A 144,179-nucleotide genomic window follows, 5' to 3' on the forward strand; every position below is an offset into this window, starting at 1 on the left:
CCTATTGTTCAACCTCCTGATTGGAATTTACCATTTGAAATCATGTGTGATCCTAGTGATTATGTTGTAGGTGCTATTCTAGGACAAAGGGTTGATAAGAAACTAAATGTTATTCAATATGCTAGTAAAACTCTAGACAGTGCCCAGAGAAATTATGCCACTACTGAAAAAGAATTTTTAGCAGTTGTATTTGAAGGAAATATGCCCTAGAGGCAATAATAAAGTTATTATTTATTTCCTTATATATCATGATAAAAGTTTATTATTCATGCTAGAATTGTATTAACCGGAAACATGATACATGTGTGAATACATAGACAAACAGAGTGTCACTAGTATGCCTCTACTAGACTAGCTTGTTAATCAAAGATGGTTATGTTTCCTAACCATGGACAAAGAGTTGTCATTTGATTAACAGGATCACATCATTAGTTGAATGATCTGATTGACATGACCCATTCCATTAGCTTAGCACCCGATCGTTTAGTATGTTGCTATTGCTTTCTTCATGACTTATACATGTTCCTATGACTATGAGATTATGCAACTCCCGTTTGCCAGAGGAACACTTTGTGTGCTACCAAACGTCACAACGTAACTGGGTGATTATAAAGGAGCTCTACAGGTGTCTCCAAAGGTACGTGTTGGGTTGGCGTATTTCGAGATTAGGATTTGTCACTCCGATTGTCGGAGAGGTATCTCTGGGCCCTCTCGGTAATGCACATCACTTAAGCCTTGCAAGCATTGCAACTAATGAGTTAGTTGCGGGATGATGTATTACAGAACGAGTAAAGAGACTTGCCGGTAACGAGATTGAACTAGGTATGGGATACCGACGATCGAATCTCGGGCAAGTAACATACCGATGACAAAGGGAACAACGTATGTTGTTATGCGGTCTGACCGATAAAAGATCTTCATAGAATATGTAGGAGCCAATATGAGCATCCAGGTTCCGCAATTGGTTATTGACCAGAGACGTGTCTCGGTCATGTCTACATCGTTCTCGAACCCGTAGGGTCCGCACGTTTAAGGTTACGATGATAGTTATGTTATGAGTTTATGCATTTTGATGTACCGAAGGTTGTTCGGAGTCCCGGATGTGATCACGGACATGACGAGGAGTCTCGAAATGGTTGAGACATAAATATTGATATATTGGAAGCCTATGTTTGGATATCAGAAGTGTTCCGGGTGAAATTGGGATTTTACCGGAGTACCGGGAGGTTACCGGAACCCCCTCGGAGGTATATGGGCCTTAGTGGGAGAAGAGAAGAGGCAGCCAAGGCTGGGCCGCACGCCCCTCCACCCCTAGTCCGAATAGGACAAGGAGAGAGGGGGCCGGCGCCCCCTCCTTCTCTCTCTCTCTTTTCCCACCTCACGAATCCTATTCCAACTAGGAAAGGGGGGGAGTCCTACTCCCAGAGGGAGTAGGACTCCTCCTGGCGCGCCTCTCCTGGCCGGCCGGCCCCCCTCCCTTGAACCTTTATATACGGAGGCAGGGGCACTCCCTAGAGACACAAGTTGATCCACGTGATCATATTCTTAGCCATGTGCGGTGCCCCCTTCCACCATAGTCCTCGATAATATTGTAGCAGTGCTTAGGCGAAGCCCTACGACGGCAGTACATCAAGATCGTCACCACGTCGTCATGCTGACGGAACTCTTCCCCGACACTTTGCTGGATCGGAGTCCGGGGATCGTCATCGAGCTGAACGTGTGCTAGAACTCGGAGGTGCCGTAGTTTCGGTGCTTGATCGGTCGGGCCATGGAGACGTACGACTACATCAACCAAACGCTTCCATTGTTGATCTACAAGGGTACGTAGATCATACTCTCCCCTCTCGTTGCTATACATCACCATGATCTTGCGTGTGCGTAGGAATTTTTTTGAAATTACTACGAAACCCAACAGTATTTGCTTGTGATAAGTTCAGACCTTATATTGTTGGTTCTAAAGTAACTGTTCACACTGATCATGCTGCTCTTAAATATCTTATGGAAAAGAAATATGCTAAACCTAGATTCATTAGATGGGTCCTCTTTCTACAAGAATTTGATTTGCATATTATTGATAGAAAGGGAGCTGAGAACCCCGTTGCAGACAAGTTGTCTAGGTTAGAGAATATTCTTGATGACCCACTACCTATTGATGATAGCTTTCCTGATGAACAACTAGCTGTCATAAATGCTTCTCGTACTGCTCCATGGTATGCTGATTATGCTAATTACATTGTTGCTAAATTTATACCACCTAGTTTCACATACCAGCAAAAGAAAAAGTTCTTCTATGATTTAAGACATTACTTCTGGGATGACCCACATCTTTACAAAGAAGGAGTAGATGGTGTTATTAGACGTTGTGTACCTAAGCATGAACAGGAACAGATCCTACGTAAGTGTCACTCCAAGGCTTATGGAGGACACCATGCTGGAGATAGAACTGCACACAAGGTATTGCAATCCGGTTTTTATTGGCCTACTCTCTTCAAGGATGCCCGTAAGTTTGTTTTGTCCTGTGATGAATGTCAAAGAATTGGTAATATTAGTAGACATCAGGAAATGCCTATGAATTATTCACTTGTTATTGAACCATTTGATGTTTGGGGCTTTGATTATATGGGACCGTTTCCTTCCTCTAATGGATACACACATATTTTCGTTGTTGTTAATTACGTTACTAAGTGGGTAGAAGCTATTCCAACTAGTAGTGCTGATCATAACACCTCTATTAAGATGCTTAAAGAAGTTATTTTTCCGAGGTTTGGAGTCCCTAGATACTTAATGACTAATGGTGGTTCACATTTTATTCATGGTGCCTTTCGTAAAATGCTTCCTAATTATGATGTTAATCATAGAATTGCATCTCCATATCATCCACAGTCTAGTGGTCAAGTAGAACTTAGCAATAGATAGCTTAAATTAATTTTGCAAAAGACTGTTAATAGATCTAGAAAGAATTGGTCCAAGAAACTTGATGATGCATTATGGGCTTATAGAACCGCATATTAAATTCCTATGGGTATGTCTCCATATAAAATGGTTTATGGTAAAGCATGTCACTTACCTCTCGAATTAGAACATAAGGCATATTGGGCCATTAAAGAGCTCAATTATGATTTAAAACTTGCCGGTGAGAAGAGGCTTTTTGACATTAGCTCGCTTGATGAATTGTAACATCCCAAAATTCTAATTTTTGGAATGTTATATTAAATAGATAGATTTGATTGACTGTTTGATTGATTGACTGAAAGTGAGTGAAATTCGAAACTTTTTGAAAGTTAAATGAGAGGGAATAAAAGGACTTTCCCAAACTTTCATTTTGCATTTTGATCTCCGTGAATTCAAATTCTTTTCAAATACAAAACCCTCGAGAGAAGCTGACATGACTTCTTCCATTTATTTAAATGACAAGGGTTTTTGAAAACATTTGAATTTCATTTGGAAAATATTTCCAATTCAGAAACTTTAAGCAACTCAATGATTTTCACGAGAGGAGATAAAATGACTTCTTCAAATTATGAAATATGAGTTGGGAGTTTCAAGGATCAAATTCAAAGTCCTTTTGAAATTATTTTTAATTTGGAATTGTTTGAGTTTTATGCAAATTATTTTTCTCCAAAAATAAATATATAAAAAATAGGGTAACATGATTCCCTACATTAGAAAATTGGAGAAAATTTAATTTGAAATCATTTTGGTATTTTTAAAATGATTTTTGTTGGATTTAATAGACCAGTAGCACTCTTTGTTTTACCTGAATTTGTATGAATTTTATTTTCCTCTAGAAAAATGTTCATGTCGTAGAAAATCCTTTTCTGAAAATTTTGATATATTATATGCCTATTTACTATTTGTATTTCTTTTGTTTTATTTCTTTTTGTTTGTCTGTGTTAAAAAAAGTTAAAAAAAACTGTTCAGCCTCGCCGACTGGGCCGGCCCGGCATCTCGCCAGGTCGCGGCCCAGCTTCCAACCGCCCCGTCTTCGAGCTCGGGACGAAGTCCCGAGCATGGCCGACTCCGCCGCCGCCGTCGAGTCCCGCCCGGGCAAGCCTCCCCTTGCCCCTCCTCCACGCCTCCCCTTGCCCCTCCTCCACGTCTCCTCCGCCCCCTCCCCTATAAATCCCGGTCCCCCTGGACCCCAGTCCGCCGCCGCTGGACCCGCAGCCCGCCGCCCTCGCCTCGCGCCACCGCCGCACTTGCTGCCACCGCCGTCGCTCGAACCGCGCCGCTGCCGCTTGCACTTGCCGCCGCTGCCGCGCCTCACTTCCCACGCCGCCGCCTCCGCTCGCCGTCGAAGCTGTCGCCCAAGCGCCGCTCACCATCGCCTTGCCTCGCCGGAGTAACCTCCGTCGCCGGTTCTTTGACGAAAACCGCTGCCAACCGGTATAAACCCGAACCCGGTCCGATCCGGTTTTTCTTTTAAGTTTGTTTTTTTAAAAAAACCCTAGACTAGATTTGTTTTTTTCTAGGTTTTACTAAATAGCAAACATTCGTTCGTTTAGATCGGTCGCGAACGATTTTCGTTCTTTAGGTTCTGTTAGCGAGCGTTCGCTCGATAGATTTTTTTCTTTTTCTTTTTAATTTCAGTCCAGGGACCCATCCATGAATATTTTCTTTACAGATCAGCCCCTGGTTTTCAAACGACTATAACTTTTTGCTCGTTAGTCGGAATTAGACGAAACCAATGCTCACGTCTTCGTTATGATCCTGTCTATCCAGTAATCGAACTCAAACATGTTTTTGAAAAGTTTAAAATTTGAATTAGATCAGATCTGAATTCAAACTTCGTTTGATCATAACTTGAGTTTCGTAGCTCCGTTTGAGTTGATTCTTTTTGCAAATCGAAGTTCTTGACCTAAACTTTCTGATAAGGCCAAATTCATATAATTTTGGTACTGTTAGAAATTTTTTTATGTTGCAAGAGTTATTTGCTTGGTTTTGATGTTTTCCGAATTGTCTTCTTCAATCTTTCTGATATTTTGAGTGATTGCTTATGTGTGGTTACTATTGCTTGCTTACGATAGATTGACCGGAGTGTGACGAGTAGAACTATCCAGGGTTATGATTGCGAATCATCTTCATCAACATTGCAGGCAAGTTCACACTTTGATCATATCCCTTTCATACCCAGTTTTTATGCATTAGTTTCACCCTCAAACATTGCATGAGTAGGATTGATAACATGTGGGTATTGGGAAGTAGTTGATGAGGTAGGAACCTATTGCCCTGCATTCAAACCTTGGGAGTTACTATTACGTTATGCTTATACTGCTATGCTATGCTCGTAGACGTGGATTGGGTTTGAGAGGATTTCATGACAGATGTGAGATTGTTAATTAATGGTTTACTTAAGGTGGCAACTTTAACACACATCTGGGTGGATTGAGGCACCTGGGTATTCCAGCGATTGCCTGTCTAGGCACCTGGGTATTCCAGGATTGCCTATTTTTTTATGAACCGCCACCCAGGCTCAAAGGGATTATGAGATTATTCATACTAGAAACTTCCATGTGCAGCCACAAGCTATTATGGGCTCTAGCATAGTTGATTAAGACGTGTGAACTCTTATAGTGGTAGACTAGCAGATGTAGGGGTTGTAGGTGGAACGGTCTACCCATCGTAAGGTGCAAACGCTTCTGAAAGACTATGTCTCGGTCATCCGTTTCTCAAACACCATGTAGTGCGAGAAATCCAACGGAGGAGATCGAGTCTTGTGGGGAAAAGTGCGCAAACCTCTGCAGAGTGTATAAACTAATCATGATTAGCCGTGTCCCCAGTTATGGACATCTTGAGTATCTAGTACTTGGATTATCATGTGAATCTCATCATGTTACTTTAAATTAAGTCATTGGGTTTAATGATGTTACTTAATTGGGATTGAGAATGCTGTCAACCATTCTCAATGTTCAACAACCACCATGATAGTTAAATAAAATTTATTCCTTTGCAGTAGGGAAAAATTGGCTTTTCGCAAAAACATTATAACCATAGAGCCTTTCCACCAGCCAAATATGCATGTAGTGATCGCCTTAAATCATCATTATCCTCTGGTGTGAATTTGCCAGTACATTCAATGTGCTGACCCTTTGTGGCTGCAACGTCTCATGTTGCAGGATTATCTTACGACGAGTAAGTGATATGTTAGGGTTATGAATTCTACACTCAACTTTGCCGTTGGTGTTGATGGGAATCCACAACGTTGTTACTTCCGCTATTTGGATTGAGGTAATAGTATTTACGTTACTTTATACATGTGATTTACCTCTGTTATAAATCCTCGAGTACTGTGTGTGTCAGCATACCGATCCAGGGATGACACTTAAGCACAGAGACTTGATCCATTCGGGTCGGGTCGCTACAAGATGGTATCAGAGCACATGTTAACTGTAGGACATGACCCTAGAAACTGGCAAGCCCATAGCAAAGATTTTTCTCTACAACTTTCCCTTTCAAAAAGATCTTTTACCTCTCTTCTCTTCTGAGCTTATTCAAAAATTCCCTTTAGTGAGACCATACCCCTTTCCCCTTTTGACCACACGAAGATTCGACTGATGAGACTACTCTAAGAAGTACAAGATATCAGACAACTAAGACCACTTCAGAATGAAGAGTATTTTCCGTGCATCTGAATAATGGAAACTACAACGGTTGAAGACCGAAGACAAGTAGAATTTGAAGGCTCTGAAGAATTCCCAGATTTGTATGACCTAGGAAGGCTACCCTTATGGAACTTGGCAGACTATGGAAGTTGTCAATACCCGAGATCAAGGTGTATTAGAGAAAGACTGAAACAAGGAGCATGAGAACTCGAAGTTTTGTCAAAGAAAACCCTAAGGCAGGAGATATCAACTATGGAATGATAGCTCATGGGAATGACAAGAGCAGAAACACGGTTATCCATGATGTCATCGCCCGCTGATGCTATTGTCACCGTGCTGAGTTAAGGATGCATTTCTTCAGAATGGATTTGATGGAAGAAGGCTGATGGAGCACCTATTAGTAAGATGAAGTTTTAAACTTAGCCGGTGTATCACCAGGATCTGGAGTAGTACATCAAGAAGTTTAAGGTGGAGCTCCATGAAGCCGTATTAGACAAGGAAGCATTACGTGAAGAACTCAGGAACCAAAAGCTGAAAGTAGCCAAGCTGGAGGAGCTACAACCTCGAGATACCGGAGATTGTCAGGAACTGAAAGACAGTATGACCATGGTTCATGTGAAGGATGTTGAAACCAGAAGTTTGGAACGCAACTCCAGAATATTAAAGGACATCATGAGAGACTTCGCGCCAACAGAGTTGATCTGGCAAAAGAACTGGGGAAAGACAAGCATGATCGGAAGAAGCCATTGGAGGCATGAACAAGGCTTGAAGAGTTTGGAGACGTTGAAGATTTATTGACCTTTAGAAGACCAAACCCCAGTTATATCCCTACGTTAGATGCGACGAATTGTGAGCTGTCATTTGTTTGATGTTTTTCCGACAGCCACAATAAAAATCTGTCTTTTTAAAACTATTGTTTGTATTGTGTGAATCCCTCTCCCTCTCTCTTATCTCACCCGAAACCCTTGGAACCAATAGAGGACGAATGGAGATGAACTCATGTTTCCCTGGACCGATAAGTCAATTGGAGACGGACCAATGGATTCAGAACATGGAGGATCACATGAAGAATAACCCTATAGTCGGAAAGGATATGACCCAGCATGCTCTTCAGTGCTTTGAAAGAGGTGCTGCTACTTGGTGGAGGATGTACCAAACCATCAATGGATGGCAAGGAGTAACCCCTTGGAAAGAATTTAAGTTGACGCTGCCAAAGTCTCGGCTTGTGTCCCAGAATTTGAAGCCTTATGGAAAGTATATGAAGAAACCTTGTGCATGCAAGATTTGTGGAGAAATAGGACACACCCATAAAGAACACAAGGATGAATGCCCTAATTGTGAAGGAAGTCACCCAGTTGAAGAATGCCCAACTAAGCAGATTACTTGTTTCTTGTGTGAAGGGACTACCCACTATCCTGCTCAGTGTCACATTTACCCCATGGTACAACGAACCATCCAGCAGAAGAAAGAAGTAATGAAAGGAGCCCTCATGGAAAGTTTAGAAGAAACTGTGATGAAGGAAGAGGTGGAGGACACACCCAAAGAAGACCTGAGTAAACCCTGCACTAAGTCTTGTTATTCATGTGGAGAAGTAGGACACATCTCCCAAAATTGTTTGAATGGGGATCTAGTAGAATTCCCGACAGAGGAAGTAGAATATGACCCACAGGAAATAGAAGCCCTGATTGTAATGGAAAAGTCCAGGAAGAGAAACCGGTTGGAGCCCAGGAGGGACCTGAGTCATATCACCTGTTATAGGTGCAAGGAGTCAGGGCACTACCTCAACAGTTGCCCAAAAAGGAAACCTCAATACTTGCCAGAAGTAATATGTTTTAGTTGTAATGGAGCAGGGAACTTTGCCAGAGAATGCCCCAAGGAGAAGGAAACTTGTGCTAGATAGTTGAGTTTGCAACAAAAGAAATGGAGTAGTAGAAGTGAGAACATTTTCTTTTATATTGAGGTGTTGAGTTGAGACATGTAATGGAAAAGCGAGAGACTGTAATCACTTGAGAACGAATAAAGTTAGCATCGTTGGTACTGATATGGATTTTATGAGTTGTTACTCTATGAAGAAGAATTTTGGCCATTCTGAGGATATGAGAAATATGGTCTATGGAAGATTTGTGCATTTTAAGGGTGGTAGTACCCTGTAAGAACCGTTGACCCCTGGAAAAAAAGGTAAGGATATTCCACTGAGTGGATTTCGGACAAAATGAATACGAGTTTTGTCTTGATAAGTGTGATACCCCAAGAGTGTGTGGAATGAAGTTGGAGACCGCCAGTTGTTTGGACCAAATGTGATCAAGGAGTCAGAAGAGAATGTTAAGTTGATTCGAGATAAACTGAAGGTAGCTCAGTCTAGGCAGAAGAGTTATGGAGACTCAAAAATGCAAGGAGGTAGTCTATGAAATTAGAGATAGAGCATGTCTTTGTATGTCCCCTCTGCGAGGAGTTAAACGAATTAGAGTTAAGGGAACGTTAGCCCCGATATTTGTAGGACCATACCGAGTTTTGGAGCATATGGGAGAAGTGGCCAACAAGTTGGAGTCACCCGAAGGACTGTCAGGAGTTCATGATGTGCTTCACGGTTCCCAGTTGAAGAAGTGCCATGCAGAGATGGCCACATTCCCCTGTAAGGACGCTTGACCCTAGAAAGGATAAAGATGTTCCATGAAGTGGAATATGGACTTTATAGGTATAAGTTTTAATCTCGGTATGTGGGATATCCCACGGGGATGAAGAGATAAATTACTATTGGATATAAAGGAGGTATGATGTTGGAAATATGGATCAATGGAAATTCCATGATGAGTCTGAGTAATCACGTCTTAGTTTGGTACAAATATAAGGAAGGGAGACAGTACAATTGGATGGATTTAAGAATGCTAGGAAGCTGGATGTGGGAATAATGATCAGTTGCCCGATGATAAGTTCAAGGACTACAAGTGATGAGATGGGCCATAACCCACAGGCCCCAGGACCTGCCAAGAAGCAAGCACATTCTTGCTGAAGGAAAAACCCTAGAAGAAGAAGTTACGTTTAACGACAAACGATCTTATAGGAGTTTACTCAAAACCTGAGAGTTGTGAAGAAACGATAGATGTTTGTTTGGCTTGCAAAATCAATGGATTCATCCGAACTTGGTTCGTCGACAAGAGAAATTCTGCAATGCTTGTGAAGATGACCGAGTGTTAGAATGCGAGATTCACTAAACCATGTACAAGGTAATGATTTGGGTGCGGGATGGATTGATCACCATACCGACTTACTCTTGTTATTCGCCTTGCTATATGGGATGGTAAATCTGAGTGACTTACCCATAGTAGAGCGACGACGATTGAAACCTTGTTTAAGACTTAGAATGGTATAGGTATTTTTCCCTTGTACAAGGCAGTTTTTGCCAACTATAGGTTATACGGTGAGGATCAACCAGACCCATTTCGTGCAGGAGAAACCCTAAATTGTTAACCACCATGAGATATCGATAGTTATTTAGTATTGGCGCCAGACCTGTCAGCTAAGGAGACCCAATCTCGGAATAACCTTACCAAGAGGAAAGGACAGAAGAATTGAGGAAAAGGTTATGCCACTACCGGAAGAGCCCAGAGAAGGAATTATCCTTACGATCTGAGAAGATCGGCACTGTCAAGAATAAGGATGGAGTATATGAGTTTTGATGGAACCGTAACCATGCTTTTAAGGGTGGTAGCACCCCAGACCCCTGTGATGATCGATGGATTTTGAGGAGACCCCCAAACCCTAACCTTTTCTTGCTAGCCTCTCCGAATCTCGAGGACGAGATTCATTTTAAGGGTGGTAGGTTTGTAACATCCCAAAATTCTAAATTTTGGAATGTTATATTAAATAGATAGATTTGATTGACTGTTTGATTGATTGACTAAAAGTGAGTGAAATTCGAAACTTTTTGAAAGTTAAATGAGAGGGAATAAAAGGACTTTCCCAAACTTTCATTTTGCATTTTGATCTCTGTGAATTCAAATTCTTTTCAAATACAAAACCCTCGAGAGAAGATGACATGTCTTCTTCCATTTATTTAAATGACAAGGGTTTTTGAAAACATTTGAATTTCATTTGGAAAATATTTCCAATTCAGAAACTTTAAGCAACTCAATGATTTTCACGAGAGGAGATAAAATGACTTCTTCAAATTATGAAATATGAGTTGGGAGTTTCAAGGATCAAATTCAAAGTCCTTTTGAAATTATTTTTAATTTGGAATTGTTTGAGTTTTATGCAAACTATTTTTCTCCAAAAATAAAGATATGGAAAATAGGGTAACATGATTCCCTACATTAGAAAATTGGAGAAAAATTAATTTGAAATCATTTTGGTATTTTTAAAATGATTTTTGTTGGATTTAATAGACCAGTAGCACTCTTTGTTTTACCTGAATTTGTATGAATTTTATTTGCCTCTAGAAAGATGTTCATGTCGTAGAAAATCTTTTTCTGAAAATTTTGATATATTATATGCCTATTTACTATTTGTATTTCTTTTGTTTTATTTATTTTTGTTTGTGTGTGTAAAAAAAGTTAAAAAAAACTGTTCTGCCTCGCCGACTAGGCTGGCCCTGTTGGGGAACGTTGCAGAAAACAAAAATTTTCCTACGGTTTCACCAAGATCCATCTAGGAGTTCATCTAGCAACGAGTGATTGGATTGCATCTACATACCTTTGTAGATCACGCGCGGAAGCGTTCAAAGAACGGGGATGAGGAAGGCGTACTCGACGTGATCCAAATCACCGGAGATCCTAGCGCCGAACGGACGGCACCTCCGCGTTCAAAACACGTATGGTCAGCGTAACGTCTCCTTCTTCTTGATCCAGCAAGGGGAAGGAGAGGTTGAGGAAGATGGCTCTAGCAGCAGCACGACGGCGTGGTGTTGATGGAGCTGCAGTACTCCAGCAGGGCTTCGCCAAGCACTATGGAGGAGGAGGATGTGTTGGAGAGGTAGAGGGAGGCACCAAAGATGTGGTATGAGAGGCCCTCCTTTCCCCACTATATATAGGGAGTCCAAGGGGGGGAGGGGCGCCGGCCCTAGGAGATCCAATCTCCTAGGGTGGTGCGGCCAAGGGAGGAATCCCTCCTCCCCAAGGCACCTAGGAGGTGCCTTCCCCCTTTGGGACTCTTCCCTTCTTGAACCCTAGGCGCATGGGCCTCTTGGGGCTGGTGCCCTTGGCCCATATAGGCCAAGGCGCACCCCCTACAGCCCATGTGCCCCCTCGGGGCAGGTGGCCCCACCCGGTGGACCCCCGGGACCCTTCCGGTGGTCCTGGTACAATACCGGTGACCCCGAAACTTGTCCCGATGCCCGAAATAGCACTTCCTATATATAATTCTTTACCTACGGACCATTCCGGAACTCCTCGTGATGTCCGGGATCTCATCCGGGACCCCGAACAACATTCGGGTTACTGCATATACATATCCCTACAACCCTAGCGTCACCGAACCTTAAGTGTGTAGACCCTACGGGGTCGGGAGACATGTAGACATGACCGAGACGACTCTCCGGTCAATAACCAACAGCGGGATCTGGATACCCATGTTGGCTCCCACATGCTCCTCGATTATCTCATCGGATAAACCACGATGTCGAGGATTCAAGCAACCCCGTATACAATTCCCTTTGTCAATCGGTATGTTACTTGCCCGAGATACGATCGTCAGTATCCCAATACCTCGTTCAATCTTGTTACCGGCAAGTCACTTTACTCGTACCGTAATGCATGATCCCGTGACCAGACACTTGGTCACTTTGAGCTCATTATGATGATGCATTACCGAGTGGGCCCAGTGATACCTCTCCGTCATACGGAGTGACAAATCCCAGTCTTGATCCGTGTCAACCTAACAGACACTTTCGGAGATACCCGTAGTATACCTTTATAGTCACCCAGTTACGTTGTGACGTTTGGCACACCCAAAGCACTCCTACGGTATCCGGGAGTTACACGGTCTCATGGTCTAAGGAAAAGATACTTGACATTGGAAAACTCTAGCAAACGAACTATACGATCTTATGCTATGTTTAGGATTGGGTCTTGTCCATCACATCATTCTCCTAATGATGTGATCTCGTTATCAATGACATCCAATGTCCATAGTCAGGAAACCATGACTATCTGTTGATCAACGAGCTAGTCAACTAGAGGCTTACTAGGGACATGTTGGTGTCTATTATTCACACATGTATTACGATTTCCCGATAACACAATTATAGCATGAATAAAGACAATTATCATGAACAAGGAAATATAATAATAATGCTTTTATTATTGCCTCTAGGGCATATTTCCAACAGGACCAGCATCTCGCCAGGCCGCGGCCCAGCTTCCAACCGCCCCGTCTTCGAGCTCGGGACGTGGCCGGCTCCACCGCCGCCGTCGAGTCCCGGCCGGGCACGCTTCCCCTTGCCCCTCCTCCACGCCTCCCCTTGCCCCTCCTCCACGTCTCTTCCACCCCCTCCCCTATAAATCCCGGGCCCCCTGGACCCCAGTTCGCCGCCGCTGGACCCGCAGCCTGCTGCCCTCGCCTCGCGCCACCGCCACACTTGCTGTCGCCGCACTTGCTGCCGCCGCCGTCGCCCGAACCGCGCCGCTGCCGCTTGCACTCGCCGCCGTTGTCGCGCCTCACTTCCCACGCCGCCGCCTCCGCTCGCCGTCGCCTCGCCTCGCCGGAGTAATCGCCGTCGCCAGTTCTTCAATGAAAACCGCTGCCAACCGGTATAAACCCGAACCCGGTCCGATCCGGTTTTTCTTTTAAGTTTGCTTTTTTTAAAAACCCTAGACTAGATCTGTTTTTGTCTAGGTTTTATTAAATAGCGAACATTCGTTCATTTAGATCGGTAGTGAACGATTTTTGTTCTTTAGGTTCTGTTAGCGAGCGTTCGCTCGATAGATTTTTTTCTTTTTCTTTTTAATTTCAGTCCAGGGACCCATCCATGAATATTTTCTTTGCAGATCAGCCCCTGGTTTTCAAACGACTATAACTTTTTGCTCGTTAGTCGGAATTAGACGAAACCAACGCTCACATCTTCGTTATGATCCCCTCTATCCAGTAATCCAACTCAAACATGTTTTTGAAAAGTTTAAATTTGAATTAGATCAGATTTGAATTCAAACTTTGTTTGATCATAACTTGAGTTTCGTAGCTCCGTTTGAGTTGATTCTTTTTGCAAATCGAAGCTCTTGACCTAAACTTCCTGATAAGGCCAAATTAATATAATTTTGATACTGTTAGAAATTGTTTTATGTTGCAAGAGTTATTTTCTTGGTTTTGATGTTTTCCGAATTGTCTTCTTCGATCTTTCTGATATTTTGAGTGATTGCTTATGTGTGGTTACTATTGCTTGCTTACGATAGATTGACCGGAGTCTGATGAGTAGAACTATCCAGGGTTATGAGTGCGAATCATCTTCATCAACATTGCAGGCAAGTTCACACTTTGATCATATCCCTTTCATACCCAGTTTTTATGCATTAGTTTCACCCTCAAACATTGCATGAGTAGGATTGATAACATGTGGGTATTGGGAAGTAGTTGATGAGGTAGGAACCTATTGCCCTGCATTCAAACCTTGGGAGTTACTATTACGTTATGCTTATACTGCTATGCTATGCTCATAGACGTGGATTGGGTTTGAGAGGATTTCATGACAGATGTGAGATTGTTAATTAATGGTTTACTTAAGGTGGCAACTTTAACACACATCTGGGTGGATTGAGGCACCTGGGTATTCCAGCGATTGCCTGTCTAGGCACTTGGGTATTCCAGGATTGCCTGTTTTTTTTATGGACCGCCACCCAGGCTCAAAGGGATTATGAGATTATTCATACTAGAAACTTCTGTGTGCAGCCACAAGCTATTATGGGCTCTAGCATAGTTGATTAAGTCGTGTGAACTCTTATAGTGGTAGACTAGCAGATGTAGGGGTTGTAGGTCGAATGGTCTACCCATCGTAAGGTGCAAACGCTTCTGAAAGACTATGTCTCGGTCATCCATTTCTCAAACACCATGTAGTGCGAGAAATCCAATGGAGGAGATCGAGTCTTGTGGGGAAAAGTGCGCAAACCTCTGCAGAGTGTATAAACTAATCATGATTAGCCGTGTCCCCGGTTATGGACATCTTGAGTATCTAGTACTTGGATTATCATGTGAATCTCATCATGTTACTTTAAATTAAGTCATTGGGTTTAATGATGTTACTTAATTGGGATTGAGAATGCTGTCAACCATTCTCAATGTTCAACAACCACCATGATAGTTAAATAAAATTTATTCCTTTGCAGTAGGGAAAAATTGGCTTTTCGCAAAAACATTATAACCATAGAGCCTTTCCACCAGCCAAATATGCATGTAGTGATAGCCTTAAATCATCATTATCCTCTGGTGTGAATTTGCCAGTAAATTCAATGTGTTGACCCTTTGTGGCTGCAACGTCTCATGTTGGAGGATTATCTTACGACGAGTAAGTGATACGTTAGGGTTACGAATTCTACACTCAACTTTGCCGTTGGTGTTGATGGGAATCCAACAACCTTGTTACTTCCGCTATTTGAATTGAGGTAATAGTATTTATGTTACTTTATACATGTGATTTACCTCTATTATAAATCCTCGAGTACTGTGTGTGTCCAGGGATGACACTTAAGCACAGAGACTTGATCCATTCGGGTTGGGTCGCTTCATGAATGGAGAACCCAGGCCTATGAATATGCCAAGATGTTTAAAAAAAGGTTAAAAGATGGCATGATTAAAGGATACAAAAGCATGAGTTTAATGTAGGTGATTATGTATTGCTATAAAACTCTCGTTTGATATTTTTTGCAGGCAAACTCCTCTCTAAATGGGAAGGTTCTTACGTCATCGAGGAGGTCTATCGTTCTGGTGCCATAAAAATCAATAAATTCGAAGGCACAAATCCGAGAGTGGTGAACGGACAAAGAATCAAACATTATATCTCAGGTAATCCCATAAATGTTGAAACTAATGTTATTGAAATCGTAACCCCGGAGGAGTACATAAGGGACACTTTCCGGAATGTTTCAGATTCTGAAAAGGAATAGGTACGTGGTACGGTAAGTAAACCCACTCCAAAACAGTTCTAATGTCAATTTTTCTCCGTTTTGGAATATTTAAGAAAATAGGAAAATAAGAAGCAGTCCGTAAAGGACACGAGGCTTCCACAAGGGTGGAGGGCGCGCCCTACCCCCTGGGCGCGCCCCCTGCCTCGTGGGCACCTTGTGTTCCCTCCGGACACCTTTTTCTTGCATGATACTTCTTTTGGTCGGTAAAAATTCATTATATAATCTCCTGAAGGTTTTGACCACCGTATCACGCAAATATCTCGTGTATTTGTTTCAAGATGTCCTGCTGCATATTTGAGCAACATGTCGTCCCAGGATTTGAAAGGAGAAAGCTATGTGGCTGACTACCTTGCAGATCCTAAGGTCTATGGGGATGTGGAGCATTGTTGTTGGACTACGGAAGAAGAAGAGGACTATGAACCTAAGGGAAAGGAGGAGACGAGCTCATATGATGATGAAGTCCCATTACCTCAACCTGGGGACATGCATGTGGAGTTCAAAAAGTCAAGCCTCCCGGATAGTGCAAAGAAACCTAAGATCGAGTTTATCCCTTTTCGCCTCTTACAGGAAAACAAGCAGGAATTATGCAAAAAGATACTAAGCCTGGAGCAGGAGATCGATGACCCGAGGGATCAAAATTATGTCCTCAAGTGCAAATTAAGGAAGAAGCCTAAGCTATCAACAAAACCAGCACCTTCTTCACCAACAAAGAAGAACTGAGTATCGTGTATGGGCACTCCCCTTGGCAACTGCCAATCTTGGGGGAGTGCCCCGGATCGTATCACCATCACACCTTTTATCTTTACTATTTTTCTTAGTTCGATCCTTTTGGTAATATCTTGATCTAGTAGAATAAAGTTTTAGTATGATCTAGTTTTGAGTTTTGCTCTATGATCCTTCTATGTAATCGAGTCCATGAGCTATATAATAAAGATTAGTGTTGAGTCAAGGGCTTGATTATTTTGTTATGATCTTGAGGAAATAAAATAAAAGAGAAAGAATAAAAATAAATAAAGGGATCAGATGGATCTTATGGAGAGTAATGACTTCACATATAAAAGTATGATGAATAAAAGTTGTTGAAAGTTGATAAACATAGTTTTGGTCATCGTTGCAATTAATAGGAAGTAATAAGGAAAGAGAGGTTTTCATGTATAAATATACTATCTTGGACATCTTTTATGATTGTGAGCACTCATTAAAATATGACATGCTAAAAAGTTGACGTTGGACAAGGAAAACAACGTAATGGGTTATGTTTTCTTACATCTAAGATAAATTATATTGTCATGGATCTTCCAACATGTTGAGTTTGCCTTTCCCTCTCATGCTAGCCAATTTCTTTGCACCAAGTAGAGATACTACTTGTGCTTCCAAATATCCCTAGACCCGTTTTTTCCATGAGAGTCCACATACCTACCTATGGATTGAGTAAGATCCTTCAAGTAAGTTGTCATCGGTGCATGCAATAAAAATTGCTCTCTAAATATGTATGATCTATTAATGTGGAGAAAATAAGCTTTATACGATCTTGTGATGTGGAAGAAATAAAAGCGCGGACTACATATTAAAGGTCCATATCACAAGTGGCAATATAAAGTGACGTTCTTTTGCATTAAGATTTTGTGCATCCAACCATAAAAGCGCATGGCAACCTCTGCTTCCCTTTGTGAAGGGCCTATGTTTTACTTTTATCTTCTACCTTATATAAGAGTCATGGTGATCTTCACCTTTTCTTTTTACATTTTATCCTTTGGCAAGCACAATGTGTTGGAAAGATCCAGATACAAATAGATAATTGGATGTGAGTTTTCATGAACTATTATTGTTGACATTACCCTTGAGGTAAAAAGTTGGGAGGCAAACTATAAGCCCCTATCTTTCTCTGTGTCCGGCTAAAACTTCATAAACATACATATCGCGTGAGTGTTAGCAATTGTGGAAGACTAAATGATAGTTGAGTATGTGGACTTGCTGAAAAGCTCTTATTGACTCTTTTCGATGTTATGATAAATTGCAATTGCTTCAATGACTGAGATTGTAGTTTGTTAGTTTTCAATGAAGTTTATGATTCATACTTGAAATTGTGATTGAACTGTTACTTTAACATAAGATATCATATGACTATATATATATATATATAGTATTACTATTCATCACCCGGCATGCAGAATAAGTTATTCTTCATCCGAGTTATCTTAAGATCATTTCATAATTAAATTACGTTTCGAATTTAAATAGTTACATTCCTATTGATTCACTACGTAAAATTTGACATAAGAAAATAAAAATATAGGCCATAAGACAAGAAAATTTGCAGTTTATGTGTATTCTAGACTATGTTTTTACGTTTGTAATTTTACATAACATAAAATATTTTTTACGGTGATTATATATTTTTTATGGTCCCTTTTTGCGTCAGAAATAAGACAAACTTACGAAATGTAAAATTACGGTGCATTGATGGTAAAATAGAGGGGGGTGAAGAATAACTATTCCTCACCCAGGGTGACGAATAGCGCGACCCTATATATATAAATATATATATATATATATGTTGCTGTTCTAAGAATGATCATGATGCCCTCATGTCCGTATTTTATTTTATCGACACCTCTATCTCTAAACATGTGGACATATTTTTCGATTTCGGCTTTTGCTTGACGACAAGCGATGTCTAAGCTTGGGGGAGTTGATGCGTCCATTTTGCATCATGTTTTTATATCGATAATTATCGCATTATGGGCTGTTATTACACATTATGTCACAATACTTATGCCTATTCTCTCTTATTTTACAAGGTTTACATGAAGAGGGGGAATGCCGGTAGCTGGAATTTTGGGCTGGAAAGGGAGCAAATATTAGAGACCTATTCTGCACATCTCCAAAAGTCCTGAAACTCCACGGGAGTTATTTTCAGAATATATAAAAAATACTGAGCGGAGAAAGTACCAGAGGGGGCCACCCACCATGCACGAGGGTGGGGGGCGCGCCCCCTACCTCGTGGCCCCCCTGGTGGCCCTCTGATGCCCATCTTTGGCTATATGGATTCTTTCGTCAAGGAAAAAATCATAAGCAAGATCATGGGACGAAACTCCACGGCCACAAGGTGGAACCAATCTAGGGCTCCGGCGAAGCTGTTCTGCCGGGGAAACTTCCCTCCGAGAGGGGGAAATCATCACCATCGTCATCACCAACGATCCTCTCATCGGGAGGGGGTCAATCTCCATCAACATCTTCACCAGCACCATCTCATCTCAAACCTTAGTTCATCTCTTGTATCCAATCTTTGTATCCAAACCTCAGATTGGTACCTGTGGGTTGCTAGTAGTGTTGATTACTCCTTGTAGTTGATGCTAGTTGGTTTACTTGGTGGAAGATCATATGTTTAGATCCATTATGCATATTAATACCCCTCTGATTATGAACATGAATATGCTTTGTGAGTAGTTACGTTTGTTCCTGAGGACATGGGAGAAGTCTTGCTATAAGTAGTCATGTGAATTTGGTATTCGTTCGATATTTTGATGAGATGTATGTTGTCTTTCCTCTAGTGGTGTCATGTGAACGTCGACTACATGACACTTCACCATTGTTTAGGCCTAGAGGAGGGCATTGGGAAGTAATAAGTAGATGATGGGTTGCTAGAGTGACAAAATCTTAAACCCTAGTTTATGCGTTGCTTCGTAAGGGGATGATTTGGATCCATATGTTTCATGCTATGGTTAGGTTTACCTTAATACTTCTATCGTAGTTGCGGATGCTTGAAATAGGGGTTAATCATAAGTGGGATGCTTGTCCAAGTAAGGATAGTACCAAAGCACCGGTCCACCCACATATCAAATTATCAAATTACCGAACGCGAATCATATGAGCGTGATGAAAACTAGCTTGACGATAATTCCCATGTGTCCTCGGGAGCGCTTTCCTTTATATAAGAGTTTGTCCTTTGCTACAAAAAGGATTGGGCCATCTTGCTGCACCTTATTTACTTGCATTACTTGTTACTCGTTACAAATTACCTTATCACAAAACTATCTGTTACCGATAATTTCAGTGCTTGCAGAGGATACCTTACTGAAAACTGCTTATTTTTTCCTTCTGCTCCTCCTTGGGTTCGACACTCTTACTTACTGAAAAGGCTACGATAGATCCCCTACACTTGTGGTCATCAATGCATTAGCAAGGAAGTTAGTTTTTTATTGTTTTCGAAAGAGCATCGATGACAAGACACACGAAACAAAAGACACACGAAACAAAAGCTGAAAGCTCATAGCATTGTACAATTTCATGTCGTTGGAAAATTATTTGTATAGTACATCAATTATGTAAACAAAATGCTGGAAGCTTGATAGCATTGCCAGAAGCCTCTTCAGCATCCGGGTCCACGTGCCATGCAAAAAATTATACTTCTCTATTCCTAAATATTTTGCTTTTTACAAATTTCAAATGGGCATATTTTAGAGTGTAGATTCACTCATTTTTCTTTGTATGTAGTCACTCGTTGAAATCTCTAGAAAGACAAATACTCCGAGTATATTTAAGAACCAAGGGAGTAGTGCACAACTGCATGGGAGACTCAGCCCTGTCATTGTGCCGCATTAATAGTGAGTAATGAGCAGTCAAATGATAAGCCCCACCTTTCCCACTGTAAGTTGCTCGGAAGAAGCAACCATCAATACACTCTTCTTTGAATCCGCTCATGCCACTCCATCCGTCACTGTTTATAGAGCGTGCTTCAAAAATAAAATAAAAAAATCTCTGGGACCAAGGCGACTAGCGATCGGCCTGAAAAATAGCATTGGTAGTTATATCACGGCGTCTATTACTAGAGGAAATAATGCGTACACACATGCATGCAGTGCTTCCACCCCGGGTACACACGTGCATGCACTTACTCCACTCCGTAGTACATCGAGAGAAAATTGTGGACTTGATTGTGGTTACCACGCCATAATTAATTGAGCATTAAACTAAACGCGTCTAAAGTCTCTCTAGTGGTGGAAATGCATCTATATCTATACCAATATAAAAAGACACAAATGGACAGATCCAAACCATCTCAACCATCAAATAATGTTATCTAGCGGTTCAAATCGCTCTAATGTTGAGCACCAAACACGTTTAACGCTCTAATTACCCACCATTACCATTGGTTATAAACACGTTTTGACTCAACACTATCCCTTGAAATCTGCCATGTAATTAATATCTTACCATTCCTGTAAAAAAGTAATTGATATCTTCTCAAATACCAACATACAATATATATAGTTTACCTAATATAACGTGTAACTAATATCCTACCTAATATAAACGTGCATTGCACGTACATTATTACTAGTTGAGAGAAATGCATCAGAATCAAGCGTGCCCTGTAAACTGTGACGGAGGGAGGAGTAGTATGAAGGTGTAAAACCAAGCTACGCATATGGACAGTCAGTCAACGCACCTCTCTTGGCATATCACTGACATGTGGGACCAGAGTGTGAGCAAACCGATCTCAATTGACGGCAAAATGGCCAACCCGTCGTTCCTTGAGAGAGACGAGGAGTGAGAACACACAGATGGGCTCACATGGAGGCCAAGATATATTCAAGCATGGTTGATCGATATCATCATTACATGTTCGATGTTTTTAATACTATACTATTGGGCTGCCGTTTTTCGCCCTTCTCCCGAATAAAGGTGTACTTTATTAGAGATTAAAATAAAATAAGAGTACAGACGCTCCAGCATGCGGTTCTAGTAGTAGTACTACTCGTACTACTAAATCTTGCGCTTGGCTCTTCGCCACTTCGTGAAGTCGAACAATGATGATACTCCGTATGTTGGGTACTACAGTGTATGTCTCTGGCAATCTGACACCGAATGAACTGATGCATGTTGATACGTCTCCAACGTATCTATAATTTTTTATTGCTCCATGCTATTATATTATCTATTTTGGATGTTAATGGGCTTATTTTTACACTTTTATATTATTTTTGGGACTAACTTATTAACCGGAGGCCCAGCCCAAATTGTTGTTTTTTTGCCTATTTTAGAGTTTCGCCAAAAAGGAATATCAAACGGAGTCCAAACTGAATGAAACCTTCCGGAGCGTTATTTTTGGAACAAACGTGATCCAGGAGACTTAGAGTGGACGTCAAGCACTCAACGAGGCGGCCACGAGGCAAGGGGGCGCGCCCTCCATCCTCGTGGGCCCCTTGTTGCTCCACCGACGTACTTCTTGCTCCTATATATATCCATATACCAACCCAAACATCCATGAGCACCATGAAACCCTATTTCCACCACCGAAACCTTCTGTACCCAAGAGATCCCATCTTGGGGCCTTTTTCGGAGCTCCACCGGAGGGGGCATTGTTCACGGAGGGCCTCTACATCAACTCCATGGCCCCTCCGATGATGTGTGAGTAGTTTACTTCAGACCTTCGGGTCCATAGCTAGTAGCTAGATGGCTTCTTCTCTCTCTTTGGATCTCAATACAAAGTTCTCCTCGATTCTCTTGGAGATCTATTCGATTAATCTTCTTTTGCGGTGTATTTGTCGAGATCCGATGAATTGTGGGTTTATGATCAAGTTTATCTATGAACAATATTTGAATCTTCTCTGAATTCTTTTATGTATGATTGGTTTATCTTTGCAAGTCTCTTAGAATTATCAGTTTGGTTTGGCCTACTAGATTGATCTTTCTTGCAATGGGAGAAGTGCTTAGCTTTGGGTTCAATCTTGCGGTGCTTGATCCCAGTGACAGAAAGGGAAACAACATGTATTGTATTGTTGCCATCGAGGATAAAAAGATGGGGTTTACATCATATTGCATCAGTTTATCCCTCTACATCATGTCATCTTGCTTAAGGCGTTACTCTGTTCTTATGAACTTAATACTCTAGATGCATGCTGGATAGAAGTCGATGTGTGGAGTAATAGTAGTAGATACAAAATTGTTTCAGTCTACTTGTCTCGGACGTGATGCCTATATACATGATCATGCCTAGATATTCTCATAATTATTCGCTTTTCTATCAATTGCTCGAAAGTAATTTGTTTACCCACCGTAATACTTATGCTATCTTGAGAGAAGCCACTAGTAAAACCTATGGCCCAAATTGCTGTTTTTTGGCCTATTTTAGAGTTTCGCCGAAAAGGAATATCAAACAGAGTCCAAACGGAATGAAACCTTCGGGGGCGTTATTTTTGGAACAAACGTGATCCAGGAGACTTGGAGTGGACGTCAAGCAATCAATGAGGCGGCCATGAGGCAGGGGGCGCGCCCAGCCCCCAGGGCGCGCCCTCCACCCTCGTGGGCCCCTCGTTGCTCCACCGACGTACTTCTTTCTCCTATATATCCATATACCCCCAAACATCCAGGAGCACCACGAAACCCTATTTCCACCGCCGCAACCTTCTGTACCCAAAGATCCCATCTTGGGGCCTTTTCCGGAGCTCCGCCGGAGGGGGAATCGATCACGGAGGGCTTCGACACCAACACCATAGCCTCTTCGATGATGTGCGAGTAGTTTACCACAGACCTTCGGGTCCATAGTTATTAGCTAGATGGCTTCTTCTCTCTCTTTGGATCTCAATACAAAGTTCTCCTCGATCTTCTTGGAGCTCTATTCGATGTAATTCTTTTTGCGGTGTGTTTGTCGAGATCCGATGAATTGTGGGTTTATGATCAAGTTTATCTATGAACAATATTTGATTCTTCTCTGAAATCTTTTAATGGGAGAAGTGCTTGGCTTTGGGTCCAATCTTGCGGTGTCCTTTCCTAGTGATAGCAGGGGCAGCAAGGCATGTATTGTATTGTTGCCATCGAGGATAGAAAGGTGGGGTTTATATCATATTACTTGAGTTTATCCCTCTACATCACGTCATCTTGCCTAATGCCTTACTTTGTTCTTGTGAACTTAATACTCTAGATGCATACTGGATAGCAGTCGATGTGTGGAGTAATAGTAGTAGATGAAGAATCGTTTCGGTCTACTTGTCGCGGATGTGATGCCTATATACATGATCATGTCTAGATATTCTCATAATTATGCACTTTTCTATCAATTGCTCGACAGTAATTTGTTTACCCATCTTGGGGCCTTTTCCGGAGCTCCGCCGGAGGGGGCATTGATCACGGAGGGCCTCTACATCAACTCCGTGGCCCCTCCGATGATGTGTGAGTAGTTTATTTCAGACCTTCAGGTCCATAGCTAGTAGGTAGATGGCTTCTTCTCTCTCTTTGGATCTCAATACAAAGTTCTCCTCGATTCTCTTGGAGATCTATTCGTTGTAATCTTCTTTTGCAGTGTGTTTGTCGAGATCTGCTGAATTGTGGTTTTATGATCAAGTTTATCTATGAACAATATTTGAATCTCCTCTGAATTCTTTTATGTATGATTGGTTTATCTTTGCAAGTCTCTTCGAATTATCAGTTTGGTTTGGCCTACTAGATTGATCTTTATTGCAATGGGAGAAGTGCTTAGCTTTGGGTTCAATCTTGCGGTGTCCTTTCCGAGTGACTACAGGGGCAGCAAGGCACGTATTGTATTGTTGCCATCGAGGATAAAAATATGGGGTTTATATCATATTGGATGAGTTTATCCCTCTACATCGTGTCATCTCCCTTAAAGCATTACTCTGTTTTTATGAACTTAATACTCTAGATGCATGCTAGATAGCGGTCGATGTGTGGAGTAATAGTAGTAGATGCAGAATCATTTCGATCTACTTGTCGTGGACGTGATGCCTATATACATGATCATGCCTAGATATTCTCATAATTATTCGCTTTTCTATCAATTGTTCGACAGTAATTTGTTTACCCACCGTAATACTTATGCTATATTGAGAGAAGCCACTAGTGAAACCTATGGCCCCCGAGCCTATTCTCCATCATACAAGTTTCCGTCTACTTTATTTTGCAATCTTTACTTTCAATCTATATCATAAAAATACCAAAAATATTTATCTTATTATTATCATCTCTATCAGATCTCACTCTTGCAAGTGGCCGTGAAGGGATTGACAACCCCTTTATCGCGTTGGTTGCAAGGTTCTTATTTGTGTGTGTAGGTACGAGGTGACTCGCGCGTGGTCCCCTACTGGATTGATACCTTGGTTCTCAAAAACTGAGGGAAATACTTAATGCTGCTCTACTGCATCACCCTTTCCTCTTCAAGGGAAAACCAACGCAGTGCTCAAGAGGTAGCAAGAAGGATTTCTGGCATCATTGTCATGGAGATATACGCATAGTCAAGACATACCAAGTACCCATCACAACTCTTATACTTCGTATTACATTATTTGCCATTTGCCTCTCGTTTTCCTCTCCCCCACTTCACCCTTGCCATTTTATTCTCCCTCTTTTTCATTCTCCCTTTCTTTTGCTTGCTTCGTCGTTATGGCTAGTCCTTTATCTACTCCTCTATCTCCCGAGAATGAAGTTCTTAATTTTAAACAAGGGGGGGGGGGAGAAAATCTAAAAGATGCTTGGTACAGAATTTGCAATGCGCAAAATCGATCTATTAGGAAGCAATCTACTTCCGTTCTTCTTCGCAATTTTTATGTGGGCATCACTCCTTGGAATATATATATTCTTGATACCATTACCGGAGGAAATTTCTTGGGTATCCATACTTTTGATTCTTATAATGCTATGATAGATTTGTTTGGTCCACCACCTCTTTTGGTTAATGGAACTATCTTAACTTTGGAACATGTTATGCAACGGCTTGAAATTATTGAAAATAAAGTTGCCACTGTAGAGTTAATTGAAAATTTGGATCAAAAGATCCATAACCAAATTACCCAATACAAATCTAAGGTAGGAGTTGCTCTTAAATTTTTTAAAGAAAGGGACCTATGGTTAATGAAAAGATAGATCAAGATTCCACTAGAATTGATAAAATGGAGGATATTATTACCAACCTTGGGTCTGCCTTTTCTTTCGTGAAAAACACTCCTCCTAATGCTAAGATTGCCAAATTGATGTATGTTCCTAAAAATAAGGGTGAAACTTCTAGTAAGGAAAATGCGGACCTCAAATCCATAAGTGTTCACCCCAATTTTCTCACTATCCTTAAGGAACCTTTTGCTACAAATGATTTTCTTGATTTCGTGCCTAGGAGTTTGATAATTAATAAAAAGAAAGAAACTCCTAAGAGTTATAGGTGTCTCATTGAAGAATTACCCACCAAAGATGGCAATACCTAGATCAATCCTTGCTTTTATGCCTAGCTAGGGGCGTTAAACGATAGCGCTTGTTGGGAGGCAACCCAATTTTATTTTTATTCCTTCCTTTTTGCTCCTGTTTAGTAATAAATAATTTATCTAGCCTCTGTTTTGGTTGTGTTTTTTCTGTTTAATTAGTGCTTGTGCCAAGTAGAACCGTTGGGAAGACTTGGGGAAAGTCTTTTTGATCTTGCTGTAAAAAACAGAAACTCTAGCGCTCATGAGAATTGCTGCCATTTTTATTTGGAGAGTTCTATTTAGTTAATTATTTTTGAAGATGATTAATAGATAAATTCCTCATGTCCAGCAATTTATTTTATAATTTTTGGGGTTCCATAAGTTTGCGTCAGTTACAGATTACTACAGACTGTTCTGTTTTTGACAGATTCAGTTTTTCGTGTGTTGTTTGCTTATTTTGATGAATCTATGGCTAGTAAAAGAGTTTATAAACCATAGAGAAGTTGGAATACAGTAGGATTAATACCAATATAAATAAATAATGAGTTCATTACAGTACCTTGAAGTGGTGTTTTGTCTTCTTTCGCTAACGGAGCTCACGAGATTTTTCTGTTAAGTTTTGTATTGTGAAGTTTTCAAGGTTTGGGTAAAGATTTGATGGATTATGGAACAAGGAGTGGCAAGAGCCTAAGCTTGGGTATGCCCAGAAGTCATCCCCTCTTTTGTCTTCGTTCATCGGTAACTTTACTTGGAGCTATATTTTTATTCGCCAGATGATATGTGTTTTGCTTGGAGCGTCTTGTATGATTTGAGTCTTTGCTTTTTAGTTTACCACCATAATCCTTGCTGTACACAATGATAACCCACAAGTATAGGGGATCGCAACAGTTTTCGAGGGTAGAGTATTCAACCCAAATTTATTGATTTGACACAAGGGGAGCCAAAGAATATTGTCAAGTATTAGCAGTTGAGTTGTCAATTCAACCACACCTGGATAACTTAATATCTGCAACAAAGTATTTAGTAGCAAAATAATATGATAGTAGTGGTAACGGTAGCATAAGTAATATTTTTGGTGTTTTATAGTGATGATAACAATAGCAATGGAAAAGTAAATAAGCGAAGAACAATAAATGGAAAGCTCGTAGGCAATGGATCGGTGATAGAGAATTATGCTGGATGCGATCGATCATGTAACAGTCATAACCTAGGGTGACACGGAACTAGCTCCAGTTCATCAATGTAATGTAGGCATGCCAAATATAGTCATACATGCTTATGGAAAAGAACTTGCATGCCATATTTTGTCCTACCTTCCCGTGGCAGTGGGGTCCTATTGGAAACTAAGGGATATTAAGGCCTCCTTTTAATAGAGTACCGGACCAAAGCATTAACACATAGTGAATACATGAACTCCTCAAACTACGGTTATCACCGGGAGTGGTCCCGACTATTGTCACTTCGGGGTTGCCGGATCATAACACATGGTAGGTGACTATAGACTTGCAAGATAGGATCAAGAACTCTCATATATTGATGAAAACATAATAGGTTCAGATCTGAAATCATGGCACTCGGGCCCTAGTGACAAGCATTAAGCATAGCAAAGTCCTAGCAACATCAAGCTTAGAACATAGTGGATACTAGGGATCAAACCCTAACAAAACTAACTCGATTACATGATAAATCTTGTCCAACCCATCACCGTCCGGCAAGCCTACGATGGAATTACTCACGCACGGCGGTGAGCATCATGAAATTGGTGATGGAGGAAGGTTGATGATGACGATGGCCACGTATTCCCCTCTCCGGAGCCCCGAACGGACTCCAGATTAGCCCCCCGAGAGAGTTTAGGGCTTGGCGGCGGCTCCGTATCGTAAAACGTGATGAATCCTTCTCTCTGATTTTTTTCTCCCCGAGAGTGAACTCATATAGGTAGGTATGGTGGACTCATATGGAATAACTTTGGGGTTTATGGAATTGGTTGCACAAGCAGTATTCCCGCTTAGTACAGGTGAAGGCTAGAAAAAGACTGGGAAGCGACCAGCTAGAGAGCGACAATAGTCATGAACATGCATTAAAATTAATCAACACCGAATGCAAGCATGAGTAGGATATAATGCACCATGAACACAAAAATCGTAGAGGCTATGTTGATTTTGTTTCAACTACATGCGTGAACATGTGCCAAGTCAAGCCACTCGAATCATTCAAAAGAGGATACCACCCTATCATACTACATCACAACCATTTTAATAGCATGTTGGCACGCAAGGTAAACCATTATAAGCTCCTAGCTAATTAAGCACGACATAAGCAACTATAATCTCCAATTGTCATTGCAAATATGTTTCTTTCATAATAGGCTGAATCAGGAACGATAAACTAATCATATTTACAAAAACAAGAGAGGTCGAGTTCATACCAGCTTTTCTCATCTCAATAAGTTCATCATATATCGTCATTATTGCCTTTCACTTGCACGACCGAATAGTGTGGATAATAATAATAGTGCACGCGCATTTGACTAAGCTGGAATTTGCAGGCATTCAATTCAAGAGAGAAGACAAGGTAATATGGGCTCTTTGTTAGATCAACAATAATGCATATAAGAGCCACTGAACATTTTCATTATGATCTTCTCCTCCCGACCCCCAAAGAACAAGAAAAGAAATAAAATTATTTACACGGGAAAGCTCCCAACAAGCAAAAGAAGAACGGGAAATCTTTTTGTGTTTTCTTTTTAATTACTACTACAGGTATGGAAAGTAAACTAGCTAAAAGCTACAACTATTTTTTTTGTTTTTCTTAAGGTTTATTAAACACACAAGAAGAAAGCATAAAAAGGAAAATAAACTAGCATGGATAATATAATGAAAAAGTATGAGCACCGGCAACTAGCAATGAGTGTGTGAACATGAATGTAATGTTGGTGAGAAATACATACTCCCCCAAGCTTAGGCTTTTGGCTTAAGTTGGTCTTTAGCCATGGCTGGCCTGGCGGATATCTGTAACATCCCAAATTTTCAATTTGTAATGTTATACATAGGTCATTCGTGCATATCATATTTTGTTCATTTTGACTTCCGCGATCCTTGAAATTCTAAGCAACTCAAGGACCCTCGGAGAGAGTTGGGGGATTTCACCGTTTTGCATATTTGAATTGTATCAAATATGGAAACAAGGATCACTTTGGTTTTAATAAATTTTCTCTCCGAAAATATTTCATACCAAAATATATGAGAGGAGATAACATGACTTCTCAAAATAAATGAAATGTTGGAGGAAAACTTTAAAATCAATTTGCATATTTTATTTGGATTTTATTGCAATTTTAATTGAATTAGGAAAAATATGCATTTCTCAAAATTGCATTATAGGCCCAAATAAATGTTCACCTTGTCCGGCTTATTTTTAGAGGACGGGGAAAATTTATTTCGAAATTTTTGGAGTCCGTTTAGTATTTATTTTCTTTGTTTTTCTGCGTGGAATAATTTTTTTTTAAAAAGGGGTAACCGACTTTGGGCCGTACCCGGCCGGGACTCTCCAGGCTGGCCTCTTATAAGCCGTCCGAGCCGCGACCCCGAGGCCCAGCCTGCGCCGCGCCGCACCAACCCTAACCCTAGCCAGCTGCCGCTGCGCCGCGCCCGCTGCCGCCGCCGCCGGAGTTGCCGCCGCCGCCGCCGTCACGTACGCCGAGGTAGCCGCCGGTTTTTTCTAAAACCGTTCGGTTTATTTCGGAAACCCTAGATCTATTTTTTAATAGATCAGTTCAGTTTTTTTCTCGGTTCGGTTAAACAGCGGACGTTCGTCTGTTCGTTCGTTTTAACGATCGCCATTCACCCGTTTGTCACAGACAGCGAACGTTCGTTCGTTAGTCTGTTCGTTAGTTTTTTCTTTTTCCAGGGTTTTTCACGATTATTTTCGATCACGATCTCAGCCCTAATTTTCGATCTAGTTTATCTTTTCGCTCGTTTATCGGAATCAGGCGATTCAAGCGCCTAGATCTTCGTCTCCAAGCCCTCTTTCCGTTTAACAAACTTGAACAAGATTTTGGTACTGTAAAATTTGACTTTAGTCCAAATTAGTTATCGGATCTTGTTTCTTTCGCAGTTTGAGTTTCGCTGCTCCGTTTGATTTGATTCTTTTTACAAACCGGAGTTCTTAAGTTGAACTTTCTAGTTAGATCTTCTTATTTGAGATTTACCCACGCATCTTTGCTTGATTTCTTATGTATGCTATTGTTGTTTGTGATAGAACACCCAGAGTGTGAAGCGTGCTACTACGAGTCTTTAGGATTTGCAGATCGTCAGCAAGGCAAGTAACACATTGATCATACTTCTTTCATACCTAGTTTTTATGCATTATTTCTAAACCTCAAACCTTGCATGATTAGGATGTGATTAACTTGTGGGTATTGGGAAGTAGATGATGAGGTAGAACCTATTACCTGTTTTATTGTCAAACCCTGGGAGTTACTTCTACGTTATGCTTATATTGCCTTGCTATGCTCGTAGACGTGGTTTGGGTTTGATAAATCCATGACAGATGTGAGATTGTTAATTAATGGTTCAACTTAAGGTGGCAACTTTAATACACATCTGGGTGGATTGCTTGTTTGGGCACCTGGGGATATACCAGTGTTGTCCAGGAGATCCCGGGGATATACCATGCGATCCTCCTATGGTCCGCCACCCAGGCTCAAAGGGATTATGAGATTGTTCATGCTAGAAACTTCCGTGTGCAGCCACAAGCCATTATGGGCTCTGGCATAGTTGAGTATGTTGTGTGACCTCTTTCAGTGGTGGGCTAGCAGATGTAGTGGGAAAGTAGGTGTAACTATCCACCCGGAGTAAAGAGTTAATGCTTCTGAAAGACTGTGTCTCGGTCATCCGTTTCTCAAACACCCTGTAGTGCGAGAAATCCAACGGAGGAGATCGAGTCTTATGGGGAAAAGTGTGCAAACCTCTGCAGAGTGTATAAACTAATCATGGTTAGCCGTGCCCCCGGTTATGGACAACTTGAGTATCTAATACTTGGATTATCCTACTGTATCTCATCACTCTAAACTAATTTGTTGGGTTGATAAATACTTTTAATTGGTATTGAGATGGGGGTACCATTCTCAATGGTTCAACTACCATGATAGTTAAATATAAATTTATTCCTTTGTTGTATGGAAAAATTAGCTTTTCACAAAAACCATATAACCATAGAGCCACCACCATCCATATATGCATGTAGTGTTAGCATTTATCTATTCATTGCTCTACTGTGTTACATTGCCAGCAGATTCCATGTGCTGACCCGTTTTCGGGCTGCAACGTATCATGTTGCAGACTTTTCAGACGAGGAGTAAGACAAGTTAGGTCGTTTGTCATGCACTCAGCTTTGCCGTTGGAGTTGATGGACTCACTTTATCTTCCAAGCCTTCCGCTGTTAACGTATTAGATGGCCTTAAGCCATATTTATTGTAATAAGCTCTCTTTTGAGACATTCTATGTAATAAGTGTGTGATTGCTACTATGTTATAAATCCTTCGAGTACTGTGTGTGTCAGCATTACCGATCCAGGGATGACACTGAAGCACAATGACTTGACCGTCTGAGGTCGGGTCGCTACAAGATGGTATCAGAGCACACACTGAATATAGGACATAACCATTAAGAAAAGCCATATGTCACTCTTCTCTACTCATTTCTGACTCCTCTCCATTTTCTACACTTTAGGATGGCGGACTCGAGAAACAAGTTTTCACAACCGGATGAAGACACACCTTTTGGACGGCACTTGAAGGAAGTCACTAGGTACCTGAACATTGGAATACCAAGCTTCACTGGGACCTACAACGCCACTTTACCAGAAGAGGAGCGCTGGATGATTCGAGTTCAAGTTCCAGGAAGAACATTCACGCCAGTTAGGGATCCTATAGAGTTTTCCTTTGATGCACCCACTTGGAGTCTAGGCAAGAGCATGGCAGCCCACATTGCTATGGGACGTATTGGAGAAGTCTACAAACAAGAGCTGAAGAACACTATATACCAGATATGTGGGCGCCGAGACGAACAATGGGAGATGATCAACACCAGGAGGGATAGATCCATTGCAGCATTCATCCAGGAGTTAAATGAGCACATTCATCGCCAGGAGAACCAGATGTGCGCAAGCATGATAGATTTGAAGAAAGCAATGACAAGGATCACCGAGCTTGAAGAGGAACTCAAGGCTACATGTGACGATTACGAGGAGGAAATCATCATACTAGTGGAGAAGAATGACGACCTAACAAGGAAGCTAGGAGTTTTCATGGAAGACCCCGCGCCAGGAGGAGAAGACGACGAACCTAAGGAGATTTGTTTTGAAGACTACATCATCATCGATGACACCGACTCCGACCCCGACGATAGTGATGATGACTATGAAGACGAAGCTGGAGCGGATATAATGGAGTCTTCCACCGAACAATATTTCTAGATGACCACCATATCACTAGTAGTTTCCCCCATGTATATAGTAGTAGTCCGAGCACTTTTAACAATAGTTCTAGACCGTTTGTATGCCCTTGCTTGATTGATTGAGTGATATGATATGATTGTGTTTGTCTCATGTGCATATGGGTAGTGCTATCTCACTAGACCTCATTCTATTCTAAACTCTTCCCTCTAAACCCATCAGATGGCTCCGAGACGTGACCCCGGTTTTGCTTTCCCACCGGAGCTCACTCAGTTGATCCAGTAGCAGAATACACTGATGTAGTTGTTAGTTCAGAACCAAGGCAACAACAACAATAACCCACCGCCACCACCTCCAGTTGACAACTTAGCCCGTTTTCTGAGGCTGCAGCCGTCGGTGTTTTCCAGTAGCACCGAGCCCATAGTTGTTGATGATTGGTTGCGCAGGATAGGAAGGGAGTTTACCACTGTAGGTTGCACATATGCGGAGAAGGTGCATTTTGCCGCACACCAATTGGATGGACCAGCAGTCGCATGGTGGGAGAATTACACAGCCACTTTTCCTATAGCCAATGTCACTTGGGAGCAGTTTCATCAAGCATTCCGCACAGCCCATGTATCCGCTGGAGCTATGAGCATGAAGAAGCGTGAGTTTCACAACTTACGCCAGGGAAATCATACTGTGGCTGAGTACGTAGATGAGTTTAGTAAGCTATCTCGTTATGCCCCTGATGATGTGGCCACAGATGCCGTGAAGCAGGATAAGTTTATGGAAGGGCTAAATGATGAGATGAGCATGCAGTTGATGGTGGCAACATTCAACAACTACCAGGAGTTGGTAGAAAAGTCTCTTATGATTGAAGGGAAGCAGCAGATTGAGAATGGCAAGAGGAAGTATGGACAGGGGAAGTACAATTTTGGAGATCAGGAGAAGCCCCGTCTCACCCGAACTCGGGAGGACTTGTCCATAACCATGGAGGCCACACCCACAATGGAGGAAGTTCGCATAATCATAATGGCCCAAGGAATGGGAATGGGAACGGAGCAAGTAGCAATCAGAACCGCTCTAACCCAGCCACACCCGCCAAGAAGGATCAAAGTCACATTACTTGTTTCAAGTGCGGGAAGACTGGGTACTATGCCAACGATTGTCCGGAATTGAAGAACGGAAATGGCAATGGAAGCGCTGTGAAGAAGCCCAACCCTTTCAACAGAGGACAAGTGAACCACGTGAACGTGGAGGAAGTTGAGGAGCAGCCAGATGAAGTTATCGGTAAGTTTTTGGTTAAGTCTTTTACTGCAATTGTTCTTTTTGATACTGGTGCATCGCATTCATACATATCAAGGGGATTCGTGGATGAGTATAAGTTGCCCACTAAGGTACTTAGGACACCATGTTAGTAAGTTCACCAGGAGCTGAGTATATGGCAAGTCAAGGATGTTTTCAGATGCCATTTACCATTGGAAGCCATGTTTTCCCCTCAGACCTGATAATTTTGGAGTCACAAGGATTGGATGTGATGCTAGGAATGGATTGGCTATCGATGTATGGGGGAAACATCGATTGTGCCAGTAAGTCGACTCTGCTTACCACCCCGGAGGGAAAAAGGATCAAGTATGTTTCCAGGCATTCGCCAAGGAGAACCCAAGTACATTCTCTCACGGTAATTGTTCAGGAGGAAGTGCCTGTCATAAAGGATTACCCGGATGTATTTCCAGAGGAGTTACCAGGCATGCCGCCAGATCGAGACATAGAGTTTTTGATAGAGCTATTGCCAGGCACCGGGCCAATATCAAAGAGACCATACCGGATGCCCGCAAATGATCTGGAGGAGATCAAGAAACAAATTAAGGAGTTACTGGAGAAAGGTTACATTCGACGAAGTTCATCACCATGGGGAGCCCGAGTGCTATTGGTTGAGAAGAAGGATAAGTCCCTAAGAATGGTTTTTGATTATCGGGCATTGAATGAAGTAACGATCAAGAATAAGTACCCACTGCCGATGATCAATGATTTGTTTGACCAGCTGCAAGGAGCAAAGGTGTTTTCGAAGATCGACCTGCGATCAGGTTACCACCAGTTGAAGATTCGAGAAATGGATATACCTAAGACAGCGTTCACCACAAGGTATGGGCTATATGAGTATACGGTTATGTCATTTGGATTGACTAACGCCCCGCCTATTTCATGAGTATGATGAACAAAGTGTTCATTGAGTTCTTGGATAAGTTTGTCGTGGTGTTCATAGATGATATCTTGGTATAGTCAAAGAATGAGGAGGAACATAAGGAGCATTTGCGTTTAATTCTCGAGAAGCTCAGAGAACATCAGTTATATGCCAAGTTTAGCAAATGTGAGTTTTGGTTGAAGGAAGTTGGATTTCTTGGACATGTTATATTAGGAGAAGGTATATCAGTGGACCCTATCAAGGTGAAATCAGTCACTGAGTGGTTGGCACCCACCTCAGTTGGAGAGATCCGCAGTTTTCTTGGACTCGCAGGATACTATAGGAGATTCATTGAAAATTTCTCTAAGATTGTGAAGCCTATGACGATGTTGTTGAAGAAGGACACCAAGTTCCATTGGACTGAGGAATGTGAAGCAAGTTTCCAGGAGCTGAAGAAATGTTTGACTACAGCCCTAGTGCTGATTCTGCCAGATATGCACAAGGATTTCCAAGTGTATTGCGACGCCCCTCTCTTAGGACTTGGGGGAGTACTTATGCAAGACGGAAGAGTTGTTTCATATGCCTCACAACAACTTAAACCGCACGAGTTGAATTATGCCACGGATGATTTGGAGTTAGCAGCTGTAGTGCATGCACTCAAGACCTGGAGACATTTTCTTATTGGAAATCATTGTGATGTGTACACGGATCATAAGAGTTTGAAGTACATTTTCACCTAGAAGGAGTTGAACCTCAGGCAAAGGAGATGGTTGGAGCTTATAAAAGATTATGATATGAAGTTGCACTATCATCCAGCAAAGGCCAATGTTGTAGCATACGCCTTCAGCCGGAAGACTTACGTCAACACCCTCATAAGCGAAGGAATGCCAAAGGAGTTAGCAGAGGATCTCAGGGAACTTCGTTTGGAGATAGTTCCTAAATGTTTTGTTACAACCATGGAAGTGCAGTCGACATTGTTGGGAAAGATTCGAGAAGCTCAGAAGGATGACAAAGAAATTGCCGAGATAAAGGAGAAGATGAGTGTAGGATAAGCCAAGGGTTTTCGTGAGGATGAGCACGACACCTTGTGGTTCGAGGACCGTGTATATGTGCCCAATAATGTCGAGATCAGGAAGTTGACATTACAGGGAGCTCATGACTCACCATACTTGATACACCCCGGAAACACCAAGATGTATTTCGATTTGAAGGAGCATTTCTGGTGGACTGGAATGAAGAAGGATATTGTCGAGTATGTAGCCGTATGTGATGTATGTCAGAGAGTGAAGGCAGAACATCAGAAGCCAGCAGGACTACTGCAGCCTATGCCGATACCCGAATGGAAGTGGGACAAACTTGGCATGGATTTTATCACAGGATTACCCAGGACCCGATCGGGATATAATTCTATCTAGGTAGTAGTGGACCGCTTGACCAAAGTAGGTCACTTTATCCCAGTGAAAACCACTTATACAAGTGTGAAGTTGGCCAAGATATATATGACCAGGATCGTATGTCTGAACGGAGTTCTAAGGACCATCGTATCAGATAGAGGAACACGGTTTACTTCCATGTTTTGGCACCAGCTGCATCAGACTTTGGGAACCAGGCTGGAGTTCAGTACAACTTTTCACCTGCAGACAGATGGACAGACAGAGAGAGTCAATCAGATTCTGGAGGACATGCTGAGAGCTTGTGCACTAGACTATGGATCTAGTTGGGATGATAATTTGCCCTACGCAGAGTTCTCGTACAACAATAGCTACCAGGTCAGTTTGAAGATGGCACCGTTCGAGGCCCTGTATGGAAGAAGGTGCAGAACACCGTTGATGTGGGATGAGGTTGGAGACAGACATCTGTTTGGACCCGATTTGATTAAGGAGTCCGAAGAGAAGGTTAAACTAATTTGAGATAGACTAAAGAGAGCTCAGTCAAGAAAGAAGAGTTATGCAGACTCAAAACGCAAGGAGGTAGTCTATGAAATCGGAGACAGAGCGTATCTGAAAGTGTCACCACTTTGAGGAGTTAAACGATTTGGAGTTAAAGGAAAGTTAGCCCCGAGATTTGTGGGACCGTACCATGTTTTGGAATGCATGGGAGAGGTAGCCTACAAGTTGGAGTTACCCGAAGGATTGTTGGGAGTTCATGATGTGTTTCACGTTTCCCAGTTGAAGAAGTGCCATGCAGGGATGGCCGATATCCCTCTGAGAGATACAGTGCCACTAGAAGCAATACAGTTGGATAGTGATTTGACCTACAAGGAGAAACCTGTCAAGATTCTTGAGTTTGCCAGTCGAGTTACTCGCAGCAAGGTTATCAAAATTTGCAAAGTTTAGTGGAGCCACCATACCGAGGATGAAGCCACCTGGGAATGACAGGATGATCTACGGAAAGACCATCCACACCTATTTTCTAGCCAACCCGAATCTCGAGGACGAGATTCATCTTAAGGGGGGTAGGTTTGTAACATCCCAAATTTTCAATTTGGAATGTTATACATAGGTCATTCATGCATATCATATTTTGTGCATTTCGACTTTCGTGATCCTCAAAATTCTAAGCAACTCAAGGACCCTCGGAGATAGTTGGGGGATTTCACTGTTTTGCATATTTGAATTTTCTCAAATATGGAAACAAGGATCACTTTGGTTTTAATAAATTTTCTCTCCAAAAATATTTCATACCAAAATATATAAGAGGAGATAATATGACTTCTCCAAAATAAATGAAATATTGGAGGAAAAACATTATAATAAATTTGCATATTTTATTTGGATTTTATTGCAATTTTAATTGAATTATGAAAAATATGCGTTTTTCAAAATTGCATTATAGGCCCAAATAAATGTTCACCTTGTCCGGCTTATTTTTAGAGGACAGGGAAAATTTATTTCGGTATCTTTGGAGTCCGTTTAGTATTTATTTTCTTTGTTTTTCTGCGCGGAATAATTTAAAAATAAGGGGGGAACCGACTTCGGGCCGTACCCGGCCGGGACTCTCCAGGCCGGCCTCTTATAAGCTGCCCGAGCCGCGACCCCGAGGCCCAGCCTGCGCCACGCCGCACCAACCCTAACCCTAGCCAGCCATCGCGCCGCCGCCGCCGCTGCGCCACACCCACCGCCGCTGCCCACCGCCGCCGTCACGTACGCCGAGGTAGCCGCCGTTTTTTTCTAAAACTGTTCGGTTTATTTCGGAAACCCTAGATCTGTTTTTTTTAATAGATCGGTTCGGTTTTTTCTTGGTTCGGTTAAACAACGGACGTTCGTCTGTTCGTTCGTTTTAACGAACGCCGTTCACCCGTTAGTCATAGACAGTGAACGTTCGTTCGTTAGCCTGTTCATCAGTTTTTTCTTTTTCCAGGGTTTTTTGCGATTATTTTCGATCACGATCTCTGCCCTAATTTTCGATCTAGTTTATCTTTTCGCTCGTTTATCGGAATCAGGCGATTCAAGCGCCTAGATCTTCATCTCGAAGCCCTTTTTCCATTTAACCAACTTGAACAAGATTTCAGTACTGTAAAATTTGACTTTAGTCCATATTAGTTATCGGATCTTGTTTCTTTCGCAGTTTGAGTTTTGTTGCTCCGTTTGATTTGATTCTTTTTGCAAACCAGAGTTCTTAAGTTGAACTTTTGGGTTAGATCTTATTATTTGAGATTTACCTGTGCATCTTTCTTGATTTCTTATGTTTGCTATTGTTGTTTGCGATAGAACACCCGGTGTGCGAAGTGTGCAACTATGAGTCTTTAGGATTTGCGGATCGTCAGCAAGGCAAGTAACACATTGATCATACTTCTTTCATAGCCAGTTTTTATGCATTAGTTCTAATCCTCAAACCTTGCATGATTAGGATGTGATTAACTTGTGGGTATTGGGAAGTAGATGGTGAGGTAGAACCTATTACCTGTTTTATTATCAAACCCTGGGAGTTACTTCTACGTTATGCTTATATTGCCATGCTATGCTCGTAGAGGTGGTTTGGGTTTGAGAAATCCATGAAAGATGTGAGATTGTTAATTAATGATTCAGCTTAAGGTGGAAACTTTAATACACATCTGGGTGGATTGCTTGTTTGGGCACCTGGGGATATACCAGTGTTGTCCAGGAGATCTCTGGGATATACCGTGCGATCCTCCTATGGTCTGCCACCGAGGCTCAAAGGGGTCATGAGATTGTTCATGCTAGAAACTTCTGTGTGCACCCACAAGCCATTATGGGCTCTGGCATAGTTGAGTATGTTGTGTGACCTCTTTCAGTGGTGGGCTAGCAGATGTAGTGGGAAAGTAGGTGTAACTGTCCACCCGGAGTAAAGAGTTAATGCTTCTGAAAGACTGTGTCTCGGTCATCCATTTCTCAAACACCTTGTAGTGCGAGAAATCCAACGGAGGAGATCGAGTCTTGTGGGGAAAAGTGCGCAAACCTCTGCAGAGTGTATAAACTAATCATGGTTAGTCGTGCCCCGGTTATGGAAAACTTGAGTATCTAGTACTTGGATTATCCTACTGTATCTCATCACTCTAAACTAATTTGTTGGGTTGATAAATACTTTTAATTGGGATTGAGATGGGTGTACCATTCTCAATGGTTCAACTACCATGATAGTTAAATATAAATTTATTCCTTTGTTGTAGGGAAAAATTAGCTTTTCACGAAAACCATATAACCATAGAGCCACCACCAGCCATATATCCATGTAGTGTTAGCATTTATCTATTCATTGCTCTACTGTGTTATATTGCCAGCATATTCCATGTGCTGACCTGCTTTCGGGCTGCAACGTATCATGTTGCATACTTCTCAGACGAGGAGTAAGACGCGATAGGTCGTTTGTCATGCACTCAGCTATGCCATTGGAGTTGATGGACTTACTTTATCTTCCAAGCCTTCCGTTGTTAATGTATTAGATGGCCTTAATCCATATTTATTGTAATAAGCTCTCTTTTAAGACATTCGATGTAATAAGTGTGTGAGTGCTACTCTATTATAAATCCTTCGAGTACTGTGTGTGTCAGCATTACCGATCCAGGGATGACACTGAAGCATAGAGACTTGACCGTATGAGGTCGGGTCGCTACAATATCCAAAGTTGCCGTTGGGGTCGTACTGAGATGCAGCGGCTATTGCATCATGGGCTGCAGCGTGGAGGCGAGCTGTCTCAGTCCTCCTCTCATACTCGTTCGCCTCTTCCCTGGTTATGACATATCTCCCTTTTTCCTGAAAGTCAAAGAAAGTAGGAGCAGGGAGAACGACTTGATAGGTGCGTCATCTGTCAAAGATTAGTCGGTACTGGAGAAACTGATCGTTCTTCTCAACAAACTGATGACGAACCATAGCCTCATAATCTAAATAAACAGGAGGCAACTCAATATCATACCCATGTATGGGTATATCAAGAAAATTAGCTAGATGGGTTGCATAAATTCCACCAAAGAAATCTCCATTAAATCTATTATTATGCAACCTACGTGTAACAATGGCTCCCAAATTATAATGTTTATCTCCTAATACAGCACTCCTGAGAACACTGAGGTCAGGGGCACACATGTGACATGCTTCATCCTTACCATTTATGCACCTACCTATGAAGAGAGCAAAATAATGTATAGCAGGAAATGAATGCTCCCTATGGTAGCTTGTGTTATATCTCTAGATTCGCCCATGGTTATACTAGCAAGAAAATCTCCGAACTCATATTTGCGAGGCTCACTAGTGCTGCCCCATTGTGGAAGTTTGCAAGCAGTATTAAAATCCTCTAAGTCCATAGTATAAGAATTTTCATAAAGATAAAATAGGACAGTTTGAGAATTGCGTGATGATGAAGATTCAAACCTTCTCACAAAGGAATCAGTGAGATAGTGGTATTGGTGGCACTTATCTGCCTCGAAGCTCTCAAGATCGGCATTACGCACATACACATTAAATTCTTCCTTGATTCCTGCTCGATCCATAAAGTCCTCTGACGGCCATTCACAAGCCCGCACCTGAGCTTCCCTCGGTGGTTCATCATCGGCATCGCGTATTGCGAGCATGCGTCCTTGCTTCCTTGAAGGACCACCTTGGTACATTTTCCTAAACATATTTCTTCCTCTGAAAAATTTCTAAAATTTTTAGTAACTTCAAAATAAAAGTGAACCAAACTCAACAAAATTGATAGCAACTACTCCCACAAGTGCCTAGAGGATATATTATGCATTAAAACTACTTTTAACCATATAAATTTGACATGCAAGCTCAAGAACAGGGTCACCTAAGCATCAAAAATTTGCAATGAATAAAGCACTAGAACAAAAACTAATTGGACCATTGGAGGAGTCACATACCAAAGAACAATCCCCCAAAGCAGTTTTGTGAATGGAGCTTCAAGCAAGGAGATCGAAAATGGTAGCAAGATGAGCTTGGACTCGGGTTTGAGCTGGCTAGTGATCTTTTTGGGAGGAAGAAGGAGTGTGTGTGGTAGCTGGAATAAGTGGAGGGGATCCACCATGGGCCCACGAGGCAGGGGGCGTGTTGGAAATATGCCCTAGAGGCAATAATAAAAGCATTATTATTATATTTCCTTGTTCATGAAAATTGTCTTTATTCATGCTATAATTGTGTTATCCGGAAATCGTAATACATGTGTGAATAATAGACACCAACATGTCCCTAGTAAGCCTCTAGTTGACTAGCTCGTTGATCAATAGATAGTCATGGTTTCCTGACTATGGACATTGGATGTCATTCATAATGAGATCACATCATTAGGAGAATGATGTGATGGACAAGACCCAATCCTAAACATATCATAAGATCGTATAGTTCGTTTGCTAGAGTTTTCCAATGTCAAGTATCTTTTCCTTAGACCATGAGATCGTGTAACTCCCGGATACCGTAGGAGTGCTTTGGGTGTGCCAAACGTCACAACGTAACTGGGTGACTATAAAGGTATACTACGGGTATCTCCGAAAGTGTCTGTTAGGTTGACACGGATCAAGACTAGGATTTGTCACTCCGTATGACGAAGAGGTATCACTAGGCCCACTCGGTAATGCATCATCATAATGAGCTCAAAGTGACCAAGTGTCTGGTCACGGGATCATGCATTACGGTACGAGTAAAGTGACTTGCCGGTAACGAGATTGAATGAGGTATTGGGATACCGATGATCGAATCTCGGGCAAGTAACATACCGATTGACAAAGGGAATTGTATACGGGGTTGCTTGAATCCTCGACATTGTGGTTCATCCGATGAGATAATCGAGGAGCATGTGGGAGCCAACATGGGTATCCAGATCCCGCTGTTGGTTATTGACCGGAGAGTCGTCTCGGTCATGTCTACATGTCTCCCGAACCCGTAGGGTCTACACACTTAAGGTTCGGTGATGCTAGGGTTGTAGGGATATGTATATGCAGTAACCCGAATGTTGTTCGGAGTCCCGGATGAGATCCCGGACATCACGAGGAGTTCCGGAATGGTCCGGAGGTAAATAATTATATATAGGAAGTGCTATTTCGGGCATCGGGACAAGTTTCGGGGTCACCGGTATTGTACCGGGACCACCGGAAGGGTCCCGGGGGTCCACCGGGTGGGGCCACCTGCCCCGGGGGGCCACATGGGCTGTAGGGGGTGCGCCTTGGCCTATATGGGCCAAGGGCACCAGCCCCAAGAGGCCCATGCGCCTAGGGTTCAAGAAGGGAAGAGTCCCAAAGGGGGAAGGCACCTCCTAGGTGCCTTGGGGAGGAGGGATTCCTCCCTTGGCCGCACCCCCCTAGGAGATTGGATCTCCTAGGGCCGGCGCCCCCCCTTGGACTCCCTATATATAGTGGGGAAAGGAGGGCCTCTCATACCACATCTTTGGTGCCTCCCTCTCCCTCTCCAACACATCCTCCTCCTCCATAGTGCTTGGCGAAGCCCTGCCGGAGTACTGCAGCTCCATCAACACCACGCCATCGTGCTGCTGCTAGATCCATCTTCCTCAACCTCTCCTTCCCCTTGCTGGATCAAGAAGAAGGAGACGTTACACTGACCGTACGTGTGTTGAACGCGGAGGTGCCGTCCGTCCGGCGCTAGGATCTCCGGTGATTTGGATCACGTCGAGTACGCCTTCCTCATCCCCGTTCTTTGAACGCTTCCGCGCGTGATCTACAAAGGTATGTAGATGCAATCCAGTCACTCGTTGCTAGATGAACTCCTAGATGGATCTTGGTGAAACCATAGGAAATTTTTTGTTTTCTGCAACGTTCCCCAACAGGGCGCACCCAGGGGGTAGGGCGCGCCCTCCACCCTCGTGGCCAGGTGCTTGCACCCCTGCTGTGTTCTTAGTGCCAGATATTCTCAATTATTCCAGAAAAAATCATATTTATTTTTTAGGGTATTTGGAGAACTTTTATTTTCGGGGCATTTTTTATTGCATGGATAATTCAGAAAACAGACAGAAAAATGCTATTTTTGCTTTATTTAATATAAATAACATAAGGTAAAAAGAGGGTATAGAGATTTGTGTTTTCTAAATTCATCCATCTCATGCTTGTCAAAAGGAATCCACTAACAAGGTTGATCAGGTCTTGTTAACAAACTCATTCCGAATAACATGGAACCGGAGAATTTTCGAATAACACTAGATTACCTCAATGGGGATATGCATGTCCCCAACAATAAGACTATCATATTTCTTCTTGATAGTACGAAGAGGAAATTCAAAACCTCCAATAGTAATTGTTGAAAATTTTCCAATAGAATTGATACTATGGACTTGAGGTTGTTTCCTCGGAAAGTGTACCGTATGCTCATTACCATTAACATGAAAAGTGACATTGCCTTTGGTGCAATCAATAACAGCCCCTACAATATTCAAAAAGGGTCTTCCAAGAATAATAGACATACTATCGTCCTCGGGAATATCAAGAATAACAAAGTCCGTTAAAATGGTAACGTTTGCAACCACAACAGGCACATCCTCACAAATACCGACGGGTATAGCAGTTGATTTATCAGCCATTTGGAAAGATATTTCAGTAGGTGTCAACTTATTCAAATCAAGTCTACGATATAAAGAGAGAGCATAACACTAACGCCGGCTCCAAGATCACATAAAGCAGTTTTAACATAGTTTCTTTTAATGGAGCATGGTATAGTTGGTACTCCTGGATCTCCAAGTTTCTTTGGTATTCCACCCTTAAAAGTATAATTAGCAAGCATGGTGGAAATTTCAGCTTCCGGTATCTTTCTTTTATTAGTAACTATTTCCTTCATGTATTTATCATAAGGATTCATTTTAAGCATATCAGTCAAACGCATACGCAAGAAGATAGGTCTAATCATTTCAGCAAAGCGCTCAAAATCCTCATCATCCTTTTTCTTGGATGGTTTAGGAGGAAAAGGCATGGGTTTCTGAACCCAAGGTTCTCCTTCTTTACCGTGCTTCCTAGCAACAAAGTCTCTCTTATCATAACGTTGATTCTTTGATTGTGGGTTATCAAGATCAACAGCAGGTTCAATCTCTACTTCATTGTCATTACTAGGTTGAGCATCAACGTGAACATCATTATTAACATTATCACTAGGTTCATGCTCATTACCAGATTGTGTTTTAGCATCAGAAATAGAGATATCATTGGGATTCTCAGGTGTGTCAATAACATGTTCACTAGACGCATGCAAAGTCCTATCATTTTTCTTTTTCTTCCTATTAGAAGGACTAGGTGCATCAATATTATTTCTCTGAGAATCTTGCTCAATTCTCTTAGGATGGCCCTTAGGATACAAAGGTTCCTGAGTCATTTTACCACCTCTAGTCATAACTCTAACAACATTATCATTTTCTTACTATTTAATTCATTGAGCAAATCATTTTGAGCTTTAAGTACTTGTTCTACTTGAGTGGAAACCATAGAAGCATGTTTACTAATAAGTTTAAGTTCACCTTTAACATTAGCCATATAATCACTCAAGTGTTCAATCATGTAAGCATTATGTTTCAATTGTCTACCAACATAAGCATTAAAATCTTCTTGCTTAACCATAAAGTTATCAAATTCAGCCAAACATTGGCTAGCAAACTTAGTAGGAGGGATTTCAGCTTTATCATATCTATAGAGAGAATTTACCTTTACTACCTGTGTCGGGTTATCAAGATCGTGTGTTTCTTTAATAGGAAGTAAATTAAGACCATGTATTTCTTCAACAGGAGGTAAATTCTTAACATCCTCAGCTTTAATACCTTTTTCTTTCATAGATTTATTTGCCTCTTGCATATCTTCAGGACTAAGAAATAGAATACCCCTTTTCTTCGGAGTTGGATCAGGAGTTGGTTCAGGAATTGGATCGTGGATTGGATCAGGAAGTGTCCAATTATTTTCATTAGTCAACATATTATTCAATAGAATTTCAGCTTCATCAACAGTTCTTTCCCTGAAAACACAACCAGCACAACTATCCAGGTGGTCTCCGGAAGCATCGGTTAGTCCATTATAAAAGATATCAAGTATCTCATTTTTCTTGAGAGGATGATCAGGCAAAGCATTAAGTAATTGGAGAAGCCTCCCCCAAGCTTGTGGGAGACTCTCTCCTTCAATTTGCACAAAATTATATATTTCCCTTAAATCAGCTAGTTTCTTATGAGTGGGGAAACATTTAGCAGAGAAGTAATAAATCATATCCTGGGGACTACACACACAAACAGGATCAAGAGAATTAAACCATATCATAGCATCACCCTTTAATGAGAATGGAAATAATTTAAGGATATAATAATAGCGAGTTTTCTCATCATTAGTGAACAGGGTAGCTATATCATTTAATTTAGTAAGATGTGCCACAACATTTTCAGATTCATAGCCATAGAAAGGATCAGATTCAACTAAAGTAATTATCTCAGGATCAACAGAGAAATCATAATCCTTATCAGTAAGAAAGATAGGTGAAGTAGCATAAGCAGGATCATATTTCATTCTAGCATTCAAAGTTTTTTCTTTCAGCTTAGCTAAAAACTTCTTAAGATCACTCCTATCATTGCAAACAAGAAAGTCTCGAGCAGTTTCTTCATCCATAACATAACCCTCGGGAACAACACGCAATTCATATCTAGGGGGAGAATCTTCATCATCACTTTCATCAATATTATCAGTTTCAATAATTTCATTCTCTCTAGCCCTAGCAAGTTGTTCATCAAGAAATTCACCAAGTGGCACAGTAGTATCAAGCATAGAAGTAGTTTCATCATAAGTATCATGCATGGCAGAAGTGGCATCATCAATAACATGCGACATATCGGAATTAATAGCAGAAGCGGGTCTAGGTGTCGCAAGCTTACTCAAAATAGAAGGTGAATCAAGTGCAGAGCTAGATGGCAGTTCCTTACCTCCCCTCGTAGTTGATGGATAAATCTTGGTTCTTGGATCTTTCAAGTTCTTCATAATGATAAGCAGATATAAATCCCAAGTGACTCAAAGAATAGACCTATGCTCCTCGGCAATGGCGCCAGAAAATAGTCTTGATAACCCACAAGTATAAGGGATCGCAACAGTTTTCGAGGGTAGAGTATTCAACCCAAATTTATTGATTCGACACAAGGGGAGCCAAAGAATATTCTCAAGTATTAGCAGTTGAGTTGTCAATTCAACCACACCTGGATAACTTAATATCTGTAGCAAAGAATTTAGTAGCAAAATAATATGATAGTAGTGGTAACGGTAGTAGAAGTAATATTTTTGGTGTTTTATAGTGATGATAACAATAGCAACGGAAAAGTAAATAAGAGAAGAACAATATATGGAAAGCTCGTAGGCAATGGATCGGTGATAGAGAATTATGCCTGATGCGATCGATCATGTAATAGTCATAACCTAGGGTGACACAGAACTAGCTCCAGTTCATCAATGTAATGTAGGCATGTATTTCGAATATAGTCATACGTGCTTATGGAAAAGAACTTGCATGACATCTTTTGTCCTACCCTCCCGTGGCAGCGGGGTCCTATTGGAAACTAAGGGATATTAAGGCCACCTTTTAATAGAGTACCAGACCAAAGCATTAACACATAATGAATACATGAACTCCTCAAACTACGGTCAACACCAGGAGTGGTCCCGACTAATGCCACTTCGGGGTTGCCGGATCATAACACATCGTAGGTGACTATAGACTTGCAAGATAGGATCAAGAACTCTCATATATTGATGAAAACATAATAGATTCAGATCTGAAATCATGGCACTCGGGCCCTAGTGACAAGCATTAAGCATAGCAAAGTCATAGCAACATCAATCTCAGAACATGGTGGATACTAGGGATCAAACCCTAACAAAACTAACTCGATTACATGATAAATCTCATCCAACCCACCACCGTCCAGCAAGCCTACGATGGAATTACTCAAGCACGGAAGTGAGCATCATGAAATTGGTGATGGAGAAAGGTTGATGATGACGATGGCGGCGGATTCCCCTCTCCGGAGCCCCGATCGGACTCCAGATCAGCCCCCTGAGAGAGTTTACGGCTTGGCGGCGGCTCCGTATCGTAAAATGCGATGAATCCTTCTCTCTGATTTTGTTCTCCTCGAAAGTGAATATATGGAGTCAGGGTTGAGTTCGGTGGAGCATCAGGGGGGCCCACGAGGTAGGGGGCGCCCCCCACCCTCGTGGACAGGTGGAGGCCCTCCTAACATGGCTTCTTATTCCAGTATTTTTTATATATTCCAAAATAATTCTCCATTGATTTTCTGGTCATTCCGAGAACTTTTATTTCTGCACAAAAATAACACCATGGAAATTCTGCTGAAAACAGCGTCAGTCCGCGTTAGTTCCATTCAAATCATGCAAGTTAGAGTCCAAAACAAGGGCAAAAGTGTTTGGAAAAGTAGATACAACGGAGACGTATCACACACCTTTTGAGAGAAACACACATGAATTAGAATTTATTAGAATACTCTATGTGCTTCACTTATATCTTTTGAGCTATATAGTTTTTGCTCTAGTGGTTCACTTATATCTTTTAGAGCACGGCGGTGGTTTTATTTTATAGAAATAATTGATCTCTCATGCTTCACTTATATTATTTTGAGAGTCCTTTAGAACAAAATGGCAATTTGCTTTTAGGCATAATAAAAACTTTCATACAAGTGCATTCAATACCAAGAGAAGTTTGATACTTGATGATTGTTTTGAGATATGGAGATGGTGATATTAGAGTCATGCTAGTTGAGTAGTTGTGAATTTGAGAAATACTTGTGTTGAAGTTTGTGATTCCCGTAGCATGCACGTATGGTGAACCATTATGTGATGAAGTCGGAGCATGATTTATTTATTGATTGCCTTCCTTATGAGTGGCGGTCGGGGACGAGCTATCCCCTAGGATCATGCGCGTAGTACTTTGTTTTGATAACTAATAGATTTTTGCAATAAGTATGTGAGTTATTTATGACTAATGTTGAGTCCATGGATTATACGCACCCTCACCCTTCCACATTTGCTATCCTCTCTAGTACCACACAACTTTCGCCGGTACCATAAACCCACCATATACCTTCCTCAAAACAGCCACCATACCTACCTATTATGGCATTTCCATAGCCATTCCGAGATATATTGCCATGCAACTTCCCACCGTTCCGTTATAATGACACGCTTCATCATTGTCATATTGCTTTGCATGATCATGTAGTTGACATCGTATTTGTGGCAAAGCCACTGTTCATAATTCTTTCATACATGCCATTCTTGATTCATTGCATATCCCGGTACACCACCGGAGGCATTCACATAGAGTCATATTTTGTTCTAAGTATTGAGTTGTAATTCTTGAGTTGTAAGTAAAAAGAAGTGCGATGATCATCATTGTTAGAGCATTGTCCCAGTGAGGAAAGGATGATGGAGACTATGATTCCCCCACAACTCGGGATGAGACTCTGGATGAAAAAAAAGGAGAAAAGAGGCCAAAAGAAAAAAAAGAGAAAGAAGACCCAAATAAAGAAATGAGAGAAAAAGAGAGAAGGGACAATGTTACTATACTTTTACCACACTTGTGCTTCAAAGTAGCACCATGATCTTCATGATAGAGAGTCTCCTATGTTGTCACTTCCATAAACTAGTGGGAATTTTACATTATAGAACTTGGCTTGTATATTCCAATGATGGGCTTCCTCAAATTTCCCTAGGTCTTCGTGTGCAAGCAAGTTGGATGCACACCCACTTAGTTTCTTTTGTTGAGCTTTCATACACTTATAGCTCTAGTGCATCCATTGCATGGCAATCCCTACTCATTCACATTGATATCTATTAATGGGCATCTCCATAGCCCGTTGATACGCCTAGTTGATGTGAAACTATGTTCTCCTTTTTTGTCTTCTCCACTCCCACCATTCTATTCCACCATAGTGCTATATCCATGGCTCACGCTCATATATTGCATGAAGATTGAAAAAGTTTGAGAACATCAAAAGTATGAAGCAATTGCTTGGCTTGTCATCGGGGTTGTGCATGATTTAATATTTTGTGTGATGAAGATAGAGCATAGCCATACTATATGATTTTGTAGGGATAAATTTCTTTGGCCATGTTATTTTGAGAAGACATAATTGCTTAGTTAGTATGCTTGAAGTATTATTATTTCTAAGTCAATAGTAAACCTTTATCTTGAATCTTTTGGATCTGAACATTCATGCCACAATAAAGAAAAATTACATTGACAATTATGTTAGGAAGCATTCCACGTCAAAAATTCTGTTTTTATCATTTACCTACTCGAGGACGAGCAGGAATTAAGCTTGGGGATGCTTGATACATCTCCAACGTATCTATAATTTTTGATTGCTTCATGTTATTATATTATCTATTTTGGATGTTAATGGGATTATTTTTACACTTTTATATTATTTTCGGGACTAACTTATTAACCGGAGGCCCAGCCCAAATTGTTGTTTTTTTGCCTATTTTAGAGTTTCGCCAAAAAGGAATATCAAACGGAGTCCAAACTGAATGAAACCTTCAGGAGCGTTATTTTTGGAACAAACGTGATCCAGGAGACTTGGAGTGGACATCAAGCACTCAACGAGGCGGCCACGAGGCAAGGGGGAGCGCCCTCCACCCTCGTGGGCCCCTTGTTGCTCCACCGACGTACTTCTTGCTCCTATATATATATATATATATATATATATATATCCATATACCAACCCAAACATCCATGAGCACCACGAAACCCTATTTCCACCGCCGAAACCTTCTGTACCCAAGAGATCCCATCTTGGGGCCTTTTCCGGAGCTCCGCCGGAGGGGGCATTGATCACGGAGGGCCTCTACATCAACTCCATGGCCCCTCCGATGATGTGTGAGTAGTTTACTTCAGACCTTCGGGTCCATAGCTAGTAGCTAGATGGCTTCTTCTCTCTATTTGGATCTCAATACAAAGTTCTCCTTGATTCTCTTGGAGATCTATTCGATTAATCTTCTTTTGCGGTGTGTTTGTCGAGATCCGATGAATTGTGGGTTTATGATCAAGTTTATCTATGAACAATATTTGAATCTTCTCTGAATTCTTTTATGTATGATTGGTTTATCTTTGCAAGTCCCTTCGAATTATCAGTTTGGTTTGGCCTACTAGATTGATCTTTCTTGCAATGGGAGAAGTGCTTAGCTTTGGGTTCAATCTTGCGGTGCTCGATCCCAGTGACAGAAAGGGAAACAACATGTATTGTATTGTTGCCATCAAGGATAAAAAGATGGGGTTTACATCATATTGCATGAGTTTATCCCTCTACATCATGTCATCTTGCTTATGGCGTTACTCTGTTCTTATGAACTTAATACTCTAGATGCATGCTGGATAGCAGTCGATGTGTGGAGTAATAGTAGTAGATACAGAATCGTTTCAGTCTACTTGTCTCGGACGTGATGCCTATATACATGATCATGCCTAGATATTCTCATAATTATTCGATTTTCTATCAATTGCTCGAAAGTAATTTGTTTACCCACCGTAATACTTATGCTATCTTGAGAGAAGCCACTAGTAAAACCTATGGCCCCCGGGTCTATTCTCCATCATACAAGTTTCCATCTACTTTATTTTGCAATCTTTACTTTCAATCTATATCATAAAAATACCAAAAATATTTATCTTATTATTATCATCTCTATCAGATCTCACTCTTGCAAGTGGCCATGAAGGGATTGATAACCCCTTTATCACGTTGGTTGCGAGGTTCTTATTTGTGTGTGTAGGTACAAGGTGACTTGCGCGTGGTCTCCTACTGGATTGATACCTTGGTTCTCAAAAACTGAGGGAAATACTTATGCTGCTCTACTGCATCACCCTTTCCTCTTCAAGGGAAAACCAACGCAGTGCTCAAGAGGTAGCAAGAAGGATTTTTGGCACCGTTGCCGGGGAGATCTACGCAAAGTCAAGACATACCTAGTACCCATCACAACTCTTATCCTGTGCATTACGTTATTTGCAATTTGCCTCTCGTTTTTCTCAAGAGGTAGCACATGTCCACCGCCTGGGCGAGGGTAGGTTGCATTAGTCAAAAGGCGTAAGCGAGCTTCACCTTGTCCTGCAAGCTTCTCCTCGTTCTACGAGTTTACGGGACACACCAAAAAGTAGTGCTAGCCCGTACTCCCTCCTTTCTGGTTAATATGGCTTAATATATTTTGCAGGTAAATGAGAGAGCTTTATTCACATATATAAGCATTCTTAGGACGATCAGCCAAGAGACTGGTCACTAGGAAGCGAGGTACCCCGCAAAAAAAAGAAGGAAGCGAGGTGTTTCATCAAGCCAGCTCTCTGCCACATTCAAAGTGCAGCAAGCACGATTCGCACAAAGATGTGCCGCAAGGTTTGCTGACCTGTTTACATGTTGAATAACAAAAAAAGAGGAAATATTACCAAGCGCTACTATTTGTAACAGGATATGAGCCAGAATTAAGCGAGAATTGTGGCGAGTGTTCCATGCAATCATCTTCCATATTATCACATGCGAGAACCCTCGAAGAGAACAAAATGTGTTGAAGATTGCTTTATCACATTTTTAAAATATAATAAGGGTGCAGGCGCTCCTCCATCTGGTTGCTAGTAGTATAGTACATACCTCTATAGTAGTGAAGGAAATATTCCCTAGAGGCAATAATAAAGTTATTATTTATTTCCTTATTTCATGATAAATGTTTATTATTCATGCTAGAATTGTATTAACTGGAAACATAATACATGTGTGAATGCATAGATAAACAGAGTGTCACTGGTATGCCCCTACTTGACTAGCTCGTAGAATCAAAGATGGTTAAGTTTCCTAGCCATAGACATGAGTTGTCATTTGATTAATGGGATCACATCATTAGAGAATGATGTGATTGACTTGACCCATCCATTAGCTTAGCATGATGATCGTTTAGTTTGTTGCTATTGCTTTCTTCATGACTTATACATGTTCCTATGACTATGAGATTATGCAACTCCCGAATACCGGAGTAACACTTTGTGTGCTACCAAACGTCACAACGTAACTAGGTGATTATAAATGTTCTCTATAGGTGTCTCCAATGGTACTTTTTGAGTTGGCATAGATCGAGATTAGGATTTGTCACTTCGATTGTCGTAGAGGTATCTTTGGACCCTCTCGGTAATGCACATCACTATAAGCCTTGCAAGCAATGCAACTAATGAGTTAGTTGCGGGATAGTGCATTACGGAACGAGTAAAGAGACTTGCAGGTAATGAGATTGAACTAGGTATTGAGATACCGACGATCGAATCTCAGGCAAGTAACATACCGATGACAAAGGGAACAACGTATGTTGTTATGCGGTTTGACCGATAAAGATCTTCATAGAATATGTAGGAACCAATATGAGCATCCAGGTTTCGCTATTGGTTATTGACCGGAGACGTGTCTCGGTCATGTCTACATAGTTCTCGAACCCGTAGGGTCCGCACGCTTAAAGTTCTGTGATGATCGGTATTATGAGTTTATGTGATTTGATGTACCGAAGGTAGTTTGGAGTCCTGGATGAGATTGGGGACATCACGAGGAGTCTCGAAATGGTCAAGACGTAAATATAGATATATTGGACGACTATATTCGGACATCGGAAAGGTTCCGAGTGATTTGGGTATTTTTTTGGAGTACCGGAGAGTTACGGGAATACGGGGAAGAAGTATTGGGCCTCATGGGCCAAGTGGTGGAAGAGAGGAGGCAGGGCGCGCGGCCCCCATAGCCCAAATCGAATTGGACTAAGGGGCCGGGCCCCTTTCCTCCTTTCCTCCCTCTCCTTCCTTCTTCCTCTCCTCCTTCCTTTCCTCCTCCTAGTAGGAGTAGTAAAGGGGAGTCCTACTCCTACTAGGAGGAGGACTCCTCCTCCTGGCGCGCCCTAGGAGGGCCGTCCGGCCTCCCCCTTTCTCCTTTATATACGGGGGCAGGGGGCACCCTAGGACATACAAGTTGATCATTGATCTCTCCCAGCCATGTGCGGTGCCCCCTCCACTATAATCCACCTCGGTCATACTGTAGCGGTGGTTAGGCGAAGCCCTACGACGGTAGCTTCATCAACATCGTCACCACTCCATCGTGCTGATGAAACTCTCCCTCGACCTGAACGTCACCGAGCTGAATGTGTGCTGAACGCGGAGGTGCCGTACGTTCAGTACTGAGGACCGATCCATCATGAAGATGTACGACTACATCAACGATGTTGTCATAACGCTCCCGCTTAACGGTCTACGAGGGTACGTGGACAACACTCTCCCCTCTCGTTGCTATGCATCACCATGATCTTGCGTGTGCATAGGAAATTTTTGAAATTACTATGTTCCCCATCAGTGGCATCCGAGCCAGGTTTATGCGTAGATGTTATATGCACGAGTAGAACACAAGTGAGTTTTGGGCGATACAAGTCATACTGCTTACCAGCATGTCATACTTCGGTTCGGTGGTATTGTTGGATGAAGCGGCCCAGACCGACATTACGCGTACGCTTACGCGAGACTGGTTTTACCGACGTGCTTTGCACACAGGTGGCTGGCGGGTGTCAGTTTCTCCAACTTTAGTTGAACCGAGTGTGACTACGCCCGGTCCTTGTTGAAGGTTAAAACAACACTAACTTGACGAAATATCGTTGTGGTTTTGATGCGTAGGTAAGAATGGTTCTTGCTCAGCCCGTAGCAGCCACGTAAAACATGCAACAACAAAGTAGAGGACTTTTAACTTGTTTTTGCAGGGCATGTTCTGATGTGATATGGTCAAGACGTGATGAGATATAAATTGTTGTATGAGATGATCATGTTTTGTTAAAGTTATCACCGACTGGCAGGAGCCTTATGGTTGTCTCTTTATTGCATAAGATGCAAGTGCCATGTAATTGCTTTCCTTTATCGCTATGCGATAGCAATAGTTGCAAAATCAATAGCTGGTGAGACGACCATGTGGCGACACGTTGATAAAAGATCAAGATGATGGAGATCATGGTGTCATGCCGGTAACAATGGAGATCATGACAGTACTTTGGAGAGATCAAAGGCACAAGATGATGATGGCCATATCATGTCACATATTTTTGATTGCATGTGATGTTTATCTTTTATACATCTTATTTTTCTTAGTTCGGCGGTAGCTTTATAAGATGATCTCTCACTAAATTTCAAGATACAAGTGTTCTCCCTGAGTATGCACCATTGCCAAAGTTCGTCGTGCCGAGACACCACGTGATGATCGGGTGTGATAAGCTCAATGTTCATCTACAACAGGTGTAAGATAGTTTTGCACATGCAGAATACTCAGGTTAAACTTGACGAACCTAGCATATGCAGATATGGCCTCGGAACACTGAGACCGAAAGGTTGAGTGTGAATCATATAGTAGATATGATCAACATAGTGATGTTCGCCATTGAAAACTACTCCATTTCACGTGATGATCGGTTATGGTTTAGTTGATATGGATCACGTGATCACTTAGATGATTAGAGGGTTGTCTATCTAAGTGGGAGTTCTTAAGTAATATGATTAATTGAACTTAAATTTATCATGAACTTCGTCTTGATAGTATTTTCATATCTATGTTGTAGATCAATAGCTCACACATAGCTTCTTTATTTTTGATATGTTCCTAGAGAAAAAAATAAATTGAAAGATGTTAGTAGAAATGAAGCAGATTGGATCCGTGATCTGAGGATTATCCTCATTGCTACACAGAAGAATTATGTCCTTGATGCACCACTAGGTGACGGACCTATTGCAGGAGCATATCCAGACATTATGAACGTTTGGCAAAGCTCGGTATGATGACTACTTGATAGTTTAGTGCACCATGCTTTACGGCTTAGAACCGTGACTTCAAAAATATTTTGAATGCCACGGAGCATATAAGATGTTCCAAGAGTTGAAATTAGTATTTCAGACTCATGCCCATGTCGAAAGGTATGAGACCTTTGACAAGTACTTTGCCTACAAAATGGAGGAGAATAGCTCTGCTAGTGAGCATGTGCTCAGAATGTCTGAGTGCTACAATCACTTGAATCAAGTGGGAGTTAATCTTCCAGATAAGATAGTGATTGACAGAATTGTCTAGTCACTATCACCAAGTTACTAGAACTTCGTGATGAACTATAATATGCAAGGGATAATGGAAATGATTCCCAAGCTCTTCATGATGCTGAAATCGATGAAGGTAGAAATCAAGAAAAGCATCAAGTGTTGATGGTTGAAAAGACCACTAGTTTCAAGAAAATGGCAAAGGGAAGAAGGGGAACTTCAAGAAGAATGGCAAGCAAGTTGCTGCTCAAGTGAAGAAGCCCAAGTCTAGACCTAAGCCTGAGACTAAGTGCTTCTACTGCAAAGAGACTAGTCACTGGAAGCAGAACTGCCCCAAGTATTTGGCGGATAAGAAGGATGGCAAAGTGAACAAAGGTATATTTGATATACATGTTATTGATGTGTACTTTACTAGTGTTTATAGCAACCCTCAGTATTTGATACTAGTTCAGTTGCTGGGATTAGTAACTCGAAACGGGAGTTGCAGAATGAACAGAGACTAGTTAAGGGTGACGTGACGATGTGTGTTGGAAGTGGTTCCAAGATTGATATGATCACCATCGCACACTCCCTATACTTTCAGGATTAGTGTTGAACCTAAATGAATTTATTTGGTGTTTGCATTAAGCATAAATATGATTTGATCATGTTTATTGCAATACGGTTATTCATTTAAAGTCAGAGAATAATTGTTGTTCTGTTTACATGAATAAAACCTTCAATGGTCATACACCCAAGGTGAATGGTTTATTGAATCTCGATCGTAGTGATACACATATTCATAATATTGAAGCCAAAAGATGTAAAGTTAATCATGATAGTGCAACTTATTTGTGGCACTGCCATTTAGGTCATATTGGTGTAAAGCGCATGAAGAAAATCCATGCTGATGGGCTTTTGGAATCACTTGATTATGAATCAGTTGATGCTTGCGAACCATGCCTCATGGGCAAGATGACTAAGACTCTGTTCTCCGGAACAATGGAGCGAGCAACAAACTTGTTGGAAATAATACATACTGATGTATGCAGTCCGATGAGTGTTGAGGCTCGCGGCAGGTATCATTATTTTCTGACCTTCACAGATGATTTGAGTAAGATATGGGTATATCTTCTTGATGAAACATAAATCTGAAACATTTGGAAAGTTCAAATAATTTCAGAGTGAAGTGGAAAATCATCGTAACAAGAAAATAAAGTTTCTATGATCTGATCGTGGAGGAGAATATTTGAGTTATGAGTTTGGTCTTCTTTTGAAACAATGCGAAATAGTTGCAACTCACGCCACCTGGAACACCACAACGTAATGGTGTGTCCGAACATCATAACCATACTTTATTAGATATGGTGCAATCTATGATGTCTCTTACCAATTTACCACTATCGTTTTGGGGTTATGCATTAGAGACAGCTGCATTCACGTTAAATAGGGCACCATCTAAATCCATTGAGATGATGCCATATGAACTGTGGTTTGGCAAGAAACCAGAATTGTCGTTTCTTAAAGTTTGGGGTTGCGATGCTTATGTGAAAAAGTTTCATCCTGATAAGCTCAAACCTAGATCAGAGAAATGTGTCTTCATAGCATACCCAAAGGAGACAGTTGGGTACACCTTCTATCACAGATCCGAAGGCAAGACATTCGTTGCTAAGAATGGATCCTTTCTAGAGAAGGAGTTTCTCTTGAAAGAAGTGAGTGGGAGGAAAGTAGAACTTGATGAGGTCACTGTACCTGCTCCCTTATTGGAAAGTAGTTCATCACAGAAATCTGTTCCTCTGACTCCTACACCAATTAGTGAGGAAGCTAATGATGATGATCATGTAACTTCAGATCAAGTTACTACCGAACCTCGTAGGTCAACCAGAGTGAGATCCGCACTAGAGTGGTACGGTAATCCTGTTCTGGAGGTCATGTTACTTGACCATGATGAACCTACGAACTATGAGTAAGCGATGATGAGCCCAGATTCCGTGAAATGGCTTGAGGCCATGACATCTGAGATGGGATCCATGTATGAGAACAAAGTATGGACTTTGATTGACTTGCCCGATGATCGGTGAGTCATTAAGAATAAATGGATCTTCAAGAGGAAGACGTACGCTGATAGTAGTGTTACTATCTACAAAGCTCGAATTGTCGCAAAATGTTTTTGACAAGTTCAAGGTGTTGACTACGATAAGATTTTCTCACTCGTATCGATGCGTAAAAGTCTGTCCGAATCATGTTAGCAGTTGCCGCATTTTATGAAATCTGGCAAATGGATGTCAAACTATATTCCTTAATGGATTTCTTAAAGAAGAGTTGTATATGATGCAACCGGAAGGTTTTGTCGATCCTAAAGGTGCTAACAAAGTGAGCAAGCTCCAGCGATCCATCTATGGACTGGTGCAAGCATCTCAGAGTTGGATATATGCTTTGATAAAGTGATCAAAGCATATGGTTTTATACAAACTTGCGGTGAAGCCTATATTTACAAACAAAGTGAGTGGGAGCATGTCGGTGTCAAAACCGGCGGATCTCGGGTAGGGGGTCCCGAACTGTGCGTCTAGGCAGATGGTAACAGGAGACAAGGGACACAATGTTTTACCCAGCTTCGGGCCCTCTTGATGGAGGTAAAACCCTACGTCCTGCTCGATTAATATTGATGATATGGGTAGTACAAGAGTAGATCTACCACGAGATCAAGGAGGCTAAACCCTAGAAGCTAGCCTATGGTATGATTGTTGTATATCTTGTCCATCTATCGACTAGCCTGGCCTCGGTTTATATAATGCACCGGAGGCCTAGGATAACAAGAGTCCTAGCCAAATACGCCGGTGGGGAGAAGTCCTTGTCTTGATCGCCAAGTCTTGTGGAATCTTCCTTGTATGCGGCAGCCGTCCGAACTGGCCCATGAGTATACGGCCACGGGGGTCCTCGGCCCAATCTAATAGATCGGGAGACGACGTGGTGAGTACCCCCTAGTCCAGGACACCGTCAGTAGCCCCCTGAATCGGTCTTCAAGTTAGGGACGCTCCTCGATTCTTCCGAACTGTTCTTCATCTTCGGTTACCGGTCTTGAAAACTGGTTCAACAAATCTTCTTTATCTTCGATCTTGAGGATCGCCGAAATGCATTCGACGAGTTTACACGTCGGGTATCCGAGGAGCCCCTTTAAGTTTCCAGCCTTTATCAATGCCTTGTTTAGTTTTATGCCACACCTCGGGTTTGAAGTTGTTCCCGGGAGGCAGGGTCCTCTTGCGTCCGAGCTCCAACACCGGACTGCATTCGAGGTATCTTTTGCAGCCGAGCACCAACGCCGGACCGCTTCCAGCTCTAGCGCCGGAATGTATCCGAGCTCCAACGCCGGACTATGTATCCGAGCTCCAACGCCGGACTGTATATCCGAGCTCCAACGCCGAAATATATCCGAGCTCCAACGCCGGACTGTGTCCAGGCTCCAATGCCGGACTATATCCGAGGTGTCATATCACCTTGGTTCAAAAAAGTTGAAGGAGTTTAGCCGAGCTTAATGCCGGAAATGCCCTCTATGGAGCCAGCCACTAGCGCCCGAGCTTTATGCCAGACTGCTTCCGAGGTGGTGCACCACCCCGACTATGGGCCGATTTTTTGTCAATATTTTTTATTGGTGCAATTTATTCTCTGCCGAGATATATAGCCAATAGCCCTCAAGGTGTGTATCGGTCTAAAACCCGAGATGCACATGAAGGATGACATAAGACCGCTGATCCCAGTAGCCGCTGAGACTCAGGTTGATTTGCAAAATTGGCCTGAGGATCAAGTCCAAGCTCGGCAGAATACTTCGGGATACTAAAAGCGGAGTGCTCAGTCCTCGAGACTCAGGTTGGGTGCGGCCGACCAACCTGAGGATCAAAATCTCCTCGGAAACTATATTGCACATAAAATTTTCTGCATTGGACACGCAATGCAGTAGCCCCCGAGACACTGGTCGGGTGGTAACACCAGATCAGGGGATCAATGTGCCCCTTTAATATTTGTAAATAATAAGCCCGAAGCCCAGTAGCCCCCGAGCCTTAATGCGGGCACGGGTGGCCGAATTAAGGATCAATATCCATAGTAAAATCACAAATTATGTGTAATGACTCTTAGGTATCCAAGTACTTTACGTCATTAATGCTCGGATCCGCATTGTACAAAACTTTGTTGACCGACCATCGGCTTCCACCTCCTTGGCCAGTAGCCGAGGAGTGTTTGTCCTACTTTATAAAGCCTTTATGAGGGCAAAGATTTACAACAAACAAGGCAATCTGGCCATACAGTTTTATAAACAAAGGTACGCAGAGAGTTATATTACTGTTTAACAGAAGAAATGTATTCCAAAGAAAATAGTCCCGCTATCGGTTCCTTTCTTTCGGTTGTCATGCTAAGCATGATCATGAAACCTCAGCTCGAATGTAAGAGCAAAATATCGAGGATTTAGTTTGGGAGGCCAGTTAATAGCCCCCGGTAGTGTTCAGCGACAGTCGAGGTCAAGCCGTAAACACTTCGGCCAATGTTATGAATGGCCCGTCATAGTCATCGGATCGCTGACTAGTTTACGCTTATTGTGACAGTCAGTTTTCGGCTTTCTCCACTAAGGTGCTTAACCATGTGAGCTGGAAGCACAATCGCAGTGGTTCTCCCTTTGCACGCCTAGCCGAACAAAACGAAACGTAGGAAGCAAGTGCAGGAGCCGGGCAACCCAACTATTGACCGAAGACACAATTTGAAACCGATGCATATATAGCAATATCTGAGAATGTTTTTGCCGAATCCCTAAAGGTGTCCGGCGTTGCACTGCGAGACTAATGCTGGAAAAGCACAAATAGTTTAAAAGTGCCAAAAAGCTTGGAAAACCAAGAAACGTCAGTAAAAACATGACGTCCGAACAAGATCAAGTGTTCGGTGCCAATCCGAAAATTGGTCTCAGAAAAAAGAAGTGCTTCTGTCGTCTTTTAACATGACACATCCTATCTCAAGACTTCAAGCGGGTCAGCCTACGGCTTCAACCTCCTATCCCGAGGGCGGAGTACTTCTCATTAGGCCAGTTTAGCAAACTAAACTCTAGCGGTTTTGAGAGAGAAATTAGGCTCCTCGGCTAGTGACCGCACACTCGCGTCGAAAAAAGGAGTGATAAATAATAATAATAGAACTTTGCAATGACTGAGAAGAAGAACACTTATTATAAAACAGCTCAAATAAACTTAAGAGCCCCCAAGTGACTTGGGTAGAAGAATGATTGCATGTACCGAAGTACTTATATCATATCTATGTTCAACCGAACTTTAAACACGTCTTAACCGACCATCGGCTTCTCCCTCTTTGGTTAAGGACCAAAAAGTGTTATGTACTCCATCGGTCGAGAATATCAACGGTGTTTTCAATAACCAGGCAATCAGGTCATAAGGCTGTAACAGACAAAGCGCGCTCAGGGAACTTATGCTATATTACTGCGAAGAGTAAGAAGCATCTTCGAAGAAAATAGTACCCCCACCGATACCTTTCTTCGGTGCTCATTGTTATTATGGGACTTGTGCAATAGATTTTTTGTACTCATGAGTTCCGTTGTGTGCCGACCATCATTGAATAACTATAAGAGCGCTAGCTTTCGGCTTCACCCAGTCTGAGGCCCGGCTCGGGTGACCCGATCGTGACAATCGCAGAGGTGCTCCCTTTACTCCCTAGCCGAACAATCGGGAACGTAGGGGTAAACACAGGAGCGAGGCAACCGAGCTTGCAAATCGCTTAAGTCAATGTGGTGCATATTGTGGCGTAATACACGAACAAGGAACGAAGCCGTACAAGTATAATCATATGCAACAGGAAAAGCTTCATAAAGGAAACCCCCAAGTGAATTGGGTCCTTGAATTTGTGTGTCACAAACAAAGTTTGGACAATGAAAATTTTTTACAAGCAACTTTTTCCAAAAAGGTATAATGCTTGGTCGAACCGAACACAAGTTAGAAATTAAAGCTTTGAGCATGAAAGCGACTTAGCTGGTTAATGTGTTCGGTATTGATGACGCGGTCCAAGCTTGATGCGGGGCAAGGTTCCATCCCCCAAGCCGGTCCCGAGGTGGCGGAGCGGAGAGCTCGACATGACGAAGTGGTGACATAGCACGGTCAATGCAGACCGGCAGAGTGACGCCGAAGTCCCCGGATCGTTTTCCTGTGCACAAAAAATAGTGCAAACAGGAGATAATAGTAATAATGATAATTAAAAAAATGTTGCATAATAAATAATTTATGCAAAGTGAGTAATAAAAGAAATATGGCCCGGCGCTGAAGTCAATGTCGATGCAGGGCGTCGGCGTGATGCGGTAAAGGCGTGGCAAAGCCTGAATTAACAGGTCGGTCCGAGTTCCGGATGCGGCATTCGCCGAACTATGTACGGAGACTGACCGGACCACCATGCGACCGTCATTAATGCGGCCACCATTTGATAGACCTGTGTACATATGATGGACAAACCAGAGTAATAATTCCTTGGGAAAAATTGAACCCAAACAAGCAAAAAATACTAGGATTAATAGCACCTGGTTTATTTGTTGTAGCAATCTGAAGGAAGGTGATTCCCAAAATTGGGACTCTATCCGCACACCCATTATCGGAGTAGGTTGATGAAGAGATGGCGAAGCCTCGATATCAGCCGATGAGTCGAAGTAGGTCGGCGTGATGGACACCAGCTTAAAGAAGCAATAGTGCGGCCCTGCCGATGCAAGTCGTGACGTGGTCGATGCCAGCTTGATGAAGCGATCGTGCGGTGATGCCGGTATGCCCGCTCCGTGTAATCCGTGGGGCGGCGATGTTGGTGATGATTTATCCTTCGCGATGCCGGACTCTTGTTCGGCTTGCCGAGATGATGATCCGAAGAAGTTGAGCTCGGGTCAACAAAGTGACGCCGTGTCTAGCGCAGGTCGGCAGCCATGGAGTAATATTGCCGGACTGGTTTGACACCAGCATGATGTTGAATATCATGTTCAAAAGATCTTATAGTTAGTGGGATGTGTTCGGAAACAAAACACAATACCCCATACAAAACTTCCTTCAAAAGGGATGTCCGAAATCCTGTTCATAAAAAAGATGAACTCGGGTCAGATTCGTTTTGCGCAGAAAACAGATCCGAAAAGTGATGCACTAATTGGAAGGTTCCCGGAGTTTGGACGGTCGGATCGAGCCGAAATTTTGAGAGGTGGTAGATATAGGAATTCCACAGCCGATCAACGGTTGGATCTTCCAAAGGACGTCCGAGCTAGAAGCTGGACACCACGCCCTAAACTCATCCAAATTCCCGTCCAGATTTGACAGGGCTCCGGTATATCGTGGATTGCCAGAGATTCCTCCATCGGAACTCGACGAAATTTTCCAGGGTTGTTGTAGACTCAATTCCGCACAATTCCACCAAAGCGATCGTCAAAGCGATACTCGAGGAGGTGGTGGTGGCAGATACGAGTTCGCTGTCCAGAAAAACAGCACGGTCGCTTGAGGGCAATGTTGACGTTGAGCCCCCGAGCTCCATAGATGATTCCTCCGTTATCTTGATAGAGATCGGAGTTGATGTTTAATGAAGGCCCTCGTCCAGACATGGTGATCCGAACACGGGGCGCAATTCTTGGTCGAACCAAGGTGACCAGTCGAGCTGGTGACGAAGATGCCGAAGTCGCAGTTGATCTGCAGGCGAGCCATCGATCCTTTTGTCGATCACACAGCGGAGCTCTCAATGAAAGCACCAATGTCGGTGTAAAAACCGGCGGATCTCGGGTAGGGGGTCCCGAACTGTGCGTCTAGGCGGATGGTAACAGGAGACAAGGGACACAATGTTTTACCCAGGTTCGGGCCCTCTTGATGGAGATAAAACCCTACGTCCTGCTCGATTAATATTGATGATATGGGTAGTACAAGAGTAGATCTACCACGAGATCAAGGAGGCTAAACCCTAGAAGCTAGCCTATGGTATGATTGTTGTATATCTTGTCCATCTATCGACTAGCCTGGCCTCGGTTTATATAATGCACCGGAGGCCAAGGATAACAAGAGTCCTAGCCGAATACGCCGGTGGGGAGAAGTCCTTGTCTTGATCGCCAAGTCTTGTGGAATCTTCCTTGTATGCGGCAGCCGTCCGAACTGGCCCATGAGTATACGGCCACGGGGGTCCTCGGCCCAATCTAATAGATCGGGAGACGACGTGGTGAGTACCCCCTAGTCCAGGACACCGTCAGAGCACTACAACATTTCTGATAAGTATATGTGTATGACATATTGTTGATCGGAAATATTGTAGAATTTTCTAGATAGCATAAAGGAGTGTTTGAAAAGATTTTTTCAAAGAAAGACCTCGATGAAGCTGCTTACACATTGAGCATCAAGATCTATAGAGATAGATCAAGATGCTTGATAAGTTTTTTCAATGAGTACATAGGTTGACAAGATTTTGAAGTAGTTCAAAATGGAACAGTCAAAGAAGGAGTTCTTGCCCATGTTGCAAGGTGTGAAATTGAGTAAAGACTCAAAACCCGAACACAGCAGAAAATAGAAAGAGAATGAAAAGTCATTCCCTATGCCTTAGTCATAGGTTCTATAAAGTATGCTATGCTGTTTACCAGTCCTATTGTATACCTTAGCATGATTCTGGCAAGGGAGTACAATAGTGATCTAGGAGTAGATCACTGGACAGCGGTCAAAATTATCCTTAGAGGACTAAGGAAATATTTCTCGGTTATGGAGGTGATAAAAGAGTTCGTCGTAAAGAGTTACATCAATGCAAGCTTTTTACATCGATCTGGATGACTCTAAGTCTCGATCTGGATACATATTGAAAGTGGGAGCAATTAGCTAGAGTAGCTCCGTGCAGAGCATTATAGACATAGAAATTTGTGAAATACATACGGATCTGAATGTTGCAGACCCGTAGACTAAACTTCTCTCACAAGCAAAACATGATCACTCTTTGGGTGTTAATCACATAGCGATGTGAACTAGATTATTGACTCTAGTAAACCCTTTGGATATTAGTCACATGGAGATGTGAACTAATCACATAAAGATCTGAACTAGATTATTGACTCTAGTGCAAGTGGGAGAGTGAAGGAAATATGCCCTAGAGGCAATAATAAAGTTATTATTTATTTCCTTATTTCATGATAAATGTTTATTATTCATGCTAGAATTGTATTAACCGGAAACATAATACATGTGTGAATACATAGATAAACAGAGTGTCACTAGTATGCCTCTACTTGACTAGCTCGTTGAATCAAAGATGGTTAAGTTTCCTAGCCATAGACATGAGTTGTCATTTGATTAACGGGATCACATCATTGGAGAATGATGTGATTGACTTGACCCATCCATTATCTTAGCATGATGATCGTTTAGTTTGTTGCTATTGCTTTCTTCATGACTTATACATGTTCCTATGACTATGAGATTATGCAACTCCCGAATACCGGAGGAACACTTTGTGTGCTACCAAACATCACAACGTAACTGGGTGATTATAAAGGTGCTCTACAGGTGTCTCCAATGGTTCTTGCTGAGTTGGCATAGATCGAGATTAGGATTTGTCACTCCGATCGTCGGAGAGGTATCTCAGGGCCCTCTCAGTAATGCACATCACTATAAGCCTTGCAAGCAATGCAACTAATGAGTTAGTTGCGTGATAGTGCATTATGGAACGAGTAAAGAGACTTGCCGGTAACGAGATTGAACTAGGTATTGAGATACCGACGATCGAATCTCGGGCAAGTAATGAAGGAAATATGCCCTAGAGGCAATAATAAAGTTATTATCTATTTCCTTATTTCATGATAAATGTTTATTATTCATGCTAGAATTGTATTAACCGGAAACATAATACATGTGTGAATACATAGACAAACATAGTGTCACTAGTATGACTCTACTTGAATAGCTCGCTAATCAAAGATGGTTAAGTTTCCTAACCATAGACATGAGTTGTCATTTGATTAATGGGATCACATCATTAGGAGAATGATGTGATTGACTTGACCCATTCCGTTAGCTTAGCACTTGATCGTTTAGTATGTTGCTATTGCTTTCTTCATGACTTATACATGTTCCTATGACTATGAGATTATGCAACTCCCACTTACCGGAGGAACACTTTGTGTGCTACCAAATGTCACAACGTAACTGGGTGATTATAAAGATGCTCTAGAGGTGTCTCCGAAGGTACTTGTTGAGTTGGCGTATTTCGAGATTAGGTTTGTCACTCCGATCATCAGAGAGGTATCTCTGGGCCCACTCGGTAATACACATCACTATGAGCCTTGCAAGCATTGTCACTAATGAGTTAGTTGCAGAATGATGTATTATGGAACAAGTAAAGGGACTTTCTGGTAACGAGATTGAACTAGGTATTGAGATACCGACGATCGAATCTCGGGCAAGTAACATACCGATGACAAAGGGAACAACGTATGTTATTATGCGGTTTGATCGATAAAGATCTTCGTAGAATATGTAGGAGCCCATATGAGCATCCAGGTTCTGCTATTGGTTATTGACCGGAGACGTGTCTCAGTCATGTCTACATAGTTCTCGAACCCGTAGGGTCCGCATGCTTAATGTTCGGTGACGATTTGTATTATGAGTTTATGTGTTTCGATGTACCGAAGGTAGTTCGGAGTCCCGGATGAGATCGGGGACATGACGAGGAGTTTCGAAATGGTCGCGACGTAAAGATCGATATGTTGTATGACTATATTCGGACATCGGAAAGGTTCTGAGTGATTCGGGTATTTTTCGGAGTACCGGAGAGTTACGGGAATTCGCCGGGGAGTATATGGGCCTTATTGGGCTTTAGGGGAAAGAGAGAGGAGAGGCTGCGCCCCCCCAAAGCTTAGTCCGAATTGGACTAGAAGGAGGGGCGGCGCCCCCTCCTTCCTTCTCTTCTCTTTCCCTTTCCTTCTCTCCTACTCTTACTACTCGGAAGGGCTCCTAGTTCTACTAGGAAAGAGGGAATCCTACTCCCGGTGGGAGTAGGACTCCCCTAGGGCGCGCCATAGAGAGGGTCGGCCCTCCCCCTCCTCCACTCCTTTATATATGGGGAGGGGGGCACCCCTTGGAGACAACAATTGATCATTGATGTCTTAGCCGTGTGCGGTGCCCCCCTCCGTCATATCGTAACGGTGCTTAGATGAAGCCCTGCGTTGGTAGCATCATCATCACCGTCACCACGCCATCGTGCTGACGAAACTCTCTTGTGAAGCTTTGCTGGATCAGAGGTCGTGGGACGTCATCGAGTTGAACATGTGCAGAACTTGGAGGTGCCGTGCGTTCGGTACTTGGATCGGTCGGATCGTGAAGACGTACGACTACATCAACCGCGTTGTGCTAACGCTTCCACATTCGGTCTACGAGGGTAGGTGGACACACTCTACCCTCTCGTTGTTATGCATCACCATGATCCTGTGTGTGCGTAGGGAAAATTTTGAAATTACTACGTTCCCCAACAAGTAACGTACCGATGACAAAGGGAACAACGTATGTTGTTATGCGGTTTGACCGATAAAGATCTTCATAGAATATGTAGGAACCAATATGAGCATCCAGGTTCCGCTATTGGTTATTGACCAGAGACGTGTCTCGGTCATGTCTACATAGTTCTCGAACTCGTAGGGTCTGCATGCTTAAAGTTATGTGACGATCGGTATTATGAGTTTATGTGATTTGATGTACCGAAGGTAGTTCGGAGTCCCGGATGAGATCAGGGACATCACTAGGAATCTCAAAATGATCGAGACGTAAAGATCGATATATTGGATGACTATATTCGGACATCGGAAAGGTTCCGAGTGATTCGGGTATTTTTCGGAGTACCGGGGAGTTACGGGAATACGGGGAAGAAGTATTGGGCCTCATGGGCGAAGTGGTGGAAGAGAGGAGGCAAGGCGCGCGGCCCCCCTAGCCCAAACCGAATTGGACTAGGGGGCCGACCCCCCTTTCCTCATTTCCTCCCTCTCCTTCCTTCTTCCTCTCCTCCTTCCTTTCCTCCTCCTAGTAGGAGTAGGAAAGGGGAGTCCTACTCCTACTAGGAGGAGGACTCCTCCTCCTGGCGCGCCCTAGGAGGGCCGGCTGGCCTCCCCCGCTTTCTCCTTTATATACGGGGGCATGGGGCACCCTAGGACACACAAGTTGATCATTGATCTCTCCCAGCCGTGTGCGGTGCCCCCTCCACCATAATCCACCTCGGTCATACTGTAGCGGTGCTTAGGTGAAGCCCTGCGATGGTAGCTTCATCAACATCGTCACCACGCCGTCGTGCTGACAAAAATCTCCGTCGACCTCTACTAGATCGTAAGTTCGCGGGACGTCACCGAGCTGAACGTGTGCTGAACATGGAGGTGCCGTACGTCCAGTACTGAGGATCGGTTGATCGTGAAGACGTACGACTACATCAATCGCGTTGTCATAACGCTTCCGCTTAACGGTCTATGAGGGTACATGGACAACACTCTCCCCTCTCGTTGCTATGCATCACCATGATCTTGCGTGTGCGTAGGAAAAATTTGAAATTATTACGTTCCCCAACAAGTAGTAGTACTAGTACTAGTAAACTTTGCGCTTGGTTGTTCACCTATTCGGGAAGTTGAACAATAATAATACTAGTATAGTGTATGCTTCTGGCAATTTGACACCGAATTAACTGTTGCACGTCCACCGCCTGAGCGAGGGAGAGCTTGCATTAGTAAAAAGTTTCTCCTTGTCCTGCGAGCCACCGCCGCAAGCTTCTCCCGTCCTGCAAGCTTCTCCTCATTCGGCAAGTTGACGGGACACAGCAAAGTAATGCTAGTCCATACTGCCTCCTTCCCAGTTAATATGGATTAATTTCAAACGAGATAAATACACTGTCTGACACTGTATATTTGTAAAAATACGGTCAGTGGACTTCATAATACGCTCATTGCGCTCAATATATACATTTTCCGGTGTTTATACGGTCACTAGCTCACCCTGGCTGAGTATGTGTGTGCATGCGCGTGTAGGTTGAGCACTTGAGCATGAACGTGTGTGTTCCATCGTGTGCTCGGACATGCATGCATTAGGGCGTCGCGCGCATTTTTGCGTCCATGTGTACATGTGACTGTTGCATGCATGCACGAGGTTGTAGTCCCTCACATTCACATGTTCATAAGTCAATGCTTTGTCAAAATGTTGCATGCAATGTTTAATCATTCGTTGTTCACGCATATATTCCTGATATTAATACGTTGGTAAAGAAAATTTCTTGAGGAAAACAAGCCCATGAATTGAGTACAAAGGGGACCAATAAGCCAGGACAGAGGGAGTACCAGTAGTGAACCGGAAGGAGGGAGTAGGTACTAGTAGTACAGTACTACGTAACAACGTGCAGCAACAAAATTCCTCTATGTGCATCATGTCTACGTGTCATGCAAGAAAATAGAGATAAGTACAAGTGAGACTCAGGAATGGTCATACACATAGGGGGAGTACATGTAGGGGACACTAAGGAGCAGTCATATTCAATGACTCGTACGCAATATGTTGGGGATATTACTACTGGGCGTAAACCGGCCTATCTGGGCCGGGTTAACTTCATCAGTAGTTAATTATGTTAAAGCCCAAGAAGGCAGATGAGAGCTCAAGGCCCATAGTCGGTTCAAGGCCTGTAGCCGTAAACCGGCGTTGGTATTTAACTTGTATTATAAGTTAGGAATAAATAGAGACCAAACCGGACACATCTATGAGCCGGTATTGGGACTCTGTGGACCGATGAGCGTCACCCGTGTATATAAGGGGACGACTCGGCGGTGGTTCAAGGACAACAGACAACAACTCGAGACTTAGGCGAAGCTTGTTTGCTCCCTAGTCATCGAAACCCCATCAATTCCATCACAGCTAGACGTAGGCTTTTACCTTCATCGAAGGGGCTGAACTAGTATAAACTCTCTTGCGTCCCTGTGTCCGCTTTAACCCCTTCAAGCTAACCCGTCGTGATGGCTCCACGACTAAGTCCTTTCTCTAGGACATCTGCCGTGACAAAACCACGACAGTTGGCGCCCACCGTGGGGCTATCGCACGATTGTTTCAAGTTCTTGGAGGGCCGCTTTGAAGGACTCAAGGGCTATGCTATGGGCCGGATGACTAAGAGTCGTCGCAGCAAGTTCTACATCGATGATGCAAGCTGGGGCCCCGAGGCTGGCTCAGTTGAGTACGGGTACCGGGTCCCCTTTGGTGGCATACACGTTTTCATTGGCAAGATCGGTGAACCGGGCCCTGAGCCGGACATCTGCACCGACCTCGTCGAAACGGCTCAGCGTGCGCGGTCCGCCCGGGTTAAACCGGCCGTGAAGCGTGCCTTCGTGGGAGTCATCCATGGAGCAAGTTACGAGGATGGATCAGAATCTCGCGGCGAGACCGTCGTTTATTCCGGCAACGAGTCATCAACCGGAGAAACCGAATCTCTATATCAGCTACAAGATGGCCGGATTGGGGGCTGTTCCGATGGCGACAGTATTTCGGACCCCTCTGATCTGCCCAACCGAGTTGGAATATTCATGGCCGGCACACAAGCAGCGCTTCATTCATCGACCACTGCGCCAATAACCTCCGGTTCAGTAGCGGGGACAACTGCCGGGGCAGGAAGCTCTGCACGCCCGCCGGCTCAAGTTCTATCAGATCTATTTGATGCATTGGCTGTGCTTATGGCAGAAGCTAATCCGGCGGATCAGGAAGTCCACAACGCGGAGATTGCGAAGGTGAAGGAACAGATCACCCAGGCCAAGGCGGACCTGGCAGCTGAGAGTGCCAGGATGACCACGGAGCGGGCCGCTTTAGACGCACAAGCCTACAGGCTCATGTTGGACCAGAACGCGTCGCATGAAGTCATGAAGAGGAAGTACCGATCCCGTTTGCCTTTGGCTTTCAAGGCCAGAGACCTTTTCAACACCCCAGGAGCAGGAACTAGCAATCCGCTGGAGGGAAACCAGCCGGAAGCTCCGGGGACCGGTGCGCCGGTTCAGCCCCGTCCGATGAATCCGCCTCGTTGAGGGAGTCCTGGATTAGGGGGTGTTCGGGTAGCCGGACTATACCTTCAGCCGGACTCCTGGACTATGAAGATACAAGATTGAAGACTTCGTCCCGTGTCCAGATGGGACTTTCCTTGGCGTGGAAGGCAAGCTTGGCGATGCAGATATTCAAGATCTCCTACCATTGTAACCGACTCTATGTAACCCTAACCCTATCCGGTGTCTATATAAACCGGAGGGTTGTAGTCCGTAGGCAATCAACTCCATACACAACAATCATACCATAGGCTAGCTTCTAGGTTTTAGCCTCCTTGATCTCGTGGTAGATCTACTCTTGTACTACCCATATCATCAATATTAATCAAGCAGGAGTAGGGTATTACCTCCATCAAGAGGGCCCTAACCTGGGTAAAACAAAGTGTCCCCTGTCTCCTGTTACCATCCGTCCTTGATGCACAGTTCGGGACCCCCTACCCGAGATCCGCCGGTTTTGACACCAACATTGGTGCTTTCATTGAGAGTTCCTCTGTGCCGTCACAATCAGGAAGGATGCCTTCTCCCGTCTTTAAAGACGGCGCCGTTGCTGAGGGAGCCCTGGCTATCGGCCAAACCCTCTGGTTAGGTAGTTTTCTCATGACCGCCTGTTCGGCTATTGCGCCGACGATGACCTCTCGGGTCATCAAAAGCAACCTGCACGTCAGCTCGGAGCTCGTCGAGCAGCTAGATACAATGGAGCTCTCTTCCATAAACGAGCTCTTGGATCGCATCGCCACCCTGGGGGTCACTATGGATTATGACCAGGTTGGGCTTAAACCCGATCCAATAGAAATTAACTCTCCCCAAGTCACCCACCACGTTGCCGTGGTAGAGGCACAGTGCGACGACCCTTCATCTATTTTAAGGACTAGCTACGTCCGAATTCCCGACTCCTCCAAGCCGGATACCCGCGGAGAGGAGGATGTAACTCAAGACCTGACCTTAGGACCAGGCAACGGGCTAGATTCGTTGGACAACGTCCAAGAACCCGAACTTCAGAGTTCGGAAACTCTTCGGCCTCCGAATCTAGGATTGGGTGAGGCTTCAGATTCAACGACACCCGCCCACCCGAACATAAGCGTTCTCTCCCAAATCAGGCAGAGGCCCGAGGAAACAGTACATCATTACTGGGCCAGATTCCTCCTGGTTATGAACAGGATAAAGGATTGCCGCGAGGGAGACGCAATCTCTATTTTTTGCAGTAATTGCACGGACGAGGGAATCCTTAACGCCGTAAGTCATCATGATATTACACGCTTCGCTGACTTGGCGTCCATAGTACAAAAATACTGTGCGATGGAAAGCGCCTGGAAAACCGAAATAAAATTTTGGGACAATCCGGCCTTGAATAGTAATCCCGTCCGAACTAAGAGGGTGCATCATCATAGGACACCCGGGATAAACACCAAAAAGCCAAAACCCTCTACAGGGCATGGAACCGTACTGGAAAGGTGGCTTGATGGACCCTGTAGAATTCACAGTACAGAGGACGCCACACCAACTCACAGCCTTAGAGCATGTTGGATACTCCGGCAGGTGGCCAAAATCGGCGAGGACCTCTTAATACTGGAGGCCGCAGAAAGCCAGCCAGAGGACACCAGTACCGTTCTCACAGTCTTCGAGACTTTCGCATCAAACAATATGCGAAAAAGAACACTCCGCAGCCTCGCCGAAGTCTATCAAGTTGCAACAATAAATCCATGGAGCGACACTACCATTACCTTTAACGCAAGTGATGAACCTAGATTCCGAACAGCCCGAGCACCAGCCGCATTGGTCCTCAGTCCCATAGTGGATAGCTTTCGCCTCACCAAGGTGCTCATGGATGGAGGCAGCAGACTGAACCTCATTTATGAGGAAACCCTTCAAAAAATGGAAATAGATTGGAACCGCATCGAGCGAAGCAGCACAACCTTTAGAGGAATAATCCCCAGTCGGGAAGCGCGCTGCACAGGAAAAATCACACTAGATGTGGTGTTCGGCACGCGGGATAATTATAGGTCCGAAGAAGTCACGTTTGAGGTGGCCCATTTAAGAGCGGACATCACGCTTTACTAGGGCAGGAAGCATTCACAATCTTCCAAGCAATACCCCATTACAGGTACATGAAGCTTAAGATGCCCGGGCCAAATGGAATTATCACTCTAGCTAGTGATCTGGACATAGCACTCCGCGCCGAAAACAAGACGGCCGCATTAGCCCTTGAGGCACTATCCGAAGCCTTAGCGGCCGAGGAACTGACTGCGCTACGCTCCATGGTTAACAGGGATGATGTGATACTCGACAAGAGATCCAAATCCACATCCTTCAAGCCAGCTGACGAAATAGTCAAATTCCAGGTCCATCCAACGGACCCCAATAAAACAGCTTCCATTGGGGCACGACTGAACCGTGATGTAGATGCCGCACTGCGAGAGTTCCTACGAGAGAACTGGGACATTTTCTCCTGGCACCCTTCAGACATGCCAGGGATCCCACGCAGGCTGGCCGAACACAGCTTAAATATCCTAAAAGGATTCAAACCTGTCAAACAAGCCCTTCGGAGTTTTTCCAAACCCAAGAGACAGGCTATGGGAGAGGAGCTAGCCAAGCTATTGGAGGCCGGATTCATTAGAGACATAAAACATCCGGACTGGCTAGCAAACCTGGTGATGGTACCAAAGAAGGACAAATCCTGGCGCCTGTGCGTCGATTTTAAAGACCTTAACAAGGCTTGCCCAAAGGATCCCTTCCCCCTCCCCCTTATCGATCAAATTATCGATGCCACCGCAGGACACAACTCGTTGTGTTTTCTCGACGCATACTCCGGTTACCATCAAATCAAGATGGCAGAATCAGACCAAGCTGCAACAGCATTCATCACACCATACGGCCCATTCTGCTTCAACACAATGCCCTTCGGGCTGAAAAACGCCGGCGCAACATATCAGCGCATGATCCAGACATGCCTAGCAAATCAAATTGGCAAAACAGTGGAGGCGTACATGGATGATGTGGTCATCAAATCAAGACATGTAGAATCTCTAATAAACGACTTGAGGCTTACTTTCGATAACCTCCGAAAATACGACATCAAGCTCAACCCGGAAAAATGCGTCTTCGGCGTTCCAGCCGGAAAGCTCTTGGGCTTCATTGTATCCGGTAGAGGAATTGAAGCTAATCCAGCCAAGATCCGAGCTTTGTCACAATTGGATATCCCAAAGGACCTCAAACAAATACAAAAATTAACTGGATGCGTGGCGGCTTTAAGCCGCTTCATCTCCCGCTTGGGAGAAAAGGCACTACCCCTCTATCGCCTCCTTCGGCGCACCGAACACTTCGAGTGGACGGAGGCCACCACAGCCGGACTTGATGAAATAAAAGCCATATTGGCAACAAACCCAGTCCTGGCCATGCCGAACACCGGCGAACCAATGTTATTGTACATTGCAGCAACACATCAAGTTGTCAGCACAGTGCTCGTTGTCAAGCGGGAAACGGACGGACACAAATTCCCCCTTCAAAGGCCAGTCTACTACGTATCCACTGTCCTCACTCCATGCAAATCACGGTACCCGCATTATCAAAAAATTGCATACGCGGTATTCATGGCATCCTGGAAGCTACGACAATACTTTCAAGAGTGTTCCATAACAGTAGCCTCGGAAGTATCACTCAACGATATTATCAACAACCGCGACGCAACGGGCCGGATTGCAAAATGGGCCATCGAGCTTCTCCCGTTCGATATAACCTATAAGCCACGGCGAGCTATTAAATCGCAAGTTTTGGCCGACTTCGTCGCAGAATGGATGGAGGCCGAGCTCCCTAAAGAGTACGACACATATTCAAACTGGATTATGCATTTCGACAGCTCCAAAATTTTGGCCGGACTGGGGGCTGGCATCGTCCTGACGTCCCCCACAGGAGACACAATCCAATATGTGCTCCAGATCATGTACATGGATTCCAACAATGCAGCCGAATATGAGGCCCTCCTACATGGTCTTCGGATAGCAGTATCCATGGGTATCCAGCGCCTAGAGGTACTCGGGGATTCAAACCTCGCGATATCCCAAATAAATGGAGACTTTGATGCCAAGGACCCAAAAATGGCAGCTTACCGCAACGCCGTCCTAAAAATGTCAGCTCGGTTCGAAGGGCTGGAGTTTCACCATATAGCCCGAGAAAACAATCAAGCATCTGACGTCCTGGCACGCATCGGAGCAAAACGCGATGCAGTCCCCCAACATCTTTTTGGAAAGATTGTTCAAACCATTCGTAGCATGGGAGGGGGAACCCACAAATAACAGCCCGGACCCAGCCGCACCACTCGACGCTGAACAATCTGACACAATTGGAGGCTCTGCCAATGAAATTACACCTTCAGCCCACCTATTAATGGCGGTCATCGCCCCATGGACAGAACCATTCCTAGCCTACCTTACTAGGCAGGAACTCCCGGAGGACCAAAACGAGGCCCGCCGCATAGTGCGGCGATCTAAAGCCTATAGAGTCCACGAGGGAGAGCTTTATAAGAAAAGCACTACCGGAGTCCTTCAAAGGTGCATCTCCGAAGAGGAAGGGCGGAACCTTCTGGCTGAAATTCATGCCGGACTCGGTGGTCACCACGCTGCTGCTCGGTCCCTAGTTAGCAAGGCTTTCCGTACAGGCTTTTATTGGCCGACGGCCGAGGCAGACGCTCAGGACTTAGTCCAACGATGCGCTGGTTGCCAACTTTTTGCCAACCAAAGCCATATGCCACCCACCGCACTCCAAACTATACCCATCACCTGGCCTTTCGTGGTCTGGGGGCTTGACATGGTCGGACCCCTTAAAGGTGGGACCGATAGGAAAAAATACTTACTGGTCATGGTGGATAAGTTCACCAAATGGATAGAAGCCAAGCCTGTTAAAACGGCCGAATCCGGACCTGTGATAGACTTCATATCCGGGGTTGTACACCGTTATGGCGTCCCCCACAGCATCATAACTGATAACGGTACAAACTTTACCGCCGACGAGGTAAAACTCTGGTGCAAAAACATGGGCATCAAGCTCGACTATGCTTCCGTCTATCACCCACAAACCAACGGCCAGGTCGAACGTGCAAATGGTCTTATCATGAGCGGCATTAAACCTAGACTGGTGCGGTCCCACAAGGAATCTAACACGCACTAGGTAGAGGAGCTCGACTCCATGCTATGGGGGCTGCGGACCACGCCAAATCGCACCACCGGATACACACCATTTTTATGGTGTACGGCGCAGAGGCAGTTCTGCCATGCGACATAATTCATGACTCACCTAGAGTGCGCATGTACGAAGAAAGAGAAGCCGAGCTCGATCGGCAGGACAACTTGGATGCCCTAGAGGAGGAGCGTGACGTGGCAAAAGCCCGTTCCGCATTTTATCAATAGCAGGCCCGAAGATATCAAAGCAGAGAAGTATGGGCCAAAAATTACAATGTTGGCGAACTAGTTCTACGCCTGCCGGATAAGAAAAAGGACAAACTCAAGGCCAAGTGGGAAGGTCCATTCATAATCGACCAAGTCCTGACTGGCGGGGCATACCGCCTGCGAGATACGTCGGATAACCGACTCGAGCCGAACCCGTGGAACGCCACCCGTCTCCGAAGATTCTACGCCTAGCGCCGGACTCTGTGTTCGTCTCCTTCCTTTGTCCATTTTTTGCATTTTTCTATCTTACATTTCTCTCCTTCCCCTCTTTTCTTTTATAGCCCTTAAAGGCTTATCTAGTGACGCGCCACTCGCGCTCATTAAACCTGGGGGCTTCTTTAACAGAAGCTTATTTATACGGGCTTCATGCCCAACACATGCGTCAAACTTCCGCATGTACCTTTTTCTTCACCATTATATGCATCGATATGACTTAAGTTTTGGCCAAGCTGGGTTGCCTAGCTCCTGTGCTTACCCCTACGTTCCCGATTGTTCGGCTAGGCGGTAAAGGGAGCACCTCTGCGATTGTTACTGCCGGGTCAGCCGGATGTGTACCTCAGACTGGGTGAAGCCGAAAGCTAGCGTTCTTAAGGGAATATTCGGTCGGTGAGATAAAAGATGATCTTTTTACTCATTTTATGCGCCCCCAGATGCTTTTTTCTGCGTCTTTTTACGCAGTCCGGACATGCACTTTAGGGCATGCCTCCCAGCGAAAGGAACCCCTAACGGAACTATTCTCTCTGGAAGATGTTTCTTACTAACCATGTAATATAACATAACTAGTTGGGCACTTGTCTGATAAAGCACTAATGACCCCTACGCCTGGTCTCCACGCATACCACGGTTCTTATATAACCGCTATGGTATTCGGACACACTCCGGACCGTCAGGTCCCGAGGTTGAAGCGAAAAGGTCGGCAACGACAAACGATCTACAATCCGGCTAGAAGGCATTACACATGTCAATTCAAAATTACATAGTCATTCTGACTGATTGTATTCCTCTTCTATACCATCTAACAGGCTGTCTAATTTACAGTCCTGCTGGGAATACTGCGGCCAACTCTACTTGGCCGTATACTAAGCTCATAGGGATCTCCTTCCCGTCAGGCCCCACTGGTCCGACCTCAGCCATGTGGTTTGGGTCAGACTTCGTAAAACGGGTCTTCACCATGGCCCAGGCTTCCCTAGCGCCTTGTTGGCAGGACGATATCTTCCACAACCGGAAGTGCCGCCGAGCTCCCTTCAGCTTCTCCGCAAGCTCTCCAAGGCCCTCGGGCATGGAGTGGGCAGGCCATAAGGCTTGGGCAACACCTCGCATCGCCTGCCGAATTCGCTTGTGCAGTTGCATGAGTTCGGGAAGAAGGTCACCCATAGAACCGGGCATCTCCTCTGCAGGACGACCTGTGAGCATACCTACAGACATTACTCTGTTAGTCGACTTCCTCGCCGAACTCTTTTTTCAAAGTTCATTCAAGCACTTACTAAAAATGCCACGTCGAAGCCGCTGATTCTCCTTCGTGGAGTCCGATAGCTGGCCACGAACATCTTTAAGTTCGACGTATAGCTTGGTGTTGGCATCTTGAAGATCATTCTTCTCTCGCCTCACCTTTGTCAACATACTCTCACCGGCCTTTAGCCGGCGTAAGAGTTGTTGCTTGTCCGGATCGAGTCCGGCGCCATCTGCAATATGACTTGTCAGATTTGCACCCACACCGCACAATACTAATCTTTCGAAGTGTATCTTACCTGAGGGGGTCTCTTTGGGCTCCCCTGCTGCGGCTAGTGCGGCCTCTAGTTGGGCCTTGCACTTTTCTAGCTCCTGGGACAGTACAATATTCTTCTCTGTAAGAACCTGCATATTAAATGATCCTTAAATCAGTTGCTCTAACTGTTTTAAGTCTCGGGGGCTACTGGTATATATATATTTGACCAAAATTTTCTTACCCGTATGTCTTTTACATACTGCTCCGTGGCTCTGGCTAAACCATTTTGAGCGGCACGGATGTACGCATCTCCCGAATTAAAGACATCTAAAGCCTCTTGGGAGAAACAAGCGTCGCGTAGAACTGTCCGGTGACGCCTGTGGTTCATGGCACTCTCCACTTTAGAATTTGTGGCAGACAGCCTGTCCGCATCCTTTGTCGAAGGAGCGTCCAGTGCACGCCTTGTGCTCGCCTCCGCTTCCTGGCCAGACGTTGGAGCCTGGCTGGTGGAGGCGTGATTGGCAACCTCTTCGGATATAGTCCGGCGAGGTCTCTTCATTCTGAAGATAGCACGAACGTTAATATGCCCTGATAGAATAACTCCAGGGAAATAGAGGGTGCACTATACCTTTGTGCCGGCATCTCAGTCCGGACTTCGTTCCTTTTTGCCCCACGGGGCCCTGCGGCCCCTCGTTGGCTAGCCACCGCAGGTTCGGCCTCCTGCCTCGCAAAACTCCCCTGCAAAACACGATTGTCGTCAGAAACACCGGAATACGCGAGAGTGCAATCTCTCTCAAGGGAATGAAACTCCGGTTTCTGTCACCTGGGAGGCCGGAATTAACCCTGGGTAATCGGCCGTGATGGCTACCAAGGTATTGTCCTTGCTTAACTGATGGAACACCCCGTTGATAAGCTCCACCGATATGTCCGGATCCTCTTCGGAGTCCGGATTGAGGGACCGTTCGGGGTCCTCGGGCTGTGGAGGACGGCTGCTTAAATCCTTTACCTCATGTCGCAATTCCTGCATTGAAGTCGTTAGACTACCTATCTAACCATGGGAGTATAAAACAAACGGGCAAGCGCAATTGTTCACTTACCCAACTCGGAGGATCGTACATACTGAATCCGGCCTGCGGGTTGACGGGGAGGAATTCCTCCTTTTCTCCCTTATACAAAGAGGATAAGATCTTTACTAAGGCGGCGGCTGAGGCCGGCCCCTTACGACCGTAACGTGTGGCGTCATCTTCCCCGTTAAAATCCCACATGGGGTGGCCTCTATATTGAAGCGGCTGCACCCCCCGCATAATGCATGCGGCCATGACTCCAATCATGGTTAGTCCGGAATGATCCAACAGTCTTATCCGGCCCATCAGGTAAAGGACGTCTCTGTCACTTTCTCTCTGAGAGCTCCGCGGACGCCAGCTCAAGTGTTTCTTCAACGGAGCACTGTTGAACTCAGGGAGACCGACCCGGATAGGGTCCGGTAGCAGGACGTCATCTATGTAAAACCATTCCGAAGGCCAGTCCTCAAACGACTTCTTTGGGGTTCCGGATAGGTATCCGGTCCCGGCGATGCGCCATACTTCGGCTCCACCCACTTGATATATAGACCCCTTTTTAGAACGGGGCACCAGGCAGAATAACCTCTTCCACAGCGCGAAATGAGCCTCAACGCCTAAAAATAGCTCGCAAAGGGCGACGAAACCCGCAATGTGCAATACGGAGGCGGGCGTGAGATTGTGCAGTTGGAGGCCGTAGAACTCCAGAAGCCCGCGGAGAAATGGGTGAATTGGAAATCCCAGTCCCCTTATTAGATAGGGGATGAGGCACACCCGCTCTCCTTTAGAAGGATTGGGGGTGCTCTCCGCTTGTTTTCCGCCATTGTAGGTGGCGAGACCGGCTCGGACCGGGACCATGTATGCCTGAGGGAGGAATCCCTTGGCCTGAAGTGATGCTAACTTGCTATGCAGGATGGTGCAACTCTCCCAGTCCCCGAGTTTGGGACCGGAGGGGCGAGGGGAGGAGCTGCGACGGCTGGTCATGTTGGAATGGACCTTGGCTGGAAGCGCTCTGATGATAACTCGCGGAAAGGAGAAGATGTGGTTTGGACCTAAATCCCCATCCCGTTAAATAGGCGGCTCGTTTATACAGCTAGGGGTGTGGATGTAAAAACGCCCCGGCTTTTCGCATTTGTTTGAACACGTGGAAGACGTCCATTATTGGGCATGGAAGCCGAGGAGGACTACATTACAAAAATCGGACATTATTCCTACAGGTACACAAGATTTGGAGAAGAACCCGCCTTGTAATGCCGAACAAATCCGTGCGCCGGACTCATCGTCATTGAAGCCTGGTTCGGGGGCTACTGAGGGAGTCCTGGATTAGGGGGTGTTCGGGTAGCCGGACTATACCTTCAGCCGGACTCCTGGACTATGAAGATACAAGATTGAAGACTTCGTCCCGTGTCCGGATGGGACTTCCCTTGGCGTGGAAGGCAAGCTTGGCGATGCGGATATTCAAGATCTCCTACCATTGTAACCGACTCTGTGTAACCCTAACCCTATCCGGTGTCTATATAAACCGGAGGGTTGTAGTCCGTAGGCAATCAACTCCATACACAACAATCATACCATAGGCTAGCTTCTAGGGTTTAGCCTCCTTGATCTCGTGGTAGATCTACTCTTGTACTACCCATATCATCAATATTAATCAAGCAGGAGTAGGGTATTACCTCCATCGAGAGGGCCCGAACCTGGGTAAAACAAAGTGTCCCCTGTCTCCTGTTACCATCCGGCCTTGACGCACAGTTCGGGACCCCCTACCCGAGATCCGTCGGTTTTGACACCGACACTCGTCAAAACACAGTTATACCTCAGGCTATTTCAACACCTCTGGGTCACTACTCCAACCCAATGGACAATCTCGTTGCCGCTGCTGCACGGCTGGAGGCCATTCCAATTGAAGGTGACTCGCCATAGGCGGTAGAGACACGACGGGTCAAGGAGCTTCTTAGGAAAGCTTTGGTCCAACAGGAAGCGTACTCCTACAGCCGCGACCGGATCCACTCGACCCCTCATCCAAGATGGAGCTATAGCAGGCGTATGGATGAACCAGCAGTGTCAAGTAATGAACGACGTGGAGCACCCCGCAGCAACAACCCGGCGGGTGGTGCTGATAACGCTCAGGAAGTGGTGGACCGGGCCCGAGCACGCAGGGAGGCCGAGTTAGCCGCACAGTATCAGGCTCGGCAGCTTACGCCGGTTCGTCCAACTATTTCGGTCGAACCCGGTGTTACTTCTAGCTCTTTGGGGGTGCCTTGCCTTGTCCCCGCTTTACGCAATGTGCGCCTGCCCAAGGATTTCAAGGGCCCGCACAAGGTACCAAATTACACGGCAGATCAACCCCCAGAGACATGGGTGGAGAGCTATGAGATGGCCATGGAGATGCTTGATGTGGATGATGCGGAATGTGCGAAGTACTTCACCATGATGCTTGAAGGAACGGCCCGCACATGGTTAAAAAGCTTACCGGCCAATTCTATCAGTTCATGGGCCCAATTACGAGCCCGGTTTATCAGTAATTTCAAGGATACATGTAATAAGCCCATGTCGATAGTAGACTTAGCTGCCTGTGTCCAGGAGGAAGGAGAATCGACGACTCATTGGGTGCGCCGGGTCTCACAAGTGTTGCATTCATCAGACCGCATCAACGCTGACACCGCAGTCTTAACCCTAGAAGGCAACTGCCGGTTTGGGTCCCTAAAGCTGAAGTTGGGATGAATGAAGCGCCATTGCACTGACATGGGGACCCTCATGGCTGCTTTGGTAAAGTATGCTGATTCTGATAGTACCAAGGATCCCGAATCTAATGATGACAAGGCAGGGAAGGGAAAGAGGAACAACAACTCCAAAGGTCAGCAGCATCACTTGACAGGCAATGGTGGTGGAGGCAAGCGTAAAGCGGATGGTAACATGGACTTTATGGCTAATACCAACGCGCAGGACAAGGGCCAGCGACGCAGGGGTAAACCGCCAAATCGCAGTGGGGCACCCAACCCTAACCCTGACCGCCTAAATTATCTACTAAGCCAGCCCTGTCCAAGACATGGGACGAAGGAGGTGCCAGAAACCACCTTTGGAAGGATTGCTTCATTATGCAGGAGTTCAAGAATTCTAATGCTTTTCGGTATGATCACGGCTCCGGCAGTGGCTCAGGATCCGGGCCGGGTTACGGTGGAGGAAATTCCAGTTCAGGATTTAATGGTAATTCGAGCGGACATAATAATCAAAATAATCAGAACAACCAGGGTGGTTACAACCAGCAGCAGCAACAGTCAGGTTACCAGAGCAACCCAAAGCAGTTGAATAGTGGGCAGTACCATGTCTTCACACTAGCTTGGACAAGCGAGACCGGAAGGTTCAGAGGCGGGCAGTCAACTCTGTTGAACCGGCCGTGCCCCGTTATTTACGCTGGTTTGAACAGCCAATCATATGGAACAGAGAGGATCACCCTCCCCAGGTTGATAATTCGGGTCAGTTGGCTCTGGTGGTGGCGCCTTAGGTGGAAGGTTACAAGTTCACCAAAGTGCTCATGGATGGAGGGAGCAGCATTAATATCTTGTACTATGAGACCTTCTGTCGTATGGGACTAACAGATAAAAATCTCAAACCGTCTAATACGGTGTTCCACGGTGTGGTACCTGGCAAGTTAGCATATCCTGTTGGTAAGATAGCTCTGGAAGTGGCCTTTGGAGATGATCATGATTCCAGGTCGGAAACATTGACATTTGAAGTGGTGAAAATCCAAAGTCCATATCACACCCTGTTTGGGCGACCGGACTACGCCAAGTTTATGACACGGCCCTGTTATGTGTATTTGCAGCTCAAAATGCCGGGTCACAAGGGGACAATAACGGTTCACGGAAGCCGTAAAATCGCTTTGGAGTGCGAGGAAGGAGATGCGGCCTACGCAGAGTCGGTTTGTGCCACCGAGGAGCTGAAGTATTATAAGGACAATGTTGATCCGGCGGACATGACTCCATTAAAGAAGCCAACTACGGAGCATGATCTGGCCCTGAAGTTCAAATCGGCAGCAGAAACTAAGCTTGTTGACTTCGTACCTGGTGATTCGTCCAAGCAGTTCAGCATCAGTGCCAACTTGGATCCGAAATAGGAAAGCGCGCTCATCGAGTTCATCCGTGAGAATCGGGACATTTTTGCATGGAAGCCCTCTGACATGCCAGGTGTACCGAGGCAACTCGCTGAGCACACCCTTAATGTGGATCCTAAATACAAACCGGTGAAACAGTTTCTTCGCCGGTTTAACAAAGAAAGACGCAAGGCGATAGGAGAAGAGGTAGCCAGGCTCTTAGCGGCTGGCTTTATTGTTGAAGTTTTTCACCCTGAGTGGTTTGCCAATTCGGTGCTGGTCCTTAAGAAAAACGGCACCTGGCGCATGTGTGTGGATTATACAGATCTTAATAAGGCTTGTCCAGCAGATCCTTTTGCCCTCCCCCATATTGATCAAATTATTGATGCTACGGCGGGTTGCGAGCGTTTAAGTTTTTTGGATGCATATTCTGGCTATCATCATATCAAAATGGCAGTTAAGGACCAGGAGAAGACGGCATTCATAACTCCCTTTGGAGCCTTCTGCTATGTGTCTATGCCCTTTGGGCTCAAGAGTGCCCAGGAAACTTATCAACGGTGTGTACAAAATTGTCTTCACAAGCAAATTGGCCGTAATGTACACGCTTACGTGGATGATATCGTGGTTAAGTCCAGGGAGAAGGAGACTTTGGTTGACAACTTGAAGGAAACCTTTGATAACCTGAGGACGTACAAGATGATGCTTAATCCGGCCAAGTGTGTCTTTGGTGTACCGGCAGGCAAGTTATTGGGTTTTCTGGTGTCCAACAGGGAAATTGAGGCTAATCCGGAGAAGATCACAGCCATCACCTCCCTGGCTAAACCAAAGTGTATTAATGATGTTCAACGCCTGACAGGCCGGATTGCCGCGTTAAGACGGTTTATCAGCCGCCTTGGTGAGAAGGCAATCCCTCAGATGTTGAAGAAGACGGATCAATTTGTCTGGAGTTCCGTTGCTGATGAAGCATTTGAGGACTTAAAGCAGCAATTGATCAATCCACCTGTGCTCGCCGCTCCCATTGACAAGGAGTCGTTACTGCTATATGTTGCTGCTAATGCTCGTGCGGTCAGCGTGGCTATTGTGGTGGAGCGAAAGGAGGCAGGTAAGGAGCATCCGGTTCAACGTCCGGTCTATTATATCAGCGAGGTACTCATTGAGTCCAAGCAAAGGTATCCGCATTGGCAGAAGCTGGTGTACGGAGTTTTTATGGCAAGCTGGAAGCTTAAGCAATACTTCCAAGGGCACCCAATTACGGTGGTCAGTTCTGCTCCTTTGGGGGATATCATCCAGAACCGGGAAGCGACTGGCCGGATTGCCAAGTGGGCTATAGAGCTTGGGCCGCACGGATTGAAGTATGTGCCTCGGACGGCGGTTAAGTCTCAAGCACTTGTTGATTTCATCAATGATTGGACGGAACTGCAAGCACCTGAAGAAAAGCCGGATCACACATATTGGACCATCCATTTTGACGGATCCAGGCAATTGGAAGGCTCGGGGGCTGGAGTCGTATTAACTTCCCCGCGAGGTGATAAGTTTTGTTACGTTCTCCGCTTAATGTTCCCTTGTACTAACAATGCAGCTGAGTATGAAGCCTTGCTCCATTGTCTCCGGATGGCTAAGGAGATGAATCTAAGTCGAGTTAAGTGCTTCGGTGACTCAGACCTCGTGGCTCAGCAAGTATCTGGCACTTGGGATTCCAAGGACCCACTCATGGCAGCGTATCGTCGTGAGGTGGATATTGTTGCAGGTAACTTTAAAGGCTATCAGGTGGACCACGTGGACCGACAGAAGAATGAAGCGGCGGACGCTTTAAGCCGGCTGGGCTCTCAGCGCAAACTGGTCCCGCCCAATGTTTTTCTGGATGTACTGCACAACCCGTCGGTCAAGCTCCCTGGTGAAGCGGATTTGGCTATTCCTGATCCGGAGGCTCAATTGGTGGCAGCTCTTCATATCATTCCGGATTGGACGCTTCCTTACCTGGCATACATGAACTGGGGTGAGTTACCAGATGATGAGATTCTGGCCCGATAGATAATCCGGCGGTCCAAGTCCATGACTATTGTCAATGGCGAGTTGCATCATTGTAGTGTATCAGGGGCGTTTCAACGCTGTGTGTCTCCTGAAGAAGGCTGTGAAATTTTGCGTGAGATCCACGAAGGAGATTGTGGTCACCACGCCGGTTCAAAATCTTTGGTAGCTAAAGTGTTTCACCATGGCTTCTATTGGTTAACTGCTCATGCTGATGCGGAGGATCTGGTCAGACGATGTGACGGTTGCCAAAAGTTTTCAAGACGTGCTCATGTGCCGGCTCAAGAATTGAGAATGATTCCAATTACTTGGCCGTTTGCGACTTGGGGGCTGGATATGGTTGGCCCTTTCAAAAGGTCCAAAGATAAGAAGACCCACCTCCTGGTGGCGGTTGACAAGTTTACAAAGTGGGTGGAAGCAGAACCTGTTAGCAAGTGTGACGCGGCCACGACGGTTCAGTTCATCAAAAAAGTGATTTTCCGGTTTGGCTTTCCACACAGTATCATCACAGATAATGGTACCAATTTATCCAAGGGTGCCATGAAGGAGTTCTGCGAACGGGAGCACATCCGGCTGGACGTTTCATCAGTGGCACACCCACAGTCCAATGGTCAAGCAGAAAGGGCTAATCAAGAGATCTTGAGAGGAATCAAGCCCCGACTTATGGTTCCTTTGCAGAGAACGCCGGGTTGTTGGGTAGAAGAGTTACCATCTGTGTTATGGAGCATCAATACTACACCCAACAGATCAACAGGATACACGCCGTTCTTCATGGTCTACGGAGCAGAGGCAGTTCTCCCAAGTGATATCCGTCATGATTCACCTCGTGTGGCGGCTTATGTTGAAGCGGACAACGAGACATCACGGCAAGACGCTTTGGACCTATTGGATGAAGAACGTGACATAGCAGCCGCCTGCTCGGCGATTTATCAACAGGATCTTCGTCATTATCACAGTCGCCGAGTCAGAACCAGAGCTTTTCAGGAAGGAGATTTGGTGCTTCGGCTCATCCAAGACCAGACTGATATGCATAAGCTATCCCCACCTTGGGAGGGACCTTTCGTGGTCAGCAAGAATCTGCACAACGGGTCATACTATCTGATCGATATTCGAGAGCATAAAGACTCACGTACATCAGAGGAAGAGACCAACAGGCCGTGGAACATAGCTCATCTTCGGCCTTACTATACCTGAGCCATTGGCTCTACTTATGTACATATTACAACGATGTATATATTATGATTAAATATAATAAACCGGAACCTCAGCTAAAGCGGGGTATCTGTTCTTTTACATCATGTGTGGTTACACGGAGTTGTTCTAAAGCGACCTCCGGTTTACCCCTTGAGTTAGCTTTCCAAAATCATCATGTTATATCACTTGGGGGCTTGGTCATGTCCGAACCAATGCAACATCTCTTGATAGGCGAGAGCCACCAGATCACTTGGGAACTTGGTCACGTCTGAACCAGTCACGCCTCTTGATCGGCCTAAGGCCACAGAATCACTTGGGGGCTTGGTCGAACCCGAACCATTGCCACGCCTCTTGATCGGCATAAATGCCACGGTTTCATTTGGGGACCTGGCTGACTTGAATCATAGCTACACCTATCGGGAGCTTGGTCATGTCCGACCATGGTAACGCCATCTGATCGGCTCAAATAAGCCTATTTTTGCAGACGGTTTTATCATTGCCTTTGCTTCACAATTTTCTTTGATAGATATTTCTTTCTTTTTGTTGCGTTTTTAAACCGACAAAATTTTAAATTGGTTCACACTGTCAATTGATGGAACACGATCCATTTTTAATCCGGAGACTATTTGCTCGGTTTGATTTTTTCTTAACATCCTATTACGGAGTAACATGGTGCTTTATTATAACCCGGCACGGTTTACATGGTAAACCGGCATTATATATATACAGGAGCTGCTATCTCCTCCAACAGTGTGGGTTTATGAAACCTCCGTTTCAAGATTGGCTAAAGCCAAACTTCATGCCCAACGATGGCAGGTATCATGTATATCAAAGATTTGATCATATGCTTACATTTCAGATATTTTGATTTCACATATGCAGACATCATACTCCGCCTGACGGTACAACCGTGGTGGCACTTTAAGATTTTTATATTGCAAAAAATACTTTGGAAAGTTCATCACCCAAAGGAAGAACAAGTTGCGGTAATTATGCACGAAGGCATATCAAAATCAAGAGTATCGGCTAGCCTATTACAAGGCAACACGGTGCCCAAAACAAGATCATTGTTTTTTTCAAAGGAGAAGCAGTTTAAACCGGCTTCCGGTTCAAGCTTGGTCACCAGCCTGGCCTGATGGTTGTGGGTCATTCCGTGCCGCTTCAACTTCAGTTTCTCTACCCAGCGGCTGGAAATCAACAGTTGTCCAGTCGATTGCCATTAATGCTTGAAAGACAGCTTCATCATGGATCAGCAACGACGGTTCAATATCGGGAGCGTAAGTATGCATACGGATTGGAGGGATAAGATTTTCCGCTTCATGAATTGGTCCAGCTACTCGCTTGTTTTGATTGTCATATTGGGCTTGATAATGAGACAAGTCTGCTTCTTCAGCCAATTGACAAGCTAGAGGACGCACCTCCCGGTTTATTGCCCGCAGATCTGCTTCACTAAACTCTGACCCGTCTTCCTTCAAGCTGGGATAGCCATGAGCCGCTTCAATAGGATCAAACTCCGGCACCCAAGCTTTTGCCCGGATTAAGGCATTGATCGCACTGGTTCGAGCAGCAGATTTCTTCAGCTCTTCAACCCGGGCAGGAAGCACCAACAGTTTATGCAGAGTGTCCTAAATCAAAGTGGGCGCCGGCTTGTTGTGGGATGCAGTACAGATGATCCGCTGTGCACCAGTGTATAGTTGTTCGATCAACGTATAGGCGGCTTTCAATTTCTTCCGCACATCTGACCCCAAATGACCAATGCGTGTCCCTGAAATATCACAAAGGGTTAAAAAACCGGCAGCTCTGTAAGACGGCAAAATTAATTCAGAAATCAAACCGGCTTACCAAAGATAGCAGCGGTCATGGCATGCACATGCCGCTTTATGCTAGTCAGTTCATCCACCACCGGTTTTAGTGCAGCCTCGACGTCTTCTGCTCGTTTGGTTAAAGCGGATTTTTCAGTAGCCCAATCCCCCGCTCCTTCTTGAAATCCTTCTTAAGCTATTCCATGACGCCTAAGGCGCTGGTCAACTCCTCTTTTGCTTTTGAGGTTTCAGTCTGTTGGGACTTCAGATTTTCTTGGAGATTGGCGATTTGGGTCTCTTTTCTCTTCAGCTCAGCCTGCATACAGACTGTTATATGATTCAGCAAGCAGTGCAAGAATTGAAGCACCAACCACATAACAAGTTATGCACTTGACGCTTGGGGGCTAATGCCTATTTGATCTTCATATTTCACTTGATTATAAAGTCCCAAGCTCAATACAAGTATTCAACTTGGCACTTGGGGGCTAATGGCTATTTGTTCAAATAAGTTCTGATGCGGCGATATTAATTACTTAAGTCCCGGTTTAACTACACTAAGTTGAACCGGCCCTTGGGGGCTACATCAGCGAATTTCGAGGCATTAAGATTTATATTAGTAAATCCCGGTTTGAAAGAAGATTACGAACCGGTCCTTGGGGGCTAGGCGAGTCAGCAAGAATTGAAGCATACAAGCAGGAAAGAGCATATGGAAGTTACCTCATATTTATCTTTCATCATGTTAACTAGACCGGCTTCATAGTCACGATTGGTATACAGCCGGTTCAGATAGCCGGAATGGATGTCTTGGGCGTTCGGAGCAGCGTAAGTCGCCAGATCAACATTCCACTTGCCCTTGCCAAAGGCAGCAAATTCTTCCTTGGCAGTATGTTTAGACAAAGCGACAGGATTGCTTGGCTCTGTATGGCCAATGCCAGTAATAACAACTTCATCATCCTTGGATTCGCCAGTTTGCATTGGGGCCATCAGTTTATCAGTAGACTTGGATGGACTGGTGGATTTCTCAATCCGGATGGGGCTTCTGGGCTGGTCAACAGGACCGGAGGTATCAACATGTCTCTCTTCAGTAATAAAATCATCATCTTGTGGTGGTGGGTCGTTTGGCACATCCTCACGGATGGCCGCTTCAGGGTTGAGTACTCTGTCCGGTTCAGGAATAGCATCTTCTTCAGCCGCTTTATCTAGGCGAGCCTTCTTGCTTGGCTTAGGCTTGGCCCTGAAAGGAGTAACAAAGGTCAGTACAGTATATGCTACAAAGTAATACACCAGAAGCATTATGATAAGTATGGCATACCCAAGCACCGTTTTGAGCGGCGGCAGCTGGGTAGCTGATGACTCGCCAGATGATGAATGGGAAGTGACCTGATAATCGGAGTCAGACGGATTAAGAGGTTGACAAAAACAGCCCATTTTAGGACAAGCACTGACAGGAAAATTAGAGACCTCTGAATGGCGTTTCCGAACTGGACTATTCGGTAAACCGGCGGAGGTAACTACCTGGCCACTATGCCGGGTCGTGCGGCGAGCTTCGTGCTGTTGGGTCTTCATAAGAAATTTGGGATCCAAGTAAGCAAGAGGATGAGAAAATTTAACCTTCCGGTTTGCCTGACGGATTTTTAGTGAAGGCAAAGGATCTGAATCGGAGGAAAGAATAATTACCTCTGCAACATCAGCATGACTGGCTTCGGCATCATCCTGACAAATATCATCATCAATAAGGCGCATGAAAAATAAGCCTAGTGAATCAAGTTCTACCTCAAGGTCCAGGTTACCCACATCGTCATCAGCGGCCGGATCAGAGGATGCAGTGGTTCTTTTCCTATGGGTAGTCTTCTTCACAGCTTTAGTCTTTTGCCGGATTGATCTTTCTGGTTTGTCTGGTTTCTCTGGTTTCTCCTGCGGCAGTTTCTTGCTCCAAAACGGATCATTGCCCTGTTTAAACATGCATTGATATTAAACAATCACCAGATATATCAATAACAGGTTCAGAAAAAAGAACAATCAAACTCTTACAGCTGGCGGTTTGTTGGTGGCACAGAAGGGAAGCAGGCCGGTTCGAGCAGAGACGTGTTCTGGTTCATTCAGCATTTTATTCACAGCCTCTGTGATTTCTTCGTCGGTAAGCTGGATGTTAGCATGTCGCAATGGGTCATCAACACTGCCAGTATACTCGCACATCAAACCGGAGCGCTGACTAAGGGGCAGTATGCTCCACGATATCCAACAGCGAGCGAGATCAACTCCTGTTAAACCATTGGCCATGAAGGCTTTGAGCTTGGACAGTTGAGGAGCGTATTTGCTTCTCTCCTTGGTAGTCAACCTTTGCGGAAAGGGGTGTGTATTGCTAAGCCGCTCCGGACGAAAGCCAGGCAAAGGATTTTCACCAGCAGGGGAGGTGTCTTTGCAATAGAACCATGTTTGATTCCACTCTTTGGGGTGGTTGTGTAGCTTGGCGTGAGGGTATGTGACCTCTTTCTTTTCTGAATAGCCACACTGCCCAATTCCGTATTGGAACCGTTAGAAAACTCAGTACGGCGGTTTAGATGGAAATAGTCTCTGAACAACTCTACCGTGGGCTCCTCTTGGAAGAACACCTCACAGAGCACTTGGAAGTGACACATGTTTGTAACAGAGTTGGGACCAGTGTCTTGTGGGTGGAGTTGAAAATTGGCTAAAACATCCTGGTAAAATTTAGAACCGGGCGGCTTAAAGCCCCGGGCTAAGTGATCTACGAAAACGACGACCTCTCCTTCTTGAGGTGTGGGAGGGCATTCTTTGCCAGGGGCTCTCCAATGGATGGTGTTTTTGCTGCCTAAAGCGCCAATCAGGACTAAATTGTTCAGTTGAGTCTCTGTGACGCGAGAAGGAACCTAGTTGCACTCATATACTTGCTTGGCCATGATGAAATCTACAAGATAGGTAATTCCGCTTCAAGAATGCATTGATTAAAGTGCACTGGTATGTACAATGTTAAACCGGAGACAGCTCTATCTAAACCAGAGTTTTATGAAGCAACAGCATTAGGCGGTTCAACAAGGGGACTAATGGTATATACCGGTTTGGCAATTTTTCTATAAAGTTAAACCGCTGGATCTAAGCATTGAAATAGTTGAGATTGCAGATAGATAAGTGTACAGAAACAGATTTCACAAGATCTCTCTACAGTGACGGATCTGAAGCAAGTTCAGAAAAGAAGGAAAATATTCAAGGTTCAAAAAAGAACAGTACCGAATCGATGGGCAGAGATATAGGTAGATCTATGGTCTTGAGGCATATAAGTAAAGGCGGATGCTAAGAACTACCGCTACACAGAGCAAAGGTTCACAGGTTCATCTAGGATCTATCATATGAGTACGAAGTAGACGATGAACTCTGAAGAACTTGGAAACCCTAGAACGGATCTGCGGAGGAAAAGTGAAGAACTCACCGGAGCCAAGGAAGAAACAGAAGGTCACCGCGATGCTCTGGTACAGTTAGGGTGATGCAGCGGCCAAGGTTAGAGCAGAGGTCGTCGACGGCGGCGGAGTTCCGAAGCTGGATGACGCGAGGAAGACGAAGTAGAAGGGCACGAAGGGGAAAAAGAAATGACCCTTCGGTCCTATTTATAAGGCAAGGGACAGGAGTCAGGCGCGAAAATCAAGGGACCGTGGGTTTGGAAATAAAACTATCGCCTTAATTGTCAGAGACCTATCAAACAAAAAACAAAAAGGGGGTATCATGGATAACGTTCTTTATAACAGGTGACGTCACGCCGGTTTACAACGACCAGAGAAGATGACATCACGGTGGTTCAACAAACTACAAGAAGATGTTGAAGGTGAAGATTTTTGCTAAGGATTGACATGAACCTGTTCAAATCAATGTGGGGCCTAATGTTGGGGATATTACTACTGGGCGTAAACTGGCCTATCTAGGCCGGGTTAACTTCATCAGTAGTTAATTATGTTAAAGCCCAAGAAGGCAGATGAGAGCTCAAGGCCCATAGTCGGTTCAAGGCCTGTAGCTGTAAACTGGCGTTGGTATTTAACTTGTATTATAAGTTAGGAATAAATAGAGACCAAACCAGACACATCTATGAGCCGGTATTTGGACTCTGTGGACCGACGGGCGTCACCCGTGTATATAAGGGGATGACCCGGCGGCGGTTCAAGGACAACAGACAACAACTCGAGACTTAGGCGAAGCTTGTTTGCTCCCTAGTCATCGAAACCCCATCAATTCCATCATAGCTAGATGTAGGCTTTTACCTTCATCGAAGGGGCCGAACTAGTATAAACTCTCTTGCGTCCCTGTGTCCGCTTTAACCACTTCAAGCTAACCCGTCGCGATGGCTCCATGACTAAGTCCTTTTTCTAGGACATCTGCTGTGACAAAACCACGACACAATATAAAATGGTTGATACAGAGAGAAAAAGAAAACCACTATATATACACTAGCAGGAGACTAAGCTACAAGCCTGCTTGCTTGGCTTGCTCTCTTCACAAGCATAGAATGACGGTGGCCACACTGCTGGTCACATATCCAGCCTGATCCCTCTGCTGGGGGAAGGGAACAATGTTCTGCATAGACGCGGTCGACATCGGCGAAGGAGAAAACCCATAGTTGATGTGTCCCAATCGGGGATCCCCACGGTATGGGCTGATGCCGCCTCCCAACCGCCCTTCTAGCTATAGCTCGATGTCCCAGGTAGTACATCTTCCTTTTGGAGCTGGCTTGCTCCACTGCCGCAGCTCCCCACATAGCTCCATCTCCATGTCGATCTTTCTCTACTTCTACCGGCTTCTATTTGTGATAGTTTATGTCTCATGAACTAGTGCCAGTACTATTATTCTAATCACACTTCTTCAATATCTTTGTCATCAGGGATGCTCAGCTCGATTTTAGTGGAACTACACAAAAGCATTGTATGATCCGAGGGTGCCAGCCGCCTTTCCTTCGACATGTTCTACCTAGCCAGGAAATTAAATCATGTTTAGGGTTTAGGGTTTAAGTCGTAGTGACCCCATCAGTAGTTTTTCTTTTGTACACGCTCTCACAACTTTTGTCTTTAGTTGTAAAGTAAATATTGGCTATGATCTGTGAATCATTGAGATGCATCAGCATGCGTGTTAGTTTTCCTTTGTATTTGATGGAATGTTGTAACAGGGCAACCTTGGAGTAGGAATGAAAATGGAGTGGAAAGTTTTCGTTTTTCCAGAGAAAAAATGGAGACGGAGAGAAACCAACATTTTGTTTTGTTGGACCGCGCCATCGAGCAAAACCAACATTTAAATCACGCCTGTCGCGTTCGTGTCTCACCCTCCTCCACGGCTCCACCCCACATGGTCGCTCGGCATGCCACTCACCGCAAACCGAGTATATTTTAACTTTCCCGCCTGCTTGTCGATGGATCACTCCATGGAGTACTAGCACTAATGGAAGAGATTGACGAGTTGGGGGAGGATAGGTAGCTATAGCACGAACTCCCAAGAACTTTTTACATGCATGTTGTGGTCAGCTATTGCGACCTTTGAACGCCGAGTAGTCGCGTGCACCGGGAAGCGGCGCGGGTGACACTCTCTCAGTCGGCGCGCCGCTTAAATGCCGGTGCCAGTGAGAGGTCGTGTCCGCTTTGGCCGGGCATGAATGCGGCATTGATCGTTTCAGGCAGGAAGCACGCGCGGGTGATGAAGAGGGTTCGGGTTGGTCAGGAGCGGGCGTGGCAGCGGTCCGGACGCCCGCAAACAAGAGATGTTGTATGTTAATATTGTTGCGTATATAATTAACAACGTAAATAATGTGCCAGTTGGACAAATATGATTGGAGATGGAGATGGAATTTTACGTAAACACGGATATGCATGTCTATGTCTATGTGTGTGTGTGTGCCGACTCTCGCGACCTGGAAGCGGGGGCGTGTTTTTTTGATCGAGTTTTCTTTCTTGGTACGTTAAAAATTGTCCGCCACTTTTCGTTTCTTTTTTCTGGGAACGCGCGTATTCTATCTAAAACCACTGCTATGGAGAGATTTTTTACTCCATTGTATATATAGCCTCTTGTTTGATAGGGTTTCTCGTGTCTCGCTCTCTCACCCTCTCCATATCAAAACAAGATGATAGTGTCCACTCTATCTCTCTCCTCACCGGTGGTCATAGATCCGGCCGAATCTCGTCCGCTGCGGGAGGTGAGGAGGTGCAGTGTTGACGTTATCGCCGTCAGCGATGGAGGAAGCCGATGCGCACTATCCTCTGGGAGCTGGCGCTGGCACGGACGAAGGTCCTCCACGCCCTTGTTCGCTGCCGTCGTGTGGGCAGATCCCACCCGCCCGCCTAAGCGACATCTCGCCCACCTGAGGTATAACTTCTTGTACTAGTCTAGCTCCCCAGGTTGCTGCATGCGGGTTTTCTTCTATGCGACTACTCGCCCCCCCATGTATAGTATCTAGGGTTCGTCGGCTGGTCCAACATCACCTACTATTATAGAGGAAATGCCACTCAAAAAGTTGTCCTGATTTATGCCTTGGTGGAGGTATACATGTTGTTTCAACAAAAAGTACATGGTGGTTGTGCAGTCATTGTCCATATGCTCCTATTGATGCTGCTAATCTAATACTATCACTGGTTAAATGAAGAAATGCTTTTTTCTCTGGTATCCTGGTTTAGAGCATCTCCAATAGCTTGTCTATATGGATGTCTATACTCGTTATCCATGACATGAGGCCAAAACAGGTGTCCAACAGCTTGTCTATATGGTCGTCCAAATATACACATCCTCTAAATGTCGTTGTTAATCTTGTGCCACTGCCAAAAAAAGTAACAACACCATATCCCTTTTTTATATTTTTGCAAACAGCGATGCGTATCTCCATACTCGGGCATGTCTTCCTCAATTTTAGTGGAACTGCACAAAATTGGATGGCCATTGTTGTTCCGCCTCACTGTCCTCTGCCACGTGGTTCTTCCTTCCTCGAGCTTGATTAATGAGAAGAAACAAATCACAATGAGGATTTGTTGAAATTCGTAAGTGCCTCACCCAAACTTGATACCAAATGGATGATGCATCACCATGCTGACCTGTCGATGCTCATGGTTGCGCCTCATGGTTGCGTCGGCTGGTGAAGCCGATCGATTTTCAAGTGGAACAAGCTGCCTTCCATGAGTGCTCTTTGCTTGTTACCCACAAAGATGATATCCTTTATCAGTTCACCTTGGTTGCGTTGGAGATGCAGTCGTCTTTCACGTTGGTGCAATTTTATCACACAATTGACTATGAACCAAATGTTTCCTGAAGAAGGATCGACATTGGTACTAAGAGCATAAGTTTTGTATTGATTTCTAAGCCTTCTCACAACTTTGTCTTCAGCTCCCCTATAATTTTATTTGTCCAGCTATTAACTTTGATTAAAAAAATGGTGTGGACTAAAAACCCGGATGGACGTAGTAGCCCTCCATTTTTATTTACTCTGCATATTAGATTTGACTGAAGTCTAACTTTGTAAAGTTTGACCAAGTTTAGGCCGAACACAACAAACCATAATTATTGAGAGAGGGCAAACTATACATACTCTCAAACCTTTCCGACAATTGAAATTAAAATTCTTTATTTGTACACACTCTCACACGTTTTCGATAATTTGGCGCATGTGTGGTTGTTCACTTAGACTAGTCACAGTGGGGAGTAACTTAGAGAGTAGTAACATGCATATGTTACTAGTCTATGTTACTACCTCCACAGTGGGTAGTAACATATGTGTTATGTCATGCATCACTTCATTTATTAGGTTGAAGACTCATCTTTTCTTGATATATGTGACGTTACAGTAACTAGCTATGTTACCACATGCCTCTCTTTCTTTACTAATTACATGCCACATCATCTATTTTGCTTAGATAAGTGTGATGTTACCTCCTATGTTACTCTCACTGTGGGTAGTCTTAATGGAGGGTAGTGTACCGCACGTGAAGGACAAGAAGTGTGACCAGGACGCGTGGATCGTTAGTTCATCGGAAGTACTTAGTTTTCTTCACTGGTACATTAAATAAAGAGTTTCGTTTCGTACTTACACAATTTAAAACGATTGTTATGGAGAGAATAAGAAAACCACTCCGCTATATATTAGTAGTATACACGGGTACTATATGGACGCAGCTTTATTGACTTAGTGCACCTGCCTTTGGGTGTATGACAGGTGGGCCCAAAATGTGGCTGGCCCACCTGTCATACAGCCAATGGCAGGTGCAGTCAAGGCACCGAAGCTCAGTCCGTAATACAGTATATATGTAGTACACTATATAAGCTGGAGCCTCAGCGCTTGTTCGCTAGGGTTTGCACTCTCCACACTCTCGTCGCACTATATATATACACGCTGAAGGCTCATTATTCCTTTGCTAGGGTTTGCTATATTCACAGTCTCTCACCCTCTTCACCAGATCTAAACAAGACTGCGTTGTGACCTCTGTCTCTCTCTCCCCCTCACAGCTGGTGAAGGAGGCGTCTGGATCCCGTCGCACCGGGAAGGGGAGGAGGTGCAACATTCACTCTATCGCCTTCGGCGAGGGAGGCAATCCACTGCCGGCTGCGCTGTTCTCTTTCACCTAGCGCATGTGCGGGAGGGCCACCGACCCCTTCTTCCTCGCTGCCGTATGTAGTATGGGCAGATCTGGCCTCCTGCCGCACGCCTTGCCACATCCCAGCGACCCTAAGGTATAAGTTTCTTTGAAACCGTCATTGCTCTAGCTACATGCGGATCTTTTTTGATTCTGTAGTCGAATCTAGGTCTTGGTTCAAAGAGGAAAGAAGGGTGCGGTGGAGTGGAGCATGAATCTAGGACATGGTTCAATGAGGAAAGGAGGGAGGGAAAGTAGTATAGACTGGCTATCCAGCAGCTTTGTTGGTCGAAAAGGGAAAAAGGGGGTAACCCAGTACACACATCTATAAGGAACCAGTCTCTTTGTTGAAAAGGGAAAGAAACTGGGGGTCGGGTAGTTTGTGCAGGACTAGATTTGCTGCCCTCGCATAGGAAAAAGGTTCAAAGAGATCAAATATGGGACCAACACAGATATGCTGCTTGGCTACATACTCTGCATCACCCATTTATACGTGTGGACGCACATGGTGCTGGCATGTCCCATGTCCTAGACAACTATTTTGCTGTTGTTAATCTAAGAATGCTGTTGGAAAATTGAAGCAATGCCACTGTTAAAAGTAAATTACCTCCTTAACGAATGTTGTTTTAAGAGAATCTCTCTGTTAATATGAATCGATGCAACTGTTTTAGAAATGCTATTGTCCTACTTTGTTTTCCATCAAGATAAGTTAGATGCTTCTTTTTGTCGCCGTTTGTTTCATGCTCCTTTATTGGCCAGTAATTGTTTCTGTTTTGCCTCTGTTAAAATAGGGATATCTATTCAACTTGTTGCTATAGCAAACTCAAACGTCACACCGGCGACTTTTCTTGATTTTAGTGAAACTGCACAAAACGAGATTGGATTTCCTATTTGTGTTGGCAGATTCGTAGGTGATCTTGTGTGCATCATGATAGGTTGGTACTTGCCTTCATCCACATGATCGTGCAGTGTGTTTTGAGATGTTGTGCTACTTGTATTGGTACTGTTTTAAATAAATGTTGAATTGAAGCTATTGTATTGCTCTCTTTTCACATTAAGTAGTGAACAAAAATGGTACCAACCCAGACATGATGCTTGTTGCTTTGTTACAACAAACTCTGCATCACCCCCTTTATAAGTAGATGGAAGCACATGGTGTTGTTGCGCCCACTCTCCCCTGGAACTGTTTATGCTTTTTCTTAATCTAATGCTGCTAGTAAAATTAAGCAATGCCACTCTCAGAATTAACTACTGAACTGTTTTAAGATAATTTCTCTAGTAATATGAATCAATGCATCCATTTCAGAAATGCTACTGTCCTATACTTTGTTTTCCATCAAGATAAGGTAGATGCTTCTTTTTGTGGCAGCATGTTTCATCCTCCTTTATTGGCCAGTAATTGTTTCCTTTTTTGCCTCTGTTAAAACAGGGATATCTATTCAACTTGTTGCTATAGCAAACTTAAATGTCACACCAGCGACTTTGCTTGATTTCAGTGCAACTGCACAAAACGAGAGTGGATTTCCTATTCGTGTTGGCAGATTCATATTTTATCTTCGTCGTCTCACGAAAGGTCAGTACAGGCTTTCATCCACATGATGCTGCAGTGTGCTTTGAGATGTTGTGCTACTTGTATTGGTATTGTTTTGGATAAATGTTGAATTAAAGCTATTGAACTACTATCTTTTACCATTAAGTGGGCAAAAATTGTTCCAACCCATATATGATGCTTGTTGCTTTGTTACAACAAACTCTGCATCACCCCCTTTATATGTAGATGGAAGCACATGGTGTTGCTGCGCCCACTCTCCCCTGAAACTGTTTATGATTTTTCTTAATCTAATGTCGCTGGTATAATTAAGCAATGCCACTCTCAGAATTAACTACTGAACTGTTTTAAGAGAATTTCTGTGTTAATATGAATCAATGCAACCATTTTAGAAATGCTACTGTCCTATACTTTGTTTTCCATCAAGATAAGGTAGATGCTTGTTTTTGTGGTCGCATCTTTCATCCTCCTTTATTGGCCAGTAATTGTTTCCTTTTTTGCCTCTTAAAACAGGGATATCTATTCAACTTGTTGCTATAGAACACTTAAATGTCACACCGGCAACTTTGCTTGATTTCAGTGTAACTACACAAAACGAGATTGCATTTCCTATTCGTGTTGGTAGATTCGTATTTTATGTTGGTCGTATCATGAAAGGTCAGTACAGGCCTTCATCCACATGATTGTGCAGTGTACTTTGAGATGTTGTGCTACTTGTATTGGTACTGTTTTTAAATAAATGATGAATTGAAGCTATTGTATTGCTGTCTTTTCTCATTAAGTAGTGAACAAAAATGGGACCAACCCAGACATGATGCTTGTTGCTTTGTTACAACAAACTCTGCATCACCCCCTTTATAAGTAGATGGAAGCACATGGTGTCGTTGTGCCCAGTCTCCCCTGGAACTGTTTATGCTTTTTGTTAATCTAGTGCTGCTGGTAAAATTAAGCAATGCCACTCTCAGAATTAACTACTGAATCTTAGTTCAAAACTGCAACACTTGTTAGGGATTGGCGGGATTACCATTTTTGTGGCCGCATGTTTCATCCTCCTTTATTGGGCAGTAATTGATTCTTTTTTTGCCTCTGTTAAAACAGGGATATCTATTCAACTTGTTGCTATTGCGACATTTTGCTTCGCTTAATTTTGGTGGAACTGCACAAAAGGAGACCGGATTTCCATATATGTGTTGAGATCTCTTTTAGGTCTTCCTCACGAGTTGTTTCAAATCTTGGTCTTGAAAGGTCAGTACCGACTTTCCTCAGAATTAACTACTGAATCTTAGTTCAAAACTGCAACACTTGTTAGGGATCAGCGGGAGTACCATTTCTGTTAGGGATCGGCCGGAGTACATGTTTAAGAAATGTATTGTTCAGATAATGTCTCTATTATTATATATCAGTTACAGTGTTTTACAAATGGTACTATCCTGCTTTGTAGCTCTTTCTACATGTTTAACCAAGGTATTGTTAAGATAATGTCTCTGTTAAAATGAATCAGACGCATTGTTTTAGGAATGGTACTTTTCTGCTTTGTCGTTCTTTATACATGTTGAAACAAGGCATTGTTAAGATAATGGCTTAGTTAATATCAATGAATCACACTGATTGAGATTGCTACTCTCCTGCTTTGTTTCCCATTAAGATAAGGTAGATCAGTAGATGTTTTCTTCTGGGAGTACAAGTCATCAACCGTTATTTCTCAGTAATTATTTCCCTTATACCTATTGTTGCTTACAGGGATATCAAAATTAAAGCTCGGTTTTATTCCGACTTTGATTTTAGTTGAACTGCACAAAAGGAGCCAATGTGTCTAAGGCAAACTGCTGCATTAGTGGGTCCAGTTGGTCTTACCACCTTGTAGAAAGAAGCAGTCACTGTTTGTGCTACATTTCACAAGGAATGACCGAGAAGCTTTACAGAGTATTAGTAGACGCTGGTGACATGACTAGTCTGCAGAGAGCATAGGAAACTCTACAACACGTGGAGTGCACTGGGAAAAAAGTGCCCAAACAAGTATAAGAAGCCAGGACAGGACTCCAAATCTGTCAATGTCATTCTAAGCAACAATGATGGGGCATCTGGGTATGGTAATCTGTTTACCGTACTTTCAGTTTATTAGTCCACCAATTGGTGGGTTGACACTGGGGCCAATATTCATGTGTGTGCTGATGTGTCTTTGTTTTCTTGCAGCATATAAATACGAAATCCACAGGGATGCTCAGCTTGATTTTAGTGGAACTGCACAAAATGTTTAGATGGTTTGTGTCCTCCATAATACTTCATCATGCACAATACATCAAATGGTTTTCTAATCATTCGTCGTCACCTTGAGCCACCAAACTATATGTTTGAATGGAGCTGCCAGTGTCGGCCATTAAGAAGGGTAAGAAGAAAGACAAAAGGAGAGATGGCTGCTTTACTTGTGGTTCAGAGGAACACTGGGCAAACAAGTGCCCAAACAAGTACCAAGAAGCCAGGACAGGAATCCAAGTCTCTCAATTTCACTCTAAGAAACAATGATGGGGCATCTGGGTATGGTAATATGTTTACTGTACTTTTAGTTTGTTAGTCCACCGATTGGTGGGTTGACACTGGGGCCAATATTCATGTGTGTGCTGATGTGTCTTTGTTTTCTGGCAGCATATAAATACGAAATCCATAGGGATGCTCAGCTTGATTTTAGTGGAACTACACAAAATGATCAGATGGTTCCTGTTCTCCATAATACTTCATCATGCACAATACATCGAATGGTTCTCTAATCATTCATCGCCACCTTTAGCCACCGGACTATCAGATGACAAACTGATGATAAACCCCGCCCGTTCCACAATCCTAGGCATTACATATTTTGAATGGGAAAAGCTTGTCAAAGTTTAATCATTGATGTTAGCAAGAAGACATTAGTTTAATATATTGGAATTGGAAAACCATGTCAATTTTTGCTCATTGATGTTAGCCGGAAGACATGCATTTGATATTTTTGAGTGGGACTCCCTTTGCTGTGAGCAACGTCCATCATTTTTTCCTATTCCCATCTTCAGTTCAGAAGTAAATATTTACTCTGTTGAGATGCATAGTCACATGAATGTTGACTTATGTCAGGTATTTTAAGAGTTTGTTCTGAATGTTTTCCATGTAATGACAGGTGTCGGTGTCAAAACCGGCGGATCTCGGGTAGGGGGTCCTAAACTGTGCGTCTAAGGCAGATGGTAACAGGAGGCAGGGGACACGATGTTTTACCCAGGTTCGGGCCCTCTTGATGGAGGTAAAACCCTACGTCCTGCTTGATTTATTCTTGATGATATGAGTATTACAAGAGTTGATCTACCACGAGATCAGAGAGGCTAAACCCTAGAAGCTAGCCTATGGTATGATGGTATGTTGTCCTACGGACTAAAACCCTCTGGTTTATATAGACACTGGAGGGGGCTAGGGTTACACAAGGTCGGTTACAAAGGAGGAGATATTCATATCTGTACTGCCTAGCTTGCCTTCCATGCCAAGTAGAGTCCCATCTGGACACGAGACGAAGTCTTCAATCTTGTATCTTCACAGTCCAACAGTCCGGCCAAAGGATATAGTCTGGCTGTCCGGAGACCCCTTAATCTAGGACTCCCTCAGTAGCCCCTGAACCAGGCTTCAATGACGATGAGTCCGCGCGCAGTGTTGTATTCGGCATTTCAAGGCAGGTTCCTCCTCCGAATACACCACAGAAGAATTTGAATACAAGGATAGTGTCCGACCCTACAAAATAAGTTCCACATACCACCGTAGAGAGAATAATATTTCCGCAAATCTAATTTGCTGACACGTTTTGGCAACATGACATCATGCCATGGCTCGGTGATTATTCAAACGGTTTTTGTTTAACCAGCCCCGCACATAACGCGAGGCAGTTTCTTGACATGTCTTGTCAAAGCAGAGATCGTGTCCCCCTTATTACGAGATTCTCATCAATACGGGCGTGGGTAACCCAACCACGCCACGAATTACGGCGCTTGGGGGATAAGCGAGTTTTACCAGGCTAGTGGGGGCGCATAGTTTCGGCCGCCCTTATAAAGGGATAAGGTTTAACCTTTCTCTACCCATGCCTTCTTCCTCCTTGCTCATCCGTTCTTGCGCACTCGAGCTCCAATGCCCAAGTCCACATCCTTCCCCTCAAGCTTCTCCAAACATGTCCGGAGCGGGAGGCAAATGGATGGCTTCCTCCGTTATGGAGGGACACATCAAGAAGCTGCGCGGAGCCGGATACTTAGCCGCGAATATCGCGCATCGGCTGCCCACTGTGGGGCAGATTGTTCCTACCCCGGAACCTCATGAGAGGGTAGTTTTCCTCCACCACTTCCTCCGCAGACTGGGGTTTCCCCTCCATCCATTCGTCCGTGGTCTCATGTTCTACTACGGTCAGGACTTCCATGATCTGGCCCCGAACTTCATCCTCAACATTTCGGCATTCATCGTCGTGTGTGAGGCTTTCCTCCGCATCCGGCCCCACTTCGGTCTGTGGTTAAAGACCTTCAATATCAAGCTGAAAGTGGTGGGAGGCCAACAAGCGGAATGCGGCGGAGCCATGGTGGGCAAGATGCCCAATGTTACATGGCTTGAAGGCTCCTTCGTGGAGACCATAAAGGGGTGGCAATCGGCGTGGTTCTACATCACTGAGCCGCGCGACACCAACTGGGTGGTGGCCGCCGAGTTTTGATCCGGAATCCCCACGCGGCTCACCTCCTGGAAAGAGAAGGGCCTATCCTGGGGTTCATCGATGGAGCTGGACGAACTCCAGAAATGTATCCGGAATATGTCATGCAAGAAGCTCATGCTTGTTAACATAGTCCAGGTCATGCTCTTCCGCCGGATCCTCCCGTGTCAACAACGGGATTTCAACTCGTGGGAGTTTGACCCGGCCCAGCATCAGACTCTGAGCGAGCTCTACGATACGACGCACAAGGACATTTGGAGGGTGCTGTTCAAGGGCGTCGAGGTTCCTCCCTCTCTCACCGAGGACCGCGGGCTAAGCGCGAAGCGCCTAGCGCATTCGGTGAGTTCTATACATCCAGTAGGATATTTATTTCCCCTAGCTTAACCATGTGCGGGGTCTGAGCTCCATGCCTTTCACAGGAATGGGTGGAGACGTCGGGGCAGATTAACTGTCCGGCCCCTCTGCCCGAAGACACTACGGATGCTCTCCTGACGGAGATGCTGACTCCGGCTCCTTACAAGGTGCCGGAGAAGACCAAGAATGCCAAGGGAACCCGAAAGAGTTCCCGACGCCGGGTGGTATCGGACTCATCGTCCGATAACTCCGCGATGCACTCCTCCCCAAAGACGAGGAGGAAGATGAAGATGCTCCCCCTTCAGTCGGGGGAGACAAGAAAAGGAAGGCCGCCCCGACCGGGTGGGCGAAGGGTCCAAGAAGGGGAGGACCCTCCTTCTGGACTACCCCACCACCTTCGCTGAAGGCGAAGACGAGTGGCTGCTCAGGGCCAAGCCCCTGGCGAAGTCGTAAGTATTTGGATACCAGAGTAACTCATGGCATACCTTTGTCGCACTGCTTCCCCTAATGCCGAATATGATTATGTAGACCGCCCCAAGCCCATATCGACGTATCTTCGTCGGGCGGCTCCTTGGACTCGTCGGATATGGATAGCGATCCAGTTCCGACCACCATCTCCCCTTGCCCTACGGACAATGCCGAGGTATTGTCTCAAGAGGCACCGGGTCGAGGGGAGACAATCCCGGAGGCGCCTCAAGGCGACCTTCCGGACTCCAGGAGCAGAGGGAGGGAGGCTCCCTAGGGCTCTGAGTTCGGCCTTCAGCCGAACACCGCGTCGGAACCTCCAGTGGTTCCGGACTCAAGCAGGCGGCCTCCTTCCAAAAGGGGCAAGACGCCTGGCCGTTGAACTCTGTCCATCCAGAGGCACCGGACAATCTGCTGGGAGCACTTCGCAGCGCTTCCATCAATGAAGAGCACCGCACTATTATGAGTGCGGTGATCTAGAAGGTTCAGTCCGCCAAGAGCGGACTGACTGAAGCCTGTGCCAGCCTTCTAACAGGCTTTGAGGTAAGTATTTGAAATATAGGAAAAATATTACCACATAGACAGTAGCCCCTGATGCTCTGTTTTGTGTTCAAAAAGAAAAGCCGAATAGAGGATCAACTAATATCTGCAGGAGTCTAATATAAGTATGTCTATATGCATATGCAGGCTTCGCTGCTGACCTCTTCCGCACTGACTGCGGAGGTCGCCGTACTGAAGCAGGACCTCGAAGGGTCCAAGAAAGAGCTCGGCCTTGCCAAGAGGCAGCTCGAGGAGAACAAAGGTAAGTAGTACCTAGTCTATGGATATATATAAAAAGAATGCGATTGCAAAATGACAGGATCATTGTAAATTTGCTAGTGGCCACGACCGAGGTGGCGACCCTGAAGCAAGCGCTATCCGAGGCCGAAAAGAAAGCGGCCAAGGAGCGCACCAAGCGGGAAAAACAAGAGGCACGGGTGGGCGAGGTGCAGCAAGAGCTCCACACTCTCGTGACGAAGCACGAGGCTTTGGAGCTTGACTTGAGGACGCGAGAGTCCGAACTTGCCGCGGCCCTTGAGAGTGCAAAGAGTGCCAAGGCTAAAGCCCAAAAGGCTCTCTAGGAGATTGATGTGATGAAGAAGATAGCAGCGGGTAAGGCATTCTATATGTAAAGCAAGCATGTGAAAGTAAATTACTTGTTACTTACCCGAATCCGAAGCTCTCCAGGAGCATTCGCAAATTTGCCCCGCAGCGTGTTGGATGCCACACAGTTTTACCAAGCTGAGGAGGGAAGCTCAACGGAGAAGCTGTTCTGGTCTTAGTATACTGGGACCAAACACCCGATGCCTTTGAGCGACCAGCTGAAGCAACTGGTCGAGCTGCACAAGGCGGCCGAGCAGGCCATGAAGGGCTTTATAGTCCGGATGTGGCCTGGCGACGCCCTTCCCACTAGCTATTTCGGTCTGGTGAGGCGGCTTGTGGATGCCTGCCCACGGCTGGAAGTCATTAAGCGGTCCGTCTGCATCGAAGGTGCACGCCGGGCTTTCGCATGTGTCAAGGTGCAATGGGCCAAGATGGACGCCGTGAAGCTGGTGAAGGAAGGGCCGCCTGCGGGCAAGGAGCATCGCCACCCCGAGATGTACTATGAGGGTGTCCTGAAGGGTGCCCGTCTCGTAGCGGACGAGTGTACGGAAGATGTAATATTTGAGTAAACTTGCTCGTGTAATCCTGTATTATGAAAACTTGTTCATATGCGCTATGCAACACTTGTTTGAATTTAAAATATTACCTTCTATTCGGCTGTTTATCAAATATGAGAGATGGCTAGTCGTCGGCTTCTGCCCCCATGCCACGAGTGCTGGGGTGTTCGGGATAAACCTGAGCACTCTTGTTCCCATTTTTGGGTCCTTCGAGGGAGGTGCTCAGCACAACGAACAAGGCAATCGGACTATAATGCGTTATCACTCTCACTTAGCCATAGAATTCTATAATTTTAAATTTCGGCGAAGCCCCTAGTATTCGGAAGGCCGAATTCGGGGCGCAATACACACCTTAAGCCGGACAGGGCCGACTCCTCGCTCTAAGCGGCATAAGTCTTTAGGGACTTGAAACCTCTCGAACAGCGACCAGTCTCTCGCCTTATCATGACAGTCAGTTTTAGCTTTCTCTACTGAGGTGCTTAGCCCAGCAGAATCGGGGCACAATCGCAGTAGTTCTCCGAGTGCTACCTTAGCCGATATAGCGGAACGTAAGGTACCAAAAGATGGGAGCCGGGCAAACCCAACTATTGACCCAAGACATGGTTCGGAGCTGATGCATATAATGCTATAAGTTCGGGGTGCCGCACTGTTGAAAGTGTTCGGGCTTCTCACACCGTATTATGGGGTATGCTTAAGCCCCTAGCGTATTGGCCGTACCAGTGTACGGGTGCTAGATGTCATGAATGAACGTATATATATAGGAAGAATGCAATAATAGTCTTAATGCTATGCATTGTTTTATTCAAAAAGGTGCTTTAGAGCAGAATGATACAAGTAGTGCGATAAGCAAAAAGTAGGACTATTTGACATGTCTGAGGGAGTCCTGAATTAGGGGGTGTTCGGGTAGCCGGACTATACCTTCAGCCGGACTCCTGGACTATGAAGATACAAGATTGAAGACTTCGTCCCGTGTCCGGATGGGACTTTCCTTGGCGTGGAAGGCAAGCTTGGCGATGCGGATATTCAAGATCTCCTACCATTGTAACCGACTCTGTGTAACCCTAACCCTATCCAGTGTCTATATAAACCGGAGGGTTGTAGTCCGTAGGCAATCAACTCCATACACAACAATCATACCATAGGCTAGCTTCTAGGGTTTAGCTTCCTTGATCTCGTGGTAGATCTACTCTTGTACTACCCATATCATCAATATTAATCAAGCAGGAGTAGGGTATTACCTCCATCGAGAGGGCCCGAACCTGGGTAAAACAAAGTGTCTCCTGTCTCCTATTACCATCCGGCCTAGACGCATAGTTTGGGACCCCCTACCCGATATCCGCCGGTTTTGACACCGACATTGGTGCTTTCATTGAGAGCTCCTCTATGTCGTCGCCTTTAGGCCCGATGGCCCCTTCGATCATCAACGACGATATGGTCCAGGGTGAGACTTTTCTCCCCGGACAGATCTTCGTCTTCGGCGGCTTCGCTCTGCGGGCACCTGGAGCAGATCGAAAGCTACGCCCCTGGCCATCAAGTCAGGTTTGGAAGCTTAAACTACACGGCCGACATCCTCGGAGACTTGATCTTCGACGGGCTCGAGCCACGGCCAAGCGCGCCGCACTATCTCGAGGGGCATGATCTAGCTCTGCCCCCGGACAGTGTCCTGGAGGCCGCACACGCATCGGTTCTGACCCCTAACTCGGAGCCTATTGCACCAATCGAGGATGAACGGTTGGACGTCACCTCAGGGGCTGCGATCCCGAAAGCTATCGAGCCGAACGCTAGCCCCACACTCTGCATGACCCGTGACTCCGAGGATCCAGACTCCTCCCCGGACTCTGAACCCCCTGCGCCCCTGCCAATCGAACCCGATTGGGCGCCGATAATAGAGTTCACCGCCGCAGACATCTTTCAGCACTCGCCCTTTGGCGACATCCTAAATTCTCTAAAGTCTCTCTCTTTATCAGGAGAGCCTTGGCCGGACTATGGTCAGCAAGGTTGGGATACGGACGACGAAAAAATTCAAAGCCCACCCACCACCCACTTCGTAGCCACTGTCGACGACTTAACCGACACGCTTGACTTCGATTCCGAAGACATCGACGGCATGGATAACGATGCAGGAGACGAACAAGAACCAGCACCTGTAGGGCGCTGGAAGGCCACCTCGTCATATGACATATATATGGTGGATACTCCAAAAGATGGAGATGGCGATGGAACAGTGGGGGATGATGCCCCCAAGAAACAGCAAAAGCGCCGACGTCAGCGGCGCCGCTCTAAATCCCGCCAAAGCAAAAACGGTGATTCCGGCACGGGAGATAATACTACCCCGGATAGCGCCGAAGAACACCCACCTCAGCAAAATTCGGCACAGGAAGATGGAGAAACCAGCCCTCATGAAAGAGTGGCAGACCGAGAGGTCGAGGATGATAACTACACGCCTCCCTCCGAAGACGAGGCTAGCCTCGATGATGACAAATTCGTCATACCATCAGACCCCGCCGAACAAGAGCGTTTTAAACGCATGTTTTTAGCTATGGCAAGCAGCCTCAAGAAAAAGCAGCAACAACTTAGAGCTGCCCAAGAATTGCTAGCTGACAGATGGACTGGAGACCTTGCGGCCGAAGAGTATGAACTCGAACGCCCCTCCAAGAGTTACCCGAAGCGCAGGCCGCTACCCCGATCAGAGGAGGAAGCACCTACATCACCAGCGCATGACATGGCAGACCGGCCACCTCGCGGTCGCGACAGAGAGGCCTGTCGGCCCTCCACCCAAGCCATGCCCCGATGCCGCTCAACTAAGGCACGGGAAAATGCGCCCGACCTGCGAGACATACTGGAGGATAAGGCAGGACAAACAAGATCGATCTACGGATCGCGCAGGCGCCCTACGGCATGTGACAATAATCTTCACTCCGGATACAACAAATCCAGCCGGGCTGAACACAACAGACATAGCTCTTTCGAGCTGCGTCGCGATATAGCCCAGTATAGAGGCGCCGCACACCCGCTATGCTTCACGAATGAAGTAATGGATCATAAAATCCCAGAGGGTTTCAAACCCGTAAACATCGAATCATACGATGGCACAACAGATCCGGCGGTATGGATTGAGGATTACCTCCTTCACATCCACATGGCACGCGGCGATGATCTACACGCCATCAAATACCTCCCGCTCAAACTTAAAGGACCGGCCCGGCATTGGCTTAACAGCTTGCCAGCAGACTCAATCGGTTCTTGGGAGGACCTGGAAGCCGCATTCCTCGACAACTTCCAGGGCACTTATGTGCGACCGCCGGATGCCGATGACTTAAGCCACATAATTCAGCAGCCAGAGGAATCGGCCAGACAATTCTGGACACGGTTCCTAACAAAGAAAAACCAGATAGTCGACTGTCCGGACGCAGAGGCCCTAGCAGCCTTCAAGCATAACATCCATGACGAGTGGCTTGCCTGGCACCTCGGACAGGAAAAACCAAAATCCATGGCAGCCCTCACGACACTCATGACCCGCTTTTGCGCGGGAGAAGACAGCTGGCTAGCTCGCAGTAACAACTTATCAAAGAACCCCGGTAATTCGGATACCAAGGACAAAAGTGGCAGGACACGTCGGAATAAGCAAAAACGCTGCGTTAACAGCGACAGCAATGAAGACACGGTAGTCAATGCCGTATTCAAAGGCTATAAATCCGGTCAGGAAAAAAGCCATTCAAAAAGAATACTCAGGGCCCGTCCAGTTTGGAACGAATACTCGATCGCTTGTGCCAGATACATGGCACCCCCGAAAGGCCAGCCAATCACACTAACATGGATTGTTGGGTGTTCAAGCAGGCAGGCAAGTTAAGGGCCGAAAACAGAGACAAGGGGCTGCACAGCGACAACGAGGAGCCCAAGCCGCCGAACAACAATGGACAGAAGGGCTTTCCCCCACAAGTGTGGATGGTGAACATGATATACGCAACCCACATTCCCAAGCGGGAGCGGGAGCGTGCGCTACGGGACGTATACGCGATGGAGCCAGTCGCCCCAAAGTTCAACCCATGGTCCTCCTGCCCGATCACTTTTGATCGAAGGGACCATCCCACTAGCATCCGTCATGGCGGCTTCGCCGCATTGGTTCTCGACCCAATCATCGACGGATTTCATCTCACAAGAGTCCTCATGGACGGCGGCAGTAGCCTGAACCTGCTTTATCAGGATACAGTGCGGAAAATGGGCATAGATCCCTCAAGGATTAAACCCACAAGAACGATCTTTAAAGGCGTTATACCAGGTTGTAGAAGCCAACTGTACAGGCTCAGTAACACTTGACGTGGTCTTCGGATCCCCGGACAATTTCCGAAGCGAAGAGTTAATCTTCGATATAGTCCCGTTTCGCAGTGGCTATCACGCCCTGCTCGGACGAACCGCATTCGCAAAGTTCAATGCGGTGCCGCACTACGCATATCTCAAGCTCAAGATGCCAGGCCCTCGAGGAGTAATTACGGTCAACGGAAACACCGAATGCTCCCTCCGTACGGAGGAGCGTACGGCGGCTCTCGCATCGGAGGTACAAAGTAGCCTTCTTAGGCAATTCTCCAGTCCGGCCATTAAAAAGCCAGACACTGCCAAGCGCGCCCGGAGTAACCTATAGCAGGACCGCTTGACACTCTGAGCAAGCGTAGTAATACGGCCCCAACCCCAGCTCTCGCAACATAGAGAAACCAGTACCTCGCGTACATAACTACGCCCTTGAAATACAATGGGCACAGGGGAAGGGGCACAATAACGGCACGCCCAAAATACGGCTTAAAACGTACTAGGGGCTGCCGAATTCTTTTTTTTATTTTTTTTCTTATTTCCAGGACTCCATACTTTGGACGACCTGTTCGGCAATTCGACTGCCGCACAAACGATGCAAGATCCAGGGAGGCAGGCAAGCCATGCCGCATTATGGAATCCCAGGTGGTCTTTGTTACGAGCGGTATACCTGTTTTAAATACAATTCCGCGGCCTGCCCCTGGTCAGGACATACTGAATAGTCCAATATCTTTTTCTTACCGCACTATTTGTATCGTTCGGCTTTGATAAATAGCCTCTCTATAAACAATGCATAGCTTTTTGTCTATTTTTGCATTATCCTCTCTTTTATATATGTTCATTAATGACATGATGCACCCGTACACTGTGGTACGGCAAGTACGCCAGGGGCTTCAGTACCCTTTAATATGGTGTGAGAAGTCCGTACACTTTCACAAGTGTGGCACCCCGAACTTATAGCACTATATGCATCGGCTCCGAATCATGATTTGGGTCAATAGTTGGGTTTGCCCGGCTCCTATGTTTTGGTGCCTTACGTTCCGTTATATCGGCTAAGGTAGCACTAGGAGAACCACTGCGATTGTGCCCCGGTTGAGCTGGGTTAAGCACCTCAGTGGAGAAAGCTAAAACTGACTGTCATGATGAGGCGAGAGACCAGTCGCTGTTCGAGAGGTTTTTCGAGTACCTAAAGACTTATGCCGCTTCGAGCGAGGAGCTGGATAACCCCAGCCAAGGCATGGATAGCGCCCCGAACTTGGTCTCCCGAACTAGGGGCTTCGCCGACATTTAAAATTATAAAGTTCTATGGCTAAGTGAGAGTGTTCAAGCATTATAGTCCGATTGCCTAGTTTGTCGTGCTGAGCGCCTCCCTCGAAGGACCCAAACATGGGAAAAAGAGCGCACAGGTTTATCACCGAACACCCCAGCACTAGTGGCATGGGGGCAGAAGCCGACGACTGGCCATCTCTCAATTTTTGATAAACGGCCGCACAGAAAATAATATTTTAAATTCAATAAGCATTTCTTAGCGCATATGAACAAGTTTTCAGCGCACAGGATAAAATCGAGCGAGTTCATTCAAAAATTACATCCTTGGTGCACTCATCCGCTACAAGGCGGGCACCCGCAAGAACATCCTTATAGTAGTTCTCGGGCTTGCAATGCTCCTTCCCCGGCGGCGGCCCGTCCCTAACAAGCTTCTCACCGTCCAGCTTACCCCAGTGCACCTTTGCACGGGCAAGGGCCCTACGGGCACCTTCGATGCAGACGGAGCGCTTGATGACCTCGAGCCTTGGACAGGACTCCACCATCCGCCGCACCAGCCCAAAGTAGCTCCAAGGCAGGGCCTCTCCGGGCCACAGCCGAACTATGAAGCCCTTCATGGCCTGTTCGGCCGCCTTGTGGAGCTCGACCAGCTGTTTCAGCTGGTCGCTCAAGGGCACAGGGTGTCCGGCCTCAGCATACTGAGACCAAAACACCTTCTCCGTCGAGCTGCCCTCTTCAACTCGGTAGAATGCGGCAGCGTCGGATACGCTACGGGGAAGATCTGCGAATGCCCCTGGAGAGCTCCGGATTCGGGTAAGTAACAAGTAGTTTACTTTTATATTTCTGCTTTACATGAAGAATGCCTTACCCGCTGCTATCTTTTTCACCTCCTCCAACTCTTGGAGGGCCTTTTGGGCTTCGGCCTTGGCAGACTTGGCAGTCTCAAGGGCCGTCGCGAGCTCGGACGCTTGGGTCTTTGACTCAAGCTCCAAACTCTCATGTTTTTTCATGAGAGCCTGAAGCTCTTGCTGCACCTCGCCGACCTGAGCCCCAAGTTTCTCTCGCTCGGTGCGCTCCGTGGCCGTTTTCTTTTCGGCCTCAGATAGCGCCTGCTTGAGGGTCGCCACCTCAGTACAATCCTATTATTTTTTGCAATCACGCCTCTCTATAGGCACCCTTTTCAGTAAGGTATTTCTTACCTTCTTTCTCCTTGAGCTGCCGCTTGGCAAGGCCGAGCTCTTGATCGGTCCGCTCGAGGTCCTGTTTCGGGACACCCACCTCCGCAGTCAGTGCGGCGGTGGATAGAAGCAAAGCCTGCATACGCATATTGACTCTTTATTGTTAGACTCCTGCGAAATTTAATAGATCCTCTATTCGGCTTTTCTTTCCGAACGCCAAACAGAGCATCAGGGGCTACTGTCTATGCGGTAATATTTTTACATATTTTTACTTACCTCGAAGCCTATTAGAAGGCTAGCGCAAGCTTCAGTCAGTCCGCTCTTGGTGGACTGAACCTTCTGGATCACCGTACTCATAATAGTACGGTGCTCCTCGTCGATGGAGGCGCCTTCAAGCACCTCCAGCAGATTGTCCGGCGCCTCCGGTTGGACGGAGGCTGCCGGCTCAGAAGACTTGCTCCTCTTGGAAGGAGTTTGCCTACCGCAGTCCGGAACTGTTGAAGATTCCGGCGCGGTGTCCGGCATAAAGCCGGACTTAGAGCCTTGGGGGGTCTTGTCCCCTTTACTCCTGGAGTCTGGGAGGTCGCCTTGCGGCTCCTCCAGGACCACCTCCTCCTGCCCCGGATCTCGTTGTGACGCCACTTCGGCGTCATCCGCAGTGCGGGGGGAGACAGCAGGCGGAACTGAGTTCACGTCCGAAGAATCCAGGGAGCCGCTCGACGACTCGTTGAGTTCGGCCCGGGGCGGGCTGCATAATTATATTCGACATTAGGGAAAGATGTGCGACAAAAGGAATATCATGAGTTACTCTGGTATCCGAACACTTACGATTTCACCGGACGCCTGGCCCTGTCCGGCCACTCCTCTTCGTCCTCGTAGGCGTCGGGGGCGTAGTCCGGCGGAGGGTTCTTCCTCTTCTTGGACCCTTCGGCCTTCCCCCTTGGGGCGGCCTTCCTTTTCTTTCCTCCCTCCGCTGGAGGGGGGAGAGCTTTCTTCTTCCTCCTCCTCGTTCTCACGGGAGGAGGGCGTCTCGGACTCGTCGGATGACAAGTCCGACAACACCATGTTGTGGGTACTCTTTCGAGTCCCCGTGGTCTTCTTATTCTTAGCCTTCTTTTCTGGCACCACATAAGGCGCCGGAGCCAGCAGCTTCACTAGTAGAGCTGGGGCTGGGTCTTCGGGCAGCGGAGCCGGACAGTTAATCGGTCCGGATACCGCCCGCCAAGCCTGTCAAAGGTAAGGGAGTTTAGATCCCGCATAGAGTTAAACTATGAAAAAAGCTAAACATCCTATGAAAGGTGAAAATAGCTTACCTCGCTAGCGTGATGCTGCGAGCTGTATCCGCGGTCCTCGGAAGCGGATGCAGGAGCCTCGGCACCTTTGATTAGCGCCTTCCAGACGTCTTCATACGTCGTGTCGAAGAGCCTGTTAAGGGTTCGGTGTCGTGCCGGGTCGAACTCCCACAGAGTAAAGTCCCGTTGTTGACACGGGAGGATTCGGCGAACGAGCATGACCTGGACTACATTTACAAGCCTGATTGACTTGTTTACTAGGGACTGGATGCATGTCTTCAGTCCGGTCACCTCTTTCTCGTTACCCCACGATAGGCCCGTCTCTTTCCAGGACATGAGCCGCGTGGGGGGTCCGGATCGGAACTCGGGGGCTGCGATCCATTTCGGATCGCGTGGCTCGGTGATGTAAAACCACCCGGCTTACCACCCCTTTAGGGTCTCTACGAAGGAGCCCTCAAACCACAGGACGTTGGCAATCTTGCCCGCCATGGCGCCTCCGCACTCCGCCTGGTTGCCGCGCACCACCTTGGGCTTGACGTTGAAGGTCTTGAGCCAGAGGCCGAAATGGGGGCAGATGCGGAGGAAAGCCTCGCACACGACGATAAACACCGAGATGTTGAGGATGAAGTTCGGGGCCAGATCGTGAAAATCCAGGCCGTAGTAGAACATGAGCCCCCGGACGAATGGGTGAAGTGGAAAACCTAGTCCGCGGAGGAAGTGGGGAAGGAATACTACCCTCTCATGGGGCCTTGGGGTGGGGAGAAGCTGCCCCTCCTCGGGAAGCCGGTGCGCGATGTCTTTGGACAAGTATCCGGCCTTCCTTAGCTTTTTGACGTCGCCTTCCGTGACGGAGGAGACCTTCCACTTGCCTCCCGCTCCGGACATCGCTGGAGAAGGTTGAGGCGGGAAGTGCGGGCTTGGGCGCTGGAGCTCGAGTGCGCAGGAGATGGGTAGGCAAAGGGGGAAGAAGGCATAAGTAAAAAGGTGGATCCTTATCCCCTTATATGGCCGGATGCTGTTGTGCGTCCCCACCTGCCTAATAAAACTCGCTTGCCTCCCAAGCGCCATGGTAAATGGCGCGGTTAGGGTTACCCACGTCCGTATTTATGAGAAACCCGTAAAAAGGGCACGCGATCTCTGCTTTGACAAGACGTGCCAAGGAAACTGCCTCGCAAAACATGCTGAGGTGGAAAAGTAAAAACGATTCGAGTAAAGGACTTGGCCGTAGTGTGATAGCGCACTGCGGAATACGTCAGCAGATTTGATTTGTGTCAATATTATTCTCTCTATGGCAATATGTGGAAACTTATTTTGCAGAACCGGACACTACTCTTGGTGTTTACAAATCTTCTATGAAGGACTTGGAGGAGGAACCCGCCTTGCAATGCCGAAGACAATTTGCGCGCCGGACTCGTCGTCATTGAAGCCTGGTTCAGGGGCTACTGAGGGAGTCCTGGATTAGGGGGTGTTCGGGTAGCCGGACTATACCTTCAGCCGGACTCCTGGACTATGAAGATACAAGATTGAAGACTTCGTCCCGTGTCCGGATGGGACTTTCCTTGGCATGGAAGGCAAGCTTGGCGATGCGGATATTCAAGATCTCCTACCATTGTAACCGACTCTGTGTAACCCTAACCCTATCTGGTGTCTATATAAACCGGAGGGTTGTAGTCCGTAGGCAATCAACTCCATACACAACAATCATACCATAGGCTAGCTTCTAGGGTTTAGCCTCCTTGATCTCGTGGTAGATCTACTCTTGTACTACCCATATCATCAATATTAATCAAGCAGGAGTAGGGTATTACCTCCATCGAGAGGGCCCGAACCTGGGTAAAACAAAGTGTCCCCTGTCTCCTGTTACCATCCGGCCTAGACGCACAGTTGGGGACCCCCTACCCGAGATCCGCCGGTTTTGACACCGACAATGTCCCTTCCAAGGGCGAGCTGAGGAATAGTATTAAAGCAAGTATTTCACTCACTATCGTAATCCACCTGGGAGTTTCGTGGTGTGACGTAGCTCTCTACCTCCTTGGTTGCTGCATCATGTGTTCGGCAATCATGCTGCCGGACAGGGTTTCCAGAGATTAAAGTCCTGAAAGAGAAAAATAGCAAAGCGGGAAGCCCCTAGTGCGGTTTAAGCCGTGTCTTGGGGCGTGCCGTAGTTGTGCCCCCCTCCCCACCTGTGCCCATGGTATTTTTAATGCGTAATTATGTACGTGTGGCACGGATTTCGCCGTTTGGCTGGGACCGGGGTGGGGGCGTATTGCTATGCAAGCTCGGAACGTGCCAGGCGGTCCAGTTGCCGATTACTCCGGGCACGCTTGAAGGTGTCCGGGCCCTTAATCGCCGAACTAGTGAATTGCCTTAAGAGGCTGCTTTGCGCTTCTGCTGCGAGGGCCGCAGTGTGCTCCTCCATGCAGAGAGAGTGCTCTATGTTTCCATTGACTGTTATGACCCCCGAGGTCCTGCCATCTTGGGCTTGAGATATGCATAATGCGGTACCGCATTGAATCTCGCAAATGCGGTTCGCCCGAGCAGTGCATGGTAGCCACTGCGGAATGGGACTATGTCTAAGATTAACTCTGCGCTTCGGAAGTTATCCGGGGATCCGAAGACCACTTCCAGTGTGACTGAGCATGTGCAATGGGCCTCTACACCTGGTATGGCACCTTTAAAGGTCATTTTTGTGGGTTTGATCCTTGAGGGGTCTATACCCATTTTGCGCGTTGTGTCCTGATAAAGCAGGTTCAGGCTGCTGCCGCCATCCATTAGGACTCGAGTGAGGTGAAATCCGTCAATGAAAGCACCAATGTCAGTGTCAAAACCGGCGGATCTCGTGTAGGGGGTCCCGAACTGTGTGTCTAAGGCGGATGGTAACAGGAGGCAGGGGACACGATGTTTTACCCAGGTTCGGGCCCTCTTGATGGAGGTAAAACCCTACGTCCTGCTTGGTTTATTCTTTATGATATGAGTATTACAAGATTTGATATACCACGAGATCGGAGAGGCTAAACCCTAGAAGCTAGCCCATGGTATGATTGTATGTTGTCCTACGGACTAAAACCCTCCGGTTTATATAGACAGCAGAGGGGGCTAGGGTTACACAAGGTCGGTTACAAAGGAGGAGATATCCATATCCGTACTGCCTAGCTTGCCTTCCACGCCAAGTAGAGTCCCATCCGGACACGAGATGAAGTCTTCAATCTTGTATCTTCATAGTCCAACAGTCTGGCCAAAGGATATAGTCCGGCTGTCCGGAGACCCCCTAATCCAGGACTCCCTCAACAGGCCTTGTGAGTTTGATTGCAAAGTTGAGCTTGGAATGATGTGGCATGCAGCATCACGAGCTGTTAACCGTGACCCCTGAGAATAATGCTTCATATTGTTTTGCATGTTGATCTAATGCCCTTGATTTGCATGTTAAGAAGATCATCATCTTCTGTGGTTTCTGTGCTTAAGAAGTTCATTGTCTTATGTTTCATTCATAGCCTATACGAGAACTCAGGTAGGTTAGAGATGAAACCATTGGATCGTCGTTTTCCAACCAAAACCGCTTGTAAAACTGACGCTTGTAAATAAAAGCAGATGGTCTCGGGCGAAGCGCTTGGTTGGTCGATTTCGACTAGTAAAATATACACTGGTCTCTCAAATTACACGCGTAACCCGCCGGTTTTACTTACAGACCTCGGGCCCTCGGTTTCATTACGCTTGTATTTTACACGTTGTTTCCGATGACGAGTAAGTTACACTTGTATCTTAATACAGGTGTGAAATAAACCAGAGCTCCCAAGCGCGGCCTTACCATTTCATGCCGTCTCAGTCTCTCGAAGGTGCTCATAGGTGTCCGATGATCCTAGCTTCCTGAATGAGCAGCAGATGCTGTATCAGACCATCCGTAGGGTCCGCGAGGCCCTCTCCGTCGACCTTCGAGTTGTTGCACTCGCCATGGCGTCGAGCATTGTCAACATGGTCAACGAACATGAGGATTCAGGAGATGACTTTATTTTGACTGGATGACAGTAGGGACCCACTAGGGCCATAGTCGTACGTACGCAAGTGCCTCCTTATTATGTACCACTATTTTTTTTGCTTCCTCCCGGTTTCCTGACATCACGGTCCCACACCAATGTCAACCTATGTAGTCAATAAATGAGAGAATTGCACAATGAGCGGCCGACATCTGGGACCAAGCAGCTCGAGCAGTATTTGTGTTTTTGAGGTGTGAGCACTGCAGAGTTTTTCTTGAGCGATGTTTTCATTGTTGTTCAGAGGAGAGCAGGGTATTAACTGGGCAGACTGTGGCCCGTCTAGTGCTACCTCTTGAGCATGCGTTGGTTTTCCCTTGAAGAGGAAAGGGTGATGCAGCAAAGTAGCGTAAGTATTTCCCTGTTTTGAGAACCAAGGTATCAATCCAGAAGGAGACAACACACAAGTCACCTAGTACCTGCACAAACAATCAAGAACCTTGCAACCAACGCGATAAAGGGGTTGTCAATCCCTTCACAGTCACTCGCAAAAGTGAGATCTGATAAAGATATTAAAGTAAATATTTTTAGTATTTTTGTTGTATAGATTGGAAAGTAAAGATTGCAAAATAGTAAACGAGATGCGATGTAAATAAAAGAGATGCAGTATAATAAGAAAGAGACCCAGGGGGCATAGGTTTCACTAGTGGCTTCTGACATGATAGCATGTATTATGTTGGGTGAACAAATTATTGCCGAGCAATTGATAGAAAAGTGCATAGTTATGAGAATATCTAGGCAATGATCATGAATATAGGCATCACGTCCATGTTAAGTAGATCGAAACGATTCTGCATCTACTACTATTACTCCACACATCGACCGCTATCCAGCATGCATCTAGAGTATTAAGTTCATAAGAACAGAGTAACGCTTTAAGCAAGATCACATGATGTAGAGGGATAAACTCATGCAATATGATATAAACCCCATCTTTTATCCTCGATGGCAACAATACAAGAAGTGCCTTGCTGCCCCTACTTTCACTAGGAAAGGACACCGCAAGATTGAACCCAAAGCTAAGCACTTATCCCATTGCAAGAAAGATCAATCTAGTAGGCCAAACTAAACCGATAATTCGAAGAGACTTGCAAAGATATCAAATCATGCATATAAGAATTCAGAGAAGAACCAAATAATATTCATAGGTAATCTTGTTCATAAACCCACAATTCATCGGATCTCGTCAAACACACCGCAAAAGAGTATTACATCGAATAGATCTGTAAGAACATCGAGGAGAAATTTGTATTGAGAATCAGAGAGAGAGAAGAAGCTATCTAGCTAATAACTATGGACCCGAAGCTCTACGGTAAACTACTCACGCTTCATCGGAGAGGCTATGGTGTTTATGTAGAAGCCCTCCGTGATAGATTCCCCATCCGGCAGATCACCGAAAAAGGCCCCAAGATGGGATCTCACGGGTACAGAAGGTTGCGGCGTTGGAAAAGTGGTTTCGTGGCTCTTTGCGATCGATCTAGGGTATAAGAGTATATATAGGCAAAAGAAGTACGTCAGTGGAGCTACGTGGGGCCCACGAGGGTCAGGGGAAGGCCCTCCTGCCTCGTGGCCACCTCACGGAGTTCCAGACTTCAACTCCAAGTCTTCTGGTTTGCTTTTGGTCCAAGAAAGATCATCATGGAGATTTCATTCCGTTTGGTATTCCTTTTCTGCGAAACTCTAAAATAGGCAAAAAAAAACAGAAACTGGCACTCGGCCTCCGGTTAATAGTTAGTCCCAAAACTAATATAAAAGAGCATATTAAATCCCATTAAACATCCAAAAAAGAAAATATAATAGCATGGAACAATAAAAAATTATAGATACATTGGAGACGTATCCCGCATCCCCAAGCTTAGTTCCTGCTCGTCCTCGGGTAGGTAAATGATAAAAACAGAATTTGTGATGTGGAATGCTACCTAACATAATTATCAATGTAATTTTCTTTATTGTGGCATGAATGTTCAGATCTGAAATATTCAAGACAAAAGTTTAATATTGACATAAAAATAATAATACTTCAAGCATACTAACAAAGTAATCATGTCTTCTCAAAATAACATGGCCAAAGAAAGCTATCCCTACAAACTCATATAGTCTGGCTACGCTCTATCTTCATCACACGAAATATTTAAATCATGCACAACCCCGATGACAAGCCAAGCAATTGTTTCATACTTTTGATGTTCTCAAACTTTTTCAATCTTCACACAATACATGAGTGTGCGCCATGGACATAGCACTATAGGTGGAATAGAATGGTGGTTGTCGAGAAGACAACAAGGAGAAGATAGTCTCACATCAACTAGGCGTATCAACGGCCTATGGAGATGCCCATCAATAGATATCAATTTGAGTGAGTAGTGATTGCCAAGCAACGGATGCACTAGAGCTATAAGTGTATGAAAGCTCAAAATGAAACTAAGTGGGTGTGCATCCAACTCCCTTGCTCACGAAGACCTAGGGCATTTTGAGGAAGCCCGTCATAGGATTATACAAGCCAAGTTCTATAATGAAAAACTAGTATATGAAAGTGACAAAATAGGAGACTCTCTATCATGAAGATCATGGTGCTACTTTGAAGCACAAGTGTGGAAAAAGTATAGCAGCATTGCCCCTTCTCTCCTTTTCTCTCATTTTTTTATTTGGTCCTTTCTCTTTTTTTATGGCCTCTTTTTTTCTTTTTTTTTTCTTTTTCAGCCCGAGTCTCATCCCGACTTGTGGGGAAATCATAGTCTCCATCACCCTTTCCTCACTAGGACAATTCTCTAATAATGGTGATAATCACACTTTTATTTACTTACAACTCAAGAATTACAACTCAATACTTAGAACAAAATATGACTCTACGTGAATGCCTCCGGCGGTGTACCGGGATGTGTAATGAATCAAGAGTGACATGTATGAAAGAATTATGAATGGTGGCTTTGCCACAAATACGATGTCAACTACATGATCATGCAAAGCAATATGACAATGGTGGAGCATGTCATAATTAACCGAACAGTGGAAAGTTGCATGGCAATATATCCCAGAGTGGCTATGGAAATGTCATAATAGGTAGGTATGGTGGCTGTTTTGAGGAAGGTAAATGGTGGGTTTATGGTACCAGAGAAAGTTGCACGGTACTAGAGAGTCTAGCAACGGTGGAAGGGTGAGAGTGCGTATAATCCATGGACTCAACATTAGTCATAAAGAACTCACATACTTATTGCAAAAATCTATTATTTATTGAAACGAAGTACTACGTGCATGCTCCTAGGGGGATAGCTTGGTAGGAAAAGACCATCGCTCGTCCCCGACCGCCACTCATAAGGAAGACAATCAAAAAATAAATCATGCTCCAACTTCATCACATAACGGTTCACCATACGTGCATGCTACGGGAATCGCAAACTTTAACACAAGTATCTCTCAAATTCACAACTACTCAACTAGCATGACTCTAATATCACCATCTTCATATCTCAAAAAATCATAAGGAATCAAACTTCTCATAGTATTCAATGCACTTTATATGAAAGTTTTTATTATGCCCATCTTGGATGCCCATCATATTAGGACTAATTTTATAGCCAAAGCAAAATACCATGTTGTTCTAAAGGACTCTCAAAATAATATAAGTGAAGCATTAGAGATCAATAACTTCTATAAAATAAAACCACCATCGTGCTCTAAAAATATATAAGTGAAGCACTAGAGCAAAATTATCTAGCTCAAAAGATATAAGTGAAGCACATAGAGTATTCTAATAAATTCCAATTCATGCGTGTATCTCCCAAAAGGTGTGTACAGAAAGGATTTTGGTTGTACTTGAATTTTGAGCAAAACATACAAGACTCAAATCATACAAGACGCTCCAAGCAAAACACATATCATGTGGTGAATAAAAATATAGCCTCAAGTAAAGTTACCGATAGACGAAGATGAAAGACGGGATGCCTTCCGGGGCATCCCCAAGCTTAGGATTTTGGTTGTACTTGAATTTTACCTTGGGGTGCCTTGGGCATCCCCAAGCTTAGGCTCTTTCCACTCCTTATTCCAAAATCCATCAAATCTTTACCCAAAAACTTGAAAACTTCACAACGCAAAACTCAACAGAAAATCTCATGAGTTGCGTTAGTATAAGAAAATAAACCACCACATTAAGGAACTATAATGAACTCATTCTTTATTTATATTGGTGTTAAACCTACTATATTCCAACTTGTCTATGGTTCATACCTGATACGTCTCCAACGTATCTATAATTTTTGATTGCTCCATGCTATATTATTTACTGTTTTGGACATTGTTAGGCTTTATTATCCACTTTTATATTATTTTTTGGGACTAACCTATTAACCGGAGGCCCAGCCCAGAATTGTTGTCTTTGCCTATTTTGGGGTTTCAAAGAAAAGGAATATCAAACGGAGTCCAAATGGAATGAAACCTTGGGGAACGTGATTTTCTCACCGAACATGATCCAGGAGACTTGGACCCTACTCAAGAAACAAAGGAGGAAGACATGAGGTCGGGTGCGCCTACCCCCCCCCAGGCGCGCCCTCCACCCTTCTGGGCCCCCTGTTACTCCACCGACGTACTCCTTCCTCCTATATATACCTACCTACCACCAAACAATCAGATACGGAGCCAAAAACCTAATTCCACCACTGCAACTTTCTGTATCCACAAGATCCCATCTTGGGGCCTGTTCCGGAGCTCCGCCGGAGGGGGCACCCATCACGGAGGGCTTCTACATCAACACCATAGCCTCTCCGATGAAGTGTGAGTAGTTTACCTCAGACCTTCGGGTCCATAGTTATTAGCTAGATGGCTTCTTCTCTCTTTTTGGATCTCAATACAAAGTTCTCCCCCTCTCTTGTGGAGATCTATTCGATGTAATCTTCTTTTTGCGATGTGTTTGTTGAGATCGATGAATTGTGGGTTTATGATCAAGATTATCTATGAACAATATTTGAGTCTTCTCTGAATTCTTTTATGATTGGATATCTTTGCAAGTATCTTCGAATTATCAGCTTGGTTTGGCCTACTAGATTGACCTTTCTTGCAATGGGAGAAGTGCTTAGCTTTGGGTTCAATCTTGCGGTGTCCTTTCCTAGTGACAGTAGGGGCAGCAAGGCACGTATTGTATTGTTGCCATCGAGGATAATAAGATGGGGTTTTTATCATATTGCATGAAACTATCCCTCTACATCATGTCATCTTGCTTAAGGCGTTACTCTGTTTTTAACTTAATACTCTAGATGCATGCTGGATAGCGGTCGATGAGTGGAGTAATAGTAGTAGATGCAGAATCATTTCGATCTACTTGCAGTGCCCTTTCCCAGTGACAGTAGGGGCAGCCAGGCACATATTGTATTTTTGCCATCGAGGATAACAAGATGGGGTTTACATCATATTGCATGAGTTTATCCCTCTACATCATGTCATCTTGCATAAGGTGTTACTCTGTTTTCATGAACTTAATACTCTAGATGCATTGTCACACCCACGATGCGGCTATATCTCCCACGTGTCGGAGCACGACTTAGAGGCATAACCGCATAGTAGGCATGTCGCAAGAGGGGTAATCTTTACACATCCCATGTACTGAATAAGAGAGGGATAAAGCGTTGGCTTATAATCGCCACTTCACAGAATACATAAATATAGCATTACATCAACCAGAATACAATCAAGGTCCGACTACGGAACCAAAATAAAGACAACCCCAAATGCATAAGATCCCCGATCACCCCGACTGGGCTCCACTACTGATCAACAGGAAACGAAACAAGACAACGGATGTGATCTTCATCGAGCTCCTCCTTGAGCTCGGTTGCGTCACCTGCACGGTTATCATCGGCACCTACAACTGTTTGAAGTAATCTGTGAGTTACGGGGACTCAGCAATCTCACATCCTCGCGATCAAGACTATTTAAGCTTATGGGTAAGAAAAGGTAGTGAGGTGGAGCTGCAACAAGCACTAACATATATGGTGGCTAACTTACGCAAATGAGAGCGGGAAGAGAAGCAAAGCACGGTCGTGAACTAGAAGTGATCAAGAAGTGATCCTGAAACTACTTACGTTCAAACATAACTCCAAAACCGTGTTCACTTCCCGGACTCCGCCGGAAAGAGACCATCACGGCTACACACGCGGTTAATGCATTTTAATTAAGTTAAGTGTCAAGTTTTCTACAACCGGACATTAACAAATTCCCATCTGCCCATAACCACGGGCACGGCTTTTGAAAGTTCAAAACCCTACAGGGGTGTCCCAACTTAGCCCATCACAAGCTCTCACAGTCAACGAAGGATATTCCTTCTCCCAGGAAGACCCGATCAGACTCGGAATCCCGGTTACAAGACTTCTCGACAATGGTAAAACAAGACCAGCAAGACCACCCGCTATGGCAACAAATCCTGATAGGAGCTGCACATATCTCGTTCTCAGGGCACACCGGATAAGCTAAGCATACAGGAGCCGACGTAACCCAAGTTGCCAAGGGATGGCCCTGCACGGTGCTCTAGTTTGGACCAACACTCAGAGGAGCACTGGACCGGTGGGTTTAAAATAAAGATGACCCTTGAGTCTGCAGAACCCAAGGGAAAAAGGATTAGGTGGCAAATGGTAAAACCAAGGTTGGGCCTTGCTGGAGGAGTTTTATTCAAGGCGAACTGTCAAGGGGTTCCCATTATAACCCAACCGCATAAGGAACGCAAAATCAAGGAACATAACACCGGTATGACGGAAACTAGGGCGGCAAGAGTGGAACAAAACACCAGGCATAAGGCCGAGCCTTCCACCCTTTACCAAGTATATAGATGCATTAATTAAATAAGAGATATTGTGATATCCCAACAATAATCATGTTCCAACAAGGAACAAACTCCATCTTCACCTGCAACTAACAACGCTATAAGAGGGGCTGAGAAAAGCGGTAACATAACCAAACAACGGTTTGCTAGGAAAGGTGGGTTAGAGGCTTGGCTTAGCAATATGGGAGGGATGATATAGCAAGTGGTAGGTATCGCAGCATAGGCATAGCAATAGAGCGAGCAACTAGCAAGCAAAGATAGAAGTGATTTCGAGGGTATGGTCATCTTGCCTGAGATCCCGCAAGGAAGAAGAACGAGTCCATGAAGAAGACAAATGGACGGAGACGAACGGATCCTCACAACTCCGGATCGTAACCGAAGCTAACGAGAGAAACAACCCGGAAAGAAGCAAACAACATAGTAAACAATCATCACATAAGCATGGCACGATGCGCAAACAAGTATGATGCATGTCCGGTTTAATGAAGCATGGCATGGCAAAGTGCACAAACAACACTACAAATTAAGTGGAGCTCAATATGCAACTCCGTTGCATATTGACGAAACACCACGTGACTTATTTAGTTCTCTCTCGTTTATGTACTCAACAATACTAAATTTTGATTAACATGGCAAGGGGTGAAGCACAACAAAACTACCTATCTAGGCAAGTTTAAATGAGGCCGGAACAACAAGCAACAAGTCCGGAAAATCCTCGTGCAAATTTTGGTTATGGTACTGTTCTACCCTAAACACAATTTTAGAGTTATTAAACATGCAAAGTAATGACACCATGTTAAACTAGGCATTTTTCTACCCCATTTACATATAAAGATTATTTAAAATGGAGCTACGGTTATTTAGTTATGAAATAAAGCATTTTAGCATGGCAAAGGCAAATTTAAACAAACAACAATTTAAACATTTTAAACATGGATGGGAGTGACATATTATGAAACTAGATGGATTTCTAAGCAACTTTCATGTTAAGTTTGTTTAATTCGGATGCACGGTTTGTGAGATATGATAAGCATGAAGAAAGAGGGGTTTTCTGCAAAACTGCCAACTCTGGAAAATTGGACAAATTCGTAGAATGAAAAAAAAACACAACCGGGCCGAAACTAGCAGGCCCAGAAGTGCACAGGGGAGGCGTTGGAGGGGCTGCTCACATTGGCCTGGCCCGGTTGGCACAGCAGAGGAGGAGAAGGGCCGGCCCAGGGGGACGGAGAGCGCTGCTGGGCCGGGGCGAGGCCAGCCCATGCGCGTGCGAGGGAGGAAGCCAGCGGTGCGCTCATCCTCTCCCTCCGCCCGAGGGGAGGCAAGGGCGGCGACGACCAACTGCAACGACGGGGAAGGGCGTCGGAGGCCGGGAACGGGTGCGGGGCGATGGATCCGGCCTCGGGGCGACGCGAGGGCACCGGATCTGACGACGAGGGTGGTCAGAGAGAGGCGCGGCGAAGGTGGTGGACTCCGGCGAGGTCAACTGGGCGAGGGCGACTGGATCTTCACCGGTGACGATGCCCTGCGCGGGAGAGAGAGAGAGAGATGAGGGAGAGTGAGGACAGAGGGAAAGGAGAGAGAGGCAGAACTGGCCTGGGGTTCCCGCCGGCGATGCGGCTGCAAGGCGGCGGGGTCGGGCGCCCTTGCTCCAGCGAGACCCGTGGTGGCCGGAGCGCAAGGACGAGGCGGCGGCGAGGAGATCGAGCGGGAACCGGGGAAGCGGGCGAGGGAGTCAGGGGCGCACGGGGTCGGGCCCGGATGGGCTCCACGGGCTCCGCGCGGGCATGGGCGGGCCTGCGGCAACGGGGAGCGGTCAGGGGACACGCTGGGGACGTGTGGCAGCTCCCCAGTGGCTGCGGGAGGCATGGAGGGCGATGTGGCGGCGTGGGATAGGCCGAAGGGCGTGGCGGCGGCAGCGACAAGTGGCAGCGCGTGGGTGGATGGGCGCGGAAATGGAGGAGAAGGTGGGAGGAATGTCCAGATTTGGAAGGAGGAGGGTTCTATTTATAGTCGGGGACGCTAGGGTTTGGTCTAGGGGTGGTTTGGGGCCGTTCTGGAGCCTCCGACCGCGATCCGACGGTTCTGGTCGGAGGGTGGATTTAGTGGCCTGCAGGTGGGTTGATGAGAGTGGGTTGGGCTGAGAGAAGAGAAGAGAGAGAGGCCCGGCGACTGTTTCCGGAGAACGAAAACGTCCGACATTTTGACCGACTAAAATGCCGCTACAGTTAACCGTTGCGGTGTCAAATGAATTCTGAATGCGATGAAACTTGGCAGGCGGTCTACTGACAACATAACTAGACCGCACGCCAACTTTCAACCCATTCTGAGAACATTTTCTGGCCACTTAAAAATAATATTTCAGACATGCCGCGGGCGCGTGCAAGTGTGTCTGGGCTCAGAACGGACAATGGAAGGAACGGGGAGACCGGGACGGATGCAAGTTTTGAAAACATGATGATGCAATGCATATGATGCAATGACAAGATGCGACACACAAGCGAATGACATGGCAACGACGGCGAATAACTGGGAGCCACCTAGCGCATCGGTCTCGGGGTGTCACAACACTCCACCACTACGAGAGGATCTCGTCCCGAGATCTAGGATGGCACCGGAGGGAAAAGGAAGAGGAAGAGAAGAGGTAAAACTAAGTTGCTTCTTTGACAAATGAGTGAAACCACGAACCTTGAGAGGTTGACAAATTGAACGAAAGAAAACAACGAAGATGCACAAAGTTGAAAACACTCCAGTTGAAACAAGATAGAGAAGGAATAAGAATGGTATAATTTGGGCAACACTCCAACTGTAAAAGGAAGGAATTGAACATGAACTTGACAAGATATGAGTATGCTTGATGAAGTGAACAACACACTGCCTCCGGAACTATTGAAAGAATGGAACAAGGGTAAGAAAGATTTCCGACAGCACTCTGGTTGAGAAGGGAGGTAAAACTTGATAAGATGAGAGAACTTGAATGAAGGACACGGCACTCTAGTTGAATGGATAGACAAAGGAAAGAGCATGATCTTGGAAAAATTAGATGACAAGACGAAGAGAGCAACATCACAATGCCTCCGGAACAAAAGAATGGAAAACTAGATGGTTGGAAAGAAAACAATGGAGAAGAAGAATGACAACTCTCACAAATAAAATTGAAGGAGCATGCTTACGAAGAAAAGGTTGAACGGAGTTGTTGGATTATCAACAACGAAAGCATAAGCTTGATGTGGGCTAATGGAAGACATCTCGAAACTGAGGTGAAATTCTGCCACTAACGAAAAATAATAGATTGGATTGATAAGAACAAGGAGACGGGAAACTTATTTCACCGGGAGGATCAATGAAGAATTTGGGTCATCTATGAGCACCATAAATATCAACAATCCTTAGGGAAAGTTTTAGGTGAAAGTAACCCAAGATAACTCCATGGAAGAAAGTGATGGGTTCAAATACCTCATTCTTGTGAATGAAGAATGATATATTACCACCTCAAAAGATAAGGAAGAACAATTGCACTCCGGATTGCAAGATGAAGAATGCTTGAGCTCCTCTGAAAAGAATCTCAATGAACACTTCAAGAAGGAAAATAAATCCTTGATGAACCATCATGTAGAGCCTCCATGAAGAACTCCGGTAATAAAGGATGATAGAAAGAAAGAGAAGTTGAAAACACACGGTGAATCCTTGCAATGCTTTAGATTGATCTTCGTGATGATATAACCGAGAAAACTTGGAACTCCGGAAAGAAAGATGAGCAATTGAAACCAAGAATTTTTGATGAACCTCTGGAATAAGGAATTGAATTTACTCGATGAAACAAGAATAAGAATTATGTTATGCGTATCCTTCACCAATTTAGATTGATGACAAGCAACGGATTTGGCATACTACTTATTCTCTTAGAAATGATTAAGATAGATATAGCGCCAACTTGGGAAGGTCACCAACGATCCACCGATAGGATTGAAACAACGAATGAATTGATATGATAACAAGGTAAGAGAAATCTTGAACGAACCACCGTAAGAATTAAAAATGAAAGTGGCAAAGGCACAAAACACCAGACAGAATTGGAAAACGAATGACGATACTTGAGGGGATTTAGATACAAGTGAATGAAGAGATCATGAACTGATTAGATAATACTTGACTGATGCACCGGTAAGATTTCGAGAATAAGAGCTGAAAGCTGAGAATGAATAATTCTAAGATGATGGCCTCCGGAGAATCAAGCTAAAAAGACTCCTGAAATGCTCCAGATGGGTGAAATGAATTCTCACAATCGAAAACAATTATGAGAGGATGGCATAAAGCTAGCACCAAGAATCTTCAAGAGAACGGATAAGGATTTAAGAGGAACTCTTCTTCAGTCTTCAAATCCGAGAATGACGAAAGAAACACCTCCATGAATTGTTGAGATACCCCGGGATGACGAATAGAAAGGTTGAGCGAATGGTGAATAGAATTCGATAGATCTTGGAGAAAGACATTTGACTGATGACAAATCATTCTTATGTCAAAGTTGGAAAAGAATTTGGGAGTAACTCCAGGAAAAATTAGAAGAGTCAGGTAAGATCCTGGAAAAAGACCTGTGGGTTAGGGCCCACTCAAGAGAAAACACCGGTGAACGATTTAAAAGATAGATTGCTCCGGTTGAGTTAAATGGCTTGAATGAGATAACAACCTCAAAATAGGTTGAAGGGATCTTGAATGAGAATACGAAGGCTACAATATGGAACAATGAATAGCAAGCAGGGAATGATTAAGAGGTGCACCGACATAAGAAAAACATTTGAACCAAGGAAAAGATATGATCGACAAAGCTTGAATTGAATCCACCGGAGAAGAGAAAGAATGAGGAATGATGAACTAGAAGCTCCGTTAGAATCTTCATGAGAATCACTGGGTAAGAACATTGACGGAAAAGAATGGAGATACTTCACATGAATAAAATTGATACTTGATTAAGATATATGAGTCCTTGAAGAAAAAAGGGTGGGAGGGCGGAAAAACAAAGACAACTTACGACCGATGAAACAAACAACGTTGAGAAGACTTTGAGTTGATCTTGCGGATGTTGAAATGAACGGATCCACTTGAAGAGAAACACGCCGGTTGAAAAGAATTGACATGACAATCTCAATTATCATGAAGGATTAGTATTCACATAGAAATATGAGAACACCACTTAGGAAAAAGTATGGAATCAACATTTGACATTGAAGCAACTCGAATACCACAAACCAAAACAAAAACAAAGGATTGGCTTGCAGAATAAGCCGGAACAAACATATGATAGAGATTTCGTCTGAAGTTTTCGTGGTGGTGCCCACACGGGCTCGATCGTACAGCACCATCATGTACAAGGCAGTGCACATGACATACGAAGCGTCCCCGAGTCAGCATAGCCAAGGACTCTTTAAGACACAACGAGACCACTGTAAAACCAACCGTGGATAGGTGGACCACTAGACGTCGAACCCCAATCTCATATCATACACCTGTCGGAAAGATATCCTAAGAGCTACTTGAATTCCCACTTATAAACTCCCGAAACTCTCTGGTTATGCAATCAGGTGTTGGGGATACAGGGGAAGCATAATATCTCACCCAAAACTAGCAAATCCTACATCCAGTTGTATCCATCCTTCAACACATAACCAAGAAACCTTTGGAAATCATTTACCTCAACCTTTGAAAAGCATCTGTTATACGAGTTATGGCAATACTCCCTAACTCCCGCCCCAGTACTGGGTGGCGTCGAGGTTATCTCACCAACAACTGCATAAAAGAGTTTTCGATGTCGGCGAACTCAAGTATTCCAGAACTGCAACGATAAAATTGTGACGACAACACCTTGGAGCTCAACTCCTCGGGACACTGCCACAACCCCTAAATGTCAGGAGGCACCAAGAACAATGTTCTAGTCACAAAACCATCGGAACGATTCCAAGATACCCGCGTGATCCTAAAAAAATCATGAAATTTGAGAAGAGAAGAGTCAAAACTCTACGTCAGGATGCCTCACTAGAGCGATGAAGGAACTGAGGAGTAAAAGAATCCTACTCTCCGATATATATAATCCTATAAGACTCAAAACATTTTTCTAGACTCAACAACACCAACGATTTGATCAAGCAGGGGGCTCCTAAGTCGGGGAAGGCTCTGATTACCAACTTGTCACACCCACGATGCGGCTATATCTCCCACATGTTGGAGCACAACTTAGAGGCATAACCGCATAGTAGGCATGTCGCAAGAGGGGTAATCTTTACACATCCCATGTACTAAATAAGAAAAGGATAAAGCGTTGGCTTACAATCGCCACTTCACAAAATACATAAATATAGCATTACATCAACCAGAATACAATCAAGGTCCGACTACGGAACCAAAATAAAGACAACCCCAAATGCATAAGATCCCCGATCGCCCCGACTGGGCTCCACTACTGATCAACAGGAAACGAAACAAGACAATGGACGTGATCTTCATCGAGCTCCTCCTTGAGCTCGGTTGCGTCACCTGCACGGTTATCATCGGCACCTGCAACTGTTTGAAGTAATCTGTGAGTCACGGGGACTCAGCAATCTCACACCCTCGTGATCAAGACTATTTAAGCTTATGGGTAAGAAAAGGTAGTGAGGTGGAGCTGCAGCAAGCACTAACATATATGGTGGCTAACTTACGCAAATGAGAGCGAGAAGAGAAGCAAAGCACGGTCGTGAACTAGAAGTGATCAAGAAGTGATCCTGAAACTACTTACGTTCAAACATAACTCCAAAATGGTGTTCACTTCCCGGACTCCGCCGGAAAGAGACCATCACGGCTACACACGCGGTTGATGCATTTTAATTAAGTTAAGTGTCAAGTTTTCTACAACCGGACATTAACAAATTCCCATCTGCCCATAACCGCGGGCACAGCTTTCAAAAGTTCAAAACCCTGCAGGGGTGTCCCAACTTAGCCCATCACAAGCTCTCACGGTCAACGAAGGATATTCCTTCTCCCAGGAAGACCCGATCATACTCGGAATCCCGGTTACAAGACTTCTTGACAATGGTAAAACAAGACCAGCAAGACCACCCTCTATGCCGACAAATCCCGATAAGAGCTGCACATATCTCGTTCTCAGGGCACACCGGATAAGCTAAGCGTATAGGAGCTGACGTAACCCAAGTTGCCAAGGGATGGCCCTGCACGGTGCTCTAGTTTGGACCAACACTCAGAGGAGCACTGGCCCGGGGGGTTTAAAATAAAGATGACCCTTGAGTCTGCAGAACCCAAGGGAAAAAGGATTAGGTGGGAAATGGTAAAACCAAGGTTGGGCCTTGCTGGAGGAGTTTTATTCAAGGTGAACTGTCAAGGGGTTCCCATTATAACCCAATCACGTAAGGAATGCAAAATCAAGAAACATAACACCGGTATGACGGAAACTAGGGCGGCAAGAGTGGAACAAAACACCATGCATAAGGCCGAGCCTTCCACCCTTTACCAAGTATATAGATGCATTAATTAAATAAGAGATATTGTGATATCCCAACAATAATCATGTTCCAATAAGAAACAAACTCCATCTTCACCTGCAACTAACAACGCTATAAGAGGGGCCGAGCAAAGCTGTAACATAGCCAAACAACGGTTATGGTACTGTTCGCTCTCGTTTATGTACTCAACAATATTAAATGTTGATTAACATGGAAATGGGTGAAGCACAACAAAACTACCTATCTAGGCAAGTTTAAATGAGGCCGGAACAATAAGCAACAAGTCCGGAAAATCCTCATGTGCAAATTTTGGTTATGGTACTGTTCTACCCTAAACACAATTTTAGAGTTACTAAACATGCAAAGTAATGACACCATGTTAAACTAGGCATTTTTCTACCCCATTTACATATAAAGATTATTTAAAATGGAGCTACGGTTATTTAGTTATGAAATAAAGCATTTTAGCATGGCAAAGGCAAATTTAAACAAACAACAATTTAAACATTTTAAACATGGATGGGAGTGACATATTATGAAACTAGATGAATTTCTAAGCAACTTTCATGTTAAGTTTGTTTAATTCCAATGCACGATTTGTGAGATATGCTAAGCATGAAGAAAGAGGGGTTTTCTGCAAAACTGCCAACTCTAGAAAATTGGACAAATTCGCAGTGCGAAGAAAAACACAACCGGGCCGAAACTAGCAGGCCTAGAAGTGCACAGGGGGGGTGCTGGAGGGGCTACTCACATTAGCCTGGCCCGGTCGGCACAGCAGAGCAGGAGAAGGGCCGACCCAGGGGGACGGAGAGCGCTGCTGGGCCGGGGCGAGGCCGGCCCACCCGCGTGCGAGGGAGGCAGCCAGCGCTGCGCTCGTCCTCTTCCTCCGCCCCAGGGAAGGCAAGGGCGGCGACGACCAACTGCGACGATGGGGAAGGGCGTCGGAGGCCGGGAACGAGTGCGGGGCAACGGATCCGGCCTCGGGGCGACTCGAGGGCATTGGATCTGATGACGAGGACGGTCAGGGAGACACGCGGCGAAGGTGGTGGACTCCGGCGAGGTCAATGGGGCGAGGGTGACTGGATCTTCACCGGCGACGATGCCCTGCACGGGAGAGAGAGAGATGAGGGAGAGTGAGGACAGAGGGAAAAGAGAGAGAGGCAGAACTGGACTGGGGTTCCCGCCGGCGATGCGGCTGCAATGCGGTGGGGTCGGGCGCCCTTGCTCCGGCGAGACCCGTGGTGGCCGGAGCGTAAGGACGAGGCTGCGGCGAGGAGATCGAGCGGGAACTGGGCAAGCGGGCGAGGGAGCCAGGGGCGCACGGGGGCGGGCCCGGATGGGCTCCGCGGGCTCCGCACGGGCCTCGGCGGGCCTGCGGCAGTGGGGAGCGGTCAGGGGACGTGTGGCAGCTCCCTAGTGGCTGCGAGCGGCAGGGAGGGTGATGTGGCGGCGTGGGATAGGCCGAAGGGCGTGGCGGCGGCGGCGACAAGTGGCGGCGCGCAGGTGGATGGGCGCGGAAAGGGAGGAGAAGGTGGGAGGAATGTCTAGATTTGGAAAGAGGGGGGGTTCTATTTGTAGCCGGGGAGGCTAGGGTTTGGTCTAGGGGTGGTTTGGGGCCGTTCTAGAGCGTCCAATCGCGATCCGACGGTTCTGGTCGGAGGGTGGATTTAGTGGCCTGTGGGTGGGTTGATGAGAGTGGGTTGGGCTGAGAGAAGAGAAGAGAGAGAGGTCCGGCGATTGTTTCCGGAGACCGAAAACGTCCGACGTTTTGGCTGACTAAAATGCCGCTACAGTTAACAGTTGGGGAGTCAAACAAACTCCGAATGCGATGAAACTTGGCAGGCGGTCTACTGACAACATAACAAGACCGCACACCAACTTTCAACCCATTTCGAGAACATTTTCTGGCCATTAAAAATAATATTTCGGACATGTCGCGGGCGCGTGCAAGTGTGTCTGGGCTGAGAACGGACAACGAAGGAACGGGGAGACTGGGACGGATGCAAGTTTTGAAAACATGATGATGCAATGCATATGATGCAATGACAAGATGCAACACACAAGCGAATGACATGGCAACGACGGCGAATAACTGGGAGCCACCTGGCGCATCGGTCTCGGGGTGTCACATGCATGATGGATAGCGGTCGATGAGTGGAGTAATAGTAGTAGATGCAGGCAGGAGTCGGTCTACTTGTCTCGGACGTGATGCCCATATACATGATCATACCTAGATATTCTCATAACTACGCTCAATTCTGTCAATTTCTCAACAGTAATTCGTTCACCCACCGTAAAATACTTATACTCTTGAGAGAAGCCACTAGTGAAACCTATGGCACCAGGGTCTATCTTCATCATATTAATCTTCCAATACTTAGTTATTTCCTTTGCTTTTTTCCTTTGCTTTTATTTTACTTTGCATCTTTATCATAAAAATACCAAAAATATTATCTTATCATATCTATCAGATCTCACTCTCGTAAGTGACCGTGAAGGGATTGACAACCCCTTATCGCGTTGGTTGCGAGGAGTTATTTGTTTTGTGCAGGTACTAGCGACGCGCACGCAACCTCCTACTGGATTGATACCTTGGTTCTCAAAAACTAAGGGAAATACTTACGCTACTTTGCTGCATCACCCTTTCCTCTTCAAGGAAATCCAACGCAGTGCTCAAGAGGTAGCAAGAAGAATTTCTGGCGCCGTTGCCGGGGAGGTTCGCACAAGTCAAGATCTGACTCCCGACAACAAGCCATTTCTGGCGCCGTTGCCGGGGAGTCTACACAAAAGTCAACATACCAAGTACCCATCACAACCCTTATCTCCCGCATTACATTATTTTCCATTTGCCTCTCGTTTTCCTCTCCCCCACTTCACCCTTGCCATTTTATTCACCCTCTCTCTCTATCCTCCCTCTCTTTCTCTATTTCCCTCTTTTTGCCCGCCTTCTTTTTGTTTGCTTGTGTGTTGGATTGCTTGCTTGTCACAATGGCTCAAGATAACACTAAATTGTGTGACTTTACCAATACCAACAACAATGATTTTATTAGCACTCCGATTGCTCCTCTTACCGATGCTGAATCTTGTGAAATTAATGTCGCTTTGCTGAATCTTGTCATGAAAGATCCGTTTTCCGGCCTTCCTAGTGAAGATGCCGCTACCCATCTAAATAGCTTCATTGATTTGTGTGATATGCAAAAGAAGAAAGTTGTGGAAAACGATATTGTTAAATTGAAGCTATTTCCTTTTTCGCTTAGAGATCGTGCTAAAGCTTGGTTTTCATCTTTGCCTAAAAATAGTATTGATTCTTGGAACAAGTGCAAAGATGCTTTTATCTCTAAGTATTTTCCTCTCGCTAAGATCATCTCCCTTAGAAACGATATTATGAATTTTAAGCAACTTGATCATGAACATGTTGCACAAGCTTGGGAGAGGATGAAATTAATGATACGTAATTGCCCTACTCATGGTTTGAATTTGTGGATGATTATAAAAAAAGTTATGCCGGATTGAATTTTGCTACTAGAAATCTTTTAGATTCAGCCGCGGGAGGCACTTTTATGGAAATCACTTTAGGAGAAGCAACTAAACTCCTAGATAATATTATGGTTAATTATTCACAATGGCATACTGAAAGATCTACTAATAAAAAGGTGCATGCGATAGAAGAAATTAATGTTTTGAGTGGAAAGATGGATGAACTTATGAAATTATTTGCTAGTAAGAGTGTTTTTTCTGATCCTAATGATATGCCCTTGTCTACTTTGATTAAGAATAATAATGAATCTATGGATGTGAATTTTGTTGGTAGGAATAATTCTGGTAACAACACGTATAGAGGAAATTTTAATCCTAGGCCTTATCCTAGTAATTCCTCTAATAATTATGGTAATTCCTACAACAATTCTTATGGAAATTATAATAAGATGCCCTCTGATTTTGAATCTAATATTAAAGAATTTATTACTTCGCAAAAGAATTTCAATGCTTTGATTGAAGAAAAATTGCTTAAGATTGATGAGTTGGCTAGGAACGTTGATAGAATTTCTCTTAATGTTGATTCTTTGAAACTTAGATCTATTCCACCTAAGCATGATATCAATGAGTCTCTCAAAGCCATGAGAATTTCCATTGATGAGTGCAAATAAAGAACTGCTAGGATGCGTGCTAAGAAAGATGCCTTTATAAGAGCGTGTTCTTCTAGTTCCTATGAAAATAAAGATGAAGATCTAAAAGTTATTGATGTGTCCCCTATTAAATCTTTGTTTTGCAATATGAATCTTGATAATGATGGGACTGAATATGATCCACCTTTACCAAGAAGGCGTTCCAAAAATTCGGAGTTTTTAGATCTTGATGCTAAATTTGATGAAAGTGGGATTGAAGAAATTAAAACCCTAGATGTTGCTAAACCCACTATTTTCGATTTCAAGGAATTTAATTATGAAAATTTCTCTTTGATTGATTGTATTTCCTTGTTGCAATCCATGCTAAATTCTCCTCATGCTTATAGTCAAAATAAAGCGTTTACTAAACATATCGTTGATGCCTTGATGCAATCTTATGAAGAAAAACTAGAGTTGGAAGTTTCTATCCCTAGAAAGCTTTACGATGAGTGGGAAACAACTATTAAAATTAATATTAAATATCATGAGTTCTATGCTTTATGTGATTTGGGTGCTAGTGTTTCCACGATTCCAAATACTTTGTGTGATTTGTTAGGTTTCCGTGATTTTTTGATGATTGCTCTCTAAACTTGCACCTTGCGGATTCCACTATTAAGAAATCTATGGGAAGAATTAATGATGTTACAGTTGCAAATAGGAATTATGTGCCCATAGATTTTATCGTTCTTGTCCTATTATTTGGTAGACCTTTCATGTCCTATTATTCTTGGTAGACCTTTCCTTAGAACGATTGGTGCAATTATTGATATGAAGGAAGGAAATATTAGATTCCAATTTCCATTAAGGAAAGGCATGGAACACTTTCCTAGAAATAAAATTAAATTACCTTATGAATCTATTATGAGAGCCACTTATGGATTGCCTACCAAAGATGGCAATACATAGATCTATCCTTGCTTTTTATGCCTAGCTAAGGGCGTTAAACGATAGCGATTGTTGGGAGGCAACCCAATTTTATTTTTATTCCTTACTTTTTACTCCTGTTTAGTAATAAATAATTTACCTAGCCTCTGTTTTGGTTGTGTTTTTCGTGTTTAATTAGTCTTTGTGCCAAGTAGAACCGTTGGGAAGACTTGGGGAAAGTCTTAATATCTTTCTGTAAAAAAAAGAAACTTTCGCGCCCACGAGAACTGCTGCCATTTTCATTTTGAAAGTGATATCTAGTTAATTCTTTTTGAAGATTATTAATAGATACATTCCTCACCTCCTGCAATTTATTTTAGAATTTTTGCGGTTCCAGATCTTGCGCTAGCTACATATTACTACAGACTGTTCTGTTTTTGACAGATTCTGTCTTTCGTGTGTTGTTTGCTTATTTTGATGAATCTATGGCTAGTAAAATAGTTTATCAACCATAGAGAAGTTGGAATACAGTAGGTTTAACACAAATATAAATAAATAATGAGTTAATTACAGTACATTGAAGTGGTATTTTGTTTTCTTTTGCTAACGGAGCTCATGAGATTTCCTACTTTATGTTTTGTGTTGTGAAGTTTTCAAGTTTTGGGTAAAGATTTGATGGATTATGGAACAAGGAGTTGCAGCAGCCTAAGCTTGGGGATGCCCATGGCACCCCCAAGCTAATCTAAGGACACCTAAAATCCAAAGCTTGGGGATGCCCCGGAAGGCATCCCCTCTTTCGTCTACTTCTATCGGTAACTTTACATGGAGCTATATTTTTATTCACCACATGATATGTGTTTTTCTTGGAGCATCTTGTATGATTTGAGTCTTTATTTGTTAGTTTACCACAATAATCCTTTCTGTACACAAATTTTGAGAGAGCCATACATGATTTGGAATTTGTTAGAATACTCTATGTGCTTCACTTATATCATTTGAGTTATATAGTTTTGCTCTAGTACTTCACTTATATCTTTTAGAGCACGGTGGTGGATTTGTTTTATAGAAACTATTGATCTCTCATGCTTCACTTATAATATTTTGAGAGTCTTAAATAGCATGGTAATTTGCTTAAAAATACTAATATGCTTGGTATTCAAGAATAGTAAAAACTTTCTTATGAGTGTGTTGAATACTATGAGAAGTTTGATGCTTGATAATTGTTTTGACATATGAAGATGGTGATATTAAAGTTGTGCTAGTTGAGTAGTTGTGAATTAGAGAAATACTTGTGTTAAAGTTTGTGATTCCCGTAGCATGCACTTATGGTGAACCGTTATGTGATGAAGTCGGAGCAAGATTTATTTATTGATTGTCTTCCTTATGAGTGGCGGTCGGGGACGAGCGATGGTATTTTCCTACCAATCTATCCCCCTAGGAGCATGCGCGTAATACTTTGCTTTGATAACTTGTAGATTTTTGCAATAAGTATATGAGTTCTTTATGACTAATGTTGAGTCCATGGCTTATACACACTTTTCTTCCTTCCACCATTGCTAGCCTCGCTAATACCACGCACCTTTCGCCGGTATCATACACCCACCATATACCTTCCTCAAAACAGCCACCATACCTACCTATTATGGCATTTCCATAGCCATTCCGAGATATATTGCCATGCAACTTTCCACCGTTCCATTTATTATGACACACTCCATCATTGTCATATTGCTTAGCATGATCATGTAGTTGACATCGTATTTGTGGCAAAGCTACCGTTCATATTTCTTTCATACATGTCACTCTTGATTCATTGCATATCCCTGTACACCGCCGGAGGCATTCATATAGAATCATATTTTGTTCTGAGTATTGAGTTGTAATTGTTGAGTTGTAAGAAAATAAAAGTGTGATGATCATCATTATTAGAGCATTGTCCCAAGTGAGGAAAGGATGATGGAGACTATGATTCCCCCACAAGTCGGGATGAGACTCCGGACGAACAAAAAAATGAGAGAAAAAGAGAGAAGGGGCAATGGTACTATCCTTTTACCACACTTGTGCTTCAAAGTATCGCCATGATCTTCATAGTAGAGAGTCTCTCATTTCGTCACTTTCATATACTAGTGGGAAATTTTCATTATAGAACTTGGCTTGTATATTCCAATGATGGGCTTCCTCAAAATGCCCTAGGTCTTCGTGAGCAGGCAAGTTGGGTGCACACCCACTTAGTTTCTTTTGTTGAGCTTTCATATACTTATAGCTCTAGTGCATCCGTTGCATGGCAATCGCTACTCACTCACATTGATATCTATTGATGGGCATCTCCATAGCCCGTTGATACGCCTAGTTGATGTGAGACAATCTTCTCCTTTTTGTCTTCTCCACAACCACCATTCTATTCCACCTATAGTGCTATATCCATGGCTCACGCTCATGTATTGCGCGAAGATTGAAAAGGTTTTGAGAATGTCAAAAGTATTAAACAATTGTTGGGCTTGTCATCGGGCTTGTGCATGATTTAAATACTTTGTGTGGTGAAGATAGAGCATAGCCAGACTATATGATTTTGTAGGGATAACTTTCTTTGGCCATGTTATTTTGAGAAGGCATAATTGCTTAGTTAGTATGCTTGAAGTATTTTTTTTATGTCAATATTAAACTTTTATCTTGAATCTTTCAGATCTGAATATTCATACCACAATTAAGAAGAATTACATTAAAATTATGCCAAGTAGCATTCCACATCAAAAATTCTGTTTTTATCATTTACCTACTCGAGGACGAGCAGGAATTAAGCTTGGGGATGCTTGATACGTCTCCAACGTATCTATAATTTTTGATTGCTCCATGCTATATTATCTACTGTTTTGGACATTATTGGGCTTTATTATCCACTTTTATATTATTTTTTGGCACTAACCTATTAACCGGAGGCCCGACCCAGAATTGTTGTTTTTGCCTATTTTATGGTTTCGAAGAAAAGGAATATCAAACGGAGTCCAAACAGAATGAAACCTTCGGGAACGTGATTTTCTCACCGAACATGATCCAGGAGACTTGGACCCTACGTCAAGAAACAAAGGAGGAAGCCACGAGGTAGGCGGGCGCGCCTACCCCCCCCTCAGGTGCGCCCTCCATCCTCATGGGCCCCCTGTTGCTCCACCGACGTACTCCTTCCTCCTATATATACCTACGTACCCCCAAATGATCAGATACGGAGCCCAAAACCTAATTCCACGACCGCAACTTTCTGTATCCACGAGATCCCATCTTGGGGCATGTTCCGGAGCTCCGCCGGAGGGGGCATCCATCACGGAGGGCTTCTACATCAACACCATAGCCTCTCCGATGAAGTGTGAGTTGTTTACCTCAGACCTTCGGGTCCATAGTTATTAGCTAGATGGCTTCTTCTCTCCTTTTGGATCTCAATACAAAGTTCTCCCCCTCTCTTGTGGGGATCTATTCGATGTAATCTTCTTTTTGCGGTGTGTTTGTTGAGACCGATGAATTGTGGGTTTATGATCAAGATTATCTATGAACAATATTTGAGTCTTCTCTGAATTCTCTTATGTATGATTGGTTATCTTTGCAAGTCTCTTCAAATTATCAGTTTGGTTTGGCCTACTAGATTGATCTTTCTTGCAATGAGAGAAGTGCTTAGCTTTGGGTTCAATCTTGCGGTGTCCTTTCCTAGTGACAGTAGTGGCAGCAAGGCACATATTGTACTGTTTCCATCGAGGATAACAAGATGGGGTTTTTATCATATTGCATGAATTTATCCCTCTACATCATGTCATCTTGCTTAAGGCGTTACTCAGTTTTCATGAACTTAATACTCTAGATGCATGCTGGATAGTGGTCGATGAGTGGAGTAATAGTAGTAGATGCAGGCAGGAGTTGGTCTACTTGTCTCGGACGTGATGCCCATATACATGATCATACCTAGATATTCTCATAACTATGCTCAATTCTGTCAATTGCTCAACAGTAATTCGTTCACCCATCGTAAAATACTTATGCTCTTGAGAGAAGCCACTAGTGAAACCTATTGTTTCAACCTTGGTGGGATCTACTGCTATACCTATTGTTTCAACCTTGGTCGCTACAAGATGGTATCAGAGCACACGCTGACTGTAGGACACGACCACTAAGCTAAAAGCCCTAGATCACTACTCTCTTCTCATTCTGACTCCTCATCTTTTCTACTCTTTTAGGATGGCGGATGCAAGGAACAAGTTCATGCAACCGGATGAAGATACACCCTTTGGATGCCACTTGAAGGAAGTCACTAGATATCTAAACATCGGAGTACCAAGCTTCACCGGAACCTACAACGCCACTTTACCTGAAGAGGAGCGCTGGATGATTCAAGTTCAAGTTCCAGGAAGGACGTTCATGTCAGTCACCAATCCCATAGAGTTTTCCTTTGATGCACCAACCTGGAGTCTAGGAAAGAGCATGTCAGCTCACATCGCCATGGGACGTATTGGAGAAGTTTACCGCAATGATCTCAAGTATACTATCTACCAGATTTGTGGGCGCAGAGATGAGCAATGGGAAATGATCAGTACCAAGATGGATAGATCAATCACAGCTTTCATCCAGGAGTTAAACCAGCACATTCGACGACAGGAGAACCAGATGTGCGCAGATATGATAGATCTGAAGAAGGCGAGGACGAGAATCATGGAACTAGAGGAAGAACTCAAGGCTACACGTGAAGATTATATGGAGGAAATCGAAGTATTAGTGGAGAAGAATGACGATCTAATCAAGAAGATCAGAATATTCATGGGAGGCCCTACACCAGTAGAAGAAGACGAAGAACCCAAGGAGATTCGCCCGGAAGACTACATCATCATCGACGACACCGACTCGGACCCAGACGATAGCGATGATGACTATGTTGATGAAGCTGGAGCAGATATCATGGAGTCTGCAACCAAATAATATTTCTAGTAGACCACCCCATCAGTAGTAGTATTCCACCATGTAAATACAGTAGTCCAAACACTTTTGCGATAGCTAGACCGATTGTATGCCCTTGTTTGATTGAATGAAGTGATATTGTTTGCTTTTGCCTCATGTGCATATGGGTAGTGTTTTCTCTTTAGACCCCTCTCTATTCTTAAATCTCATCTTTTCTAAACCCATCAGATGCCTCCGAGACGTGACCCCGGATTTACCTTCCCACCGGAGCTCACTCGGTTGATCCAACAGCAGAATACGTTGATGCAGTTGCTAGTCCAGAATCAGAATCAGGGGAACAACAACAACAACAACAACAACCCACCACCACCACCTGTTGACCACTTAGCCCGTTTTCTTAGGCTGAACCCGCCGGTATTTTCCAGTAGCACCGAGCCTATAGTAGTAGATGATTGGCTCCGCAAGACAGCAAGGGAGTTGACCACGACAGGATGCACAGATGCGGAAAAGGTGAAGTTTGCCGCACATCAGCTTGACGGACCCGCAGCATCATGGTGGGAGAATTTCACAGCCACTTTCCCTATCGACACTGTCACATGGGACCAGTTTCAGCAGGCTTTCTGTACTGCCCATGTTTCAGTAGGAGCTATGGCCATAAAGAAGCGTGAGTTTTGCAACTTACGCCAAGGAGGATGGACCGTTGGCCAGTATGTGGAGGACTTTAGTAAGCTAGCACGTTATGCCCCAGATGACATTGCTACGGATGCAACTAAGCAGGAGAAGTTTCTGGAAGGACTGAATGATGAATTGAGCATGCAGTTGATGGTAGCAACCTTCAACAACTACCAGGATTTGGTAGATCATGCTCTTATGATTGAAGGGAAGCAGTAGCAAATTGAGAACCGCAAGAGGAAGTATGGACAAGGGAAGTACAATTCTGGAGCTCAGCAGAAGACACGTTTTACCCCTAGACCGGGAGGACATTTTTAGCATACCCATGGAGGAGGTATCTCGCACAATCATAATGGCCCCAAGAATGGTAATGGGAATGGAGGAAGCAACGGCCAGAACCGTACCAACCCATCAACCCCAGCCAAGAGAGACCTAAGCCAAGTCACCTGCTTTAAGTGTCAGAAGACCAGACATTATGCCAATGAATGTCCCGAAGGCCAGAATGGAAATGGCAATGGAAGCTCTGGGAAGAAGCCGAACCCTTTCAATAGGGGACAGGTGAACCATGTTAACATGGAGGAGGTTGAAGAGTAGCCGGATGCAGTAATCGGTAAGTTTTTGGTTAAGTCTTTTACTGCAATCATTCTTTTTGATACTCATGCATCGCATTCATACATATCAAGGGGATTTGCGGATAAGTACAACCTGCCCACCAAAGTTCTTAGAACACCTATGTTAGTAAGCTCACCAGGAGCGGAGTACATGGCCATTAAAGGATGTTTTCAAGTGCCATTGAGTATAGGTAGGAATGTTTTCCCCTCGGATTTAATCATTTTGGAATCACAAGGTTTGGATGTAATTATGGGTATGGATTGACTATCGTTGTATGGAGGAAACATCGATTGCGCCAGTAAGTCGATTTTGCTCACCACCCCAGAAGGAAGAAGGATCAAGTATGTATCCCGGCATGTGCCGAAGAGGACTTAAATAAATTCGTTAAGAGGAGTTGTGCAAGAGGAAGTACCAGTGGTAAAGGATTTCCCTGATGTGTTTCCAGAGGAATTTCCAGGCATGCCACTAGATAGAGACATTGAGTTTTTAATTGAGCTTTTGCCAGGCACAAGGCCAATATCTAAGAGACCATACAGGATGCCCGCAAAAGATTTGGAGGAGATTAAGAAGAAGATTAAGGAGTTACTGGATAAAGGATATATTCGCCCAAGTTCTTCGCCTTGGGGATCACCAGTACTTCTAGTGGAGAAAAAGGATGGATCGTGAAGGATGGTTGTTGATTATCGGGGGATGAATAAAGTAACAATCAAGAACAAGTACCCACTACCAATGATCAATGATCTGTTTGATAGATTGCAAGGAGCTAAGGTATTTTCCAAGATCGATCTGCGATCAGGATACCATCAATTGAAGATTCGAGAACAGGATATACCTAAGACAGCTTTTACCACCAGGTATGGGCTGTACGAGTACACCATTATGTCATTTGGTCTGACTAACGCACCTGCATATTTTATGAACATGATGAACAAAGTATTTATGGAGTTTTTGGATAAGTTCGTCGTAGTGTTCATTGATGATATTCTGGTTTACTCGAAGAATGAAGAGGAGCATAAAGAGCATTTGCGTTTGGTACTTGAGAAGCTCAGAGAACATCAGCTATATGCCAAGTTTAGCAAATGTGAATTTTGGTTGAAGGAAGTTGGATTCCTCAGACACGTTATATCCGGAGAAGGTATAGTAGTAGATCCCACCAAGGTTGACACTGTGACAAATTGGGAAGCTATGGGATCCTTCAAATCCAAATACATCTTGGTATTTCATGGGTGAATCGAATATGGTGAATCATGGGCCTCTTGCAGAATCAACTTCTGGATCTCCGGGTCATTCGACACATAAACTTGGTCTTCAAACCATAAGGTATCGTGCTCATCCTCACGAAATCCCTTAGCTTTTCCTTTGCTCATTTTATCTTTAATAGAAGCAATCTCCTTGTCAGTCTTCTGAGCTTCTCTGATCTTATCCATCAAAGTAGATTGAATCTCCAATGCCACTACATAGCCTCTCGGAACTATCTCTAACCATAGGTCATGAAGATCCTCGGCTAACTCCTTCGGTAAATCTCCCGTCATTAGAGTGTTGACATGGCTTTTACGACTCAACGCATCTGCTACTACGTTAGCCTTTCCGGGATGATAATGCAATCTCATATCATAATATTTAATGAGCTCCAACCATCTCCTTTGCCCGACATTCAACTCCTTCTGCGTGAAAATATACTTCAAACTCTTGTGATCCGTGTACACCTCACAATGGTTTCCAATGAGAAAATGTCTCCAAGTCTTCAATGCATGCACTACGGCTGCTAACTCCAAATCATGTGTGGCATAATTTAACTCATGCGGCTTAAGCTGTCGT

The sequence above is a fragment of the Triticum urartu genome, chromosome 7A, assembly GCF_056163025.1.
Source record: "Triticum urartu cultivar PI428250 chromosome 7A, HENAU_Tu73, whole genome shotgun sequence".
Lineage (NCBI taxonomy): Eukaryota > Viridiplantae > Streptophyta > Magnoliopsida > Poales > Poaceae > Triticum > Triticum urartu.